Source organism: Plasmodium vivax, chromosome 12 (assembly GCF_000002415.2).
Source record: "Plasmodium vivax chromosome 12, whole genome shotgun sequence".
NCBI classification, from domain to species: domain Eukaryota; phylum Apicomplexa; class Aconoidasida; order Haemosporida; family Plasmodiidae; genus Plasmodium; species Plasmodium vivax.
Window position 1 is genome coordinate 1676604 of NC_009917.1, and position 115198 is coordinate 1791801.

The window sequence follows — 115198 nt, forward strand, 5'->3', positions numbered from 1 at the left end:
GGCCTTGCTGTTTCGACGTTTCGGGCCCCTCGCTCGACCATCTTCCAGTCACATCGCTGAGTAAGCGGAACTGGGAAATGGTGATTTGCAGTTTGGAGTTCGCCGTTTGGAGTGCACAGTTTTGAGTTCGCCGCTTTAAGTTCGCAATTTTCAAATGGCAATTTTTTTTTCCCCTTTTCTGCAACAAAATTCGACAACTCGCTTGCACAGTTTTGAAAGAAAAAATTGGGAGATACATTTGTGTGTTGCGATTTTTGTTGCCAAGTGTGAATGGCTCGCAGCGCAAGGCGAAGGGAAAAAGTGGGCGCGAAAAAAGTGGAAGCGAAAAATTGGGAAAATGCCAAAGTGTGTCCTCCCCGTAGCCTCTACCATGCCGTTCATCCTCCCACACGAAGGTTACGAACGTATGACCGGGCACATTATTAAGCCTGTAAAAAATATAGCTTCATTTCTTTAGGAACGCCTTTACCAAGTGGAAGGAAAAAAGGGGAAATTCAGAAAGTTAACAAAGTTAACAAATTAACAAATTAAGAAAGTCAGAAAATGCATTTCATCCTTGTCAGTTCCCCTTAACCTTTTTAATGTACCCCCTCTTTATTCCTCACGCACGCGGAAAAAAGTTAAAGGGATAGAGACAACCGCGGTGAGGGCGACCTGGAAATCCGCGTCCGCTCTCCAAATAGTACACATGAGCGCGAAATGGTGCAGCCCACCAAACAGGTTAAACAAAACAGTTACACAGAATGTATCTTATACCCTCCTGTTACTCGTTGTGTATTATTTTATTTTTATTTTTTTGACCCATTTTATGCTCATAGTAAGCATTGAACTATTTTGACCTGCCGAATTTTCCACCGTTCTATCTGTAGAATTACAATTAAAGGGGCACTATGGGGAAGGGGGTTGCCCCAAGGGGTGTATACGTGTTAAGAACGTGAAGCATAGGTACCTCCAATGAGAAAATCGTCACACGTTTTAGGCGCACATTTGTAGAGTAATGTCTACGTAAGTGATACCACGTCCGTATGGTATCATCATTAAAATGCAAGTGGGGGGTACTCATCGTGGTGCGCTCCGACATAACAAGGCAAAAATGTTTAACGTGGGGGTAAATTTTTCGCTTTTCTTTTTTTTTATCATACGTTATAGGAGTAAGGGGTGAGGGATGTACTACAATCGTCCGATGTGTGTCCGTGTTAGCGCGAATGGTCATAATGTAGTTGGGCTCTTCTACATCCATTCAGCATACAAAATGGTTCACGGGTATATACACCTAAACATGTGCATATACAGCTCTGTGTTGGCCAATGTGTGTACATCTCCCCTCTTTTGCATCGAACAGCGGGGTGAAGCGTGATGGGAATAAGGAAGAAAGCCACTGCTTCGTAAGAGCTATGCGGACATATAGGCCCCCGTTTGAACAATACCATGTTGGCATATTTATTACATACATGCACAACCTGTACACATGCCCATTCGGCTGAAAAAAAAACTTCCTCGTTCGCCATAATGTTGCATCCTCGGTAATAAAATATTCACATCGCCGTTGTAAAAATGAATGTGTTTTGCTACAGTATCAGCATAATGCTTAACAATTGGGGTTTAAAAAAAAAAAAAAAATAGCTAAGTAAAAGGCACACTGCTATGCATCGAATGTAAAAAAAAATGTGAAGGGGGATATGTATCATCTGGTGCGGGCTTTCTATACACAAAATATGCTACGGAAATTCATTGGGCGCGCTTGGCAAATATATAATCCCATTCAAATGTATAAAAAAAAAAAAAAAAAAATCTTTTTCACCTTTGTGCAACTGTGAATACACCATTTGGGGATAAAAATGCCTTTTCATTAACAATGACGAGTCTAATAAAAATGAACGGAGAAAAATCGCTGCAGTTTCGCTTCTGTTTCTTCTTTTTACAAAATTGGCATCACATTTTACGCGTCAGATGAGGCTCACAATGTAGGTGTCAAGGTAGATGCCGCGCCATTGGCATTTGGTTTAATAAACAGGTGCCTCCGTGTATGTATGTCGGCACATGCATACGCACTACATACGAAAGCAAAAAAATCGCCTACATGTTTGTACAAACTTGCAAACTTCTGTTTGACCAAAGAGTATTGTGATATATTTGGAGGCCCCTTTTTTTTTTCCGCTTCAAATTTGCATAATTATATGTATATATGCTCCCTTTGTTGCAAACCCGTATGGACTCAGGAGTTACAAATATTTTTGCAAAAATGTCATTTAAGTGTCATCTATGTGTATCTCAAGCGCGATTGGTCATTTGTATGCGAATAATTTAATTTTTTTTTTTTTTTTTTTTCCTCCATCTTTGCATAGAATTGCCTCCATAAAATTGTACAACACCATTTCGTGTATAAGTTTACATTATCGCAGTTGCTTATGATTAACCAAAAGGTGGTTATACATTTTTGTTATTAAAAAAGAAGAAGATAAAATTGGCTCCTTTTTAACAAAATTGTAAATGACAAATTGGCCATAGGGCACACGTAGAGAACGTAGCTAGGAGTGGGAAGTCCCTAATTTGTCGCAAGACCAAGGGCATATGTATACGTAAAACAGAAGTGAACACAAGGGAAACACCGCAGAGACGGTGTACAGCATAGCGCATCGTAAAAAGAAGGTGCCCGTTCGTCCCCCCTGCCAAAGTTCATCAGCATATATTGTTGCCCCCGAATTCGTCAAATTTAATGAAAAGCTAAAAAAAGAAGGGCAAAACGTTGGTGACATTGCTCGCAAAATGCTGCTGCTGCGGAACGCCGTGGTGGTGCACCTGAAGAGGAGCCACATGCTCTATGTGGGAAACCTAGCAAACGTGAAATGCATCCTGAACAACAAAAGGTGCTTTTCCCTCTTGAAAAACGAAAGGCTGGATAGACTAAAGAGGGAAATCCGGTACAAGCCAAATGATAATTTCCTCATATTACAGTTTTATAAGGAGGCAAATGTGCACAACCCTAATGAAGTCATCAAACATTACGAGAGCAACAATAACATCAAAAATGAAAGCATCACAAAGGAGTATATAAAAGCGCTAGTGTATACCAATAAATTGAAATACACAAACTTGGATAACATAAAATATGATAGCGACCCTATGCTGTATAGACGATTGATGGATGACTCGAGTCATTCAAATGATGTCCATAACGACCGTTCGGGTGGGTATGATACGGGGAATTTACACTCAGATTCTGGCTATGCGAACATGGCTCAGTCAGCCCACAGAATGGAATATGGAGATAAAAAAAAAGGGGTGCATAGTGAAATTTATAGTTTACAGATAGACCCCAAGAAGCCTTTAAAAGTGTCTGTAGTGGATGGAAGTAAAAAAGGCATGTGGGGTTTGCTCAAGTCAACCATCGGGTTTCTAATCCTCGTGGCGGCGGCAAGTGTATACCTGGAGGGAGTATCCCAGAATGTCCAAAAAGGTATAGGAGTAGTAAATAAGAAAATAATTCCGGTGGAAAATGTGAAAGTGACCTTTGCAGATGTAAAAGGGTGTGATGAAGTGAAACAAGAACTTGAAGAAATAATTGATTATTTAAAAAATTCGGATAAATTTACAAAAATAGGTGCCAAGTTACCCAAGGGGATACTCCTGTCCGGCGAACCGGGCACAGGAAAAACCTTAATCGCTAGAGCCATAGCGGGGGAAGCGAATGTCCCCTTCCTCCAAGCATCAGGCTCCGAATTTGAAGAAATGTTCGTAGGAGTTGGTGCCAGAAGGATAAGAGAGCTCTTCCAAGCAGCCAAAAAACATGCGCCATGTATCGTTTTTATCGACGAAATTGATGCAGTTGGATCGAAAAGAAGCAACCGAGATAATAGTGCTGTCAGAATGACGCTAAACCAGTTGCTAGTCGAATTGGACGGGTTTGAACAGAACGAAGGGATAGTAGTCATCTGTGCAACAAACTTCCCACAAAGTTTGGACAAAGCGTTGGTAAGACCAGGAAGGTTAGACAAAACGATTGTAGTGCCTTTGCCAGATATAAAGGGTAGGTATGAAATTTTAAAAATGTATAGCAGCAAAATTGTGCTGTCCAAAGATGTCGATTTGCATGTCTTATCGAGAAGAACCGTTGGGATGACAGGAGCAGATTTGAATAACATACTAAACATAGCCGCTATTAAATGCTCCGTGGAAGGAAAGAAAGCGGTTGATATGAATTCAATTGAACAGGCATTTGATAGAGTCGTTGTGGGATTGCAAAGAAAATCTCCCCTAAATGAGGAAGAGAAAAATATTACAGCTTATCACGAAGGTGGTCATACGTTAGTTAATTTTTACACAAAAGGTTCGGACCCTGTCCATAAGGCAACCATTATGCCTAGGGGCATGTCCCTGGGTGTTACTTGGAAAATCCCAATCAGTGATAAGTACAGCCAAAAAATAAGAGACGTACAAAGCGAAATAGATATCCTCATGGGAGGGTTAGTTTCTGAAGAAATTATTTTTGGCAAGAATAATGTGACCACCGGGTGTTCTAGTGATTTGCAGAGGGCTACTCACATAGCGCAATCTCTTGTTATGAATTATGGGGTAGGAATTAATGAAGAAAATATATCCATGTTTTTGCAGGATAAAAAAAACATTAGTGAAGAAATGAAAATAAAAATTGATAAATCCATTCAGAGAATTCTTCTAGATTCTTATAACAGAGCTAAGAAGGTCCTGAATCAACACATTGATGAACTGCACAGGGTTGCTTCTGCCCTCGTAGAGTATGAAACGTTGACGAGTGATGAAATAAAACTAGCTATGCAGGGGAAGCATGATCAGATAAGAAAAAATAGAGAACTGAAGCAGAAGGAGTTTAACTTGAAGGACAGCCGGATTTCGTAACGGTTCGATTGGTAGAGAGTTGCCCATCTGTGGGTTAGCGGTCATCTACCAATCGCTACGGAGTGCTCCTTTTTTCGCCATTTTTCGCCTTTTTTCGCCTTTTTTCGCCTTTTTTTCTCCTTTTTTTACCTCCCTTTACCCTTTTTTTTTTTTTTTTCTGTTCCATTTCGTTTCTACGCACATTGGATTTGCTGCTATTTTTGAATAATTAGCTAACATCGTAATTACTACTATGTCATTTAGCTTCTTTTTTTTTGCTCCTTTAGCACCCCCCATATGATATGTACTGCTTTGACTACCCTGTTTTATCGCAAAATTCGTGCCTTTTCATGTGCAGGTAGAGACACACGTTACACGTAGACTGTGCATGCTGTGCCCCTTACGTCTGATTTTATTTAATTTCCCTGTTTGTTCGATCACCCCCGGGTGGCATGTATCATCCCTTCCTCCTCTCTCTGCTATATTATTAATGTGACCTTTCTCCCCCTTTTAATTTTGCCCCCCTTCTGCACATGCATCTTGTAAATTTACCTGCCTACGATTTAGTGGTTGTTTTAAAAACGGTTTAACTGAACGGGAGCAGTTCAGCACAAGTGTATGTTAATTGGGAAGGGGAAAGAGCACGGTGCGAAAAAGGAGTATCGAAAATGGGGGAACTGTTGCAAAAAAAAAAAAAAAGGTGACGTGAAATGAATTAAATTAAATTGCACACCGAACCAGTCATTAAGGTTAAACCTTTTGCAAGTGCTGCCATTTCGTTCCCATATGTCGCCTACCCTGATGAGGGTACAAATGTCACCCTCGCGAAGTAGACTTAATTTTTCACCGCGTGGACAAAGTTGCTTGTCGTGCACTCAACCGATATGTTTAAAAATGCGTGTACCTCGTTTAGTGCCGCACTATTGCTCTCTTCCCATGTTGCAGAGTTTACAAGAGGTATAGCGTAAAGGCAGAAAAGGCGCACATAAGTCGCAGCTAAATCGCAGATAGGGATAAAATTAAAAACATACACGTTCAAATAAATCGCAATGGCAAAAGCTGCGCCTTTCGGGGGGGCTATCAATCGAGTGAACCTTTTTCAAACCAAAGAAATGTCTTCCGAGCAGATGAAACGTATTTTGCCACTTCTTTAAAGCGCTCCCTCTTCGGCAACTCCGCCTTTTTTTACATATTAATGATTTTTTCACTAAAGGGGGAAAAAAAACGCACCCATGTATGCCATCCAAAGTTTGCACATGGTACGTTTCGGTACAATTTAATAAAAGGTGCAACTTCTTTCAACATTCAAATGTATCGATATGCAATCTGCGCTGTTTTGTAATTCACTTTTTCTTTTCTTACGCGTAGGAAGTGAACACTTCTAGGTCGACATCGCTGGAGATTTTTGCACTTTCCATAAACTCCCTCTGTTTGTTGTTCAGCACGAATTGGCTCAGGCCTTAGGTGGTGAAAGGGAAACATCGTGCAAACGCAGCGTTGTGCTTCGTAACGAGGAACTAAAAACAGAGCAGCGCGCAATAACGACGAATGGGAAAAACAAAACTGTGGATAACCTAGAATGCACTTTTCCCTAGATATACATTTCTCATTTTGTAAATTTAAAAAGTTGTACACTGCCTTTATATCTTCCGCATCGAACACTTTTTTCACGTTATTCTGAGGAGGGGGTAAGAGAGGCACATAGATAAACATGCGGAAGTGTGCATATATGTGCGTATGCACGTGTATATGTATTTTCCGAGGAGTAGCATCCCCTATAGTGCGATCTTCTGGGATGGGCGAAACAACGCTTCGAATCCACGCAGTGTGCGAAACAACGCTCCGAATTTCCGCAATGTGCGTCCTTTTGGTGTTTTCCCTTATGCTGCATATTCGTGGCTATTTTGTTTACCTTCTTTTCTAATTTTTTCAACTCTCCAATCAATGACTCCACCACGTTTTGCGGCTTTTCGAAATAAACGTATCCAAGGAGTCCCTTCAAAAATGTGGAAGGTGTTTATTAGCAAAGGTGTGGAGCAAGGGCTCTGCTACTTTTTTCATTTTTGCTCTTCTCACTATTTTTCTACCTCAAATATTTCGGCTATATTTTTGCTCTTGATGTATTCAAGGTCGTCTACAAAATGTTTATGGCACGGAAAGGGCATTCAATTTGAAATTTTTCATTTTAACATAAACGCGGGGTGGAGGGGTGAAGTAGCAAAGCTGAGCAGCACTGTTTCGTGTTTTTTTTTTTTTTTTATTTAAGTATAATACCATTCATTTTTTCTCTGCACATTTGTTGAGATTTATTTGAAAATAAAACAAAAAAAGGAAAATGCCAACTTGGCACTTTATTAACACATTTCAGTAATATATTTTTCGCAATACTTTTTCTCCTTATCTTTGTGCATCCTCAACCCTAGCACAGGGGAAATGTCTCATTTTTGAAGTGACAAAATGTGGAATAAAATTCCAATTTTATTCTTAAAAAGGGAAGCGCATCAAACGATCAAATTATGAAAACGTCGAAACTGATGCCCAATTAGCTAACGGGAGAATATCGCATAGAAAATTTGATTAACCTTTTTGTCTCAAATGCTATTCTTTTTTGTCATCATTTTGTAATGACGTTCGACAGTGTCTACAGATGAGATAGAAAAGACGACGCGAGGAAGCAAAGCGGACTTTATTTTTGTTAAAAAAAAAGGAAGCACTTAAGTGCATGGCTATTTGTTCGTACAAAATTTTATATTTCCCCATTCCCGCGGAAGAACTAACCCTTTGATACCTTTGGCACATTTATGCATTACAGATGAGCACCCATTCGTTTGAACCACAACGCACAGTTGAATTTCCATTTGCTTCTTAAAATGGGCCAAGGTGAAATAAGTGCGCGCAGAGATTTAAAAAAATAACCAAAAAAGTGCAAAAAAGGTGAAAAAAAAATGTCTAAAAAAAGTGTAAAAAAATTGTCTAAAAAGTTACAGTTTCACTTTTAGGCATTTCCCCGGCGCCCGTCCGACGGTGGCGCTTGTGAACAGTTACGTCCATGCGCCCTTCCACATTTGTCTGCGCATTCAAATGGCTTTCCCTCGTTAAGGGCTCTCACACAATGGATGCCCGGGGAGCAATTACTGTGTTTGCACGACTTGCAGCACCCGCTACGTTTGCAACGTTTGCAGTTTCTGCAGCGCTTGTCTCTATTTGCCTTTTTTCTTGCCGCTTTCTTATAACACCTCAAAAGGGGGCTCTTGACCTGCTGGGCAGCAGGCAAATGCCGCGTTGTTCAAAAACCGCCGCAACGAGGAAGACGTGGTTAAATGTAGAAAACGACAAGGGGAATCGCAAAATGCGCACACAGCATTAACCCCTCCAAAATAAGTCTCCACATTTTTTTTCCCTTCGCACAGCAAAAAAAATCTGTTGAAATAAATTGCTAAAATTATTTTTCCGAAATGAAAACATGCAAGGGTCAAGCATGAAGCGGCTCTTTTAAGGAAAAAGTTGGCAAAACTGGGAGTATGAAAATTTGCGTTACAGATGTGCCATGTAGTGGTGGTTTTGCTGCTTATCCCAACGCGTAATTACGAACGGTTAGTCATGGCATGTGTCATATGTACATATGTACATATAAACATGTGCGTGTATATCTCCGCGTAAATGCCTTATATGTATGAAAAAAAAAAAAAAAAAAAAACGGGCAAAAAAGTCTATGAGTCAAAAAAAATTGACTCCTTTAAATGCTCAGTATAAAAAAAAAAAAAAAAAAAAATGCATTTTCAAGTTAACAATTTCCACGAGTATGTAATAAATGCGTATACAAAACGTTTTCGAATATTTTGTTTGTTCTTTCTTCCATGTGAATAAAAGCAGCGCTGAGAAAACTGACATGCAAAAAAATGAGATAAAGGTGTTTGCGTACATTTTGTTCATAACATTATATGCATCATCAGTATATACTCTTTTAACGCTTTTACATGACATTTTACGCAAGGGGGATAAAATTTACTCATCTCACGCTAGCGCAAAAAAGATGATGTAAAAAAAAAAAAATGTACTAGCAAAAATATGTGCCATTATTATTACATACATAATGCGTAAAAATTCAAAATGTCCATAGATTTAATTTTCATACGTATTTGAACTTTCCCAGTCCAACAGAACATTCAAAAAATATGTGATTAATTTGCATCATCTTGAAGTGAAAGTATAAAAATATTTCATTTTAAGGTTTTTTCAAATTTTAAAAACAGGGCAGGGGGAACAAAATTTGCTACATTTTTTTTTTATTGCACGCGAAAGAAAAAAAAAAAAAAAAAAAAAAAGCTTTTAATTTGAGAATTGTAAGAAAAGCTAGTAAGTATCGGTTAGCTCCATGTGTTAAAGGCTGTTTTTCTACATTTTTAAGAATTGTACGGGCAGAAGGGAACATTCTCAGCGTTCGGAGCGTAGCACTTAGCGCACATCACTCAACGCACAGCACTCAACGCGTAGCATTACAGCGGTTGTATCTTTGCTAAGCTAAGCGGGAAATCTCTTCATGCCAAGGAACGCCACAGAACGGGCCTGCACAAGGACGAACAAAGTACTGCAGTAAAGAAAAAGACCGCAGCGGCCATTAAGATATTTGCTAGCGCCCACACGGCGTAGTGTATGAACCGTATATGTACACTGTACACTTGTACATACGTGTGCCCCCTTTTTTAACCCTCTTTAAGGATGGAATTGTGCCTGTATAACTCTAAAAACGGCTACTTGGAAGCCTTGTTGAGAGGATTCCGCAGCAGTTTTTTAACCCCAGAGGAATATAAAAAACTGACGGAGGTGGACACGCTGGAAGATTTGAAATCCGTTTTAGAAGACACAGACTATGGATCGTTCATGATGGATGAACCATCACCCATTGCAGTCACAACCATTGCGCAGAAATGTAAGGAAAAAATGGCCCACGAATTTAATTATATAAGAGCACAGGCAGAAGAACCGCTGAGAACATTCCTAGACTACATCGCAAAGGAGAAAATGATTGACAATGTAATAAGTTTGATACAGGGCACGTTGAATAAGAAGCCAGCGGAGGAATTGCTATCAAGAGTGGACCCCTTGGGATATTTTCCACAAATGAAAGCTATCACCTCCATGGATGTGCAGAACTCTCATGATGATGTTTTGAAGGTGCTTCTCATAGAAACACCCATAGGAACTTATTTCGACAAGTACATCTCCGCAAACGCGTCGAACGAAAAGAACAACGTAACAACTATTCTGAACGAAATGGATATTGAAATTTTAAGAAACACGTTGAAGAAGGCGTGGCTGGAAGATTTTTACGATTTCATAAGAAAGTTAGGCGGAAAGACGGAGGAAGTCATGGGCCACATACTAAAAAGCGTTGCAGACTTTCGAGTGTTATCAGTTACATTAAATACAATTAATTCTAGCCTAAGTTTGGAGCTGCAAAAAGATAGAAATGATATGTTCCCATGTTTTGGCTACCTGTACCCAGAAGGAACAGACAGAATTAGAAAATGCTGGAATAATGAAACGGTTCAGGCTGCCTTGGAAAACTATCCAACGTACTATAACTTGTATGAAGAATGTAAACAGTTTTATATAAAAAATGAAAATATGCAAGAAAATAAAATTGTTGACCATAAGATAAAGTCTCTGGAAGATTTGCTCTACGTTAAGCTTGTGAAATTGTGTGAGACGGCATTTGATCAGCATTGCCATTTTGGGATTTTCTATGCCTGGGTAAAGTTAAAAGAGCAAGAAATTAGAAACATTGTCTGGATCTCAGACATGATTTTGATGAATAGGAAGGACTGCATCGATAGTATCATCCCCATATTTGAGCCGCAAATTTAGCATCCTTAAAATGCAGGCAGGGGTGGGGGCGAAGGGTGAGGCGGGGCACGCGCGTGCATATGTGGGGTAAGCGGCGATGTGACGATGTGACGATGCGGTAATGCTGTAATGCTGTAATGCGGCGATGCGCCAATGCGGCAATTCGGCAACGCCTCAACGCGGCAGTGGAATGTGCAGCTGCCCACCCACATGAGTGCTGTCGAGCCCCCGCCAAAATTTTTGTTCCAAATTTTGTTCATTAAATTTTTTTTTAAGTACTAATTTAAAACCTCATCATCCTGAACGCCTTGTGTATAACCCCCCACGTCGAAGTCTGTTTCACGTATGAAAACATATGCCCCCTTGTCTTGTGCCCTGTTTTATTCTGATGTGTGTGTGATCCACGTTACTTCATGCTATTTCGTGCATTATTATTATGATTATAATTATTATAATTGTAATTATTTATTTTTTTTTTTTTTGTTATTTTTCCACGTATATGTTTCTTTACATGTTAATGTACGCACGCCGCTTTACCACGCGCACATATGTTAGGTAACGCATATCATATGGGTAAAAATTAAATCGGCTTTTTTTTTTTTTTTTTTCCACCAATCAACCCCCGTTTTTTACGTTTCTCCCCCTTTGTAATTTGTGTGAAAATAATTAATCTGGAAAAAAGTTACCCACCGTAGTGCTTTCACTTTGAGTGTTTGCGAAGGGGCGCGGAGGTGCCGCAGCCAGGAAGTGGTCTTATAGGCAAGTGAATGTGTCCGCGGATGGGTATGCGTCTTGCGTAAGAATGCCCATTTCGCGAAGCAAGTGTATAGTTTGCCCTCCCTAGATGGGGAGAAACCATACCTTAAAGGAAGTGCCAAATTGGGGTAACACACCATAAGGGGGTAAAACGGCGCGTCGAACGGAAACTCATTTGTTACATCTATACCATATGTGCGTAAAAGGAGCTCTCTTTAGGGGGTGACAACTTTAGGGGGAAATTAAAATTATTGGTAAGTTTTTTTCAAAAGGTTCTTAAGAGGGTTCAAAAAAAAAGTAAAAGCATTTTGATATAGACACGCATATATCAAAAATTTTACGTCACAAAAAAAAAGCGGGAAATGGATAGGGATTACAAAACGGTAAAAAAAAAAAGGTCAGAAGGGGTTAGAAAAGGCGAAACAAAGTGAGAAAAGGTGAAAAAAGGTGAAAGAAGGTGAAAAAGGTGAAAAAGGTGAAAAAGGTGAAAAAGGTGAAAAAGCGGGGTGCCCAATTCGAAATATGGTGAAGCGTCTTCACAATAAATTCATGTGCAGAGAGGGCAGTAAAACCCGGTTGACGCGGCGAAAACAATTATGAAGCAAATTAAGAACATCAAACGGTTTGCACCTACGGGAGGGGGAGGGCTGCATCACATATTTCAATTTAGCACAAAAATGAACATACCATTTCTCGGAAAAAAAAAAAATTGTTTTTGCTTTTTTTTCACATTTCAAATAGCGATGACATTTTTGACAAACGGGATGCACTTGAAAAAAAAACACTATAAAAATTCATTTTAGTACAAAAATTAAACTATAAACGTTAAAACATAAAAAAATTGTTGCGGTGTGGACGGGGTGACTGCTGTGGTGACTTCTGCGGTGTGGACGCGGCACGCCCTTGAAACCGTGGCCATGCCAAGTGTGGGCTGGGTTGCCGGGGGAATCACTTTGCAATTCGGTCAAGTCCGTCCCTTAGCTTCATTATTTCATCGTACAGCTTATTCATTAGCTTGAAAAAGGGCAGCCTCAGTCCTACTCCCCCAAGGTTGCTGATAATCCTCTTAATGTCAGGAGCTAGCTCGATGCACAACTGGAAGAACGTTTTGTGATTCTCTATATTGTAGAGAAAATTGGACGAAGCAATGCTTTTTAGGTCTTCCTTTTTGGTACTCATATTGAGGGCATATTTATTCTTGTCATGGATTTTCAGAGCGCTGAGCATCATCAAAATGTAGTTCTGTTCGGATAGGGCCTTTTCCTTAAACATGAAATACTGGTGCGTTTTATGCACGTCCTTCACGAGCGCGACTTCTCCGCTGCTCTCGCTGCTGCCATCGCTGCTACCATCGCTGCTTCTCTCGCCGCTCCCCCCCTGCTGCACATTTGCCTCCTCGGCATGCCCAGCTTCCTCCGCGTCCACCTTCTCCTGCATGGCCTCCAAATCGCTTTCACTTAAGTTCTTCTTCTCCACGTAGATCCTAATTCGGTTGACATAATCCTCGAGCGTAACGTCCTTCCCAACTTTCTCCTTCAAGAGGTCCTTCTCCTCTTTCGTCATATTGTCGTACTTTTCTAAAAATTGTTCAGGCTTATAACCCAAGGTTTCTATAACCTCCAATGTTTTTTTCTCCTCATTTTGTTTCTTCTGTTTTTCTTTCAGTCTCCTCTCAGCTTCTTCCTCATCTATTTCTTCATTTAAGTTGTCCGACTGGCTATTTTCAGACTGCACCGCTTTTTCCAACGCTACGACAAGGTGGTTGACAAGTTCTTTGTTAAAAAAAATGGAGTACTTTTCCGCAAGGGCGTGCATGCTTCTTAATTTTTTGGAGGTCATCCCGGAAAGATGTTTGGAGACGTCAAAAATTAGGTTATTCAGGAAGAGTAGCTCCTTGAAATTTTCACTCTCTTCCTTCGTTTTTAAAGTCTTCATAATCAAATTAAGTTTTCTCATATTTTCGTTAAATTCTTCAATTTTATATTTTATCAAATCTGGATTGTTTAGTGTAAATTCTTTTATTTTTTTTTCCAATTCGTCGATTCTATCATCTGCGTACCCATCCAAATTGTAGAATTTTTTTCTTTCACTTTTTTTATTTTTCAGGACAATTTTATGGCTGAGTGGTTTCCCCGTTCTTCCGTTAATAAACTCGGTGATGAATTCATCTTTGGTCAATCTGTGTGTGCTGAACCCTATATCTGCCTTGTTTGACCATTTGGAATACCTATTAACGCTACAGCCTTTGGGCTTCAATCCCCGATGGATGGTTTTCAGAATGTAGCAAGTGACTGGGTATAGCTTTCCTATCACTTTGCCAAAATAACCTCTGCCCATATTGGAGTTATCAAACATAACCCTAGAGGAGGAGCCATTGATGAATAGGTCAATATTTCCAAACTTGATGTATTCCATTAAATGGTCATGTGCACTGAAATAGCCATCTACATTGTAATTAAAAAGGAAGTCTCTCAAAATGTCGTGGAAGGAATGTTCCTCATAGGAGTAGTTATCGGCTCGTCTTCCACTTGAAATTAGAGGATGATGCCCTATGACGAAAATCCAGTCACTATTCTGTGCGCTTTCGTATAACGTTTTACTAAGCCAATTGAATTGTTCACGGAAGGAGCGGTAATTTCTTATGATAGGAAACCCCACCATTAGAGACCATGTATCGATAAAAATGAAGGAAGCCCTGAACTTCTCCTGGCTAATTATATCTTTATACCCTACATTGTTATACGTAAAATCATAGTTAACGCAGTAGTAGTTGTTTGGCATGTAATAGCCTGGGATTCTATACGAGTAGTGTTCCTGAATTTGTTCACTTGGAAAGAAGAAGTAATCTTTTTCTCCCAAAATGGAGTAAAACGGAATGGCTTCAAAATTTTCATCCGATTCTTCTTCATCATCAAATTGGTACAACTTCTTACGGTCATTGTCATAATGGCTAAAGTCTTCTTGGCTGGAAGAAGAGTCCACTTCTTTCCCCTCATTGTTAGCACTCTTTTTCTTCTTTTTCGATTTTTTCTTTTTTTTCTTCATTTCTTGGTCTTCTACCTGCCTATTGTTATAATCGTCCTTCATTTCTTTCATTTTTTCATTATAAAAATCTTTTATGCTCTGTTTGGTGAGCGGGTTATGCCCCATCATGCTGTTAATTTCTTGTTCACTCCTTTTCTTGAACACGAACAGTTCCTTCATTAAATTATGCCACTGGAAATTCTCCATGTAATTCATCGCTCCATCGTTTGGCACATTGTCTCCTAAATTTATTACAAAATCAGCGTTGTTCTTAAAATGCCAATCTTTCATCGTCTGTACGGTACTTTTTAATTCATTAAATCCCATAAGGTTCAGCATATTCTGTACATCGAAATCTTTTTCTTCCTCAAACCCTTGCCCAATATCTCCTAACATCATAAAATTCATGCTGTTGCTAGAGGTCCTTTCGATCTTCACTGTTACATTTCTGTTTCTCATCCATACGGATTTTAAATTACAGTATGCGCTCAGACAATTTGGCGGTACGAACATTTCATCGTCGCTCATTTTGTATTCTCCATAGGCCTTTCGTTTCTTGTTTTTCTTCCTCTCGACCTTTTCCACTAAGGCGAAGTCGCTTTTCTTCTTCTGTGTGAGTCCGAAGTATTCTTTCACTAATTTTATTTGTAAATATAATTCATCAAAAATGTCGTATGAAAAAAAGATTCCTATAATGTTCGTGTATCTAACCAGATGGTCAAATGTTGTTATTCCTAATTTTCTCAAAGCTTCATACAATTTCGTCACCGTCGCGTTATCCCTATTCGACGTTATCGCATTGATCAGCGTTATGACATTGAATGAACTTCCATTTAGGAAAAAATCTTTTCTCATTTTGTACGTAACGCCTGGTATACCATTTGTGTATCTGCTCAATGGGGATGAACCTCCTTGGTCGATCTCTGAAGCGTGGCAGATTTGGTTGTTATAACTTTCTAGGAGGGCCTCCCGATTCGCTTCATCCTCGTACACGTCGTGGTCATACAGTTCGTCTGACTCATCGGCGGCGTTCTCCTCTTGTGCATCTTTCTTCCCTGCAGATGCCGCTTCTTCCGTTTTGTTTGTGTCCCCCTTTTTTCCTTGCTCTACCTCCTCGTGCGTTTCTTCCTCCACGTCGTCCTCCACATGCGACAACTTCTTGGCATCAGCGCCCTGGTTTTGCTTCTCTTTCGAGTTGGTCTCCTCACTAGGGGTGGAGGATCCCTTATCAGGGCCCTTCCCATTGGGCTCCTTCTTCCCCTCCTCTGAGTCTTGCGGACTGGAAACCAAATTGCGGCACTGCAAACTATACTGGGTTTCATTTTTTCTTTTTTTCTTATGATCTATTTTTTTAGGTATGTAAACCTTTTTTTTATTATTCATGCTGTAAAAACGGTATCCGTCATTTTTCCAATTTTTTAAAAATATTTCATAAATTGTTTTTTTTTTGCTTAAAATTTTTTCCTTTTCTTCATTCTTGTGGTCAACCTTGTAGTACATATTTTTCACCTCGAAAATGTAGTTGTCCCTTTCGTCGATAAATTCTCTGAAAAATTCATTTTCAATAGAATTCATTAACTTGTTTCTGTCTTGGAAGCTATTTATAACGTGGTCGAAGGTGCTCAAATTGTCTCTATAATGAACAAACAGTAGGGACAAAATATCAATTAATTTTACGTGAAAGGTTAATTTTTCATCCGTGCTGTACTGAGAGCCCAGGAAGACTAAGGACTCGTTTAGCAAGTGCTTGTATTTTTTGGAACTTTTATGAATGGTGAAAGTTACATAGTCCATATATCTGTATTTCACTTTATCAAATTCGTATGATCCTTTATTTTGTAAATATTCTTCATATTCTCTCTCTTCTTCTTTTTCTTTTTCACTTTTTCCCTTGGCGCCATTTTCCTCCTTAATAATTCTCCTTAACAGTGCCCCCCTTATGTTACTTCTTAACAAAACGTTGTCATGGCTGATGAGTCCCTTCCGCGAGGGGTACTTTAAAAGGATAAGGGGGAGGATGATCAGAAGGTATTTTGTTATATTCATTACAATTCCATTTAATAGAAAAAAAAGGAAAACAAAAAAGGGGGATGCACAAATGCACACGCGCACGGGGTGGAAAACGCGAAAAAAAACGCTGGGTCGAATGGGCGATAGGACTAAAATTGACGTGGCGGTTTTGAAGATGAGCCGTTTCGATTTTCGCGGTTCGTGGGAATGCTTATGCACGCAATTTTACATAGGTCCCCACACGTTCATGTAAGTGTTTATGCAAACGTGCGGAGCGCATGCAGTTTGTGTGGTTCCTCTATGTGCATTAAACAGCAATATATATGCGTACATATACATACATATACATATATGTACATACGCATGCAGAGCCTCGAACCGGCGGGCACGCCTCAAATTCGATGTTACAAACGGGAAGTGTAAGCACACGGGTACGAATAATGCTGTTGCAGCTTTGTCGAACTCAAGATGGTTTTAAAAAAAAAAAAAAGGAAAAAAGAATTCGTAAATTGTTAAGGCAAATGTGGCATAAACAGCGGAACACAGAGTTGCGTCCCTTTTTACAAAGCTGTGAGTGAAGCCTAAATCGAATGGCCACGTAAATGACACGCACGTTTAGGTACGAATTTTACATATATACGCGCAAACGCGTCGTACGTGGCGAAGCGGCTTGGAACCCCAGGGCAGAGCTGCTTCGCATAAGCGCAAAAACGCAAAAGCGTGAAAACGCGAAAACGCAAAAACGAAAATGCTTAATAACGGGTTGCAAATGGCACATACAGCGAATGCGACATCAAAGTGGTACATATGTAAACGCGCGTATGTAATATATACGGGTAAATAAATAATTCACGTAAAACATTGAAATTGTGGAATATCCACCAAAGGGTTGAAAGCTGAAGCTCGTTTTTCCTCTTCAATGAATTATTTTATTTTTTATGTTAATTTTTCTCGTGCGTATTGTCACAAGTTTGTCACAAGTTTGTAACGAGTTCGCGCAATTTTTTTTTTTTTTTGTTTTTGCTTTTTTTTTTCTTTCTTTTTCTACATAACGTTGATGTACAACAGCGTTATGGGTTATGCGCTATACATGTGAAAAAATTAAACGTGATTGAATTTATTCAGGGTTTATTATTTTACGTACACAGAAAAAATGGCAATAAAAAAATAACTTTAGAGGCATTAAAAAAAAACGTGAACAAATAAGCAAATAGCAAATAAGCGCAAATTGCTAACATAAAGGAGCAGGGTTCACTTACAATAATATATAATTTTCATGCGTTGAAAGAGCAGGCCTCTTCCCTTCCGAATTTTTTTTCTCCACTTGAATAAATTTTGTTGTGCATGCTATGTAAATATATACACTATTATATTATATACACTGTGTTTTTTTCTCTTAACTTTTCGGTGAATTTTTAATTCAGCAATTGCTTCACCAGGCAGTTCGCAATTCGCCAGTGCAAGATTGTAATTTCATGATTGACCAATTGGTGCTTCGCGGCCACAGAGAATATGTTTCTCCCGCGTCAACCGTTGTTTAGCCGTTTCGCAAAAAAGAAAAAAAAAGAGTTAACATTAAGCAGCAATTTAAACCTTTTTTTTTTTTTTCACTCACTTTTATTTTCTAAGCTGAATTGAGTATATTTTTTCTCGTATCTTTAACAAGTGCAACATTATAAAAGTGTTCTCGCGTAGAAAACGTTTGCGCGGTGTTAAGAAAGGGTTTGTATGGTCGCGCTTTTTATTCCTCATTTTTAAAGAGAAAAAGAAAAGTACTTCAAAATGAAAAATAAATTTTACAAAAAATGGGAGAGTTCGTTCTGTTTAAAAAAATGTACAAAAAATGTGTTGTAAAGAATAAGAACCCCCCAATGAAAAGGGTGCCCCCCTTCACGGACAAAAAGGGAGCCGTGCAAATATACATATACGTATGTGCCAATATATACACATATAGGGGCGGTGTAGGGTGGCAAATCAAATAGCTTCTACGCACAAATGTGCTTCAAAAGGGAAAGAAGGTAAGCAAAAAAAAAAAAAAAACACCTTCGAATGAAACGCAGTACAATTCAGCTTTCGAGCGAGTACGTACGGCGTAAAGGGTTAAAAATTAAAAAGGGCATTTCATAATACTTTTAAAACGATCGCTCATTTTTAGGATCTTCACGCGGTCGCGCCTTTCTTGAATCAGTACAGCGTGTTGTTCCGCGTACTAACCACGTTCGCATTATCATTGGGCGAATTGTTCAGCAGGTTGAGGTTCCATTCTTGCCTTATTATTCTCTTCATCTCGGAAAATTCACTTAAATTTGTCATAATGACGTTCGCCAAGTCGTATTCGTCATTGATGTCCTGAAAAGGGAGAGGGGCATTTCCACGGCGGGTGAAGGGTGTTAGAATTGTGAGGCTCATAGGAGAAATGTTGCACTCACTGATGTGCATGCACATGCGCATGCATGCAACGCTGATGAGGCACACCTTTTTCAACTAAATTGACAAAGTAACAAAAAAAAAAACACTCACCTTAAATTGCGATATATTCAAATTCTGGTTGCACGTTTTGTTAATTTCTTCAATCAGCGCACAGCACTCTTCCTCCTGCAATTGGTACAAAGGGGCGGGGTTAAATATGCACGCAATAGCCTTGTGGTGCACATAAATGTATGTATTATATGGGCGCAAATATGCCCGTGCGTAAACGGCTAGCCTCCTATTATTACGTTCAAGGAACAGATGGGCTTATACAGCTTCAAACTTATCTTCACATTTTTAATGTTCTCCAAGATGCTGTTGAGAACAACGTTTTTGTAATATCTCCTCGTGTACCCCTGCAAATTTTCAAAATGTAAAAAAAAGGGAAAATGAGAAAAAGGTTCCTTCGCTTTTGCAAAAGGTGAGGAGCAGTCCTTCAAACTGCGCAGGAAAAAGTTTGAACGTACCCTGTAGTACAAGTGCAACAATTTTACGATGACCAAATGGTGGAATTTTATCGGAAGCAATAAAATGGAAAAGTATCCCAGGAGCGATATGACAATCTGTTAAGGGGAAGTGCAAAAAAAAAAGGGAAGGTGCTCATTTGTGCCAACGTGGAGAAGCTGTTCAGAAAACTCCACACAGGTGTAGTAAACCCTTACACATGCGCAGAGAAAAGCGCACCTTTGTGAGGTTAAAATTTTTATGATTGAAAAGATTTAGAAACTTTTCCAAATAGAGATTCAGAATCATATGCTTCGACATGAACATTTTAATATTGCTCTTTGCGCTTTTGTACAAACTGAGAATATTTTTCTTATCCTTAATTTCTTCATAGTATTTACTAGGGTTAAAATGATAATTTCGCATGTCTGTTTTTTTCATTTGTTGGCTATCCGATGAAGCTTCCTCTTCCTCTTTCTCCTCCTCCACCTCTTCCTGGTCATATTTTACACTCGTCTTAGCACTTTGTTTTTTATTCTGCACAAATATCTGTGCGAATATATTTTTTTTCATGTACATATTTTTATTTTTGCTTATATGTATCGAATTATCATTTGTTGCAAAAACGTTCTTATGATATATTATGCGGACGATGTTGTTAAAATCCGAGTGTTTTTTTCTTTCCCTTTTCTTCGCTTTCAAGTGCACATGCTTGGCACACAAAAAGAGGTTATACACATTGTTCGCATATATATACGTGATGGTAAAAATTAAGAAGCAGTTAATTACGAGCAGCGCAACGTTGCAGTAGCATTTGAGATATAAGTTCGTTTTTTCCAGACCAGTGTAGTAATTCTTTTTGCTTAAAAGGAATTTATTATAATTACTGATAGCAATAGTTATGGAGTGTTTTTCTCGCTCTTTTTTTTTTTTTAAGCTGCTTTGATTTGCATATTTGGTGAGTTCATGCGGGTCTTTATAGGAACCATTACTGCAAATGTAGCTGCCTTTGTTAGCGTATACCAGTTTGCTTCTACTCCTGGAGTGCTTCGACGCTGAGGATTTGTTCGTCACGTATTTATTCTCTGGATCACTGAGTATGGTCGCGTCTGGCTTCTTTTTCTTTTTAACTTGTGCGGGCAGATCTCGTTGCTCGGGGGGGTTCTCCTCACTACCTACCGCTTCATTCGTCCTATTTGAACTGCCTAGCATGTTGATTTTGCTTCGAATAGCTATAAAATAATTTTCATTCGGTTCACTTTCCTGCAGTTTTTTCACAGTCCCAGTTTTATTATTGTCGGATGAAGTGCTGCCATGGCCATTTTCGTCTGCAGAATTGGGCGCCACATTTTGGTTACTTTTTTCCATCATATTTATTAAGAACATCTTTTTTTTGGCCTTGGGTGCATTTTTTTCCGCAATAGCAGGGAGAGCAAGAAGACCATTTTCATCGTAGCAGATTGCCTTGTCGTTATACTCGTTATACGAATTTGCGTTTTGCATATTAACCAAGTTTTTTATCTTATCTTTGAAGAAATTATTTTTATTTTTATTTTTAAATTTGAGAAATTTCTTCTTCATGTGGAAGAAGATTTTTTTTTTTTTGCTAAAAATGTTCTTGTGTGTGTGTTTCTCTTCCTCGTCCATCTGTTCAATGGTTAAGAAGTGGTCTGTCTCGCTTTTCCCAGCTATGTGTTGTGTAGGTCCGCCAAATGTGTTATCCCCCATTTGGTCGTCACCTTTTTGGGAGAAAAACTCGTTTGATTTTCCGCTATTACACTGATTTTCCCCCCTTCCATTCTTCTTTTCAATCGCCTTTTTTAAATGCTTATACATACTGTTTGAGTATGCAAATTTGGTTTTGTCCCTGCTTCTTATAATTCTATGCATGTCGTATTCGCTAAAATATCCGCTTCGGTAAAACTTGAGGTAGTCTCGATTTCTTTTAATTATTCTCTTCGGCACAGCGAATGAAACGTTCGAATTGACGGCATTTTTCGACCTTTTGCCCATATTCACGGGGAGGATAATTCTTTCCTTGTTTTCTTTAAAATTTACAAACTCGTCATTATCTTTTATGAAAGATAAGTTGTTATTATCCCTTTCATTCTCCACATGGGCTGCCTCGATGCCTTTATTGGAGTGAGTGCCTTCCTCATAGTTGATCAAATTAATCAATTTGTTTTCATCCCCCAGTTGCATTTCATCACTTAGTAACTCTTTTTCAACCCACATCATGGGTGTCAATTCGTAGCTTTTATTTTTTTCCTTCTTATTCGTTTTCCTCTTTACATACGAAATGATTTTCTTTTTTAATTCTTTCCTCTTAGAATTGAAGGATAGGTTATGCAGGATGTGTCTTCCTCGTGTTTTCTTCTCCTCTTCTATCATATCAGCTGTGGCAAATTCTAAGTCATACCTTTTGCAATTCATAAAACTGGGGGTAAATTTTAGGTCCATTGAGTTTTCCTTCTTTTCTCTTTCGAATTTCCCCTCTTGGTAGGTAGACGTGTTGGAGATAAAGCTTCTATCCATAGGATAGTTTTTTACTAACGTGTTTCTGTAACCCGTTTTGTAATTACTTGTGGTGTTACTTCTTACATAGGATGGGCTAACCGCGTAATTGTTCTCACTGGTTATTACACCTACGTGGGCACTATTCGGTAGCTGCTTCCCCGCAGCGTAGCTTTCCCCGTTTGTGCCACAAGAGGGTGGAAACAAGTTTTGCAAATCGAATAACTCTACATTTTTATACTTGTCAAATTCGTTCTCACTATATTGTTCATATTTTTTTTCCTTTTTCTTTTGGACTTCCCCCCAAAGGTTGTCCTTACTGTAGGTAAAATTGTCCTTCACACTTTCGCTGTTAATTTTGCTTTTTATCATGTAGAACCCTTTCTTAAAACGGTTGTTGCATTTTTCAGATTTGTACATATTTTTAATTTTGCTAAGTTTCTCTTCCTTTATATCTTTTAATTTTCCCAAAAACATTTTCATCGTCTTTTTTTGGTTTTCATCATTCATATGTAGATCCTCCCCTTTTTCGCTGCTTACATACCCTTGGTCGTTATACATCGGGCAATTTTCCTGCGAGAAGAAGTTATATGCCCTTAATTTATTTTTACAGTGGTCTTTTAATTCGTTCATGGAAAAATATTTAGCCTTCTTAAATTTGTTGCGAAGGGGGTGCTTCCCCTTCTTCCGATTGAAACCGTCGTCAAGCGCGCTGTTATTTAATTCGTCGAAGGGGGTCTCCTCGAAGGGGGTTTCCTCAAATGGGCTCTCCTCGAAGGGTATGAAGAATTGGTCCTGGTTGGGATCACTTTGATGTGGGGTCAACCGGCTCGTGAAGTTATCATTGCTGTGGTGGGGCTTCAAACAACTTATGCGGCCATCGTCGTAGTATCGCGGGCTCCACTGGCACGTGCGATTCTCCTCATAGTAGTGCGGCTTCACTCGGCTGATGTCAGCTCCGCGGTGCCCCCCTCCGTTCTGCGCGCTCATGTAGCCTTCCCAATCATAGACATTTTGGGACGCCAAATGGTCATCCTTGTTATGCCGAGTTTTCACAGCAAAGTTGTCTCCGAGGTCTCCTCCCCAGTCATACCCACATTTGGGTGCAAATTTGTCGCCGCTATTGGGAAGCGCTTCCGCTGCGAGATCCCCTTTCACGTTCGCTTCCCCCTGTGCGATACTACATTGCTCTACGCTGGGCAGCTCAACTGGGGAATTTAAAGTGGGCCACGGAGCGATTCTTTCTTTCCCCTTCTGCAGGGGGTTTGCAGTTAGCACATTCACATGATCACTATGAATGCTGTCCTTTAGTTGAAGTTCGCCGGACTTCCTGCAATTCGTCAAAGGTGCTTTGTCTTTCTGGTCTGCTTCGGGCGGCAGCTCTTCCCTCATGCTGGACGTGTCCTTATTCGTTATCGTTTCTGCTTTTTTCGTTTCTTCAATTCCTTCATTTACTTCCGCTTTTTCCGCTTTTTCCGCTTTTTCCTCTTTTTCCTCTTTTTCCTCTTCTCCCCTTTTCCCCTCCTCGCCGAACAGCGCATCCACGTTTTTTTCAAACAGGCTCGCCGCTTTAAGGTCGTCCAGCGCGTCCGAGGAGAGATTTTTGCCCAAGTCAAGCTTGATGTTCTTCTTATTCAGCTTCCTTTTCTGTTTCCAATTTTTGAATATTCGTTTTGATTTGAACAGCAGGTTGGACGTGTAGGTCTTTTCTTCACTTTTCTTCTTCGCTTCTAAGTTGGTCAATTCTTCATTGTGCTCTGAGCAGTCACTCTTTTTTTCCCTATGTTTTGCCACTCTTTTTCCTCTTTTCTTTTTTTTATTTAGGAAATAAAAATATAGGGGAAAATCGTTGTTCAGTCCTCCATGCACGGTGATTATTAAAAGGCAATACACGTAAATAAAAATTAAAATCAAATTGATGTATAGAATTTCAATTTTGTTGTAAAAGTATGCAGGGAAATATTCAACAATGCTGTAGAAGTTTTTTTTCCTGTTGCTATTGTTGTGTGTTCGCTCGCAACTGTTTGCGGTGCACCCTTGTGTGATTTTTCTACCTTTCGTTTTCACACTCTTGTCGCTATAGTGCTCATTAGATAGGAAGCTCGCACGGGGGTGGTTAACCGCGCGACGACTCCATACACTGTTGCCGGATTTGAAGAAGTGGACGTACCTGTTACTTTCGTATAAACTTAAATCAACAGAATATTTCTCGTTATTTATTTCAAAGCAGAACTCTCTGTTACCGCAAATCTTTCGATCTCCCAACTCGTCTACATTTTTTTCATCCCCTTGCACCTTCTCAATAGGTTCCCTGCTGGCAAAATCGTAATAATTATTTTTCATGTTATTTACAATTTTAATTTCCAAATCGAGCAGCATAATTTCGTTGATGCCCAGATCTTCAGAATAATTTTCCACGTCATCATACACGGTGTAATTATATTTTGAAAGGAACGAACTGTTTCGCTCAAAATAATGTTTTCCTTCAGTGAGGGAAAGGGAACTGCGTACAATGGACGTCCCGTCATGTACACTTTTTTTTTTCTTTTCCTCAATATCGCTGCAATTTTCTGTTTCTCCCTTTTTTGCGTGTTCCCCGAGTAGAAGCTTCATATCGGAGAGGCTATTTTTTAACTTAGAAGAATTCGATTCATCCTTTTTGCTGCTCACGTTCAAGTTCGTCACCTTGTCTGAGCTGCTAAACTTTTGGTACCCCCCGCTGCCGTAGTAGTCCATAAGCCACTGCTTGTTGTTGTTAATCATGTGAGAAAGTTTGCTGTGCTTTAGCAGCTTGGTGTACATGCATTTGTCCTCCCCGTTCGCATCGCACGCTGCATTGTACTCTCCATCGTTGGTTCCCCCATTGGTATAGCTATTAACTTGTGGCCTCCTAACACCCCTGTCTCCTTTCAGGGGGGCCTCCTCATCGCTGTCCCGGTCCACGACAGCCTTACCGCTTGCGCCCTCACTGGCCGCACTTCTACTTTTGAAGTACCTTCGCAGGTTGTTCAGAATTTTGTCCTTCTCGGAATCTTCGCCCTGTTGGGGGGAGTCGTGCACCTCGCCGCCTCCATCTTCCTTATTTTTTCCATTCTTCGCCGCTTCTCCTGCAAAAAGTAGATCCCCCGCGCGGTGGTCGTTCTGAGTATGCCCCTTTCTGCCATCCATAATGCTGGCCTCAAAATTGAAGTCGATTTTTTCCCCGCAATTGGCACCTGCTCCCTCGCGAAAGATGTCACTGCTTGGTTTGGGAATACTCCCTCGCTCTTCGTTCAAAGGAATAGCACCGTTAACCACGTTGGTAAGAATCACATCGGCATTGTTTCCCCTCTTGCAGCTTTCCGTTTTCCCCTCCCCCGCGTTGCTACCGCAGGTTGGGCTCAAAAGCGAATCTGTCTTGGTCTGCCTATCTTTAGCCTTCACGCCTTTCCTCACAGCTCCTCTATCGTGCCCATCTTCGAGGCCCCTCCTTCTACTCCCTTTCACCTTGGAGAGCCTACCCAAGGAGGGCCTACTTCTACTCTGCTCGGTACTCCTTTTATTTAAAAAGTGATCATTGCAGTACTTCCCCAGGTAAGCAGGGGTGTAGGCAAAGAAGTAGACGCACTTAGATTTATAATGTTTATACAAGTACTGAAAGAAGGAGGGGAATCTGTTCAGAATGAAAATGTGTAGAAACGTATGGAGGTGGTACAAATTGGACTTCTTCGATATTTTACACAAAATTTTATGAGGAAAGAAGAGGTACAGAATGGGGAAATCGTACAAGACGTCTTTGCAAAAATCGTAATTCTTCTCATTATTTATATATATCAGAAACGCTACGGTTAGAAGGAGCACAATGTGTATGTAGTTCTTACAGTAGGAGCAGAAAAAAAGGTAAAGAATTGAAATGATCGAAATGATGAAGCTTCTAAATTCGAATATGCCGTTCACTTTATCGAAGATATAATTGAATCTGTTTTTTATCTGCATAGTTCGTTTTATATTATTTATAAACAAATTAACCAATTGGTAATTATTGTTAACATTGTTATACGTCATGGAGAGATCCTCATCATTGCAAAGCACATTGGTGGTGTTTTGAGACGGTAGCAGGTACTCAAATCGGTTTTTACTTTTATATATAAATATATGAGCATACAAATTATCATCATTCGAGTCAGATTCATATTTGCTATTTTTCTGTGCATTTTTTTTTTGGTCATTATGTAACTTTCTCACAAAAAAGTAATTTTTATCGAAGAAGATATTTTTCTGGTTCAGGAGGGAAAGCCCATTGGACACTTGGTCATTCGTTTTATTGCAAAAGGAGCTGAATAGTTTTTCCGTCCTGTTAGATGACGTGGAGCTATACATGGATGTATTTCTGTACTTTGTATTTTTCGTTAAAAAGAAATCGGTTTGAATTTGCATACTACTCAGTTCGGCCTTTTTGTACAAATCAAAATCGATATGCTTTTCAATTTCATAATTGTGTAGAGTAAAATGTCCTAGATACAAATCAAGGTCTGTGTAAAAGTAAAATATTACTTTGTTTTGCCTGTCCGTGAAAAGCGGTATGAACATGTCCCTATTGTACTCATACTTGTAGTGGTACAAAAAATTATCCACGTCAATTATGGCGTATATGTAATTGTACTTAATTTGTTCTAAGTTCCTAATTTTTAAAATATTTACATATATGTAATTGTAGGCACTGGCATGAATCGACTTGTAAATTTTCTTCAACACGTTAAGATATTTGGGGGAGGAATAATACAACTCGTAATTCTTTAAAAAGACATTTTTGGTGTACTTGAAGAAGAGTATTTTCATGTACTTTTTTATGGAGCCATAGATAGAAATCATTTTCATTAAATTGATCAACTCGATGATAACATTCACGTTGTGGTTAGCCAAACGGATGTGCTCATTGTTGAAGTGGTATCCATCATTTGATATTTTGTAATTGTTTTTTTTTTTCTTCTTCTTCTTTTTTAAAGAAAAAAAATTACTATTATCTGAGGTGGAAGAGCCATCCGTTCTGCTCAACCGTTTCGCATACACACTGAATTTGTAAATATTGTTCGAGCTTTTGTAAATATTTCCATACCTAGAATGAGATATATCATACACATCTCGGTGCATACCTTTGTAGATGTTATTAATATTCTGTTTAAATTTGTTCAGAATTAAATAGTGCTTCTTTAAAACTAGGATTTTTTTCCTATAAATATGCGTGGCATTCGTCTTCTTGTACATGTAGCACGAAATGGTGTAATCGCATTTGTTTATCAGCGTGTTGAAGTAGATGTTGTACAGGTTTTCTTTCTCGTCATTTGGCTCTGCATTTGGGGCTACATTTTGATCTTCCCATTGGTTTTCCCTTTGCTCTTCCCTTTGGTCTTTCCTTTTCTTTTTCTTCATCTGGTCTGCCTGTTCCGTGGAACGCTCCTTTGCGGGGTCTCCATTGAGTGGTTCTTCCGACGAATAAAGCATGATGTGCCTGTATTTCTTTCTCAACTCGGCTAGTTTTTCCTCATTTTCCTTTTCAAACGGGTCTGCATGATTGTGCTTGGTGTTACGATAGGTGGATCCCTCCCCCAGGGGCTCCTCCCTCCCTGGGCGTTCCTCCCCTGCCGTCCTTTCATTCCCATTTGGCTCTCTCCCCCTTTCTGTCTTTTCTTCATCATTTTTGCCTCCACAGTTGTGTTTCTTCTTTACGCGGGGGATTTTATTAATAAGGCTCAAGTTTGACTCGTTCAACTGGTTCAACTGGTTCAACTGGATCAACTCGTTCGACTCGTTCAGCTTGTCCTTCTCCTCGAGGTTACTATTAAACTTACTCAAGTAGAAGTCGTACAAATTGTTATTATACTTATGGTTGTTAATTTCTTTGTACAGGTAAAATTCCGTCAAGTCGTCATTCGATTTGCATGCGCTATCTTCATAGTTGGATGAGAGCTCGTCGTAGATATTATCATACGTGTTACTTAAAATGTTGGAATTGCTATCTGTGTTTTTTTTATCCTCCGAATCGTTGCAATGGATGAGCCTTTTCGCACTTTCCTGCTTGTGATGGTTATTCGGTTGTGTCCTTCTGTTTAATTCTTTCCCCTCAGTGGAAGCTCTACTTCTTTTGCTCTTCTTAATTTCCATTTTGTGCACTTCCAGGAGGGATGTTGTACTTTTGCGCTTTTCTTCCTTTCGACTTTGTTACCGTTCTGGGGTTGGCACTGTGTCTTTGTTGAATTCGTGCATGGGAAGGCACCGTGGGGGAAATCACAAAAAAAAAAAAAAGAGAGAGAGAAAGAGAGAGACTAAATATCACACAGGGATACTGCCCTCCATACCAATGTATGTTCCCCTTGGTGGTTTATACGCTTTCATGTTGCACCAAAGGGGGGGTTGTTCTCTCATGGGGAAGAGAACTACAACTCGCATTTGCATTCATTCGCACTAAGCAAATCAGCAGGGCAACTAACGCGAGAGAATGCAAATTTGCATTTAACAAAAAAAGGGAAAAAAATGAATTGCGAAACGGGTTTCTACAAGCATACTGCGGTGGAGCAGCATGCGAGGAAGGGAACGCATGTTATGCCTACGGGTTTATGGAAGCATATGAGTACGCACTGCATACGTAGCCCCCCTCCCCCCGCACTTATGCAAATCAAACATGCATACGTACGGGCAGCGGTGGATGTATGCCCTCATTCCTGCATTTGGCATTATGCATTTTTACATCACAGAGAATACACAAAAAAAAAATTCAACGTAGAAAAAATTAAGCACAGAATGTCATAAAATGTTGAAAACGTTCGGCATAGTTTACCGCATGGCGCGTTATCAACATACGAATGCGTGGCTTTAATTTTTATGCCATCTACTGTTTTAAAAGTTCCATTTTTGTGTCTATGCAAACGCGAAGAAAATAGGAAAAAACGGGGAAAAATGGGAAAAAATAGGAAAAAATAGGAAAAATCATCCTTCAGGTGTCAACAGAGAAGGCGTAAAAAAATGGTTGAACTGATTTATCTTATCACCTTGCTGTTTTGCCGTTTTGCCGTTTTGCCGTTTTGCCGCTTTGCTGCTTTATTATTTTCGCGCTGCGGTGTAAGGCTCGCCGAATGTTTTCGAAGGCAAAAATTTTCATTTTTCATGCCGGTAAAAAAGCGTATGCGCTGAATTGCGGCACTGCGCAACGCAGGAAATGCATTTGCAAATGAGGTGGGAAAAAACCGAGCGATAGGAGAAGCGTTATCAAATAAAAACAAACCAAAAGAAACGCGCCAATTTGTAAATCAGATATTCATCCATTTGGCAAAAAATAAATAAAACGCGAAGGTGAAGGCCACTACCACGCGGTGAGGCGAACTTGTGCAAGTATAAACAAAATTAATGCATTTTTTTGTGCTGCCCGTCCTTTCCAAATATAATGTAATCGAACGAGATGAAGAAAAGTACATTATACTAGTCGCAAGAATGAAAAGAAGTGAGAAGATTAATTCGTTTTTTCATCATTCTTAAGTCCGAATATTTGCCCAAGCGAGCATTTCAAATGAAGCACTAATTGCAAAAAAAAAAAAAAAACGCGATTCGATTAATTTCCATTTTTCGGGCAAACAAATCGACTTTATTGAGAAGATACAAATTGTAGAAAACTAAGGGCATACCATTTGGCGAAGCAGATATACCCCTGTCGTCTTGGCATTTTTACATGCGCCTATGCATCCACAAAATCTGCCACGCTTGTGAATTTATCCTATTGCATTTGCAACTTCACCAACATTCGTTTAATTGAAATAACGGGAAAAACACGGATAATAGGAAAAAAAAAAAAAAAAAAAAAAGTGAGAATTAAGCATATGTGAAGAAAAAGGGAAACCTTTTTTAAATACATACTCGCTCCACATGTATGTGCTTAGTGATGTGAACCAGAGTATATACATAGACAGTTGCTTTAAGGCAATTCTTTTTTTTTTTTTTTTGCCCTTTGCAGTGGCCCTGTCGACGAGAAAAAAAAAACACCCGCGCAATACGATAAAAAGCAAAATTCTGAAGACCAGAAAAAGGAAAAGAGATTACGATGAAGGTATAGCAAAAGAAAACTGCCTGCATGTTAACAGTTGCGTTTCGCCAAGAGTGGCCACATAAAAATGGCTGTTCTGAGAGATTAACGTGATGTGCTTTACCTGCACGACGCACACGCTTGCTTATGCACATGATTATATATACCCTATCGGTATAAAGGCACACTTAATGATGTTCCCCCCCCGATGCAAATGCTTTTTATGGTGAATTTCGTTTCACGTTCCCTGCAGTATATAAGGATTATCTGAACCAACCGGACCTTCCGTACGATGAAGACAAAAAGGGAGGCGGTAATGAAATGAAAAGGAAGGCAATTCCCAAATTATTTTTTTTTTTATTTTATTTCGCTTTATTTTGCTTATTTTTTTTTCCCAATTTGTGTAACATTAAAATGACTCAATTGTTGACAACATTTTTTAGGACAACATAAGTGCTACGCTTGCGACATTTATTTTATAAATGACGACGCGAAGAAACAACACGAAAAAACGAAGAAACACAAGAGGAGAGTGAAAATGCTTAACACAGAGACGCCCTACACTTATGTAAAGCTCGTCAACGTGCACATATATGTGAAACATTTATATATGCATCATACATATGGTGTGTGCGCGTGGAGGCATAAATTATAATCGCCCTTCTCACGTTTGGTAAAATACGTTGTAATGATCTCCCTTTTCTGTAACTTCTTCTTCCCCGCAGAAGGACGCCCTGAAGGCTGCCGAGATTGCCCTGTAACTGGGTCCCCCGCGTAAGGGAGCGTGCGCAACATAGGCATGTGCGCGACCCTTTTCTGCACGCTTCGTCAAACGCCCGTAAATGATACAGCCCGGGTGAGCTTCAAAAAGAGCTGCAAATTATGCACCATTGGGCTCAACTCAAACAAGTCGCTGTAATCATTTGCGGCTAACGTTTCGACATCGTCTATTTGTAAGGAGTTTTTTTTTAAGTTATCCCCATCCTTTATTACCACTTCATTCATTTTTTCAATGCTGTTACGTGAAAAAGTGTTGATTAAAAAATTTTGGAAATTCACCACATCATTTTTTTCATCGTCGTTATTCTCTTGTTTGGTCGTATCGCCCAACTTTGTCCTTTCCTTCTTATTATTTAAATTGATAAATTCGCACAACTCGAATAGGCAATACAGGATGGATTTATGTTTCGTCAAATTTTTCATGAACTTTTTTTCGCTTTCTTCCGTTTCGATTTTGGCAATTCTAAGAGAGAGAAACCAAAGGGGGGAAGAAAAAAAAAAAAAAAAGATGAACCAATTAGTAATGGGGATGATGAATGGGAGACATATCGCAAGGCGCACTGAGGCACCGCCAAACGGAATGAATTAACTGCGCTTTGGTGGAGCCTAAATTTTGACATGGCATGGCACCATTTGTGCGCGTTTCATGTGGCGGATTTTACAGCGTTGTCGCATTACTACGTTTGGCGGATCCTCTATTTTCACCCAGAATGGCCGCCGTTTCTCTCTCCCCACGAAGGGTATGTGTACCTACCTGCAAAAATTCTCCTCATACTCCACATGTAGCGAATCGGTCAGTGGTCCTCTCACCTTCTGTCCGTCCCCCCTCACGTGAACCATCATCTTCGACTTGGTCGCGTTGGCCGGGTTTACTTCCACGGAATGAAAGGCCATAAATCGAAAGCACAACAAAATGTCGTTTATTAAAAGGTCCTCCGTTTGGTCCTCCGCCAGATGATACCCCTCCTTTTCAAGCATCTTCCCCACTTCGACATTTGTAACTAAGAGGTTAATTCCCTTTTTTTTCATTAAAAATAATAAGGTGTATACATCTAGGGTGCAGTTGTATAGGTCCTTGAGAACGTCTACGCCGTTGTCTTGTAGTTCCATGCCATAGTCATCAATGTGGAAAATGAAGCTTTTACCATTTTGGCTCCTTAGCATTGCAACTACTTTATTTTCACAATATTTAATTTCCCACTGGAGGTATGGGAAATTAGTTACGCTATTGAGATTGATATAATAGTTGCTGATTCGGTTGCTATGAATTCTTACGTATGTTTTATCATTTAGTGAAATTTTCTCACTTTGTACTTTAACTACATTTATTTCATCATATGGCTTTTTTTCTGAGCACTCATGTAAGGTATTTTCTTTTTTCCCCGTACTCATATCGCAGGTCTTAATGTGTTCCCCATTTTGTACACTTATGCGAATGTTTCTTTTTGCAGAAGTTGCCTCTTCGCTTTTATTTTTTTCTTCGCTCCATTTTGGAGTGGCATCCTTTGGGGAGAGATTCTCCTTATTGTGCATATGTTGGGAACCCAAATTGTCAGTGCTTTCCTCCTCCGTCGCGTTTTGTCTTTTTTCCACGTCTGCCCCCTCTCCGTTTGGCATTTCAGCATGCGCCCCATGAAGGTGTGGTCCTCCCAATTGATGCAAATCATCCGCAGGGAAAAAATTCACACAGTTCACCTTCTTATTAGTGTCGATGTAGAATATTTCCAATTCCCCATCAGTGTAAATATCACTGGGGAGTTCAATTTCGAATATGTATGAAAATGCATTTTGTTGTTCTTCTAGGGGGAAGGAATTTGCTACATCGGAAAAGGCAACGTAGGGAGACGAGTTGCTACGATCGTCAGAGCAGTGGTTAGGGGGGGTCTCCATTTCACCCCTTCCTGACGATGCAGACACACACGGATTGGATAAAATGTGAATTTTAAATAAATCGAGAAAAATAAAATCATCCATATATTCGTACGACTTGGCTTTTATTACCAAAGTGAGGAAATACCGCTTGTCGACATGATTAGAAGAAATTATGCTCATCTTCATGTTGGAAAACTCTATTTTGTTCTCATTTATTATTCCATTTATTATCTTCGTTTCAGAAAAGAAAAAGGCATTTTTCCTGTTTCCATTTTCTGCCCTATTTAGCAAAATAAATTTGTTCAGTATGATCTTATTTGTGTGTTTTATGTACTTTTCAAAGAGGTATGTTTTTAACTTGAATAAAATTTTAAAATTCTCAGCGCAGTACTGCCGGACATTTGGACTTACCAAAAAATAGTCGGTTAGCAAAATGAAAAAAAATAAATAAGTTGACTGCATCATTTCGCAGCAGTTCTCAAAATGATGTAACGCATGTTCTTTGAAAAATTCTTTCAAAAAATGGAAAATTATATTCAAGCATTTGTTATTCGTCACGTTGTAGAAGTACATGCAGCTGCTATCATAATACCTGTTTGTTTTTTTGTGAGACAATGATTTGTCTTTTGTGGACAAGGGAAAAAAGACTCCATATATACACTGGTGTATATTTATGTCAATATAAAAGAAGGGCGTTTTTTTATCAGCGTCATAGTATTTGTTTAACAAATTGTGGACCATTTCTTCCTTTTCTTGCTTCATGTAGGAGATGATTTTCCCAACCAACTTATCATCACTTTCGTTATAGGTGTTTATCTTTATGTTGTCTACCAATTCCTTTTTTTCGGTTATTTCGACTTTATCTTCATTTTCAATTTTATCCTTTGGTATTTTTTTTTTTTTTTTTTTTTTTTTCGTTTTTTCATTTTCGCTAGCTGCATTTTTCACATTACTCTTCTCCTTCCCCACAATGGGCTTCTTAAAACTGTCGTTTTTTTTTTTCATTTTGGGGGGCCCCACTAAATAGCCCTCTTCCTCCGCACTATGATGGGCACTCTAACGTTTGAGAGGAAAAGATGGTCAAGAAGTTACTAATCTTTCGACCGTCGTTTCTCTTTTTTTTTTTTTTCTTTCACAATTTTGAGGAAAAAGGCGATAAATCGATTAAAAAAAAATGCTTAGCGGATTGTGTAATATCACTGTGTGACGCAGACTGGGCTGACTGAACGGAGGGTGGAGACATTCTCCTTTGAGTTCCGTACGCCACAGTGGTTTCCGACGAACCTTCATTCGGCTGCAATTTTGCTATTTTTACATGTTGATATGTCTTACGCGCTCACATGGGTTTGAAGCGGTGAAGTGATAATGCGAAGATGCGGTAACGCGGTGAAACGCCGAGGAGTAAACTTCAAGGGCCCCTTCTCATCCCGCAGCATCCCGCACAACGCGGGAACTCAAAATGAGACATGCCATTTTTTAAAAATAGATTTTGCGAAACGTTTAGCAGTACCTCATACAGCTCTCACTCGCGCAAAAAAAATAGCAATATGAAGTTATATGCGTCCTCCATTTTGCACAAAAATATTATCCAAAAAATGAACTAAAAGGAAGATACATTTGGCAGTTTTTACTTTTCCCTTGTGCCGTGCTATATGCAAGGACCCTTTGGCTGATTAATTTCACGTGGAGAATGGGAAATTGGAGTGCACGAAAATTTTCATTACATTTTTGCGAAAACGCACGTTAATTTCCTCATGTGGAGACGGCGAAACAATTTAGTGGCGCATTCCCAGCGTGGCAACATCAAAGTGCATTGCCAATTTTGTTTTTTTTGCCTCCTCCCTGGAGAAGTTCATCAGCGCGGTTATTGCGCCGATTGCGCAGCTTCATCAGTGAAAGAAGCACAAAAAAAATGAAACAACATGCCGCTTAGCCGAAGCAACGCGGCGGTTAGTCAAAGTTGCATGCCAAGTTCATTTTGCCTGCTTGAAATGGTGTGCCAACAAAGCAGCCAGCGCAGCTTTCGAGTTGCCACTTAACATTCCCCGGAAAAGGGACACGCATGCGCATGTATGTGGCAGCGCGCATATCGGAAAAGGCGGGGAGCAAAATGGCGATTTTTTGCCAAATTAAAAAAAAAAAAATAGTAGCAATTTAAAAAAAAAAGATAGCAATTTTTCCCGGTTTCCCTATGCTCCAGAGAATGACAAACGATGTATAGCGGTCGGAATAATTAAATACAGAGTACTTTTTTGAAAGCAAAATTACATACATTTTAAAGAGAAGAATTAAACCCATGGTTTGCGACGAATAGAAAAATACCATCCTTTGCAAAAAAGAACAAAAGATACGTAAAAATGGAAAGAATAGAGGACCAAGCTGTTTTGGAAAAAATAGCCAACCTTACAGGTAAGCTGGCTTTACAAGATGCAACATTTTGCCACGTCGCCAATGAGTACTGATACGTAGAGAGGGTTATACGCGGCACGTATATTCTGCTTATTTATGTCCGTTTCTTTTGCCCGTTCACCCGCATACGTATGAGCGCACAAGCGACAGCGTATATTTATGGCATGAGAGGAAATGTGAGCGTTCGATTGGGCAACCGTGGTGAATGACCCCTAAAATGATAATAACATGTTGCTGTTCTGCAAATTGGGTGGCGGGGAGTTTATATTAGATTATGCTCCCCCCCTTTGTGGTTCCCTTTCCCGTATTGTCCTCCCCCCCTTTGTGGTACCCTTTCCCGTATTGATTCCTTCCCCTTTTTTGCTTCCCCCCCCCAGGAGACGTAATCAAAAATGCAACCCCTGTGAAGAAGAAGGACAAAAAGAGGAAAAAGAAAAAGAGAAAAAGCGCTCCAACGCAAGAGAAGCAGCAAAACAACGGAGCAAATAACAAAAAGGCAAAACAAATGACAGACCTGCTTGATGATTATAAAGTTCAGCAGAAGAGAGAAATCTGTAAATATTTTTTTAAAAGGGGAAAATGTATCCACAATGAAAAATGTACCTACTCACATGACGTCACACCGATATATAAAATTTCAAAGCTCTGCAAATTTCTAGTGAAAGGAACATGTGAAAAAGAAAATTGTATTTTCTCCCACGATTATAAACTCTTCTTCTGTAGAAATAATGTGATTTACAATTCATGCTACAACCCACTATGCAAATTCAAGCACATCAAAATCGACAGCTCAGTCAATAACTCCGATCAGCACAACATAGAGGTGGATAATATCCTCAGCAAAGATGACAAAATTAGGTTTCTCTATAATAATAAAAATTATTTAATGGAGCTCCTAATTAATAAGTACCATAAATTTGATAACTTCGAAGAGAAGAATATAGACGATTTGACCAAAAAGGAAACCTACCCCTGGTTCATCAATGGCATTATCGATCTGATCAAATTAGACTATAAATTCAGTAGGGCAGACGCCTTTTTAAAATTAGTAGACAAGTATAAAAATAATACTCTTCAGGCCAAAGAGGCAGTGCCGAGCAGTAGTGAATACACCAAGCTGAATGACAATAAGGGAACTAGCGAGGACTCCTCCATTAGTGCGGATTACACAAAAATGGCAAGAGAATATGTAGAGGGTAGCAACCCTGATGGGGAAAAGGGTGCGCACTTGAACAGTAACAACCCCTCCACTGCGAACGATAACAACGTCGATGGTAACGGTGGTGAGGAAAATTTCAGTGACTATAAATTTTACTCGAGCGAAGAGGAGGAGGATTACACCAAGTACCTGAATAAATACTTCGAAATAGATGGGTAGCCCGCGGGACGCTTGCGTCGCTTTGCCCACCCAGGAGGAAGTGGTTTGCAGAACAGTTAGAAATGTGTACACATATGTATATGTATGTATGTATACACATATATACATATACATGCATATATATATGTATATATGTGTGTATTTTTTTTTTTTTTTTTTCAAGTCAACTGTTTGTCATTACGAACGCGCGCCTTCCGCATGTTCACTTCGAATTCGCATAGGCATGCGCGCGCATGTATGTACATACATGTAACATAAACCGGCGAGGCGAAAAAACAGCCCTGCCACTCATTAGATAAACTTTGTTTTTGTTTGTGCATAATTATTTAGGAGGCTCCCCCCCTCGATTAACTTATTATACGTTAGTAATGTAAAGACTAACTTGTGAAAATTAATTTTGTTCAAATTCAAGTTAATGAATGAAAAGACAAAAAAATCGTCCAACTGGTCCACGTCCAGCTCGCCGTACGTCCTCTTGAGTATCCTTTTTAGAATCGCCAGGTCCGATTTGTTTTGCAGGCCAATTATTTGCAGCCTCAGCAGTTTTTTGTAAATGCTGCGAATGGAGTGCTCGCCTGTGGGGGCGCTCGTGCGGTGGGCATTATTACTACTTTGGTCATTCAGGTGGTCCCGTTCGATCCAGTCCACTCCGCCGCTTCCTCCACTTACATCGCCACCGCGGGTGCCCACCCCCTTAAACGTTTTCAGCTCGTACAGCAGCGCCGACATGAGCGCTGTGTAAACTCCCGCATCGGTTAATGAAGCACTGTGGTTCTCTCTGCCGTCTTTCCCTGTGGAGATCGTCACCTTCTCCCCCCCACCAACCGAACTGCAGTTTCGACGCTCAATCAGCAGCAGTGTATTCATCAGCTTTATGACATTTTTCCCCCTACACATCATAAAGGATAAGAAATCAAAGCTCTTTATTTTTGCATACAGAAAATCAAACACTAACGATTCGTAGTTCAAGACGGTGTAGCTGTTTAGAATGTTTATGGTGGTTATGCAAGAGAACCCGTGGAACTTTTCCTTCACAATTTCGCTCAACAGTGTGAATAATTTTTTTTCTCTAATCCTATGTTTTGCAAAAGTGTAAATAATGTTCTCCAAATGGGATGGAGTGACGTTATATATGTTTAAGTGCCTTTTTGTGCCGCCCTTTCCATACGTGCTATTCGACAGGATGTCTCTTTTTAGTTTTTTTAAGAGGAGCGCATTTTCCTCCCCTAAGCGATAGTTACTGCATGCGCTTAAAATGTACGCTATGTTTTTGTTTGAAATATTTTTCATCTTATTGATGCGGTTGTACATTTCGGTGTAGAACGACAGCACTTCGTCGCCATTCCATTGGTTAGCATTCCACTGGTTATCAATCGATTGGCTATCATCCCTTTGGTTATCATCCCACTCGCTATCGAACATGTCGGAGCAGTGAACGAATAATCTGACCACCCCATCGTCATGTAGGTGTTTTATTAAACTTGTTAACAAACGGATAAACGATTTGGCAAAGCTCACGTAGTCGAAGCTCCTATGGTTGTTCAACTCCTCATGCACTGCTTCGTCACTCGGGAAATTAAGCTTGTTTGTCGCTACTATCTCAACGTGAGGAGCATCTACACCCATATTTGGATAATTGAAGGGGGGGGTGCTCGAAGGGGGCAAATTGCGCAGGTCTTCATTTATGCGCTCTGGGGAGGAGTCCACATATTCTTCCCCCAACGCATATGCTGATCCTTTTCTGGTGGGCCCCTTCTTGTGAAAAATAACCCCCTCTGCATCGTCTACACCCGTTATTTCCTCTAATTTGTCGCCAAATAGGTTTAAGCTGCTCACGAAGTTGATATCATTTGGGGCATCGAAATTTTCTTTATCAGTATCCTCATCATAGTTGCTGGTCATATATTCGTAGAACAATTTGTGATGGTCTACATTTGGAAAAATTTTTGTTTCCTCTTTGCGAATGTTCCCTTTTCCTCTATCAATGGGGAGGGCCAAAATGTGTTCCACATGCGAAGCAGTTCCCCTTTTTAAAGTCTTAAAAAATTTGATTTGATTAAAAATCTTAACTAGTTGCAAAATTTTAAAAAAAAAAGTTTGATCATACTTTTTTCTTTCTTTTGTTACACTTTTGACAGGTGGAATATTTTGCAAGTAAGTCTTAAATGCGTTTGTAAAAAACTCGCCACAGCTTATTTCACCGTTCTGCGAAAAAAAATCATTTAAAATGACGTTCAGCCGTATAAATATTTTTACAAAGTGCGCGAAAAGGGTTTTGTTCCCATGATTTTTCCTTCTTTTTTTAAATATCTTAAATTTGTTGTTCGCATAAATTAGCAACGAATCTATGTCAAACATGTGAACATATTCATCGTAATGTTTGACGCTATTTACGTTGATGATTTTTTGTTTTTTTTTATTTTGTCCCGGTGCTTTTTTTATTTTCTCAAGATAAACATTAAATAAGTTGTACTTTTTTAAGCTTTCCCTGATTCGTTTTTCTTTCACTTCTTCGCACGCGTCAGTGTGGCTATACAGGTGTGTTTGCTGCTTTGTCTTTTCAGATAGGCTTCGACTCACAATGTGTAAGGCGGCGTTTTTTATACCTTTGTCGTGCTCCGCGCATGATGTTCCCTCTTCCTTTTCGCTTCCTCTCGATGCGCTTTGTTGGTGACGCGTAATGGAGTAGTTTCTCTTCCCATTTTTACGAAGCGACGCGGTGAGGGGGTATACCGCCGCGGCTCCTTTGCCTCTCCACAGACGGACTATTGCTAATTCTACGTAGGTCTTTCCACTTCTTTGCACATTTGCAATTCTCATACTGTACACATGCGCGGTGAGGGGTGCAGATAAATGCTCATACGCTCAGTATGCCTCTAATATGGTAACAGTGTACGTGTGTATTTTTTTCCTTCTTTTCCAATGTACAGGACGAACTGTAGATGCTAAAATGGGAGCTCACCAAAAGGGGCGTGACAACCCCTGCGGAAAAAACTAATGTCCTCGATTTTTTTCATTCCTCGCTGAACCCTACTTTTTTTCTCTTTCAGCACTGACAGCTATATACTCCTAATTTGATTGACTTGCAACTTTGGCATAATTTGAAAGTGTTTTTATTTTTTTTTTTTACGCTTTGTTCCCCTCTTGGTATAATACTTCTTCTTTTCTGCAGCGTTGTTCCCACTTCTTTTTTGTGTGCCCCGCTTGTGTTCAGTTCACTGCCATATTGGCTAACCTTTGTGGTGTGACAGGATAGGGGGAGAAGCGCAGCAGGGGTACATTAGAAAGGGAAATACAAAAAAAATAAATAAAAATAAAAAGCTAGGAAAAATAAGAAAAAGGTAAGCAAAGAGAGGCCAAAAAATAAAGCTATTTTTATGAAGAATAATTTGACGAACACAAACAGGACGCGCAGCGGGATATTTCAAAAGGGTACCGAAATAATAGATCAAAATTGGTAATAAAAAAAAGAAGAAATCGCCGAGAAAAAAATGCCAATGTAAAGCCATTTTATTGTTCATTCTGAGCAAAAGGAAAAAAAAAAAAAAAAAAAAATTTAAGAGAAAAAACAAAAGAAGGAAAAGAAAAAAAAAAAAAATTGCTACACAATGAAAGCAATCACCAACTAACCAACACTTATACAATCCTTCCATAGCGTAAAAGCGAAAACACATTTGTTCGCAAATGTACGTGTGCCATATAGGGAACATAAAAATGAACTGTAAGTTAAACTGTCATATGATTAAGGTGAACAAGAAACATATGCAAAGGGACAGGTATCCAGGAATGAATCAGTCAAGGGGTAAACGAACTGACATTCAAAGTTTAACAAAAAAAAGAGGGCTCACTTTTTTTAAATTACACAAAGTTGTTTAGAGGCATGATAATAAGAAGTAAAATTCTGTATGAATTAAGGAAATTTTCTAGTCCCTCAGAGAGAAAAAAAAAAAAAAAAAAACACAGTGACAAACTAGATATACGCGCTAACAAATGAGGAAAAAATCCAGTGGGAGTAAGAGAAGGAAAAAAGGGCAAGATGTAGGGGGCGAGTCGGACGAAAGCTTCATCGACAGCGTGGAGGAGGAGGAGCTGGCGGAGGCAGAAGGTGAGGAAGGTGAAGAAGACGCGGTAGACGCGGAGGAGGAAGAAGAGGGGGACGAGGATGACGTGGAAGACGAAGAAGACGGTGAGGAGGGGGACGAGGATGACGCAGAAGAAGTGGAAGACGTGGAAGACGTGGAAGACGGGGAAGACGGCGAAGGAGACGAAGAAGATGAAGATAACGAAGAGGACGAAGAGGATGAGGAGGACGAGGACTACGAACTGAAAAATTACGGCATAGCACTTGAAATGCCTAAGCGAAAGAACAGAGGAAAAAACCTGAAAAAGCTAATCGGGGAAGACTTAGAAAAAGACGAAAAGTTCTGGAATGATAGCATCTGGGAGGAAGAAGAAGTAGACGAGGAGTACGTCAATTCGGAAGGGGAAGAAGAATACATAGATGTAACTGATTCCGATTTTGACGATGATGAGGATGAGGTGGACGATGATGACGAGGAAGAAGCGGAGAGAAATGAAAGGGAACTAGATGATGAAGAGGTAAAATGGAAGAAGAAAAAAATGTTTTCCTATTTGGAAAAATTAAAAAAACAAACGCATAATCATGCATTAAGGCATAAGCTAATGAAGAAGGCGAAGTATTACGGGAGCAAAGTGCTTGGTGGGAAATATGGGGCTCCTCTCCACGGCGTGGAACACAAATCGGGGAGGAGAAAAAAGGGAGTGGCAGACGAAGGAGCGGCAGATGAAGAAGTGGCAGGGGCGCTAAAAGTCGAAGGGATGGTGAAGAAGCAAAAAAAAGTTGACAGCTCCTGTATGGTGTTGCATAGATCCACTAGAGATACAACACGACAGAAGACGGAGCAAATACAAAAGCTCTCCGAATTGAGAAGAATCAAAAAGGAAAATCGTTTTAAAAAAATTTATGAAAATAAAAAAAAACAAAAAAGTATGCAAAGGGAAATGACAAGAGAGGAAAGATTAGAAGAAGCAAAAATAACCGAGCAGTACAATTTGCAATCCCTTTTACAGTTACAAGCCTGGGAAGAAGAAAAAAAAAAATATATTGAAAATAAGAGAATTATTTACCATAGACCGGAAAATGTTTTTATTAGTTATTCCTACTCGAAGGATAAAACATTTCCATCCAGCGAAAATTTGAAATATGAACTCGATTCATATTATGTGCAAGATCCAGCACAAATGGGAAATGCCACTCTGAGTGGAGGTCTCCCATACCCCCCCGATAGTAGCATAAACATAGCGCAAAATTGCGTAAACAGCTACAGTGGCGTTGTAGAAAGTAATAGGGATGTGGACCAAGCTGATTCAGCATTCCAAGTAAGAGGCGCAATTGTTAAGGAGGAAGGTAGCGCACCCAATGGGGAAGAACTGCCTGATGATGTGAGCGAGGGGAGCATAAAAAGAAAAAAAAGTGAAAACGATCAGGTGTCCAAAGAAAGCGAGGAGGAAGATGGTAATGCGGATAGCAAAACAGAAATGGAGAAATCAAAACCGATGCAGCCGATCGAGTTGCACAATTTGGAAAATCTGGACAATCTGGATCAGTGCGAAGATTTACACATAGAATATTTAAACGAAAATGATGAAATAAATTTTGGGATGCACACAAAGGATAATAGCAAAAAGGAATGTGATAACATTACAAAGGTACCGAAAAAGAGAAAAAAAATTAAAACGGACAGGGAGGAAAGACAAATATATATTGTCACCGATTCGAACGAGTTAAATATGTACAGCAATTATAACAATTGTAAGGAATATCTGGAAGGAGTGAGAAATAAAAATAACTTATGCGCAATCACCAATTTGGAGGGCAAATATTTTGACCCCCTAACCAAAAAATATTATAATAATGCAGAAGCGTTCAAATTGCTACGATTTTATCATCATCAAAAAACGTATGACGATGTCAATGAGCAGATATCCATGATGGTTGAGCTTTTTACGAACAAGTTAACAGAAATAGAGGAAAATACAAAAAATGGCGTGTTTGATAATGTTTAGGGGGGGGAAGGAAACGCGTACATATGTTTGCTTAGTGCCTACCAGCTGTTCAACCCCATCTTGCGATGTGCGCAGCTGTCCTCTGCAGGGCGTTCTTCCAACAGTTCGCGCAAATCACCTGGTGTAGGTGCCCTCCACCCAAAAAAAAAGACGCCTCGTAGTGTAAATATGTGGTAGAGTGCGTCTCACCTTCGTTTTTGTGATAATCGATTCGCCTTCGCGGTTTTATTTTGCTACGTTATTTTGCTGCTACAATTTGCCGTTTTTCTTGCCCCTTTTCTTGCCCAATTTTTTGCCCCATTTCTGTTGGCTTTTTTTTTTCTTTTCCACACTGATCAGTGAAAGGGCAAGCCCCTCCCACATGCCCGTGGCGCATTGCCAGCCACACGAGTCCCTCGTTTGCCTCAAAATGATGTGCACACATATGTACACACATAGCATGCATTTCCCCCGCCCCTCCGGTAGCTTCCTCCTATCAGCTTTAATTAATTAATTTTGTTTTCTTTTTTTTTTTTTAGTAAAATTCCTTGCCGTGCCCAACAACACACAGCAACGACAAGCGAAAACTTCAACAAAAGCTGCGCACGTAAAAATAACAAAAATTGAAAAAAGCAAATTAAGTATTACGGCGAGGGGGGGAACACGATAAGTTGGCCCCCGTCGTGCCTCCAATTTTCGGTTCTTTCCAATGTTATGTTGAGAAGGTGGGAGTGAAAGGTGTTGGCGCGGCGAAATGATCAAAGAAAAAGTAAAAAAAAAAAAATTCCCGAAAATGTATCAAATGGGGAAAATATGGAATATGCATTTTCTCGTGACACACTTTTGTAAACATGGGTGCACGGAAAGAGGTGTCCGCTGGGGTAGCCATTTATCTGGTCCTACATTTGAAGAAAGCTACACGCAAAGCGCAATCAACACGTTACCATCCTGTAGTTGCGTCACGCGGCATGCCAGGAAAAAGTTAATTGGGCCCTCAAAAAATGGAGCGAATTTTATCAGCCCGAACAGGCGAGTGTATGGCAATAAAATAACGAACATGCTGCGGCGAAACTCTCAACAAATATGGTAAGACAATCAAAATGGCATCATGCTCATTTTTGTAAAATTGTTGAGATCACGCAGTGGCGCACTAATCGTTGTTACTGACAAAACTGCCACATCGTTATTTTGTGTATAAAAAAGGAATTGTGTGTTACTCATCATTTAGCTAATCTTTCTCTGTTTTTTTTTTTTTTTTTTTTTTTTTTTTTCACATTGGCCGTACAACTTCCCATTGTGCACCTGCTTGCCTACATCTTCCTCTGCCTGGAAGTGTGCGATCGGTTAAAAATAACAGGGCATATTTTTTACGTACAAATGTGTATGACATTTTTATTTGCTGCGATTGTTTGTTTTTCCCATTTGGCAGCATTGTGTGGCAATGTTAAGTGAGATTGTCAGTTAATACTGTCATACGTTGCGAATGGGAAAATTTACGCTTGTGTCTGCGATTGCACTGCCTGCCAAATAGTTGTACAGACTGCAATTGCTGCCCAAGGGGAGTAATTAAGATTTAGAAATTCTCATTCAAAAGGAAAAAAAAAATTACAAAGCGATAAATAACGATATGTTAGCTATGTGTATATGTAGCAGGCAATTTCCAAAAGGTAGTCCAATTTTACCTTTTTTTTTTTTTTTTTCTTTTTTTTTACACCCTTTTCACACCTTCCTCCTTAGGATAAAAAAAATTCGAATGTATACAAAAGAAAGGCAGTTGGAAAAAATAGAAAAATGCATAATAGATAAAAATAAAAAAAAAAATTGTGCCATAATTTGGAAAAAGTGCATCATACTGTACATGCAAAATATTCATAACTGCAGCAAAATAGAGAAACGTCATTGCGTCATGTCGGAAATGCAAATAGCGAGAAGATGTTTCACTATTGTGGCCACGTGCATTTAAAAAGACAGAATTTCTCCTTCCATTGATGCATCCACGTTGTTACTTCGTAGCATCATTTTGCGGAATTGTTATTAAGCTGTAGTTCACCTTTTTAGCAAGTTTGTAGAAAAAAAAAAAAAAAAAAAAAAAAAACCATGAAAATTGTTACTTTGCAAGGCAGACAATAAATGGTAACCGAATTTACAATTACAAGACAATCTCATTTTTAAGGTTAGATCGGCCAAATAGACCATATGAAAAATAAAACGACAATACAGTGAGATAGAGCGGAATGCGAGAACGATAGCAGAGCATAACTTCCAAAGGGAAACTTCTACACTGCAAATTTAATGCACAAAATAGATGCGAATTTTTGCATATTGAGAAAAAAAAGTGCTCATTTTGTCACCCTTTTCCTTTTCCCCCCTTTTGTGGCAGGACCCAGAACATGTTAAGGCTCCACCTCCTGATTTTGTTATGTGTGCGTTAGAAACGAAAAAAAGGAAAAAAAAAAAAGAAAACGAGCGGAGAAAGAAAAAGAAGAGGAGAGAAGGAAAAAAAAACCATTTTTGTCGTAGCCCCTTTGAACAACGCTCACTCATGTTCGGGCGTTTGCACATGCATGCCTGTGTATGCGCCTACGAAGTGTCAGCCCTTTTTCCAATGGGGCTTCTCCCCTCTGCATGGGAAAGCTGAGCGGCATCTGCCCCTAGACAGTCACACCACGTAGAGTTATGTGTGCTGACTCCAATTGAGCATAAAAGGAGAGACGCCCCCGTGGGCCACTCCCTTTCGCGAGACGTTGCTTTTTACATGCTACACACTACATGTTCATTTCATCTGTTCGATTTCTCCCCCCCGCTTTCGCCTTGCAGATTTCCGCCACGTATCCTCTATTCATTTTAAAAGAAAAAAACTTTGACCATATCTACTGCACCAAAAATGAAAGCGTAAGGCAAAGGGATACCCTCGATCGCGAATCGAGGAGCCGATTGCTGGGGGAGGACAACAATGAATTTTTCGATATAGGGAAGCTGAAAAAGCTGCTATATTTTCAGTCCAATTTGGACCAAACGATGAAGAAAAAACGGAGAGAAGAAAAGAAGTTGAGAAAATTATACAAAGCTGCAAAAGCGGGTAATTTTGCTGAAAGGATTCGGAATGCCCCAAAAGATACTCAACAGAGTGGAGCCCCTCCTGGCGAAAAAGAAAATGGCACGAAAGGAAAAAATGACACAAACAGTGCAGGTGAAATAAATCAGGATGGCGCTGTCAACAGAAAAGAAGACAACCCTGCAGATGTCAACCTACAAACGTATGCTGACGAACAAATGAAGAATGAAAAGGGAAAAAAAGCGGGAGAAATACAGGAAGCGCCCACCCTCCAGACAGCAGTAAGCGGTCCCGCAGAAAAATTCATAAACAAACACGACCATGTAGAGAACACTGGAAATGCTGAGAAGGAACAGAAGGAGGGAAAAACCAAACATGCTGATAATGCCCAACTGAACAACGTCCTGCAAAGTGTGGAATTTTTGAAAAAGGTGCAATCGTTGAAGAGTTACTTCGGCTCGAGTGAATCTCAAAGCGGGTCTCCGGGTGTACCGCCTGTCGAGCAGAACCATTCTGCTGATGGGGATAAGATGAAAAATGAAAACGACCAAGTGGCACACCTCAGTGGAGATACAAACTACGGAACGAACAACGCGGAGGCAAATGACAAAATGGGGTCTCCAACGTCTAAAGATAATGAAGGAAAAAAAAATAATTATGCAGAGGAACCTTTTTCTATTTTCCCGGAAAAGGAAGGAGCAGAAAAATTCAACACACATTTGAGAAGAAACAAAATAAAAGAATTTTCTGAAGTAAACGACTTGGTAAAATATATGAAAAATTTGCTAGGAATAAAATCAAACATCCATGAAAAATTCGAGCATGAAAAGCTGATTGTAAAAAATTGTAACTATGAATCTTTTGGTCCTGAATTCTGCAGTGTTGATGAAGAAGCCAAGCAGATGTTATGGAATTATGAGAATAAAAAAAATTGTGCCTTTCTCTTTATCATATTGTTTACCCTATTTTTTAGCCTCCTCATACAGAATATTGTCTACTACATAGAAAAGAGGGTCCGAAATTCCAAAGACCAATTTAGGAAGGACCTACTAAATACCGCTTTTAGGCAAATTTCCCTAATTACCATAATTAACCTCACCATATGGGGGATTCTGCAGTCCAACGTGGCGGAGGCGCTCGACGAAATTATTTTCAACGATGTAAGTGGGGCACTTATGGAGCACAGAAAATGCTCACATGGGGATTGTACTTACACATACGGTTGTACATCCCCACCATGCATCTTATCATGTGAGAAAACGTATAACAAAGGTGTTAGCTCGACTGGTAATGCTCCTTCTTTGCCACTTCCCTGCCACTTCTTTGCCACTCCTTTCTAGATTCTACCGCGACAAAGAAATGTTGATGAAGTTTTGCACAATGTGGAACCATTGCTGGAGACCATTTTTGAGAAGATACTTTTCATCTCCATGAATTTCCTCATATGGTAAATTGTGATCAGATAGGAGGGGGGCCCGCGCATGGGATTGTTGTCAAGCCGCTCCATTGTTCCGCCGCTCCACTTTTTCACCGCCCCGTTATTGCGCCAGTTCAGCTTGGAGGACATGCGCAACTGTGCGAGAGTGCTCAGATCGCTGCCCTCTTTTCCAAGCATTATTAGTGCTTCGATTAATGGACAATATTCCTCTTGTCTTTGCTCCTCTCCTCTCGCAGCTACTCCCTATTTATAATTAACATACACTTCGTGACGAGGCGAATATTGAAATGGTTTTCCGAAGCGGACAACTGCGACATTTCGAACATAGCCAAGGAAATGAAAGAGGCCCGGAAGGGGTGCTTCAAGAATTTCTTCTTTTTGTTAAGATATGCAAGGAACTCTAAGTATTTGGCGCATCGGTAGGTTTCGCAGAGGGCGCGGCTGAGAGGCAGCTATGACGCAGCTAAGACGCAGCAGAGGCACGGCGAATGACCCCCTTCCGTTACGCCCTCTTTTTAACACTCGGTCCATTTCGCCCACCCCCCCCTTGCAGATACGACTTTTCCGAAAATGTCGACGCGATAAGCATTCCAGGACTAGACCCGAACGGATACTACTACTATGAGTACATGAGAGCTTGCTTATTGAAATACAACGTCAAGTTAATAAAAATACCCAACGCCGTCATCCTATTTCTGGTCTTCGCGTGCATTTCTCTAAGGTACAGAATGGTTGAAATGGCAGAAATTGCCACGGTGGAAAGTGCCCAAGGAGTGTGTTAGCTGGAGATAGGGCATCTTTCGCGTTTTCTTCCTTGTCACTTTATTCCAATCCGTTTACCCCCCTCTCGCGTAGGCCCTTTTTTAACATACGACTGAAGGCGGAGGTTATCTTTCTGAACTTCCTCTCCCTCATTTGCATCGTGGGCTTGCTCCTGATGTTCTTCTACGTAATAGGAAAGAGGAGATCGCGCCTCGGGCGTGCAAAATAATGTGCGCCTACATGTGTATAAATATATATATACAGCGCATGGCGATTGCGAGTGTTTCTTACCGCGACACCTATCCACCGCGCGAAACAACCCTAATTCCCCCCCTTTTCAGCTGTACAAAATAGACAGAAAGCTGCTGCCGAGGGACATTTCGAAGTACCTACTAAACAGATACCACATCGAAACGTGCGAGCAGAGCAAGAAGGACATCACGCCATACTACAAATTGTTGAAGCAGCAGGTGAAAAGGGAAAACGCAACCACGTACCCCCGCCTGACAAGCATACATATAGCTGTATGCATATTCAATGATTCTGACCTTATAGTAACACATTTGCCATTATGCGCCTCTTCCCTTTTTTTTTTCGAACGTTCAGTCTGTGTACCCCTCAGCAATAAACTACTTTCTGTACAAAACGACGTTCCCCAACAAGCACGAGCAGCTGTTTTATTTTTGGGGAAACGGCCCCCGCCTAATTAACTTTATCTTTCAGGTAAGAACACGAAGAGGGTGCAACTGCCATCTGGCATAGCAGAGGCTCCCAGATTGAGAAGCTCGAAGTTAAGAAAAGTGGTCATATCATTTACGTGTGAAAATATTGCGCGGTTATTTGCGCACACGTTAGTGCCTTTCTACGTGCCTGTATTGCCCATCTGTTGTTCACTGCCACATTTCACTACCACCGCTAGACCCTATGCTTCTGCTTTCTAATCATCCTCTCCTGTTGGATATTTTTGCTACGAGTGGACAACATAACGTGGTTCCAGCTGTACAGCTACGGGAGCCTGGCCATATGCGTGTGCATCTTCCTCTTCTTGATTATCCTCAAGTATATTATTTACTACAACATCATGATCAGCAAGACGGGGTACTTAATTGATACGAAGCTGCTGGAGAAGGTAGGCGAGTTGAGAGGTGGACACAAGATGGAAGCAAGTTGGAAACGAGATGGACACTTGATGGACATAAGATGCACACAAGATGAACACACACACCACATGACGCAATTTTTTTCTCCCCCCTTTCCGCGGCAGGTGTGGGAATTCGAAAGATCGGACAACATCAAGAGAATATCGGAATTTATTGACGCCATAAAAATAAAGGTGCCCCTCCCATGCGCCGCGTTTTTGCTAATCCGCTACAGCCATTTGTAGATTTGTGTTTTCATTTTTTTTTTGTATTGCATCTGCTGCGTTTTTTTTACCTTCCTATTTTGCTTCCCTATTCCTGAGAACACTTATGCGGTGTATTTTTCCCTCCCCCCATATGTAGTCCACGTTACATGCCCTGAAAGAGGGCGGCGAAGTCTTCTGGAGGCAGCTCCTCATTAAATCAAACACAGTGCCGTCAAATATACAGGAGAAAATGTTTAGCATATGGGTCGGCTTGGATGAAGAAAACAGGGGAGTTATAGACTCCACCAAAATTCTTAAATTTTTAAAGTCGCAGGGAATTAATCTGGCTTCGGAGAGCGACATCAAGGTAACGCTACCAGTTGGGGGCGAAACAAAATAAGCGTTAAAGTTGGGGCTCTCGATTGGGGAGCTAAGATGGAATAAAAATGGGTGCCCCTTCTGTGCTCAGTATAATATAGCACATCAGAGCTTAGCATGCGTTGCTGCATGAGTTATGGTGTGAATAGCTACACTGACGGTTATCCCATCCTCCCCCAATTTGTGAGAATTTTCGATCACCTTTTTTTTTTTTTTTTTTTTTCACGCCTCCCCCTTGTAGGAATTCCTGGAAGTGTTCGACAGGAACAACAAAAAAGGGCTAAACCAGGAAGAATTTTTCGTCCTCATTATTATAGTCAAGCAAATTTTGGTTGAACTGTTGGATATTAACGCCGTTCAGGTAAGCAGAGCGGAGCAAATCTGAGCACAAATTGGACAAAAAAAAAAAAATAAAAAAATTACACATCGGGATGAATTATGTGCATCATTCTTGGCAACCATCATCACATTTGCGCAATTAGCTAACACATTTGCCCACGAAAATGCACCCCTTCCCCCCTATTAAACAATCGCCACTTGTTCCACTTCACCGCGCAGTCCCTGTTCGAAGAAGTGTATGGAATCCCATGGAATTCGCTATCGTCCATTGATGCGAACAGCTTAAAAAGAATCTTAACAGAGGTAGGGAAGGAGAACTCCATCCTGTTTGAAAAATAATCCTTTTAAATTGTTACACCTATCTGCGTACTCCCCTTGTCCACTCAACTGTAATGACAGCCTTTTTGTACCCCTTTTTGGTGCTTTCCTTTATAGCTAAATTTGCAATGGCCACATGGAAAAATCCGCAATTTGATTGACTTTGTGTGCGAAAATAAGAAGACGAAATATGTCAGTGCAGAATATTTCATAAAGCAGCTGATCAACATCGAAGAAGTGACTCTGCAGCCCTTCCACGTAAGGATACCTATGTGTGCTCTGCGCTGCGTCTGCATAGGACTCTACGGCACCACGCACACTTCGACTGCATATTTTGCTTCTAATGTAAAAAATGTTACGCGTACAGGTAAACGCAGTAAAAAAAATATGACCCCATTTTTATGCAAATTTTTTGCCCTTTTTTTTTTCGCAGTCTGCCTCGGATACAAAGTGAAGATAAAGCTACGGATGTATCAACACACGTTTTTTTTTGCTTATCTCACAATTTGCCTCTTTTTATTATAAAGTAGCAAAAAAAAATGTTTCTATTCATTTTGGGGATTACACAAGTCAGTCGATTCAAAATGAACTGATTGGATCACCCGTTTGGTTAAATCGTACGATTTCTTTTTTTACCCCGTTGAGGGGGATTATTCACTGATTTTCTTTACTTTTTTTTCCCCCCCAAATTTATATTAGATAGCAAAAATGTGCACGTGAAAAATTCTGTTATTTTGTTTTTTATTTTTTAGTTTTTATTTTTTAAATTTTGGTAGGTATTTATGTATAGCTGTTTTTTTTTTTTTTCCTCTACATCGGTTACGACTTCGTTTCATAACGCTTATTTTTTTATGCTTCCACTTAGATGTAATTAATCTTTTATTTTTGTGACGTATGCATTTCCGATGCGCGCTTCTTAACTTCTCCTGTTTCAATTTTGTTACACTGTTTCCTCTTGTTGGCTAAACGATTTGATATTTTTTAAATTTCCTTTGTACATCCACACTTCCTCCGTTCCATTCGTCCGAATGTGGAAAATTTAACTTCGCCTTTCAAACGGGTACGTTATAAGTTCACACGTAAGCAATAGCTCTTTAATTTTACGCACGCACAACTTGCGGACAACGTGAAATGAAACATGTGGCATGACCCCACGTGGAAGGCGATCCCAGTGATGCGCGGGGATACGTACAAATGTACCTACGTACATACACACGTGCATAGGTACCTTCCCACGTTTCCACACCTGTGTGCATGCTTAATTACCACCCCTTTATCCCGCAGAGAAGTACACTGTAGGGCTGGGGCCACAAATAAGTGCCTACTACGATGACGAAAAAGGGAATAAAAAAAAATGGTTTTGTACGAATCTTACATTGCCCTAAATAAACACATAAAAAAGGACGACGTGAAGAATTTAATGAAAAACTTCCACTTTATAGTAAACAAATACAATGGCAATATAATCAGCATCAACGATTTGGGCTGGAGAAAATTCGCCTTCTGCATTAAGAAGCCCAAGGTAGGCACATTTCATTTTGGTAGATTTTACTGCATCACGTTTTACTCGAACAGCAAAAGTATAAAAGACCTAAACGAATTTTTCCACAGCAACACGTTCATTTTAAGATTTTTAAACGTCAAAATGAAGTACAGGTCAAATTTTTTGGTTGCGCCCTTTTCGCACATTAATGAGTAGGAGCGCCGCGGTGAGACTGCGGCATGGGGAAGAGACAGAAATGGTGAAACGCAAGAAAAAGTTAAGTGGAACGGCAAGAAAAAGCTAAACGGAACGGCTCCCCTCGTTGCAGCGTTATTTTGACGTGCCCTCTTCACTGCACTTCGGTTTTTTTTTTCTCATTTCCCCCCACATTTTCCGCGCGTCTTTTCCCATTTTTTGTCTTTTTTTTAAAAATTAAACAAAAAAAAATGTAGCAACGAAGTGTTGCCACGGTGCACGTGAAACTTGGCAAAATGAAGGGCACGGAGATGCCCACAGGAGTGAAACTAAAAATGAAGAAAAGAAACTGACCTGACTCTGCAAATATGCCATATTTAAAAAAAAAAGGAAAACATGAAGGCTTTCCTTTTACAAATGGGATTATGTCACCGGGATGTGCGAAGCTATGAGCCTTTCCAGGGGTCCCCCCTGCAACGGGGTTAAAGCGTCGCGCTGTTCTGCTGCCCTGTGCTTCCCGCGCTGTTGCATATGGACACACACGTTTCAGCACAAATGGAACAGTATACCCCCCGTGATTAAGCAGAAACGCAGGCATGGAATCGGCACGAATTTTCCCATTACTCGCAAAAAGGAGGCTCATCAGGCGAAGTACAGCGTTACAATGTAAAATTACTATTCGCGGGGGGGGGAAGATCCTCTCCAAATGTGTTTATCAGATGAACACTTGGCTATGTGTACGTTTTTTCGCCTTTTTTCCCCCCTTTGACGTATCTACTTCATGTCAACCCTTTTGGCGGCCTCCCCCCGCTCACAATCCTCGCTGCTTAACTTTTTCTTCTTCGATTTTTTGCTGCTTTTTTTTTTTTTTAAAATTTCGTAAATATCAATACACATGTCCAACGTTTCTCCGATCTGTCTAGTTGTGTTTTCATCGTCAAAGGTGTTCCTCAAATCGAGGTGGTCCTTATACCTTACATGGAGCTCATCAATTTTGTTTTTCAATTTCTGAAAAAGAATTTGATTATTGTTGGTAATAAATTCGAGAATAAACTTATCAGCATTGACTATGTTAAAATTAATTTTTATATTATTTACAAAGCAGTAGAGTGCTATTTGTGCAGGTGTATACGTAAATGTAATGGTAAAACTTTCGATAATTTTTAAGCAGTCCTGTACTGTGTTGACGTAAATTTGATTGCAAATATTTTCAAATGAATTTTGTATTTCGTTATCTTTGTTTATATATTTATTTATATAATTTAGGAATTTACTTTTTAAGTAAAAGATACATTCTTTTGTGTACAAAAAGTTGATTTCAAAATCGAGAGATGAGCATACGACATTTTCATGTTCAAGTACTTTGTCCAAATTAATGTCAATGTCGTTAAAAAAATCGTTCATTTTGTATAAGCGTCCATATCCTTCCAACTTTATTGCTAAGATTATGCACGTGAAAATTAAAATACGTGGGTCATACTCCAATATAATTTCTTTTAAGTAAAATCTGTTGTACAGCACAATTGCGCATTCCACTATTTGCGATTTCAGTCTTTTGATTTCACAAAAGTGCGTCAGTTGGTAACAAAAGTAAAGCTTCGTTTTTTCAATTTCGGCATATTTTGGGATGCTCACATTGTGGTCTTTAAATTTCTCCTTAAAGTCGTTGTACTTTTTTAGGCATATTTCGTCCACCTCGTTTTTGCTTTTGAAGATCCATTTGGTCATGTGCGAAGTGTCCTCTGGGTAATTCATGTTTTGTTATTTTACTTCCATTTGTGCGTGGGGCGATGGCAGTTGGCAGTCCCGCGGGGGCTGTCCGCGCGCAGTGGACCCAGACAAGGGCAAAGCGGCAACAGCGTCAAAACGGCAACGGCGTCAAAGCGGCAGCAGCGGCGGCTAACCAACAACCCGGCAACGCAAAATGGCCAACGGAAAAAAATACCACCCAAATGGAGCAAGTCAGCACGCAACGGTACAAACCTTGTCAATTTAACTTGCAAAAGGGGATGCTCCAACATACGCGCGCACGTTTGCGCCAAATTGTGCCCCTCAGCATTCGCTCACACGTTTGCTTAAATTTTACGCATGCCTTGGATGCACAGACGAAAAGGGATCACATGGCATAGGATATGCTTTAAAAAACTTAACCGAAGCAGTTCTTTGCATTGGCTTGCCTCTTTTTTTTTCGTACGTGCGTTCCGCGTTTCATTGCTTCTTAAGTTACACGTTTTTTCCTTTTTTTTTTTTTTTTTTTCATTGCACAACGTTATCTTCACATTTGGCTAATTATCGCCATTCATTTTTTGCCTTTTCGTTTTCTCCTTTTTGGTTCACACTTCAACAGGTAATCGGGGAAAGAAAAAAAAAAAAAAAAGAGGCTGCGCACGTTCCTACATGTAGCCACAGAAGCGTACGAAATTGCAAATTCGTAGTTTCAAAAGTGGCACATTTTCGCAAAAATACGTGTCAAACTATTTGAGGTATACATAATTTATTTATTTATTTTGCTAACACGCCATTACATACATGTACATAAAGGACGATTGCAGCTCTGTTTCCAATTTCTGGCCATTTTCCTCTCAATCTGTGCAAACAGTTATGTAGCCGATTTTTTGAAGCAGCGTGTTTAATTTTGTGGGCAACTATCCCCACTGTACGCACGCATGCGTTAAGTACACTCGCACAGGTATGTTCAGCCGTGGACACCTTTGCAACTTTGAGAGATCTGCCTCCAACAACCACCACCACTACCACCCCGTTTGATATTTCGAACGATTAGTAGAAAGAACGAGCAAAATTAGAGGAACCCTGGACACTGCGTAGCTGCAAAAAGGATAGCATCATACACTACTTTGATAGCCCCCCCTTCACGCCAAAATGATTGTAAAAAAAAACAAGAAAACGTTAACGCAGTACACGTGGCTCGCCCTGTTAATAGTCCCAAGCTTGTACTTTAAGAATTTACTTTTTGATGTAATGCCAAATGAATGAGTACACATGTGCGCGTATGCCTCTTCATACGGGGTGCTTTCTGGAGAGCATTAAAAAACGCACATAAGAGCTCCTTTTCGTCCTGCTTTATGCGAGTAGTTGACGGCGATGTTCCCACTGCTGTGCCTTCGCACCTCCCCATTTTTTCTATTTGACCAGAAACGTTTTTCCTCATTATTCTCCTCCCTCCCCCTTCAGAATTATTTTAGCCTAAAATTTGACAAATGCAAAAAAAAGACGTACAGCATAAATCCGGTTAACCACATGTCTTTACCAAGCAGCGATGCCGATTTTATGAGTGACTATATTTTTCCAGACAATGTTCGCTAGTGAGAAATGGAAAGTATCAGAAGACTTTTTTTGAAGCCCCATTTTTTGATCGCAAGTATGGATGATATCCCCGGCAAAGTACCCACACCAGTCAACAAAAAGGAAATGCAACATGTGTTCGGGCATGCTTCACAACGCTTGCAATGGGAGGAACATTGTCTCTACATGCAAAAGCGGCCTCCGCACAAGCTGAGAATGAAGAGGCCAAAAAAAGGGGCAGCAGTGATTTGCACACATATTTCGTGCATTTTCCGCGTTCCTTTTTTTTTCCCCCTTTTTTGGAAAGTCACTAAAAGTTGTACCCCTGCTGAAATTGATTTCAATTTTTTCACCCCCTCTTGAGCGCTTATCCAAAGCGTTCGTTGCAATTTTTTTCAGTTTGTTAATTTTACTTTTTTGAAACATACTGTTTTACAATTGTGAATCGAATTTGTACCATTCCGTGAATGACCAAAATTTTTTTCGTTCATATTATATGCACACATGAATATCACACATTGGGGCTTCCCCGAAGCGAAACGTACACTTATGCCCATAAACAAAAGTGCATGTCTCAATTCGATGAAAGGAAAAGTCGGCTGCTTACACAATGTTAAAAAATAAAAAATTTATCATGTTGCAATTACAAAGGGAATTAAAAATGAATAAGCAAAAAAAAGGAAAAAATGGGGGTAAAATTACGATGTTAATTTAGTAATAATGCAGACGTAACATACACTACACATATGCGATTTATTTTTACAAGCTTAATTCTCAGAGGTGGTTTTTTAGTATTTTCAGTTGGGACATTTTACTTGCCTTAATTTTTCGTATGATAAATTGCGGAATCAAAGGGGACGTATCGAGTTCGATCTGCGAAAAAGGGTGTGGTCATGCGGGGGGCAAATGAAGGGGGCAAACCAAACCAATGAGGCGGTTACAATGCCATTCCATTTTTGTGAACACAGGCAAACACTACGGTATGCACATGCGTTCGTGTGTAAAACGGAGACGCGCAATTTGTTTCCAAAAAGGGCGAACGTGTATTATTCTTTACACAACTTACCGAAGAAATGTAGGTAAAATTCAGGCAGGCGCCTTCCCTCCTTATATAATATCCAGACACATTAATAAACATTTTTCGTAACGAGGAGTTTTTAATTTTTTCGTCACATTCGATGTCCAGTGAAAAGGAGTTGGCGCTACTGATGAACGGGTTTGTGAACGTGCTTTGATTTTTCTTATGGTCGTTAACGTTTATCGAGGCGCACGCAATGAGGTAGGTGTCCTTGTTTACCTGCGGGGGGAGGGGTCGGCGCAGCGCAGGTTCGAGAGGCATATAGGTGGGGGGCACACATTTGGTATACACTTGGTATACATTTGGTACACAATTGGATATACCCTCTTGGCGCCCATTTTTCGGTGCATGCACCTTTCGCTGCTCAGGTGCATCGAAGCAGCTGAGTAAAACTGCACGAAGAAAAAACTCTCTGCCTTACTTTCTTTTTGTGCGCAAGAATGTAAAAGTATCTTCCCTCGTTTCCTAGTGTGCCCTTATAGCTCTGTTGCAGTAGGATTAGGTCTTTATTGTACACGCGCAGAATTTTGCCTAGTTGGTGCGCATTTTAAAGCGGGGGAGGATGAAGTTGAAATTTGCCCAAATGAGGAAAAAAAAAAAAAAATAAATAAATAAATGAATAAATAAATAAACAAACAAACAAATAAGGTCATGTAAAAAAATAAAAACTTGCACAGCACAAATGTACATTTCAATGTGCAGGTTTGCTTCCCCCTAACCTTCTATAAAATGCGGGTCAAATTTCTTGGTTCCATTTTCGTCCCATATTATTTCTATTAACTTTTCGAGCTGCATGGGTAGAAGTTTCATTTATGCCTTTGTTATTCAACTCTGCGTGGAGCATTTTGTGGCGGCGCGAGCTGGCGACACGTCTCGTGACACTCAAAAATTTTATTTACGATTTGTTCGGTGCATGTAGTCTTTGCAAATTTGCTTGCTGCATACCTTGGTGGCGTCGTGGAAGACCAGGGTGAGTTTTCCTACGTCTACATTGTTAACTTTTTTAAAATACACGTGGGACTCGTGGTCCAGGGAACTATATTTGCTGTACCCCTCATCGTTCACGGCAAAATTGTACAAAATTTTATCCGTCTCCTCAATAATTTCATTCACCTTTTTAATTTCTTCTTGGTTGTTACAAAACAAATGTTTCACATTATTAATTCTTTCGTCAACGCCTCCTCCATTAGTTACTCGGTCGCTATTCATTTTAAAGTATCATCACATTTCGCATTTGATTTGTGCGTGTGTAGAAGTGGCACGCTCCCCTCACGCTATCGCGCATGTGTATGTGTATAAATAGCAGTACGCAAACGTGTGTACTGGTGTACATACATGTCTGCACGATTGCACGTGTGCATATGTGGGGCCGTAAGCGCAGGAGCGTGCGACATGTGTGTGATCTGCGTACGGAACAATGTTACAAAAAAAAAAAAACTAAAACATGGTCTCTCAAATGTCATTCAAATGTGAATACGCCAAAAGTAAAAAAAATTATCGAAATGGCATATGCAAAAAAAATAAAATAAATAAATAACGAAATGGGCATATGCAAAAAAAAAAAAAAAAAAAGAGGAACAAACAAATATGAATAAAAAAACGTTCAAACAAAAAATTTGGTAGAAATAAAACAATTTTTAAATGACAAGAATGCTATGGAGCGGCGAAGATTTAATCTAAGGGATGCCCAAACAGTTCCAAGATTTATCGCAATCGTCGCCCTGTTGACAAATGCGCCTTTAAGTGAAATATGCTCACGTAACGCGCGGCACAAATGAGTGAATGAAAAGGAGTGTTACACATGCGGTATGTAATTTGTGAACTTTTCCTCTTCTTATCAGTATATATATTTTTCATTTCTTTGAAAACGCTCGGTGCTGAATTTTTCCCCCTTTTTAAATTACGTAACTGTCGGTATACCTTCAGCACATGGCAATTATAATAGGGCACCCATTTTATTTTTTTTTATCTGCACATTTAGTGGGGATGATTATACGCTTTACACTTTATGTACATTCTTGCATAAACGGGTTTACTATTTGTGCGATGCAAAATGGAAAAAAAAAACTGTTACTGTGATTGTACCATGTGCACGCAAAAGGACAAATTGAATAAACATAATAAAACGGCGTATCACCAGCGAGAGGAAGATCGGACGATCACATCGCAGTAGTTTTCATTTTACGCATTTGTTTTAAATAATTGGGGGATATATTATTTCCACTTTTGGGACAGAAATGTTTAGCAAAAAAACCTCCTAAAAATTGCCTTGAATGGCCCACCTTTTTTTTTTTTTTTAACTTAAGTGTGCGCAGCGCGAACGTGGGGGAAGCACATAGGTACCTTCGCGGAAGTATGTGTGCTGTGTGTTCGTACCTCCTTGCGCCATTAGGGCGGACGACAGGGATGCATAAAGCGAAAATGGCAAACATTGCAAACGTGGCAGACATGACAAGCGTGACCGCGGCACACATTGGCCTATACGGCTGGAATCATACGCGGGGGTTTATATATTTTCTCTTGGGTGTTTTTTTTTGTGTGCGGTGTAGAGTGGCCTCATTTCCCCGCCACAGGGTAGCTAAATAAACACGCCAAAAAGGAGAAAGCGAACATGTGTGCATATCTACTCACATATACGTACGTATGCGCACGATGGGGTAGATTCTGATGAAGACACTTTTAGCCAGTTGATGCATATTACTTTTTCATCGTGAGACGAATTGTGACAAAAAAAAAAAAAAAAAAAAAAAAACGAGGACCCCCGCAATGAAAATAAATACTCATGGAAGGCACTGCAAAGGGAACTTTCACCCGAAGTGATGCAAATGGCGTAACCATACTTGCGAAGTAAAAGCCTTACGAAAAATGCAGAGCAAAATGGGGGAAAAAACCCCGCACACCCAAAAAAAAAAAAAAAAGAGAGTCACTTTTTATTTATAATCCTTTCAATATTCGGAGTTGCAACAAGTTTATTGTCGCAGTTTCCGAGAAAAATAAATTCCGAGTTTTCCTTTATGTAGCAAGCGATTTCTTGCGAGAAAGTGCACTCCGACCCTTCATCCACATCAAACACGATATCGTTAATTTTCATTTTTATTTTTTTATTTTTGTAAATAATTAGCTTTGCAAATTTACCATTGGGTAGTGTGCTTACATTGCTGAGTTCGTATGCGCTGTTGTTCGTTTTTTGGATCACTTTTTTTTCCTTTTTTGTTTCCATTTGTTCCTTTTCTTCCGTCTTGCAGCCCGTCTGTTGCCGCCCCCGCTCTTTTGTTACATCGTCTTTGTTTTCATTTTGTTCCTCGTTTCGAAGAAGAGCTGGTAGCATGTTGGGCAGCTGGATGTAGAAAAAGAATCGTTCCTTGTTGAGGAACAGTTTTCGAATTTTTTTTTGCTTCTCATTATTTGTAAAAAATGGCAAGGTCAGTGGCAAAAAGTGAGCATCGGAGGAGGTAGTCTTCTTATTGTAGAAGATGTTTTTACTTATGTTGTTTAATTCGTAAATATCTATGGACGTTTTTTTCTTTTGAGGAGATTCCACAACATGATCATCATTGTTTGCCTTTAAGTATTCCAAATTTAGTAAGTTCAAATTGTTACTGCTTATCTTTTTTTCTGCTACTTCATGGGGAGGGAAAGCTTTATTAATTTTGTTGCCATTAAAATGATTATCATTTTTTTTTTTTTCATTTTGCAAATCAAAGTTGATCGTTTTCTTTATTAACTCTTGAATGCTTCTGTTATTTAAGCTATCATCTAATTTGTCCACTTGTTCCGTTTTTATTTTATTTTCATTTTTCAAATTGTCAATATTTGGGACAAATTTTTTTAAGGCACTTTTCTTACTATTGCTCGCCCCATTTTTAAGTAAATTCGATTTGTTACGCAGTGTGTTGTTGATGCTTCTCCTCAAGCTGTATTCATCTTGGTTGTGTCTATTATTCATTATTTGTTGCCTCTTAAATGGGAAGTGAATAGAGTGACACAGGGGTCGATGTTCGTGTGTAGAAATGTATGTAATCTCTCCGCTGCTGCTTTTTTTTTTCCTCGGGGGGACTTTATTTGCATAGGTAAGTTTACACAGTTTTATCGCCTTGCACGTAGCTGTCAGATGCGGGACTACAATGTGTATGCGCCCTCCTGCATATGTTACGAGTCACGTATTTGCTAACTTATCCCCTGCTGTAATACATACGGGATGATAATCGGGTTAGCGGCTTGCGTTTCATCAGGTGGGGGACCAAAATGCCAGTGACCTCTTACTGTGCAACGGTGGTGCTGAATCTTAGTTTAATGAATGTGACTCCACAGGACTGCATTTTTTTTTTCCGGGACCCCCCTCTCTCGTTAACCTTATAGCAAATTAAAATCTATCGTTTTGCAAAGATAAAGGAAAACATTACTGGATTTTTTCACAAAAAAAAAAAAAAAAATTGGCTACAATTAATTCATTTCGGCTCCTTTTATATACATCATTTCTTATGTGACGTACTTGGTATTTTTCTTCACGTCATTCTTTCCACATTTTTTCCCTTGTTTGGATCCTCTTCTTATACTTTTGAGGTTAAAAATTAGAGAAGGTGGGACGAATGGACGAAGCGGCGAATGTCCAGGGGGGGGGTATCCTCAACTTGTGAAAAAAGGGAAGCGCATAGGCAGAAAAATGTACTCATTTATACCTCCCTGTATGCACTCCTTTGTGCCTGTATGTATGCCCCCCTTTACGCCCCCTTTTTTTTGCACCACTTTTTTGCTAATCGTTCATTTTGACTCCTTGCAGCTTTGCTCCAGTTTGAAGTATCCCTAAATTGGGGGATACGAACCGACACGTTTCGTTCAAATGTTGTGTTCGCGTTTAAAATGGTAGAGGAAAAACGGAGTGGAAAAAATTAAAGAGGGTTAGAAAAAAAAAAAAATATAAATAAATAAGCAACGTACTACTGTAAAGCACATGATATGCATTTTGTACTTACGTGCATTCGCTCGCGTGCTATGCCAAGGGGCAGTTAAAAAAACACTATAAAGTGAAAGCGCAATAGGGGGGTGGAGTTTTAAAAAGCGTAACGATAAAAGCGTAGCGATAAAAGCGTAGCGATAAAAGCGCAGCGATGGTGACGTAAGTTCGGAAAAAGGAGCCGAACGAGTTTTGAATACAAAATGTGAAGATCCACGTTTGTATTATGCAGGGCGTAGTTTGTACTGTATGTCGTGCACATATTTCTTCACTTGGTTGTAATCCCCCGTGTTAAGGTAAAAAAAACGTGAGGGAGTAAAGAAAAAATATAAAATATAGGAACAATGCCCTGACCCGCTTCCCCCTTGTTTCCCCCCAATAGGGGAGGTGTGATCCATTTGGAAAAGGCACCCCTACTGGGGGCCCGCCTGGATCATTTGTGCATCCCAAAGGGGGAACTTCTTATTGGGCACTCCCCCCGGGTCACTCGTTCTGCGTCACCTTATTGTTGCGGATGAAGACATTTTCCAGGATGACCCTTTTTGACAACTCCTGGGACTCCGCCGGTGGGAGGATATAAATGTTAGAAAAGAAATTGCATGGCTGGGCGTTGCTGAGGTCGATGGAGTAGGGGCAGATAAACAGCTTCTTATGTATCTCCTTAACGTAGGACTTTTCTTTTGTGTAGGAAGGGAAGAGGAACATATCTGGCAGCCTGTTCGGGTGGAACAGCAAATTTTTAAACTTGGTAATTTCAATGTTAAATTCGGAGGGGTAGGAAGGGAAGAAAGAAAGTTGCCTTAATATCTGCTCGAATAAGTAAAACGCCTTCATTTCACTTGGCCTGCACAGCAAGTTTTTACTCAAGTTATAAATGACATCGCATGATGTTAAGGCAATCTTTAATTCGTTTATATAAATATAAGATGGGTTGGACAAAAAGTGAACATTCGCTAAGTTGGCAAAATTATTTTCGTAAGAAAAGGGAGGCTGCGGCAGAGGGTACACATTGACCGAATCATAAATCGATGGGATAATAAAAAAATGTGTTTTTTCTAGCGGCTCACTTTTTGCCAACTTGATAATTTTTTTAAAAATATTTTCATAAATCACGTTGATATCTCCTATTTTTTGAATTGTCTCACTGAAATTACGAATGTATAGGAAGGGCCCGAAAATTAAAACTACATGTGGTAATTTTTCGTTTACGATTTTTAAAAAATTGTCCAAATTATCGCTGTATTCGTTGTCTGTATATACATACCCATTGCAAACCATTATATGTATATTATCATCATTGTACAATTGTAGGACTTTACTCTGGTCGCTTTTTTCTTCTTCACATTTGTTATCCTCTTCAATTTCGTTTCCATTAAAATGTTTTAACAAAAATGCCGTGTTTTCCAATTTTACATTTAAATGGGTGGGCAACCCAGCGTAAATATTGTTCACGTAATATTTGATACTGTACTGGTTTATTTCTTTCTTCCCCTTGATGGCTAAAATTTGCCCCAAAAAACAGCATATATTTTTTATATGATTTAAGTTCAGCAGTTGCGCCTTGTCTCCGTTGTTCAAATTTAAATTGCCCTCCAAAATGATGTTCGATTCACTTATGTTAATTTCGTTGTCTGTATAAATTCGTCCGAAGATGTAGCACTCCTCTTCATTCATATTTAGTATGGGACTCACTTCAATATTTAAGTTGAGTTTTTTGGAGTACATTAGGAAGAGCTCCAAAAATAGGGACAATTTTTTGTTTACATTTTCAGATATGACACTTGTATCCAGTCCCAAAAATTGGTAATTCTCATCGATGCTATTAACTGACTTGACGTAGCAATGATACTTATTGTTGCAGTTTATTCCTGCCTTTTCCGACAGCTCGGCGTTGTACTGCTTTACGTATTCATAGTCGTATATTACGTTGTCCTTTAGGAAGTTTTCATTTTTGAACAATTTTTTGTTGTACTCCTCCAAATAATCTTCAAATAATTTGTGAAAGTTCCCTTTGTGTTTATTTCTCTCCACATAATCGAAGACATCCTTCAGGTCGTCGCTCAAGCTATTATCTGTGTAGTACGTCTCCAGGAAGAGCTTCACGTCTGCTTGTTTTATCTCCTTCATCCTTCGGCTTCTATTTTTGTGTGCGTCGCGCTGGCGGGCACGCAAAGTTGCAGTAAATGGTGCGTCCGGATGGTCACCACGTTGTGGTTAACGCGTGCGTGTGTGTTGGCACCTATCCACGTCTGCGCCAATATAGCGCAATTTCGAACGCAGTCACAGCTGAGAACAAATCGCTATTTGCCAAAGGCGGACGGCTAACAATGTTCCAAAAGGTTAATAATCCCTCCCCCAAAGGCGTGCACTCGTGTTCCCTTTTCATTCCTTCGCGGGGGGGCATCTGTGCTGTGCTTTCATCCATAAAGGTTCCTCACTTGGGTGAGGGCTTCACGCGCGATTACGTACGTGCATATGTTTAAGTGTAGGTGCGTTTGGAGGGTGCTCGCGATGCAAATGTTATATGCGTATGCATATTTTTTTTTTTTTTTTACGCACAGAGAAGTTTTTTTTTTTTTTTTTTTTTTTTTTTTTTTCCTAAACTTTTATCGCCTCTCCGAGCATTTCATTCGAATTTAAAGTTTGTTGAGGTTCCCCAATAAATTGAAGTCATCCATTTTTTTTAAAACAGGTTAATAATCCCCACAAACGGAAACATTCGTGGGGAAACAATGCAAAGGGGTATACCTTTTTAAAACCAACAGTGCTGCTGCGTAACTGCCGTAGGTGTGTGAAAATGAGCGTACATATGTTTTTCTCTCGCTGATGTGAGCCCATCCGAACGCACACACAAAGGTATGAATATCGTTTTGTGCCCCTAAGCGTGACATATGCGTTCCATATACGTATCCATGTAGCTACCCCTACATCGCAATCGTTTTAGTCCTGTGGCATAGACAGTGGTACTACTTAAATGGTGAAATAGTGAGCCATGTTGGGGGACACACAGGCAAAACGGCGAACTGTGAAATGGTTCAAAAAAGTAACATAGCGTGGAGAAAAAAAAAAAAAAAAAAGATATACGATGATGAATTCGCAATTTTGACAAAAGAAAGAAAGCTTCTTCCATGAGAGGGGAATAAATAAAAAGATCCTCTGCGCGAGGATTTTTTCTCCAAATAGAGGTACCTCTTCTATGTGTATTACGTGGAACAAGCACAATTGCAACGAGGCGTAGTGATGAAGAGGGGGTATACCTTTAACATGACGAGGCTGTCGGAGGAGTCCCAAAGGGCACTGCATAGAAATGAGCGCATTCATTGGGCAAACCGCAAAAGCGGGAATTACCTTTTGCGGTAAAGACAACTTGGCCTCTTGCACGGAAGCAATATCGCCTTTTTCGTTGTGTCTTTAAAAATTAAAAAAAGGAGGATAAAGAAGGGGGGAGTTCACCCGGGGGTGTAAAAAAGGGCGAAATTGAGTGTCATGGCGTCGGATAAAAATGTCGACATGTGTATGCATATAAGCAGGTAGGTAAGCAGGCACGAACGCAGCTTCACACTCGGTGCGACACTGGAGGACATTTAAAGAAGGCCATCTGGCTGACTTTAACAAATTAAACGAGACATAAATGCGCCATCACGAAGCAACGTACTGCTACGCGGGTGGGGTTAAAGCGGCGTCCCTATTGGCAGTTGCATATACACACATCTGCATACACGCGTGCATGCGCAGGTGCGCCCAATCCCTTCTCCATACCAGGTGGCCCACGTGGTCACTGCCCCTTTTGTGAGAAAAAGGACAAATGCTTTTAAGGGAAAATACGAAGTTGGGTAAGGCTGTCCACCCGTTTGACTTTTCCTTCCCCCCGTGGTGCATACGATTGTAGCACTGTTCATATGGTGATGTTAATTGAAGGGAAATAAAAAAAAAAAAAAAAAAAGGCACGTTTATGCACATGCTTCCCTTCTTTACCATAGGAAAAGGCGAGTTTTCCATTCCACGTCGCGATCTTCTTGGCACCCCATTTTGGAAGTCCTCCCATTTATATATTATTCATGTCGTATTTCATTCTAAACAGCTCAGCTCTGAATTCTATGAAGGCGCTGATTAGGGCGGACAGGGTGATTTGTTCGTTGGCCCCAGTGGAACACCTCTCCTCGATTTCTCCAAAATTTTTAAGCAACAAGCACACGGCAGAGTCCGGAAAATCGTATGTTAAAATGGACTCATACAGATTCACCATAATATCCTTTATCGAGTAGCCCTTACTGCACTGTAATTTGGTAACAAATTCGTACGATTCTTTGATGGTACTTTTGGTGAGATGCTCTAAAATGTCTTTAACCTCTTCCGGTAGAGGAATATCTAACGTTGACAAAATGACGTTCTGATCGATGGTCATATTTTTATGGCTCAATGAAACGACTTGTAAACAATTTAAAATTCTTCTCATGTCTCCTCGTCCAACACGTATGAGACTCTCCAATCCATCCTGCGTGAGGTCCACATTTTCTGATTTGGCAATATCTAGGGCTTTATTAACCATATATTCCTTCTTTAGGGGGGAGAACCTAAATGAGGTGCACCTGGATTGAATTGCTGGGGTTATCTTATTTACATAATTACATAATAAACAGAAGCGGACATTCTTAGCATAATTTTCCATAATTCTTCTCATGGCATTTTGTGCTGGGTAAGTCATATGATCTGCTTCATCCAGGATGATTAATTTTAGCGTAGTCTTTTCGCAGGTATTGTAATGATTTTTCGATTCTGCAAAGGTTTTTATTTGATCTCGAACTACACTTATTCCTCTATCATCCGATGCGTTTAATTCTAATACAAAGGAGCTTCGTGACTCACCATATAGTTCCTTACACACAGCCAAAATGGTGGACGTTTTTCCTGTCCCTGGGGGCCCATGCAACAGCAAGTGGGGCAGTTCTCCCTTTTCCACAAACTTCTGGATTGTCGATATGACTTGTTCGTGCGAAATGATGTCGTTCAGCACGTTCGGCCTGTATTTTTCCACCTGCGCGGGGGGTGAGGAAAAAGGGAGAGAAGAAAAGGGGGACAATTGGTTCACCATACGCTAGTGTGCACACTCATACGAGAATATGATGAGCCTAACGCATTCACCGGACGGGTGCCTATTATATACTACGCGTAATATGCTACACACGGGGGGGATCGTCTGCCCATTTGGTTTTTCTGTTCCCTTTATTTAGCGTAAAAATGCATTCATTTTCATCGCTCTATGAAAGGGCATTACAAGGAAAGGACAGATGCACTGCTACCTCCGCACCTCTACCGCATCTGCTACGACCACTGTGCACAATTCGACGTTCAGCTTGTCACTGCGCGAAGAGGATAACCCAAGCAAGCATACGCACATGACACTTGGCGACGTCATTCCATTTAGGGGTCATCTTTTCGCAGCTCAATTTTTTTTTTTTTTGCTCTTACCCATGGTGTGAGTTCTTCTATCTTCTGGATTTGAACTTCCGCCATTTTAAATCACTGCGCTGCGATTGCTATTTTGGGAATCACTTTCCGGGGATTTTTTCACATAACATTCATTTATGATAATTCGCTTAAAGTGCCCAAATGAAAAGTTTCGTTTAAATTAATTTTTGTAAAAGCGGGGAAGTGTTCGAAAAAAATTGTGCTAATTAGTGAGATTTTTTTTTCTCTTTTTGAATTATATTTGTCTTTTGAAAATGAAAAAGGCTTTATTTTTATGCGATTGTGTTTGGCTGTTCTTTTTTAGCAATGTTTTTTTTTTTTTTTTTTTAACTCCTCAATTTGAGAAAGGGGAGATACACGTGCAATTCGTTTTTCCACTTTTCACATCTTATGGTTTATTTCAACTCTTCGTAATGAAATTTTTTCCGCCACAGCGAAGGAGAGGTTGAGGAAAAGGCCACCGTGATGATTTCGTGCAAATGTAAATCGCCTCGCATGTATGCATATGTGCACGCGCTCGTTTTGCTCGTACTCGTAGATGTTAAATGCGTGTACCCATTTTTTTCGAGAAATCCCGTTTTGTTATCACCATGCTTTACTCAAAAAACATCGTCGTAAAGAGAATTCCGTTTGCTCTTTTTAGTCCCCGACCTCTTCGGTTAAAGATGTAGCGTGGCTTTTCTCTTTCATTCCCGTCTCTCGAAACATTTTTAGGAGAAAATGTGTATAATATACACCGCGTAAAGGCAAGCAAAACTGAATATTTTTTTCCGAATAAGTGTTAAAAAAGGGCTTTAACTTTTTTGGGATATTTCATATTCGAAGGGGAAAGAAACGGAGTATATGCCGTTTATTTATGTAATAATTTAGTAACAATAATGAGTAGCGCTCTTAGCACCATTCTTTGTGCATAACAGTGATGTCATTTAAGTTGCTGGTGTGATGGAGAAATACCTTTACGTAGCGCTACATTTCCGTGGAATACGCAGCTAAAATGGGTCACACTGCTAATTCAGGGCGCAATTTTGAAAATAGCCGCTCCTACAGGGTACGCCCCCCTCATGTTGTGTGTAAATATTGTTCCCTACGCGATTTATTTTTCTCTCAATAGGTGGCATAATTTAAAAGTGTGTTCTCGATTTAAGTGGTCTTACTTTAATTCGGGGAGGAAAATTATTTTTTTAAAATGACAGGCATAGTTTTTTTCTTTAATTTCGAGTGTTGCCAAGGGGGATCTCTAAAACGGGCGAATTAATTTTTTTTATTTGGGTTGCGGAAAGGCGGATCCTCTATTAAGGAGAAAAATGCAAAATGAGGCAAACCTACGCAAAATAGAACAGCGTAAAAAAAAAAAAAGAAGTACGACGGAAAAGTGCCACCTGCTTCAAATCATGTATAAGCAAAATGACAAATCGCATAGTTCCATTCTACACACTTTGGAAAGGTTTAAGCATGAAACGTTCTTCACATTGTAAGAAAAAAAAAAAAAAACTGGAGGGGGAAAAACCTCTTTGCTGAAACGGTGTGCATATAACTCTGCATGCACCTATGATATCTCCCAGGAGTCCACTTAGGGCTGCTCACCGCTGCCCCTTTTGAGGAATGTATCGCACTTGCATGGCTTAAAAAATAAAATGTCCCAAAATAACAATGCCGCAGGGTTGAAAGGTCGTACACAGGCACGAGGTTGTATGCACCCCCACCCCGAATGGGTTAATTGCCCGCCAATTTTTCACTCGCGAATAATTTAAAAAAGGCAAAAAAAAAGAAAAAGATTTCATTTTGACCCATTTATCTAACAAGCATGTGTGTACGTGCGAGCATTCCACAGGAAATAATCACCCTAAAATTTTGCCGTAAAATTAACTGCCGTGCGCCTACTTTTTGGCAAAACTCATGCCAAGTGGTCATGTGCACTTGGGCACATACATATAAAAGTATATATATGTATATGTATGTATATATATACGTATATGTACGTGGCAAGCCTGAAGCGTTTTCCCCCTCTGTTTCACAAAGCAGTCACGTGCGAGCTTTCTGCCGGTTGTCCGCGCAGGCAGTCGCGAGGAAGCCCATTGCCCTGCCCCTACATAGGCGTGTGTGTGAGCAAACGTTTGTTATTCCCCTGTGTGCCACTGTACGCAGAGGATTAAGAAAAAGTGGAGTGAATTATCCAAAGGGACAAATGAAAACCCCGCATGGTTGAAAATTATGTACATGCGAATTGGGCTAAGAAAAGGGTTAACAAAATGGCACATGTGATGAAGTTGTAAAAAGGCAAAAGAAGCATACACAGTGTGCAGCTGTGCAAAGACGCTTCGACCCATTTAGAGTAGCCGCCCCCCCTGGGGGGAATGACCAACGCGCATCACTCAACGTTCGTCGTTCGTCGTTCATTGCCATCGCTAATTGCTCACCGCTCACCATTTCAACCATGGATAACCTGGTTTGTTTAAAGTTGTTAAGATCCAGAAAAAGGTGCAACCGAAAGGAGATACACAGTGTTCTGCCCAACGACTGTAACGACATAGTAGCTCTGCTTTTCTTCAAAAGGAGGAGTAACTCTGAAGATAAAGGCCTTAATTTGTGCTTCAATTTTTTCAACAGTCGTAATAGTGCCCATTTTTTCCTAAACAGTGATACGCTAAACTGCTTCTGGATATGTTGCGACAAGGACACTTTTGCGAAAGGGAAAAGTGTGCAGCATCAAATTCCCGTTTTGGTTAAATTGGAGGGAAACTAAAAAGAAAAAGAAAAGAAAAATGAGAAGTGATTCATAACAAATTGTGGCCTTTTTTCCATTCACCATTTCCCTTTTGAAACCCCCCTTCTTAGATATCGCAACAATCTGCCGTTTTGAATTTCTACAATTTTGCAAATGTCAATAAAATAAATGCGCACCTTGAAAATCGAGAAATAATGTACACTGAGAGAACCACACGCTTTCCTTTGCGCTGCTAAAGAATGGTGCATTTATATCTCCAATGTGTGAGGGGCGTTCCGCCTATATGCACCTCTCCCTTTTAACAATGTAGACGCTTCTTATCTGCTCACTCCCCCATTTCAGAATTGAAGGTAACTCTCTTCAGCTCGATATTTACAAAAAGGCACACAGGCATGGAAAGACAAGTGAAAGGAATAAGCTGTACAATTTTTATATTTCCTACGATAGGCTCTTTCGCTTTGTCGTTTCTTTGAGTGTAAGAATGGAGCATGTGCACCTGAGAGTTGATTCAAGTGGAAGGGGTGCACTCCTGTAATGAGTGGAGAGTTCTTTTTTTTTTTACCTACCACTCTTTGCAGTGTTTCCCCCTTACAACATTTCACATTAGTAATACCGCCTTCCCATTGTGTAGAAAAAACTCTCCTTTTTGCACTCGTTCAATGAAAAATTTGTGAAAATAATTCCCAAGGGGGAAAGGTAACATTGATGATATCGCGCAGCAGAATTTTTCACACACCCTACGTGTTAGGGTTGATCAAAAGGAAATAGACACATACATGTATGAAGTTGAAGTTATAATATGTGTAAACCGCTTTTTTTTTTTTTTTTTTTTTTTTTTGGCAGCTCCTTCTTCATCGTGCTGAACGACATCGTCTGCATTAAGCTGATAGCGAAAGGGCTGAGGTGAAATGACTGAGGGGGGTGTCTACCGAGTGGACATATATGGGGAGATAAATAAATGCGAATAATCATGCGTATGAAGTGCCCTTCCCGCTGTGATGCACTCCGTAGGATCACCCGTTTGACATATCATTGTGGTGTGTGTATATGCCCCTTTCCGCTCATTTCAATATCCCCCCATTTTGCAGCTTAAAAGTGACAAAAGTATCAAGCCTGCAAAACATTCTGACGAACGTGCGTGATTATATTTACTTCCAGAAGTGTGTTTATAGGTAGGGACACGGAAGAGTAGTTAACCCATTTTGTAGGAAAACACGTTCCATTGTTCGATTTCTTTTTCTTTTTTTTTTAACTTTACGTAGAAATGACAAGCTATTCATTTTAACGCTGACGGCTCAGCAATTTTTGCTCATCTTTAATGGGGGGGAAACGGCCCACTTGGCAATAAATATAAATAAGCACTGTAATGTTTTATTCAGAGTCTTCTTTTTTTTTTTCTCCTCAGCGGAGTTGTTCGAATGTGTATGAGCGTGTGAGGGAGGTGTACGTGCCGCTTAAGTTATAAGTTTTGTTTTTCCTTTTTTTTTCTTCCCGCGCAGTGAGAACCTTCTTCACCGACTTCGACGTTAGTCATGATCTGTCGCACGCGTTGTTGGTGGACGTGCGCAACCAGCTCTGGTCCTTTGATTTAGAAATGTAACTGTGCCGCGTTGGCGAAAGGGAAAAAAAAAGAAAGCGCAACGGATGAGTGTAATAACAGAATGTGCCGCCAAAATGTAGCACACAAGCCAACGCTACCGCAGCACCTTTGCAGCCAATCTCCACCACGCTTCCGCTCGCAGGTATTACCGCCTTAACGTGGGGTGTGGAAAAAATGAAGGCGTTTTTACGAAGAAGAAAAAGATAAAAAACGTTGAAATGTATTCGCTACACGCAAAAGAGGAGCCATTCAGATATGTAGAAATTTGCCAAAATGGGGATAACGAAAAGGAGTTCCTCTCAGAGCAAAAGCAATTGACCCATTTTGAGAGAGGTAAAAAAAAGGTAAAGTTCAGCTTTGAATCCTTTTTTCCTGACTCCTTCAAATTGAGACACAAATGCATTTACGTAAATGAAACGTGCAGGAGAGAAAAGGATAAAAATGTGATTAGCATTTGGAATTACAAAAATGTGGAGAACTCCAAATATGCCTACATAATTAGCGAAATTAAAAATCGGTGCGGAGAAAAATGGAACTTCTACCAATCTGTCAACCAAGCAGAGTCATATGAGGAGAAAGAGAGGAACACCCATCGGGAAAGTTACACCAGAATGTTATATTTCTACGAGTGGGAGAAAAGACCCACCTATGATATGCACTTTTTAAATCATTCTAGTGAATATGGTGCATGCTCCCATGAGAATGTACGGTGCAATGATGAAAACGGCTGGGGACATGACCTTTCGGAAAATTTTGGCGATGAGACCGTAGGATCTTACGGCATACAAATGGATTACCACCTGGAGAAGAAGTATAGCATTCACCAGAATGGGGAAATCTATCGGAACGTTGCTAGTCGGAGCGGTGGGGGAGTAAACAGCATGGAGGAGGTACACGTGGTGAGGGACAATATGGGTATCCTTAAAAATGGGAAACCCACCGATGGTTGTACCGATTGTGAAGACCCACACAGGTGCGGCCACAAAGGGGGCGACCATTCCGACGTAGAGTGGTGCGCCCCCAGTAACCCCTCCACTGCATACAAAAAAGAGGATCCCAATTTAGAGAATTCCATAAAAAGACTCAATCAGGTACTCCCAAAGTATATACAACACATCCACGTGTACGACCACTTCACGGATGTAAAAAATTTACTCCTCATTGAGAGATTTCTAAAGTGGAATGATAAACGTGGAGATAATTTGCAAAAGGCGAAAGGTAAAAATTCCCTGTATGGTAAAAAAATGAGCAGCGTAAAGTTACATTTATGTAGGCAGCACTTTTTTGTTGAATATGTACTTCGTCCACTGGAGGAAGAGGAAGGTGAGTACACTGAGCGATACCTAACTGTTCTGAAAAGGGAGGGGAGCCAGATTGAGTTCCTCTCCACACTGAAGAATTACAATTATTTCTACCTAAACGACAGATGGCATGCTATGATCCACGTTGATGATGTGCTGTGCAAAGTGCTATTCAAAAATTACATGCAGGCGCTGTTCAGCATCAGTGCATACAACGAGAGGGAAAAGACGGAGGGAATTCTAAAAATGAATAATCTCAAAAGACATTACCACTACTTTGTCATGCTATACAACGGGTTCTTAAACAAAGACATTCTTTTAATTAGAAAAACGTTGAGAATACTTTCCTTCAAAGAAACGGTACTCCTATGCAGAATGCTATTTCACTACATTTGGAGTAACTTCAACATGGAAATAATTTATTTTTACTTTTTTGATTATTTCTCCTTCGTAAATCATGTGTGGAGGAAGAAGTACAAACGGAAGATGAGCAGTTTTGGGGGCATTATAAAGCAGAAGAGGGAGTGCATCCAGATATACCTGGCAGTGTCTTTAAGAAAAATCTCAGACATCGTTGACGTGATTGGGAAGAAGTACCTCTGCTTTCAGGAGAGCAACCAATTTGAAAGATCGAAGGTGCAAAGCGGGTTGGGGGGCATCCCTGCGCTACATAATAACAATAATAATAACAATAAAAAGAGGAAGAAAAAAACCATCAAAATGAACATTACACTTTCGAAAGGTAGACAAACGCAAATGGGCAATTTAAAGGACTCCTCCGAAATGCTGAGTCGGCAAAATGGAACCTCCCTCATTCCGCAGAGTAGTTCCCCAAAGGGTGGAACCTTCGCAGATGGGGATTTTGCTCACCCCAATTCGAAGAAAAACACGCAGGGGAAGGAAATCCTGGTAGGGGGCCCACCTAAAGACAGCCCCAGTTGTGCTAACTCGACCGAACTGAAGAAGAGTCCAGCACGCGAAGGAAATAAGCCACCCATGTGCAAAAATATCAAACCCGATATATCGCCTTACGGGAAAAGAACCAAACCCGTCTCAGATGGCGGAAGCGGCAATAGGAGAAACGACCAGAACAAATATGTAAAAATATTTCTCATATACTACTTCGAAAAGCTGTGCTTGCGCGATAACTACAATTTATTTTTGAATAGAAAGTACAGCATAGAAATGTGCTCCCTGACTTTACACTTTATCATCTCATTTATCGACCACTTTGTAAAGAAAAAACGATCAAATGGGGACAACTCCAGGAAAAAGAACAATGCAATTTTTCTCGAACTTAACAAATATATTTATTTTGCTAAACTTTTGATGAATGTCCTTCTAAGCAATTATGAAACGAGAGTAGAACAGACCACCAGAAGAAATGTGAGCAGGGGGAATGTCTGGGAAGATATGAACTCTTTTCAAATTTCGAATGGCAAATTGAACGAACTTAATTTTTTCAGTTCCACCTACCTTAGTGTGTACAGCATGTACGATTCGGTGGCGCAAATATTGTACGTAAAAAAATCCGCCTCCGATAAGATAGGTAAGCTCCTTCAATGGGATAGCACTCTGGACAACGCTAGCAGTGGGGGTGCACCAAATGGCCACGCGATGGACGCGGTAAAGGGTGAGTCTACTCCTCAGCTGCAAAGTGAAGGTCATAAAAGAAGAAGCAAGCGGAATGACGGAGAGGCGTTACCCCCTGACGAGTCCTTTCGCACCTCTAATGGGGGAACTTCCCAAATGGTGGCCAAACCAAGCACAAAGGATGGAAGCGAAAAAAGGAGTGACCCCCCTAATGCTGACCGTTCGAAGCTAATTATAAGTGGAAGCAATCTTGGGGTTCGCGAAACTGCTCAGGGGGTGTACCTCTCACCGGACCGTAACATAGACAATGCTCAAAAGTTTAGGAATCTCGCTTTCTACCTGTGCTACTGCTTTATCGCCACTACGAAGAGGAAAAAGAAGGCACTTCCATACTTTTATATGAAAGACGTCCTATACAGAGAAGTCGCTACCTCGAATAAGTTACTTTGCGCCGAGCGCCCCTTCGATAGAGTCATTTACGACATCCTCAATAGCAACGATTTGAGCACAACTATTTATTACATCTACACGAAGAAGTATGAATTCTTTTTGAATTTTCTGCTCCTATATTTTAACTACAACCTGCTGCACAATTTTTTGCAAAGCAGTCGAGACGACTTCGTGCGGAACTTCGCCTATGGCGTTGCCCGGGGGGGGGCGAACAGCGGGGGGAAGAAGCCGACCGGAGATATGACGACGAAGCAGGCGGCGAAACAGGCGGCGAAGCAGACGACTAAGCAGACGACGAATCAGGCAACTAATCAGACGACTAATCAGACGACGAAGCTTAAGATAAAGATAAAGATAAAGGTAAAGACAAACGAACAGAGTAAGGAGCGGAAGGGGGAATATAACGCTCTGTTCAACAAACTCCTAAGCGCCATTATAAACGACTCCGGAATTACAGTCAACAGGGGAGAGACGCACAACTGTAGCACCTTCATTGATTATTTGTTCAAGGCCGAGGGGGGAAACGCCTCCCCAAGTGGAAAAACAAATGAAAGGCTGATTATTCGCAAAAGAGGGGTTGCTTCCGGGGAAACTTCTACCCAGGGGAACTCCATCAATGGGATTGCGAACGGGGGGCGCGAGCCGACTGGAGAAATTGACTACCCAGATGAGAAAAACCACAAAGGTGAAGTGCAAAGGGGTAAAATTACCCTCCCCTGTGGTAGCCCTGGAATGAACCCCACCTGCGACCATGCCATTGAAGAAGTTCCTATGTTCTCTCCTCACAAAATGCAATTCGAAGAAAGGAAGCACACACTGAAGAGCAGCATATTGAAGATATACAAAATGTACGACACTCTGAATGATAGCCTCACGAAATTAAAAAACGGAATTCAAGTGAAAAACATAAACACATTTTTGCATTTTCACAATGATATAAAAAGAATTTTAAAGAAGAACCTCGTAAGTGTCATCATGGAGGTGTACAAATTAGTGATTGAAGATAAATCGGGTTGTAATTCTCACTTTAAGGGGATCGTAATGAATCACTTGGTGAGCAACGCGAAGATCCCTTTTTGCTTTATCCATTTGAACCCCCACAAAATGGTGGTAAATTACTATGGTACTATCATATATAGACTGCTATGCAGCAATATAGACACATACCTAAACGTGTGTGTACGCATATTAAAAGTACTATGTGTAGATGTGCTGAGATTTTTAAAAAGAATTGCCCTAAACACTTTGAAGAAATATATAAGAAATAATTTGCTCCTATTTTTGCGTAAAAATGGCTGTACATTTAACGTGGCGGATAAGAGGGCCATCAAATTTGTGGCAATTTTGGAACTCTTCTACAGAAACAGTTCGTACGTAGCTGAGCATAACAATGCATACACAGATTATATGTTGAACAGAAATGTTTTCAACCTTTATCATAATGATGCCTTCTTAGCTGCACTGAAGAAGAAGCTGCGCTGTAGTGGCCACAACTACGTTGATGGGAGAATATACAAAGAGAAAAGCCCCTTGAGGGCTCTTACTCTCCTTAACATGTTCGATGCGTCCAGTCGGGGAAACGCCCAGTTTGTCAACCACTTTGACCACGCCGCGCATTTGTATGTGCCCTTCGTCATTCAGAATTTTTTCAACACGTACTACGTGCAGGGTGGGGAAGCCACGGAGGGGAAAAAGAGGGACAACAAATGGGGCAAAAACAAAGCTTACTCGCAATGCGCACCCCCCCTAATAAGTCATTTCCCACCGAAGTGGGTAAATACCAAACGGAGGGGCACAAGAAAATGTCACCTAGTGCGGATGAAAAGGGGTTACTTAATGAAAATCGGGCACCATGGAAGAATGAAAAATAAATTTCGCCACACACACAGGGGCGAAGTGGCTATACACCGGAGCAATAAAAGGGCACTACCCATTTGGGGAGGAAAAAAAAAAATAAATATGCACACAAATGAGTACATCAAAATGTGTGTACCGCGTCACGCGACAGATTTGTTCTTCTCAAATTTGGAAAGATTACCCCTAGAAGAGAGCAAACAAAGGGTGGATATTATGCCCCATTTTGGGGGAACAAATACAGATGATATGCCCCCCGGGTGGGATCTCCCCTCTGGTGAGCAAAACGAAAAAGGCACAAAAATTGCAGCAAATGAACAGGTACAATTTAATTCTACTATGGTGAACACTGCTAAATGTCAACCCAAGAACAACCCCAAATGGGAAAAGAAACACTCTAGCAAAATTTCCAGCTGCTACTACACAAGCAGAAAAGGGAATAACAACGTGGTGACATACAACATGGCGAAAAATTGGATGAAGTTGAAAGGGGAGGAAGTAGACGACTTGACAATTATCAGTTACAAAAATGTTAGCAGCAATGTAGTTAGCGAAAGGGGTAGTATGCTCTTGAAGGGAAAAGACTCGCACAGCAGTTGCCAAAAAAAAGGAAAAAAATACTCTTTCAATTTTGATAACTACGATAACGAGTGTTACTGCTTCTGCTGTGTAAACACCCATGTAAAAAGAGGAGAAGAGAAAGGCAAAAAGGAAGGCAGCCAAATGATGCAAGCCGATTATAACTATAGCAATGTCGACTCGGTTGACGATTTTGTAGTGCACAATAATCAGACCATAGAGACCATCTCAGAAATTGCCCACAAAGACAGAATTGCTGCAAATGAGAGGAATATGAAAAGCGCCTACGTAAATGATACGTTTGTAATTGAGCAGAGGGGGAAGGCAACCCACGATGACGCATTCATGTTGAGAAACAACTCGGGGGAGAAAATCCCTCACGCATGTGTGAAATGTGAAGAGGAGGATGAAAAATCATCTGGAATGTTAGCACAATTTGGGAAAAGTCACAAAGGGGAGCACCCCATTGGAAAGCGTTCTTACCGACTAACCCCGTGCGATTTCCATGGCGGTGCTTCCTACCTGTGCTGCTCCATAGACATGTTAAAAACGGTAAACAGAAACATCATGATTAGAATTATTTTACAAAATAGGGGCATGACCTTTTTGTACTTCCTTATGAAATATTTTGCCAAGAAGGGGACCCCAAAATGGTTTGCACAACGAGGGACTGACTCCCACGAGGGGGATCTCACCAGGGTGAGAAGCGAATCAGGGGGAAACATCCACCATTTGGAGAGCTCCAAAAGGGGGAGAACTTCCTCATCGTTTTTACCTAGCCAATGGGGAACACTCACCGACCGGGTTGTCCTTAAAAATGCACACGTCAAAGGTGAAGCGGATAAAGAAGGGCTCGTAGGTGAGCATTACCCCCTGGAAGACACCCCCATTTGCAAACGCGTACTTTTAAAAAACAAACGTGGGGAAAAAAACAAAATAGAAGCAAAAAATTTATACTACGAATTAATCAAACTTATCAACATAAGGTCGTATAACTCTCGTTTTTTTTTGCACATCCTGGAGTACTACGCGGATAATAGCGACTTGTCTGCGTTGTTTACCCTTCTGCAAACGTTAAAACATTTTAGCGATAATTTCTTCCAGACGGCTCACAAATCGGCTGAGTTTAACTTTTACGAAAGGGTCAAAATTGGGAAGAGCATCCATCGGGGGGGGAACAAACGGGGTGAAGAGCGAAAACAGAACTGGGCGGGGCAGTCCAAAATTGCGGAAGAGCCCCAAAGGAGTCGTCAACACGTGGACGAATATGAAAGAAGTTTCTTAAAAATATTAAGTTACATTCAAAATGAGTTCCAAAATGAGTGCACACCTTACGTTTACAATTTTGTCGAGTCAGTACTGGAGGCACATGGGATTTTCCTCTTAAATTTTGACCCACTGTATAACGTAAAAATTTTGCACCACTCCCCTGGTAGGGAAAGCATCCCCGGAGTGGCACCAAATGGGGGACCTACAAAAAGGAGCGCCTTAAATGATTTTCCAAATATACAGAGCGCTGTAAAAGGCCACCTTTTCCGCGCCAGTCGCTCCCAAAGGTGCGCTCACAACAGCCACATCTGCTACTCCCTGATGGTGAAACTGAGCAGGAATTTTCTATGCTTGAATTATCCATCACGCGAAAATGTTAGAAGCAAATTTAATGTAGACATCTCCGTCGGAAGGGACAGCAGCCTCATGCAGTACAGGCGAAAGTACCTAACGTCCAACCGGGTGAACAAACTCCACAAGTACATTTTAACCTACCTCCTGGGAAATCAAAGCTACACAGGAATATACTTCTTCGTGTTGATGAACAGCAAGCTATTTAGATCTCCACAGAATTGCAATTATTTAGTAGAGCAGCTTTACAAAAGAGAACACCGCTTTTGCTTCTTCAGCAGGTCCCCCGAGTCGCACCTTCGCTATTTGCCCTGCTACATATATTCCCAGCTGCGCAACAATTTGTTAGCGCTGTCTTTGTACAATTTGGCGGACATATTTCTGCACAACTGGGAGGAGTTTTGCGCGAAGGATGAGCCTGTCGAAGTGGTAAATGTACAGAAAAGGGGTGAAAAAAAAGGAGTCCACTGCGTCCAATTTAGGGTCTCGAATGAAGGGTCTATCCCACGAACGGTGCCCACCGAAGAACTTCACCACGATGGGGCACTTTACCGAACGCAAGAGGGGAGAGATCCGCCAATTTTCCCTAGCAGGGATGCCCCCCACAACGTGAACAAAGTAGCAAAGGAGCACATGTCAGGGGAAGCACTGAGGCAATCCCACCACGACGATGCGGAAGGAAAGAACTCCATTTTGAACTCCCTTTTGAGAAGAGACAAAGATGGCATTCCCTTCATGTCCCTTCACGTGCTGTGCTTTCTAAATTTTAAGTTATTCCTTTGCATCTTCATGTTTAGCAATGTAGACATCTTTGACTTGAAAAGAAATAAAAAAAATAGTCCCACTTACGTAAATATTTATTTTTTTAAAAAATTAACGAAGAAGTTTATGCCCTCTGTGTATGAAGCGTACTTTGGAAGCAAAGCCCTTTTGAAGGCCAAATTTAAAATCAGGTTGGAGGAGGAAAAGGGCCCAAACAAGGACATGTTCAAGTTGGCCATCCGGAATTTAGCCAGACATCCGGAGAACTACCTCCAGGTGGGGAAGCACGGGGACGCACCTCAGCAGGGGGGATCTCGCAACAAAACGGGGAGCGGCCCACACAGCCTATGCTTCGAAAACATCCCAATAGTCAACAAACTGTGCACGTCCCGCTGTAATAGCACAGATGAGAAGTCCAATTTGGTAGAGGCCATCGCGAAGATGAAAACACGCACGTGTTCTAAAAAAAAAATCCACAATTCTGCGATGCAGTTCGAACACTGTTATGATTTTTTCACCTATAACAAAGACCTGTCATTGAGGCAATTGCTACAGGAGACTGTGGACGAAACGTTCTTCAAAACGCACTTTTTCCCCTTTTCTATTTTTAAAAATATTTTTAAAAGCGAAAAGGATGACCCGTCTTTGGAACGTATCGAAGTGTCCGCTTCAAACGGAGGTGAGATAAAAGAGAGTCTTGACGGAAAAGCACTTTCAAAGAAGAAGCAGCGCTTAGAGGCGTATCGCCTATTTTGTAGTGACTCCCTCGCTGAAAATAAAACGTTGAGGGGAATGTACAACTATAGGACATTCTTTTCTGACGTGAGGAGGGGCCAAAAGACAGACCATTACGCGAATTATGTGGCGAAAATTAAGGGTGGGGAGCTAAAGAGGGGGGAAATAACCAACACAATGAGGAAATCCACCTTTAGTTATGGACAGGGCGAATGCCACTACGATGGTACACCTGACAATCCCCCGCAACGTGGCCATAATAACTACCCCCCGGTCAGCAAAAACCGCTTCTACTTTTTAAAACATTTCGATGTGAAGCACTTCCTGATTTCGTGCCAGCCGTTGGTAGCCTACCACATACTGATCATTAATCACGTTCACTACAAACACAGAAGGGAAGGAGACCTGTCCAAATATCTATATATAAATAACTTCAACACGAAAGAGTGCAACGATTATCTTTTAAGTAGCAGGATTCACTTACCCCTAAATTTAGCAGAAGGTCTAAAGAGTGTTATTAGCGACTTATGTTTGCAGCTGAGTATTTTCTACTTTAACAAGAACGATGTCCTGTGCTCCCTGTTGTGCTTCCTACATCTGTGTAACGTCAACATTGAAAAGGTAAAAATGTACATCCTCTGCATGAAGAGCATTTATTATTATTTTAAAAAGAACTATAAGAGGAGGGCCTTCTTCGACAAGTGGGTAAAGAGCTGTGTGGACTTCCTCCAAATGGATAAATACACCCTTGACGATTTTTACAAACAGAGGAAGAATATATTTTACGAAAGTTTTAACCTCACGGGTATCAATTATTATGACTTGTTTGAAAAGAGCTTCATCGAGTTGATCGTCATTAAACTGTTTTTGGAGCTCTTCAGGGAGGGGGCAAAAACGGACGTGGACGCTTCTCCACGGGAAGGGGCCAACAAATGGGTCACGCAAAATAGCGTCAGCACTAGTGAGACGTTGGTTCTTCCACGTAAGAAAGGCGAAGAAGGGGATACGCACGCATATGTAGAAACGTGTGCGAATATTTGCGGTGGAGGGGGTAAGTGCGACATGTCCGTGCTATGCCAAGCAGATACAGATAGGTTACTCTCCCGTGGGGGGAGAAGCAGAAGTAGCAACAGAACGAATCAGAGCAGAGCCGTTCCCGATGAAGATGAGAGCGCCCTGAGGGGAAACATAAATGGGTACCACTTGGAGGAGACCCAACCGGGAAAGCTACGCAACAGCGCAGGGGTAGGGGCAGATTACTACACAAGCAAACCGCAGTCGAAAAAGATGTTTATCCTAATTCTGCTGGAAAAGTCCATACAGTATAGAATAAGAGACAAGAAGATGAAAAAAAAAAAAAAAAAATACTTTAACGATTTTCTAAACATCATTTCGCTCTACTGCAAAGTGAACAATGTGCACCAGCCCCTAACGTTGCTACACATTCTGAGCAAGAAAAATGACATTTTCATATTCTTCTACGAATGCATTGATAAAAATATAGACATTAAGACGTGCCAAGATATCGTCAATTTGTACACAAAGAATAAGCACACCAAGAGGCACATACTCACCTTCTTAAATCACGTTCAGAAGAATATGCACACAATAATGAGCTACCAAGCGAGGGGCAAGCCTCACAAATTGGAATACCAAAGTGGAGAAGCGGAGAGAGCGGAAAGAGGCGGAGGAGGAAGTAGAAGTAGCTGCAAAGGCGAAACCCTCAGTAGTGGCACCGCGTACAACTCTACCAACGCACTGCTGCAAAAGATACAGAGCGTCTTCACGGGGAATACCCATTTTTACCACCACGAAAGTGGCACAATCCACGCGGGGAAAACAGTTCTGGAGTTACTCTACCATTTGATTTACAACAATTATGACTACAGGCGTGTGCAGAATGCTGTCGAAGTGGTCATCAGGCATAATACCTTTTACACCAAATTTTATATATACCTCACGGCCTACGTGCAGTTTATTTTTAGGAGCAAATTTGCCTACCTATTTGTGGACAGGTGCAAAAGGGCAGTAGAAGTAGTGTCCACCGAGAGGCATCTCAGCCATGCCCAACTGAACATGTATGAAAAAACCTTTGGAAGGAAATTTTACTCATATGATGACCTCCACAATTTTGTAGCGTTCTTTAAAAAAAAAAAAGCAGAATATAGAAACTTAATGGTCATGTTAAAGAACGTGTGGTTTTACCTACAAATTAGTGGGTACCTATTATACCTCAAAGATATGCAACTTTTAAACCCAGAAAAGTTGAAATTCTATCACTGTGTGCATAATTTAGGGGAGTACCAAGTGAAGAGGATGGACGTCTTTTTCGATGTGATGAAAAAAAAAGAAACGACGTATTTGCTAATTTTTTTTCTCCTTACCAATGGTATATACAATTTGCTGGAGAGATTTCTCTACATCTTCCATTTTGACAAACCCATAGTTTGCTTCTGCAATTTCGTGCGATGTGTTCGCGAGTGTCACTTTGACCGGGCACTGCATTATCTGAAGAAGCATTACAACAAGTACGTTAGGAGGAGGTGCACAGGGGGGAACAAATTATACTACTTCTTTTTTAAGCACCTTGTAAATTATCTTTTCATGGAGCGACCCAGCATGAGGTATGCCGGTTGAGCAAGCATGGGGTGTAATTCTCCCCGGAGGGTTCCCCCATTTTTTGGAATCAAATTTGGTGTAACCTCCCCTGTGCTTACACACACGAACACCCCAATATGGTACGCATTTACTCTCATGTACGTCACCGCATTACCATGCGGTGTTCTATCCCTCCCCTCTGTGCAGGCACATCATTCTGGAGATGCTCGTTCGAACAAGGCAAGACTGCAGATACGATTTTGCCTTTTATGCGAATGACGCTTTGGAGAACGTAGACCTGAGGAAGGATATCCACTTCACCATTTTCGATGCATGCGAAGAATTAGCAGATAGGAACAAATTTGAGAGGGCCCAAAAAATGCTCACTAAAATTTATGCGTCTATAGAAGAGACCTCCTCGAAATATGCCTTCCCGTACAACAAGGGACACATCACATTGAGCAAATTTGTGCTGACCCATTACACATGTTTTAAAAACTTTTTATTTATCATAAAGGAGAAGCATTACGTGGATGATTACCTAATTGATTTGTATAATGTGTCCCTCTCGTGGGGATACTCGAAGGTAATTTTCCTCACCTTTCTTTTGAACTACTCTTACACATTTCAATCGAAGCTAAGTGTCTACGATCAGGCGACCATTTTGCTTCTTTGCCTACTGCTCACAAATGTGTTGAGAAAGCAATCCAATAAGGTGTGCGAAAGGGTTGGCGGGAAAAAAAAAGGCAGCTTTGTGTACGTGCAGGAAAGGATACTATCAATTAAGGAGCTGCTAAGTGGGAACTCTAAAGGGAGAGGGGGGGTGAAGACGAAAGAGAAGAAGGAAAATACGAATAATAGGGAGGATACGAATAATAGGGAGAATGCGGAGAATGGAGCCAATGCGGAGAAGCGCCCCGGGTTGTCCATACTGAACTTCCTCCCCCTCAGCAACGAAGAATGCGAAAATTTGTTTTTATTTAAAGCCTACAATGAGAATAGAAAGAAGTATGTAAAATGCCATGAGGACGCCTTTCCCAACTTTGAAGCAGACAACGAGCATCTGCAGTTGCGCGATCAGCTGTACGACTACGAGGGGAAGTTCTTCCGCAATTTTGAAAGAAACTTGCAAATTGTTAAGCACCTGTGTGTGAGTAAAAAGACAACAAACGATCTGAAATTGAAAGTATTGTATCTGCTGAACCTGTCAACGAGGGATAAAATTTCCGTACAGTTTAACCAACTGAGCATACCTCGGATAAAACACATTTTAAAAAAAATCAGGACCAACAGAAATAAAAATACCGTGGTGCATGTGCACAGCGTCACTAAAATGGGGGTTCCCCCATGTGGGGTAACAACAGAACGGCAGCTAAAACGGGTAGGTCACTTTTGCAGAAAGGGGGAAGCACCCAGTGGTGAACATGTGACGAACGTGACGAGTGCGAATTACGTGGGGGGTACGCAAAAGGGCCTTCTGCCACAGCCCACCCAGGGAAGAAGCCCTTATGGGAGCAGCAGCATGCTGGCGAGGAACCCCACTGGAGAGCTCGCTGACGCGCATCAACTCTACACGTATGGCAAAAGAAAGGAAGCCATATACTCAGAATGTGTTGATACAAACCCTAATCGAGGAAAGGACATCGGAAAGGAGAAACAAAAGAAAAATGACTCACTTGATGAAAATTTCATTTTCAGGGTAAAGAGTCACAAAAGACTCACAAGCCATGAAGACAACATAACCATTTTGGTGAGCATTTTTATATGTATAAATAATTTAATTAACAATTTTGACGTGCTCACAGCGCAGCGGATAGTAGACAAGTTTTCCATTTTGAGCATATACAAGGAAATAAAGAAGGGTGAAAGGATGATGCTAAAAAGGGGAGCACCTTGGAAAGAGTCATCTCGACAGAACGTAAAAAAGGGGACCAACATGCGTAGAAGTGACCTAATTTGCGATGCCAAACAAGAGAAGGGGAGCACAAATATGCACAGGGGAGAGGGACCAACGGGGACGGAGCCGCGATCCATTTTTGACGCATGTCTAAGTGATCGAAACGATGAGAAGTGGCCCCCCCATTATGACCCCTTTAGAAAAATAAGAAATTATTCCCTCTTTAATAAAAACGAAATTGATGCGAAAAAAAATCTGGAAACAAAATTAAACATGAAAAATGACAAGTCCCATCTGCAGATTGACGACATTTATAAGTACATTCACTACAATTCGGTTTATGCGCTAGTTATATATTACTGCTTATGTAGTGACCCCCAATCGGGGGGAGACCTAACGAAATTATTATCCCCCAAGAGGGGAAGAAGAACTTCCACGCGGTTGGAACACCTCTTCGAAAGAGCCCCAAAAAAATGCAGTTGTGATGTTTATGCATTTATTCTAAGGGCGGAATTACTACTTACAGTTAAAAGACGAATATGTGGAATGAGTGGGTTCATAGCAAGAGCGGTATCGCATAGACCAAATGGGGACCCCCCCCTGTTAACACTATACTTTTACCTTCTAAAGAATTCATTTAACCTAAACGGAACGCAGTCGTTCGATGCGTCCGTGGGATTGAAATTTACGTACTTATTTAAAAGCAAAATGGATGCCCTTGCTAGAAATTTACTGGTTTATCACAATTTTATTTTGCTCCTTTTAAGTAGCTTCCACAAGTACAGTTTGCGCGAGCGAATAGACGAAAGCGGCGTCACTGGCAGTGACAATGTGGCTACCTCTCTGCAGAGGTGCACCCGGGGAGGGGAAAAAGAAAAAAGGGGGCACTCGCATTCGCAGAATGGCTCCCCCAAGGATGACACCACGAAGCGGCGTTGCGCGGATAGAATTTTCCTCTACCACGAATGCTCCCAGGAGTTCCTCAGTGCGTACACAAATTTGGTATTGACCAATTCGTGCAACTGGCTATGTGGGAGGCGCTACTTTAGGTGCCTGCTTGATGTCTACTTCTACCTGTTGCGCGTGATGATAAGGAATGGGCGCAAAGGGGAAGGGCCACGGAGTAGGCGCAAACGAGGATTCTACTACCGCCAGGGGGATATTCGCAAACTCATGGGGGGCATCAAAAAAGGAGAGCCCAATTTTGCCAACATGTTATGTTCCAACCTGATTGGCTTCTACCGAAATTATTGCATAGTCCTACCCGTAGAAGTTGAAGTAGAGGTGCTTATCTTTTTATACAAACTGGCGTGCAAATTTACGTCCGAGCGGCACATCATTTACATTACAAATTTGATCAAAATGAGAAGGCACACTTATGTAAGAAGAAGAAAATGGCACCTCATTTTTCGGCTTCTCGTAAACATAAACGAGTATGACAAATTAGACTTCCTTTTTAAACTACTCTTTGAAAATGATACCATTTTTGATTTTTTAAAATATAACAGAAATATGTTTTTGTCGCTGAATGTGTACAATTTCAACTGCGACCTTAGCGTTTCGCTGAATAGTAGCTGCTTACTGTACAACCAAACATTGTGCAAGTTAGGTCTCCCGCGTGGAGGGGTAGATGCCCGCTCGGGTGGTGATGCGGCTCCGAGTAGAGGCATCCTTCGGAGACGCAAAAATGGTCAGGCGAATGAGAGCAGCGGGGGTAGTAGCGGCGGTGGTAGTGGTGGTAGCGGTGGTAGCGGCGGTAGCAGTGCCGGTAACCGCGCCAGTAACCGCGCCAGTAGTCCCGCTCTGCAACGCAGCGGGAAAACGCCAAATGAAAAACTTTTGCGCCTACTCAATGCCGTGCACCAATTGTACAGAAAAGAAAAACGGGAGAGAAAGAGCGCAGAGAAAAAACAAGTAAACATTACGTACAATTTTAAAGGGTTAAAATTTTCAGATTTGATAAACTTTTACGAAGAGAATTACGTCAAAGCATTTGAAAAGAGCAAGATGGTCCCCTCCTCTTCTCCCTTTATATTTTATGATGACCATTTGTTTGTCTACATACTGTCCTTCTACGTGGTGCACTACTGCAAAGAGTTTTCCAAGTGCGACATGGAAATGTTAGCAAAGGTTTATAAAAAAGTGGGACTGAAGCATGAGCTGTACGAACTGCTCAGTCGGGAAGCGGACAGCTGTGTGAAAAGTTTAAAGGGAGATAAAGACGTGTTTGACCTACGACACATTCGTACAATAATCGTTTGCATAAATCTGCTACACCATTGCGCTCTCATATTACTAGAAATGGACAATTTGTACGAATACCAAACGAACTTGAACGATATTTACCTCCTAATTTTGCAACTCAAATATGTGTATTTGCACAATAAGCTACATTTACAGCAACGGAGAAGCAGCAATTTTTTAGCCTATTTCGACAAGTGCATTGTTTTCAACAATTTGGGGCGTAAAAAATTGTACGAAAAAAACTTTGAAAAGATGTTTGACCACGTTGTACAGGAGAACATTCCGATTGGCAACTACAAAATAAACTTCCTCAATTTGGGTCTTGAAGATTTTATTTCGCTCGTCGAGCAACACCCGGTGTTTTACGAGACGTTGATTTTGTTGAAGGTACGGATGTTTACAAATAGTGGGAGAGCGACATGGCTGCGCTGAGAAAGGGTCGCTTCCCACTGGAGCAACTCACGCACTTTAAGTGCATTCATATGGGAGCTCCCCCCCTGTGCACATACAGCTACGCATCATGGGGGTGGCAAAGGGCCACACTTTTGCAAAAATAATTATATGCTTCGCCACGCAAGCGCGCTGCTAACCACACCGGAACTTTTCCCCTTTCCCCTTCTTAGGCGTATGAAAAAAATTACGACGATCTGGTGTACGCCTTTATCCCCAAAATTTTATACATTCAGGTCATCCTTCACGGCAATAAAAAATATTTACGGGACTACTGCTCCTACAGTTGCGTGGACAACAACACCATCAGATACGTGGCTAAGCTGTTTCAAATTAACAGCATTCACTTAAAATTTCACAAAAATTTCCCAACCGAAAAGTATAAGTATTTGAGTGCCAAGAACGACGTGCTCACGTTTGATTTTTCCCGGTACATTTTATCCGCCATAAATATACAACCCCATCGCGCGGGGGAAGCAGAAACAGTCTGGGACTACGCCCAACACGTTCGTTCGCTGAAGCACGTGCTGGGCCAAACAAGCAATATCGATTTGAAAATGAAGGTGAGACAGGAGCTGCCCGCACGCGCATGAAACGCATTCCTGTGAAAAAGCGTGCCTGTGAAAATACATACGCGCGAAATGCGCACAATTTAAACGCATACAATGTTTAAACATTGCAAATAGTTCAACCAGGTGCGCACGCGCGGTGACATACATCCGCGCATTCACGTGCCAACGCGACTGAACTCCTTTCCGTGCAGGTTTGCAAAAAGCTCGGACCCGACTTTGATGACTTGTTTTGTGAATGCAGGAACAGTTTGAACTTAACGATGAACTAGCAGGGGGAAACGCGCAAAAAAAAGGCGGCAAATGAGGGGCCAAAAATATGCGGCAAATGAGGGGCCAAAAATATGCAACAAATGAGGGGCCAAAAATATGCAACAAATGAGGGGCCAAAAATATGCAACAAATGAGGGGCCAAAAATATGCGGCGAATGAGGGGCCAAAAATATGCGGCGAATGAGGGGCCAAAAATATGCGGCAAATAAAGGCAATAAATAAGGACAAAAAAGGGGCTCAAAAATGAACACAACTCTGTGCTACCGCCGGGGAACAGAAAAAAAGAATGAACTTTTTTTTTCGTCGCGTGAATATTGTTCATTGGAAACATAACACGTTGCAAAGCATACATAAAGGGGTATGTAATTTTAAAAAATTAACATAAGCATGCTTCGTTCGCCTATCCCAATCGCATTATCTAACCTTACGCAAATGAAATTATGTAAAAAATAAAATGCGCGTTTTTTTTGTCCCTTAAAATTGTACAAGTAGGCGAAAAAGCAGGCATGTATAATTAGTAGGCAAAATTATGATTTTTTTTTCACCATTTTTGCGAATCTGCGAATTTGCCAATTTGCCAATTTGCGAAATTACGATTTTGCGAATTATCGAATTTGCGTGTTTTTTTACAGAAAAGAGGTTTTTCTTTTCCCCTCTTGCGGTTTGTAAATATGTAAGTATATATACCAACAGCATTATTGCCCAGTGTATTGTACTACATATACATAATATGTATGTATGTAATTATGTATGCCTACTGCTTACTGTACTGTACGCCCTGCAAATTCGCATAATGTCATATTTGGAAAAAATATTTCGTCGTTAAATTATGTCCTGTTTGTTGCCTTGACAAAAAGCTGCGTTTCGTTCTTTTTGGAAAGCGTCCATATACCTTCTCTTCTACCAGTCCATCGGCATACGCGCGGGGATACGTCACCATGATATATATAATATCCCTAAGGGAGGTATAGCAAGTACAGAGGTCTGTACGTGAGTATATATATGCGTATATATATTTATGTGCCTGACGGGTATATGCGAATAATTTGTATAGCATAGCATATTATACGTATAGTACGTCGTAATATTATGCTGTATTATTTTTTATACCATACTGTGCTGTATTATTTTTTATGCCATACTGTGCTGTATTATTTTTTATGCCATACTGTGCTATATTATTTTTTATGCCATATTGTGTCCCATTACGCTTTATGCTATACGCGCGTGAGGCATATACTAAAATACGCGGCAAAATTATGCATACAGCACAAATAGGAACAAACCCAAATTTGCGCATTTGTACGTACCACTGAATATTATGAGAATAAATATTCCTAAGTTGTACCATAAATAATTCGCGTATGTGACAGAAATATACGCTTTTTATGGAAGTATATTTATTTCTTTTTTTTTTTTTATAAGTATATACATACCTTGTAGCAAGATTCTCCCCCTTTTTTTTTTTTTTTTTTTGTTTAATAATTTTTATTGTCATTACGAATACTGGTACTTGTTTTCTTGTGATTTAATTTATCCTTCGTGGGAAAAATATCCCCCAATTGGGGCAACCAGCGAAGAGAAGCGAAGCGAAGAAGAGCAAGAATGAAAAAGCCTTGTCACGATTAAAACCATATTTGTTTTTAAATATATTTATACTTTGTTTCTCCCGTGCTCCTCTTCCTTACCCCCTTTTTTTTTATTTTTTTATCTCTCATATGTTTTACAAAGCTTTATATGCGGCTAAAAAAGCATAACGGTTGATTCCCCATAGAAGCAACTGCGCGTGAAAACCAACTTATGTAGTTGTATGCCCAAACGGGAGCAGCATTTGCGTAGTTATTGTATCGTATCACCGCTTGAATGTATACATCAGCATAGAGAAAGGCCGATTTTACGTCTGCGCATAGCCCACATTGCAAAAAATAAGGCGGAAAGGCAGTCATAGGAAGGTAGTGGTGTAGACCCGTAGCCCACGTAAGAGTAGTTTGTTTTGTTTGCTTTGTTTGCCTCGTGTGATTGAAGCCGCGTATTAATCCTGTTCCCCCACTCGTTATACTAGCGGGTCGTGCGAAAAGGTGCCACGGCGGTGGGTCAAAATGGAAAAAGTGATTAGCATGCGAGAAATAATAACGAACACGAGAAAAATAAAATTGCATGAAAACTTTCTAGAAGACTGTAACTTGAAAGACATATTTTACAGTGGACTGGAAACGGTTAACTGTGGGTACAACGATTATGTGAATATCAAAACGTGGCTTTTTGTGATAGCAGAAAAATTATTTTCAGATGATTATGAGGAACTGGCGTACGTGGCGTGCGACGCATTGAAGGTGTTGCTCTGCAACAACCGATTTTTAAATGTAATTATTTTTAAATTGTTAAAAAAGAACCTCGAAAAAGACATACTGAAAATAATGGGCATATGCTGCTTAACAGTGGCTTCCCGAATGCAGCAGATAAATGAAAGCACCTGTTTTAAGGAAATTTTAGAAATGTTAGACTTAAAGGATAAGATAAACGAGTTTAACATCAGGCAAATCGAAATAGACGTTTTCGTTTCCCTGGCTCACTCCGGATTTTGCTTCGAAAAAATACTCACCCCTGTAAATGAACTCTACCAAATTATGAGCTTTTTGGAGAGCTACCAAAATTTATTTGAAGGTGACGATTTTCATTTATTCCAAAGCTCGAGCAACTTAATGCTGCGAATTATTTATTGCATGGTCCCTGTGTTTAATATGAACATTTATAACTACTCCATTGTTAATTATGTGCTGCGATTATTTATAAGGGATAACGAAAAATATAAATATGTGTTTGAACGATTGAAGGAAAATTACAACGATAAGGAAATTATTGACATTTCGAATTTTCAAAATCATATGTTGAATATTATCAACGCGTTTAAGAACACCTCCATTTTTTCTGCCAAGGATTCCATACTGAACAAGCAGAATGACATTGAATTGTTTGACAACATAACTCGAAGAATAGAGAGCCAGTGGAATGGGTACAGAGATAGAGAGAAAAACTTGATGACCCCTCCACCGACCGTGGGTGGGTAGGGGGAGGAGATTGTTTTTTCCCCACTCGCCGCGCTGTAAATTAAACAGTTGGCCACATCTCTAACGGGACCACGCCGCTTCTTCTGTTTTATTTTTTAAATGTATATATGCAAAGTAAAAAATATCCTATTTTGTATAATTAAAATTTAAAAAAAAAAAAATGGTATAAATATATGTTAAGTACTCCCATTGGGATATGCACACCCTCCAATATGCAACAACACAAAACAGACGGTAGAACAAAACATAATGGAGACTTTCTAAAGGGGAACGAAGAAAACATATAAATGTATCCACATTATATCATAATTAATCTTTTTTGTTTGCTCATAAATTAGTACTTAATTTATACGCCTTATTTTTTATTTTATTTTTTTTTTTTTTACATTTGGATAATTTTGTGTTGAATGTAGCAAATTAATTTGTTCCATTTCGTTTGTTTCTTCCTAGATTGTTTCATTCGTGGATTGTTTGTACTTCTTGTTTGTATTGTATTGTTTTGTTTTGGGTACTTATCACATTATTCCTTTTTTTTTTTTTTTTTTAAAATATCATTGTAAATGATAAATTATTTATGATGTATTTTTTTTCATATGGCTACCGTACCAGCATTATAAATGCCGAAGGTGTGCATATGTCAAATGATATATAATTATATATACCTCCTTTTTTTTTTATGTATATTTACATCTTCCCAGCGAAGCTACCCATACTGTGAATAGTTTTATGTATGGTTTATTAATTATACTCCCCTTTGGTGTGAAAGTTACCTCAGTTTCACCTTATTAGTTTTTAATTTTTTTTTTTATTTAGTCTTTGTTTTTAGAATTTAAAAAACATTTTGTTAAAATAAAAACGGCATCAATTTTTAGTAAAAAATGGTGAGCATTGAGCCACAGGAGAGATGATGAAGGGGTGGGGTGATAGGCCGCCAAAAAAGGAAGGCACACACCCACTGTAGCTAATAGCGTCTACGCTTTTTGACACCTCTGCCTAATTCTGGGGAAAACGGTGATAATTAAGCGGCTACCTTGGGATCGTGCCCACCGGCATATGCCCTTAACTGATGGAGAATTCTGCCCGAAAATTTTCGGCAACAGTGGGGGGTAAATAAAAGCAGATCCCGCGTTTTGGCGCTCTCGACGGATGTCACTTTAGCTTTTTTTTTCTCCTTTTTTCTCCTTTTTTTCTCCCATTTATGGGTCCCCCCTGCCGTTCAGCTGCACCTGCTCGCCATTCATCTGGAACGTTCGCGCGTGTGCCCCTGCGGGAAGTGAAAGCTGCCAAGTGGGCGTCACTTTGATTGGGGCTGTGCCTGTGATAGCATCCGTTTTGCAGCGGGATTGCAGTTTTTCCGAATCCCCTTCCGGATAAACATAGCTCCCATGTGGCCACGCACAAAGGGGGGAAACTCCTTACCGTGCAAACTCCTCCCCATCGAGGAGCCATCCGCTTAGGCAGCAACAAGCAACCGCACCTCTGCCGCTTTGACACCCGCATACAAAAAGAGCATGCCCATATAATGTACCTTGCTCATTCGATAGAACTTACCGAATGATGGAAAAAAGAAAAAAAAAGCGAAACGATGATAACGCTCGCAACGTTTATAAGCTGAAAGAGTTACTCACCAACGATGAGACCACCTCTGCTTGCATTCAGTGCTGTGAAAGGAATTCGTACGAGACGTATAACAACATTTTGCAATTTATAAAAAAAGATTTGAATATCCCCGTGTACGTCCTTGACCTTGTTAGTATTTATAATCACGACAACATTGCAAAGTTCGTTAAAGACGTTTTTGCAGAATTTGTAAAGTATGTTAAGAGGGAGAAAGTGCCCAAGTCGGTCCTGTTTCTGCCCTACTTTGATGACTGGGTGGTGTCCATAAGAGAGGGCAGCCAGGGGCATCGCCACGGCGGTGATGCGGCTGGCGATGTTGATGATGGCGATGATAACGACGGCGATGATGACGACAGCGATGATGACGTTGGCGGCAACCGCGAACCAGACGAATCAACGAATTTCTTCCAAACGGATGGTAGGAAAAAAAAAAGGAACGCGCCATACGTCAATGTGCATATATATAACTCCATTTATTACTTAAAAAATAAGTTGCTAACAAAATTGGGCAAGAAAAAGCTCTGTGTTAAATTAATCGGTTTGCACAAAACGAGGGGAGCCTTCGACTTATATAATGACCTCTTTGATTGCAAAATAATTATCTCTCAGTTTGTCAGCACGCCCATCCCATACTACATTCACATGAACAGAGACATCCATAAAAGGCTCTCAAAGAAGAAAAAAATTTCGATCGACGATGTGTACTCTGTTCTGGCTAGCAAGGTGGATTATTTGGACAGCGCGCGCGAAAAAAATGTAAATCTCTTTAAATGCTTTTTTGCGTATTATTATAAATTTCAAAGGGGTGTTATAAGAAGGTCCAGAAAAAGGAGACAGAGGAAACAGCTGGAACTGACAAACGAAAGCGCTCAGTGTCCAAATTGCGAATCTTTAAATACAAATTTTAAATGGGTAAACTGCCTCACAAATTTGAAGTATTTTAAGTGTCTTCGAAAGTACAAATATTTTTTAACCAGTAAAAAAAAAAAAAAATTCACCATTTTTTTTTTCACACATAGGGATACATACGTTTGGAAATATATCAGCGAACGGTTGTGCTCGCCTTTTTTTATAAAAGAATATATCAGCACTCTTCTCAAAAGGCACACAAAGTTGAGTGCCACTTTTAAATGTTCGAAGGGTGACGGCGAGGGTGGTGACACGCCCGGGGTGCCAGGCAGAGAAGACGCCACAACGGGGAATTTGCCCCTTATGCGTAGCAGTAAAAAATACGATGCTTGCCGCGATAACCCAAATCGCTGCCACAGTAGAGGTAACTGCATGTATTGGGAGCCCAACCCAGTCAGTTATGCCAAACAGCGGGTAGACCCAACATTAATGCGCCGTAGACATATTCGAAAGGGCACAAATGAGGACCATTTGGCGCCTATCCGGAAACGGTTCATACTGAAAAATAGGTACCAGCGTGATGATAACTACTGTGTGTACAATTCGCAACCAAGAACTTTATTAAGATTTTATTTTAGCAAAATAAATCTACCGAACATTTGTTTGATATATGGGGGCAGTGGAGTTGGGAAGAGCACCTTACTGCAATTTTTAGTTCACATCGTTAGCTTAAATTATAAGGACATCTCTTTTAGCGAAAAGGTGATGGCCCCTTCACTTCACAGCGCAGCTGAAGGGGATGCAGGCAAGGTGAGTGAATGGCGAAACACCAATACGAGTAAGCAGAACATGCGTGAAAGCAAAAGAACAGCTTGGGGAGGAAAAAATTACAAGCATGTGCCGTATGCATCCCTCATGAGGAGAATAAATATTCGGGAAAAAAAAAAAATATTTCTTCAATTCCAAAATGTGTGCATAATTCCATTCGAAAGCCATCTGTTGGTAAATAAAACAATCGGGGAAAATAGCCGGTACATTAGGAAAATTTTCACCATGGCCTTCAAAAACCAGCCAGCCGTTATCATTTTTGATAACATAGATCTATTTCTCGAGAAAAACAGCAATTACAAACATCCTGTGGATGATCAAAATGAAGATGTGTATAAAAACATTTACATTTTACTAATACATTATTTGCGTACGTACGTGAATGGGTCGAACAGAATAAAGTTTCTCGCAACGTGCAGTGTGCATCCACAGTTTTTTAAATTTTCTTTCCTCAATTTGGTGCAGCGTATACTGTTCATTTCGTGACACATTGGGGGGCGCACCCCAAGTGTGTGTGTTTTGTTTCTCCCGTTCGGAGTTTTTTTTTGTCACAACTTCTAACATTTGTAACCTAAATATTGGCCTTTTTTCTTGGGGGCCTCTTCCTATGTGTACGCAACACAGCGGAGAGGGAGATCCTGTCCTAAGCCGCGGAGAAAGACTTTTTTTTTTCTTTTTCCCCCCACTCTTTTTAATTTTCCTTCTTAATCATTCGCATCGGAGCATAGCCAATATGCTTCTTTTCCGTTGCGTCGGCAAAAAAAAAAGGAAAAAATCCACAACGCAGCTGTAACGCTAGCAACTTTCACACAATACAGGGATTACTTTAATTACTTTTACAGCGTTCACAAGTTTTTATTTATTTAGCATAATATACATCGGTCTTAATGCCCCCATGGAAAGGAAAAAGCTGTGTTACATTAACAAGAAAACTCAGTTGTTCGCACAAGCAGGGAGGATTAATATACATGTATAATATATGCGTAAAAAAATATGCATGAGCTCAGTAGTTATAAATTATAGCAACCACACCTTTGCGCTAATTATTGCAAAGGCAGTTTTGACATAAAATATAACCTTAACTGTAGCAATCAATCAGAGCATAAATCACGGCATAAATTTTACAGCATATACGACATTGTTAATTATAGCGATAATTTTTTTTTTTTTTTTTTTTTTTTTCTCGTGTGTGTGTCTCGCTTTTTATGATGGGCAAAAATGGCTAGCCCGCTCGCGCATCCATGCATGTATATGTACATAAGTACATACGTACATAAGTATATACGTACATAAGTACATACGTACATAAGTACATACGTACATAAGTACATACGTGCATATGTATATAAGTATATATATGTACATATTACATGTGCGCTGCATTTTACAATTAATTCTGATGGAGTGGGAATAATTTCAAAATGCGTAAAGAGCTGGCAACTGCGCCGCGGCCAAAGCAACTTAATGTTTTGTTATGTGGACAGCCAAGTCTAGCACACGGTTTGAGTATCCCCACTCATTATCGTACCATGAAACGATTTTGAAAAAGTTGTCGTTCAATGCCAGACCAGCCTTCAAGTCAAAAATGGAGGACCTCTTGTCGTGGACGAAATCTTGGGAAACAACTTCATCTTCAGTGTAACCCAATATTCCCTTGAGTGGTCCTTCTGCTGCTTTCTTCATTTGGGCGGCAATTTCTTCATATTTCGCTGGTTTTTCCAATCTGCACACTAAATCAACAACTGACACGGTACCGATGGGGACTCTGAAGGCAACACCAGTGAGCTTTCCATTCAATTCGGGTAAGACCTTACCTACGGCCTTAGCTGCACCAGTGGAGGCGGGAATAATGTTTGACAATGCACATCTGCCTGCTCTCCAGTCCTTTCCACCCTTGGATGGTCCATCAACTACCAACTGGTTGGCCGTCGAAGCGTGGACAGTGGTCATCAAACCCTCAACAATTCCGAAGTTGTCATGAAGTACTTTTGCAATTGGAGATAAACAGTTGGTGGTACATGATGCATTTGAAACGATGAGTTGTTTTGGGTCATACTTATCATGGTTAATACCCATAACGTAAATAGGGGTGTCGTCCTTTGGTGGGGCGGACATGATAACCTTCTTTGCTCCTCCCTTAAGATGTGCATTGGACAATTCCTTGGTTAAGAACACACCAGTGGATTCGCACACAACATCAATTTCGTATTTGCCCCATGGGATTTGTGCTGGGTCCTTTTCGCTGTGCACAAAGATTTTCTTGTTACCAACGGTGAAGCAGCCATCGCCTGGGGTTACCTCTGCTGGGAATACACCGTGGATGGAGTCATACTTGAGCAAGTAGCACAAGTGCTTGATGTCCATAAATGGGTCATTAACCGCGACTACTTCCTACGGGGTTGCGAAAAATGGGGAAGAAGCGATCATGAGGGGGTCAAGCACGAGAATAGCGGTGCCCTTGGGGGGGCTCTCCCGGCAGTGCACCTTTTCACACAATGTAAATGGGGAAACAAAAAAAAAAGAAAAAGATCAACAGGGAGAAAAAAAAAAAAAAAACAGGATCAACTTGGCGAAAAAAAAATACATTCAATATGGTGTACGTACACATGTAACATCGCTCTGCTTGCCAAAGGCTGAGCACGGCCCGCCGCATATAACTTCGCGGCGAACCAATCATGTGGATGATGCAATGTTCACATTTTTTCATTTTTCAATTTTCATTGCTCATTTTTCTCCCTCGCGCGATGAAAAAAACTTACGATGTCACTCCTTTCATAAGCAGCCCTAAAAACTAAACGTCCGATACGTCCGAATCCATTAATTCCAAGCTTTGTTACGGCCATTTTGCTTTGCGAGGATGCTAATTCGTTTTGAGGAAGAAATATGCTTTTAAAAGCAAGCTTTTTAAGGATACGTTATAGAAACTGAAAAGTTTTGGAAGAATGTCGTTTCACGAGAAGAATGCGTGAAAAAAGTTCAAGCGAAAACGTTGAGCAAAAATGTGTTATAAGAGAAAAAAAAGTGTTTTGTTTATTTTGTGTTTTATTTTTTTGTAATTAATTTTATAAAAAATATTTTTTTAAAATTAAATTATTTTTTTTGAGGTACAAAATAAATTTTTAAAAAATGCCAAAAGTAACGCGCACGAAAATGTTTTTTTAAAAATTTAAAACTCGCTTTTCATGGGGCCATTTTATATATATATTTCGACATGTGACATGTGGAGCTGCAAAAAAATACGAAAAAAAAAGTAGAAAAAGAAGAAATATAACCCCTCCGACGTTATAATGACACCACTTAACCACAAGCATGCGCGTGCTTACGCGTACCAAAGCGACACATATGTATAGAAAATTAGTGCGTGCCTAGCAACGAGCACATTTAGTCGGTTATTTGGTAGTACTCCTCTCCACGCGCATATATGTGCGCTTACGTACGGTGCGCATATGTACATATATGCATATACGAGTACATTCGCATTTGCTGCACGTGTGCTCTGCCTACCTCAACGTGCGGCATGCAACGTTAACACATATGCTAAAAAAAAGCGGGGCATACAGGCGCATATGTAGGGATACGCTCGCGTGCATATGTGACTGACTGGCATAAATTGCTGCAGAGGGCGTTTTGCATGGACGCACGTAATTGCTTCAAAAATTGGTACGGCAAGCAGCCGCTTTTCTTTGGTACGTGTGAAAAATTGTTTTGGATTCCTACACGCAGAAAGCGCAATTTGAGATGGCAAAGTGGCGAGTGGAGAGTGGCGAGCGGGGAGCCGCAAGTGCGCACATGCAATCTTCGGCCCTCATTCGCTATGCGTAACGCGCTGCTTCTTCATATGGACAGTGCAAATTCTGCGGACACTACATGCGGGGCCTGCACTGCGCATATCGTGTAATGCAGTACATAATTATATATATATATATATATATTTATATATTTTTTTTTATGCGTTTATATATTTATTTATACGTTTATACGTTTATATATTTATTTATACGTTTATACGTTTATATATTTATTTATACGTTTATACGTTTATATATTTATTTATACGTTTATACGTTTATATATTTATATATATGTGTACAAGCGCACTAACGCCAGTGGTGCAATTAGCTGCCTTCCCGCGGTTGCACAATTTTGCAAAACGCCTTTCCTCTCACAGGAACGGAACTGCTTTATCAGCTGGCCATTTTTTTTTTTTCTTAAAGACATGCTTAAAAAAGTGTTTATGATGTGGACCACATAGGAGCAATAATCGCGATTGATGTTTGGTTAAATCAAAAGGAACGTTAGGATGTTGAAAAAATTAAAGTAACAATTGCTTACATATCAGCGCGGAGGCAAATTGTTAGTGGCCTCAGGTGGTTATCTTTCTCTGCCCTATGTTTATATATAAAATTACTGCGTTGCACTTTCTCTCCTTTGTATGCACTTTTCTTCATTTGTGAAGTTTTTTTTTTTTTTTTGGTGATTACAAAACTGTGCACTTTATTTTTACGTTCGTTTTGATGGGATACAAGGTGTATGCCTTCGCGCATACTTCGCGGCATCCTTTTCTCGCCGCATGTTGGTCACTCCGTAGTGTATAAGCGTTATGAGCAATTTGGCATATAAAATTTACCAAAAAGTTGCCATTTAAAGAAAAAAAAAAACGCAAAATGAATGTAGCAAAATAAGATAACCATACTGCTGAATAGTATTTGCGTTTTTTTGCAGTGTACCCCTTTTGGCAAAAAATGTAGAAAGTGCAAAGAAGCCAAGAAGAGAGGGGGAGCCACTTCACGTAAAATAGCAGTATACCTGACTACTACGCAGCACAATGAGATTTCATTTTTGTGAGGTTGAAATGTAGGCATAAATTTGTGAACGTTCCACAGGATGCACAAAAGGGGTATATACGTAACATGTGCATACACGCTTAACGCATGTTGTATCGCCCTCTTTTGACCATACATTTTTTTTTTTTTTTTCCCTTATGGGCCCATTACGGCGTTGTTTTTCGCCATAGATAACGTAAAAAAATTAAAATCATTTTAAGGTATGTTTTAATGGGGTTCCCTTTTTTTGTTTTTTTTTTCTCATTCGTTAAATTTGCGTTTTTTTGCAATTAAGGGGGAATAATTGTTCGCGCGTATTGGTACAGTATGAAAAAATGTACCCTACCCATGGGCGGTACATTTCTTTGGAAAAGGTCCCATCCAATGTGGAATAATTTTCTTTGAACAAGAAAGAGGTGTAGACTTGTTCATTTTTTTTTTACCCCCAGCACACAACTCAAAAGGTGAAGTCTTTTTTCGTTCACATGTTGCAGGAGCAGCACGTGTGAGTATTTCACCGTGAAAGTTATTAAGCAAATTGTTTAACCTCTTCAAATGTGTAACACTCGGTCGATTTAAAATATCCCAGCGCGCGGCTCTTGTGTGTGCAAGGCATTCATTTCGCATGGGAATATAAGTGTAAAAAAAAATATATATATATAATTTTTCAAAACGCCATAGCATGACTTTGGAAAAGCCTTTTTTTCTGTGTATATATGCATTAACGTGCCACACGTGCGGAAAAAGGTAATCCCCACGTTACGGAGACCTATGCGAGGAGGTCTTTTCCCTGCTCTATAATATTCTCAGTGTGAACAACGAAGGAAATAAAGAACTACGTGGGGAGTAGCCCCTATTTCACGTTAAACAAAAAAAGTAACACAGTAGGATACAACCATAATGACGTGTTGAACGCATTTTATTTATTTTCTTTTAATTCCCGTCGCTTCATCCAACTATTCTAATAATGAGTTCACGGGGCATACACACCAAAATGGAGATAGGCGAAATGGTAAATACCTTCCTCACTTTGCATATGGAGTGCGAAAAAGGAAACCAAAACGGATGCAGCAAAAGTTGCGGGTTGCTCCCCAGTTTGATTACATAATAACCGACCACGTTTTTACACGTGAGGCGATTCAGAAGAACGCTATATGAGCAAGTGTCCCGTTTATATTAGTGCCAGTTGTCACACCGCTGACACGCTCACGCGAAGGCTTCGAACGACGTTATGTATATAAACGTATATATATGTCATTCCCATTTGGGAATTTTAAACTGCGCGCGGAAAAAATCCCATGGGCGTGTTTCATTATTATATCTTTTGTTTTTGTTCATCAATTTTGTACATTGCGCGTATGCCACATAGAGGAAGGGAAAAAACATATATGTGCGAGAGATTTTGAAAAAGTTACGGTTTAATATGTTGTTGTACTTACCAAAGTAATGATCATACAAAATGGCCATTAAGCGGGGGATAAATGAACTGCCGCTTTTTTTTTTTTTTTTTTTTTTTTTTGTTCCCTCTTTTCCCCTTTATGCAACATAAAATTTGGAATTGGCTCTATTTCATCACTTGGGCTGTCGAACGTGAATTTAGTTACATTTGTAGAACTACGCGCAGGTATGGAACACATCCGCATGCAACATGTGTAATAAAAATATTCCTCGATTAATCGTAAGGGGGAAATAAAGAAGAAACCTTCCAAAAAAAAAAGGACAGCATGGAAAATGGATCATCGGAAAAATCATAACTTCGAATACGGTATTACGTAAGGAGTATGCCTCTTAAATTTTGTTCGCAAAAAGGCTTTCTTCCCGTTTGTGAAGTGTACTGACGGGAGGCTCGGAAATGGTTAAACAGAGGGATACACGTGCTATGAACGTAGGGATAATGGTGTAAATAAAACGGAAGATGGGAATGGTCACATTGTAATAACTGCAAGGTCATGATGGCATAAAGTAAAGCACGCAAATACGTCATTTTTCGTGTTCGCTGGTGTGCCTTTTCTCATTTTATGGGAATACCTTTCGTTAAGGTAATTACACATAAGTGCGGTGTTTTAACTGGCTCTGAGTTGGCTTGGAACAAGTTCACACTTTTTTTCGTCATTTTTTTGCGACATTATTTGGGACATTTTTGGGTCATTATTTGGGGTATTTGCGATATTTTTTGGAACATTTTTGGGACATTATTTGCGATATTTTTTGGAACATTTTTGCTACATTTTTTGGAACATTTTTGCTACATTTTTTGGAACATTTTTGGGACATTTTTTGCCCTCTCACGAACGAACCAAGCGCAAACAATAACGAACTTGTCGAAGGTACACGGGGAGTGCCGTCAATTTATCCTACGTCGAAATGACAATACCATGTTTCTGTTTACATTTCCAGAGCACACTTAATTATGTAATCAGCTGCAATTTAGCGTAAGCCTTTTTTTTTTTCCTATTTGAAATGACAAGCATTTTGAAAGGCAAAATTTTCCGAAAGTCGCGCTTGGTTTTAAAGATACGTAAAATAAGCTGTTACAGGAAAAGGGGAAATTTCCTTCCGCGAATGTTCCTCCGGGGAAGGTATAACGATGATGTGCGCGTAGGAGCGTGCATAGGATAGGGCTTAGGACCATGCATAGGTGCGCGCCTAGGAAAGTACGCTCATAATACACACAACGCGCGTCGTTTGGAATACCCCCTCCCACCCCCGTGCAGCCTTTAAATGACAGCTTTGGTTGCCGCTAAGCTGGTCACACGTGCAAATTTATCTACACAGAATTTATTTTAAAAAGAAAATCAAGGGTTCCATCGCAAAAGCATGGCAGGTGGTGGAGCGCTAAACAATTTGTTTCCGGGATATAAGGACAAAATATGGCTCAAGCTTCCGCACCACGTAAGGAGGAAAAAAAAGAGAGCGAGAGAGAGAGTGATAGAGAGAGCGCTACGTTTTGTGGCACCTTGATAAAAATGGTGTGCCCAGATGTAGAAGCACACCAGCGTAGCTGTGTGGAGGCAAGTAGATCCCCAGCATATATGTAACGAGTTGGCGGCAGGGAGAACGTGGGCGTGCCGCTATACGCTTTGCCAAGTGGCGAGGGAACTGCAACGAACGGTTCGCAGCGATGTGTGTGATGTGGCGCCCTTATCTGTACAGAGCATATGAATGGATGCAAACCAGGCGCACATGCGTACATGCACACCACGCGCACACATAAACAATGCTCCCCCCGCCCGCAGCTCCGAATCCGGCTAATCAAATCGTGGAACCAGGAATTCGAAAAGAACATATCCAAGGCGAAAATAAAAAACAACAAAATAAAAAATTTGAACTACTACCTGCTGGACAAGTTCAAGCCAAATGAAAACTACAAAAACAGACACACGGATTATAAGAGGCAAATGTGCAGAGGGACGTTAGAAGAGGGATGCGACTTCTTTCTACCAAATAAGAGAAGCCAAGATAGATTGAAGAATCACCTACAACCATACACAGAGGAAGAAAGTGAAGAAAGAAAAAAACATAAATATTTAAATTTAAAATATTACATACTGTTTTGTTTGGGATTTTCTGTGTTACATAATAGTATGCAATCTAGACCAGTAGCATGGTGCATGGACTATGAACCACCCCACACCCCCCACTACCCATTTTGGTTTAAATCAATGTTCCACTCGCATGACATCCCCAGTGTAAGAAGAGGTTTTGAAGTTTACAGACAAATATGTGCAACGTGCCATTCGATGGAACAGCTACAATTTCGTAGTTTAGTAAATGAGGTGTATCCGGAAAATCGAATGAAACAAATTGCTGCCTCGTACGATATAGAGGATGGTCCTGATGATAAGGGAGAGATGTTCACCAGACCAGGAACCCTAACTGATTCTTTTCCAAAGCCTTATCCAAATGAAGAAGCTGCTAGATATGCAAATAATGGAGCATCTCCACCAGATTTGTCAGTCATTACCACGGCTAGACATGACGGACCAGATTATATTTTTTCTCTACTCACTTGTTACCGAGATCCTCCTGAGGGAATTCACCTAAGACCAGGGTTGTATTATAATACCTATTTTGCAGGAGGATCTATATCCATGCCCCCACCTCTACAGGATGATATGATTGAGTATGAAGATGGTACTCCTTGTAATGTCTCCCAGATGGCTAAAGATGTCGTCAATTTTTTAACTTGGGCAGCGGAACCAACACATGATGAGAGGAAATTAACGGGCCTCAAATTGGTCAGTGGCGCTTTTGTTGCTATGGTCTTAATGACCGTATGGCAGAGATTTTTCTGGACCATCTACGCTACTAGAAGGATTGACTTTGGAAAAATCAAGTACCTATGAATGGGGAAAACTTATCCAAAGGGGGTAGCCTTTTTTTTTAGTGACCACCTGAAATGTACCTCCACATAGGTAAAGATACAAATATAGGAAGAGCACCTCACCGCGCATGTACACGTAATTAAGGGGAACAGGCAGACACAACAGAGTGGAAAATTCGATGGTACGTATTCGCACCTTTCGCCGCATCTTTAACCATCCATAGTGCCCTTCATAATTTTATCATGTGGAGGGAGCGCCTGCGCGCACACAATAATAGGGAGCATTGTTGGGGTGTTTCATACCAGGCAGAGGACGTATCCCAATATTTAACAGAATTAATGCTCTGCAAAAAAGAAGGGGAAAAAAATGCCCCTTTTTCCTCTGAACGTTGCAGCTGCAGCATGTTACCATTTCCACATCTTTCAAATGGGCATTTCGTAAAGCATACATATATATATATTTTTTATTTTTTCCTTTTTGCATTTTAAATGGAGGCACATTTCCTTTGCACTACAATGTATATAATGTTCATTAGGGCACCTTCGACAAGGACGTTTCGAGAAATATTTGTTTGTTCATTTTAGGAGCCGCAGTTCGCAAGCCGTTTGGCTTGCAACGCGTGTGTTGCTCCTTCGCTGCGCCTTTTTTATGACACGTTATACATTGCTGTGTGTTTTTCTTTTTTTCTTTTTTTTTTTTTTTTTTTTTTTTTTTTTTTAAGTTTCACAATTTTACCATGTGTAAAATGAACCAAACGGAATGCATAAGTGGAGAAAAAGGCATGTGCTCCTTTGCAAGAGAAAGCGATTTATCTTTTTCGCACCATTAGAAGCGGTCTTTCGAATGTGGTCGCTTTGAGCCGTGGCGGAAATATCGATTTGTGGAAGTTGGCCATGCATGGCATGCTTGGAAGCACTTGCTAAGTAAAATTGGGAACCCCCATGTTTAGCCCCTTTTTTTTGGCAATTATGGTGGGGCTTCCCTTTGACAGCAACCCTCTGCTACTTTTTCAGCGCAGCTAAATCGGCGAAGTGACCCATTTGTGGCTAATAACTCATGGGGTGTATTCAAATGGGGGTGTTGTATGTGAATTATGTCTAGGGGGTCATCCACACCGCTGTTTTGACCTTTCGATAAAAGGGAAGAAAAGTTAAATAAATGAGCAGAGTGGAAGTCCACTTCTGTTGCGTTTATATGCACCCTTCAGATTTTTCAAACATATGCGTGGAGACACGCGCATACCTTTTGGCGTAAGGAGCGCTTTATTGGCTCATCCCCAGTGTGCATGTAGAGGTGTGCTAAAGGGGTTCACGTCCATGTGGACCGCCCAGAGGGACAGGTCATTCTTTGCCAATTTTTCTGCAATTTTTTGCTAACTTTTTGCTAATTTTTTTTTATAACTACGGGGTAGCGAAATGGAGGCTCGCACAAGTTCATCGTCGGACAACTAATGCGTAATGAATGCTAACCGCGGGGGGGAAAGAGAAAAATAAAGTTCACCACAAGAGTGCGTGATGCGGTCATAAACAAATGCAGGAGATTAAAAACTTAAAAATGGAAAAATTAAAAAGACCATCGCCAAGGGGTGCGGGCGCGCGGAGAGCAGGTTGGGTCGATCGAACGAACGTGCGAACGAGCGAGCGAGCGAACGAACGAACGAGCGAATGAACGAACGAGCGAATGTTTGCGTGCGTGTGCGGGGTGTAAAGGACGAAAAATGGGGAAGTCAAAAAAGTAGCAAATGCAGGGAAGGTGGCCGAATAGGGGGGCGCCGCGGCAGGGTGTCGAAACGGACAAGAGGCGCACCGAGCCAGCTTAGCGCGCGCTACAAATGAATGGGGAGCTGCTCTTTTCGAGCACAAACAGAACGAAAGATGTAGAAAACACAATAAAGAGAATACGTGGTGAGGAAGGCACACAATGCTATGCACACTAAAAACATCTGGCCATTAGAAAACAAAACAAAGCTTTTAAAATGCTCGTAAGTCCTTTTGTTCAACAAGACCCAGTAGAAATCGTTATAGTCATTCTGCTTGTACTCCTTGTAAACTTTGGACCCTTCGTTGAAATCCTCGATTAGAATGTAGCCGATTAAAAAACAAAAAAAAAATAACCCTGTGAAAATAAACCCCATGAAGAGCTTAAATATGCGTTCGCAGAAGCATTGGGAAAATATTAAGAAGAAGATGAGGATCAGGCTGAAGACGTAAAGCACTAGTCCTATGATGGAGAAGAAGAAGATGCCGCTGCAGACGAAGATGCTCGCCAGGGTGATCAGGTAGGACATCGAGGGGACGTACCTGCGGGGGGGGGAGGGGAGGCCGTCATGAGGGAGGTCTCTCCATAGGAGCAGGGGGGGCAAGCGTGACGCCATCGTACAATCAACCGTGATGTACTCGCGCGGGCAACGTGACGAAGTGCCAACTCAGCTGTTACATCAACGTGATCGCCATGGAACTGGTGGACGTGAGTGTGGCCCCCTTGTGAATGTAAATGAAAGACATCATCAAGAGGGAGGACGCCAAGATGAGGATGTTCCTTTTCTGCAAATCGTCAATATAATCATCCAGCTTAGCACTAGGGTTCTTAACCCTGACACTTTTAATCTTCTCCATCGAATCTGAATATATTTTTATAATTTCATTTTCATGTTTTACCAAGTCATATTTTAAATTATTAAAAAGGGACTTATTGTAATGATCAAAAATTTGCTGAAATTTTTCTGTAAACTTTTTTATCTTTTCCGAGCTAGATATAAAAGGGACGGAATTATTTTCCATGAACTTGTAAAACTTATCATAAAGGTCAAAGTTCAGACGGACGTTTTTTATTTTCTCATACAATTCTAGTAGTGTATTTTCCACTAGGCTTTTTTGCGCACTGGGGTCTGACTCCCTTATGCTAGTAAACATTTTCATCAAATCTTGCTTCGTTAATTTTTTCAACAGGATGTCCTTTTTCGTGTCCAAAAAGGACTGACGATCTTTTATCATTTCTAAAATTTTCGAGGCATCAAATGTGGAAGTATCTGGGAGGGCAGCCACCTCTTGGCTAGCGGCAGATAGGGTTATGCTGTCTTCTGGTTTGATAACAATGGTATTGCCATCACCGTTTATATTATTTATTTTGTTTAGAAGCATATAATCTGGGTGGAATTTCAAGGCGTCCATTATTCCTATAATTTTCAAAGACGTATTTTTGCTTATCGAGGTGGTGTACACTCCAGAGGCAATTAAAAATAGGGACACTATAAAGGAGCATAAATAGATGGGGCGTAAAAGGGGCTTATAAATGAAATGCCCCAATAGGGAAAAAACAGACAAGGTCACTGCGCCTATTAGGTTATATATGCTTAGGTAGTATATCATTTTCTTTTCGCCGTCCGCCGCTGCCTTGTTCAGCACGCTCAGCTCATCTTCGTTCACGAAATGCAGCAGAAATATGGACGAGCAGAAGATCAGGCTGACTCCCTTGGACCACGTTCCTATGGCTGTGTTTTCGAATCCCCCTTTTTTTCCATGGCTGCACAGGAAACACATCCTAGGGAGGGGGGTGCGCAGATGCAAGCACGTGGGTGTGAGTATGCAGGTGTGAGTACGCCGATGCCAGCACGTGAGTGTGCGCATGCGTATTATACGTCCCTCCACGAACAGGATGCCTAGCCGTATGTGCATATGTGCGGTGGGGGGTGCGAGAAGCTGCTATCCATGCCGGGTTGACACTCCGCCAACGTCTCGCGCGCACCAACTTTACAACGGTGTGCGTTCCCTTGCGCATTTGCAGCGGTGCAGACATTTAGGCGAATAGGCTAATACACTTCGGTGTTTCTACGTCTACGTCTACATTACCCCGTCCCCTCCAGTGGGTGTGTTTTCCCCCATTTTCAACACACCCCAGTGGAGTAAACCAGGGTCCCCCACACACATACATATACACAGATACATACACACACAAACACCTCTCTGCTCATATGCACCTTTTATTGTCTTACTTGAAAGTACTCGGGTTCAATCTACTTCGTTTTGCGATTTCCGTTTATGCATTTAGCTAGTAGCCTTTTTTTTTTTTCCTTAAAACGATGGTACACTCTTTCGTGCTAATCACTATTATTGCGTTACTTTTACGTTTTAGAAAGCGATGCCATTAAGTTATCTAAGCCGCGGATATACATTGGTGTATACACGGGGGGATGTGTGTTTTCGCTCTTCATTTAGGCAGCCCTTTTGAGGAACTCTCCCTTTTTTTTTTTTTTTTTTTTTTGCGTTTGTCCAGAGTGATAAAAGACAAAGGGGGAAAAAAACATTTTCCTATTTCTCTACTTCACTATTGCTCTATTTCACTATTTCTCTATTGCTCAATTTTTTTTTTTTTTTTCTTAAAAATTGTGCCATTATAAAAAGGCTGCCTCAGTGGAAACGCAGGTGAGGATAGACTTAGCGAAAGAGAGAGCGCCAAAAAAAAGGCGATAAAATGAATAAGCTGCCAATCGTCACTACTGTTGCTGGCACTATCGCTTTTTATATTATTCCTTTTTCGCATATGAAGAAGCAGCAATGAGGACGCGAGCGCATAAGCGAAGTACCAAGTGATACATCTACGCGCTGTTTTGTTAGAGAAGTGGCGATAAGTAGACAGGCGTTTTTCTCAGCACGCATATGTAAGGGCCCGTCCGTGAATACGCGCCTATCTGCCCATACCCATATGTTATAAAAGGTGTGTACTCATTTGTTGCCCCTTTTTCTACTGCGCTGTGCTCCCTCATAAACACCCCCTTGTGGGAACACGCTTATCGCTAGTGCACAACTTTGCATGCGAGATGGGCGTGGCGGTGTGCCGACAAGTCTCTTGCAGAGCGATGTCCCCGCAGACACGAATAACGAGTTGCATAAGCGCGAAAAAAAAAGATAATAAAATAACAAAATAGAAACGTAGCAAAGTAGCCAAACAAACGTATGCGCTTCGTTTTTTTCCTTTTAAATTGTTTTCCTCAGATCGGCCGGAAATTTTGCGTAGAAGAGACAAGTCTGTTTGTGGAAAATCGGGGAGAATAAAAAATGGAAAGTAAAATGAACCATGTTGTGTTGTGTACCACGTTGTTTTGTGTGCCACGTTGTTTTGTGTACCGTGCTGTTCGCCCCTCTAGCACTGCCTCGCATTTATTCCCTCCCCCCCAAGGGCGCACACGCGCATTCTAATTTCGCTCGAAAACACACACGACTCTATTCATTCACTCGCACAATCGTTCGATCGTTCGATCGTCGTTCCTTTTTTTTCCCCCCTTCATGTAGTACCACGGGAAGTTATAAAATGGTTGCAGTACTTAAATCTGCCTTATTCCTTTAGAAACATTAAAAACGCTAGCAATGGGGTAATCGTCGCGGAAATTCTGAACATATACCTGCCCCAGGTACGTCGCACTTGCTCTTCGTTTTGGCTAGACTCGTCATTTTGGCTGCCCCTTTTTCCTGCAATTTTTTCTGCCCCTTTTTAAAGATGCTCCCCCACTACATTCCCTCTTCTCCTTTTCTTCCCCTTGAAAGACCATCAACATGAACAGCTTGGAAAATGGCTTTGGAAAAGAAATAAAAAAAAAAAACTGGCAAGTCATAAAGCGAACATTAACAAGCTTAGGCATATCCTTCGACGAAACGGCTGTTATTAATTCGGACAAAAGTGAGGAACCGCACAGTGGGTTGTGGCTCGACCGTGGCGTGAACATAACTTTTGTGCAAAAAAAACGCATAAAAGGAGGGGAAGCGACTATGTGTGCATCTCTCCCACGAGACCGCAGCCTGCTCCCCCAGATGTTCTCACACCAACCTTTTCCTCTGCAGATGCCATAATAAATTTGTTCGTTCAATTGTACGAACATTTCAATGGGAAAAAAATAAAAAACGAGCTCTACTGCAGTAAGGAGGAAGGTAGCGAGTTGTCTGTTCCGTCTTTTGCCAGGTCTACCATAACGCAGAAAGTCCGGTGAGTATATTCCCCTGCGTTCTCGCTAGTTTTAGCATCCGAGATGGTTTAACCTGTGAAGGGAGCTTTGCCAAAACGTACACGTTCGTTTACTCTCGTGTTTTGGAGAGCCTACCCTCGCGCCTACCTCCGTGCCTGCATATCCTTATCCACCCCCCCACGCACATTTACACTCCTTAGCGAAAGCAACGTGCACGACATTGTCGACGAAGAGAAAAAAATGATGAGCACCTACGAAATAATAAAGAGGGAGGAATATGTAATGAGCCCCGAGTTTCGCTTATTGTTCTGAACGTGCACATATATGTGTGTACCTCCATGTGTAGGTGCATACGCATGTGCAGACGCGCCGCTTTGCCGCTTAACTCTAATGAATGCTCTCCCTGCCAGCAAAACGCAATGATGAGAACGCGGCAAAAGGAAGAAAAAGAAAACAGCAACAAAATAAAACAGAAGGGGAAACAAACGGGGCTAAATGAGACGTCGATCTTCGAGGGGCTCGAAAAAAGCAGCAGCATCATAACCATAAATGATATTAGCAACTACATGGATTACACGGACATCAAAACGGTGAGTTTCCCCCTCCGGTGTGACCCCCTCTTCGGTGAAATGGCTGCCAAAGTGGTTTATATGAACAGGCCTTAGAAGGTAAAGCGCACAAAAGAAATAATCCCCCCGGTTAATATGCCCCCCGGTAAATGTGCCCCTCTGTCAGCTTGACTCATTCATCAAAGACAAGAACAACTTGAAATCAACGGCGTTTATGAAGTAATGGAGAGGAGATACACACGTCGACGTAATTGCACACATGTGTGATTGCTTGTGTGCGCTCGTCTACCCCCCTGATGGTGCATTCGTTTTACCGGCACACTTTTTCAGAAGCATGAAAGTGACCAACGAGGGTGAATGCCAACAGGTACACCAAAAGGGATACACAGGTAGGATTCCTCTGAACCATGTGGAGAAGGGGAGGCGTCCCTGGAGATGTGCGCAGCACAGTAGGCACCGAGTAGTGCCCAATGGTACCCCCACATGTGTGCCCTTTTTCAGACGAAAATGTAGAGGACATCATAGCGGAGGTTTTAGCGGAAAGCTTATCCGACTACAAGATGGAGGAGGACGACGAAAGGGACGGCAAAAGGGACGACAAAAATGTGCCTCTACTCCCCGCTAACACGAAGAAGGGGGGCTACAAATTCGCCACCTTTGAGCCATCCGATGAGGAATGTGCAAATAATTTGTACGAAAAGTTCTACGCCGTGTGCGCCTTTCAAAAGCAAGGTAACGCTTCTGTCTAGTTGCTTCTCGAAGTAGGCCTGAAAAGGGCCATTTTAAAAGGCTTAACAAACCGCGTCGTATTAAAAGTGCCAAACCTTTTTCTCTCTCCCTCTTCTCCCAGAATTGGTAGACAAAATACTAGACCAGCTGACGCTCTACAATGAGAACTTCCACCTAATCCTGTCCTTGAGGGGGTACCAGTTTTTCCACCTGTGGAAGTTGTTCCACCCTGGTATGTAAAGAAAGAGGGTAGAACAAACAAAAAGGGGGGATAACTTGTCTTTACTTGCAATGCCCTCTTTTTAACGAGCGAATGTCTATATGTAGAAACGCGTTTACCTCTGCTACCTCCTGTGCTAATCCACCACCCCTTTATTGCCCCTTCTGAAATGGCCCTACCTTTCCAAGTCCTCTCTAGCGCAAAGTGCGACTGCGGAGTTTTTACCTCCATTATGAATTATCTGAAGCAGCTCTTGGGTTACCTCAAAATAAATGACACGACGACGAGTGAAGTAAGTGGCGGAGTTTTTCACTCATGTAGGGGGTATGCCTATGTGGGGTTACATTTAAACGTCTATGCCTGCGCAAGGGGAGGTAGCTCTTTTGGGACAGCGTAGCCATGTGGAAGACAACAGTGGCGTTCTGCAAGAATTCCCCACTGTGCTTTACTCCTTTTTTTGCAAACAAATGAAGAGCCTCCCCTCAACGAGGATAAAAAAAAAAAAAAAAATTATAATAAAATAATAAAAAAAAAAACGGCTTTCCCTTACAATGAGTATTCTTTTCTGTAGATAATTTGCAACATAATACTGAAAGGCATGTTCGTGCTAGACACCGGGGGGAATAAGAACATCCGAAGTTTCTGCGAACTGCTAATTTTGTTAATCCAAAACGATAGGCATTCCCTGATGAACATCTTGAGGGTGATCAAGGATACCATGTCGTTGGATTTCTTTTACCTTTTTTTGTTGACCCTGTTGAGAAGCCAGGCCAATTCGTTCATACGCGTAAGGAGGGCGAAGTTAGATGGCGCATGGTGGGCGCGTGGTGGGCGCGTGGTGGGCGCACGGGTTGTCTATCCGTCCACCTAGTTTTCTATTTTTCCATTATATTATTATTATTTTGATTATTATTATTTTGATTATTATTATTTTGATTATTATTATTTTGATTATTATTATTTTGATTATTATTATTTTATTTCTACGTGGCGGCCTTTGCCTCCCCCCGCAAACGCAGCAGAAGGACGTGAAAGACATCTACCTCTACTACCTCTTCGCTGGACTGCACACAAGCAGAGAGAACATCATGTAAGAGGATGTTTTACGCAGCGGGGTACATGCGCTCGTTGTGCCTGTTGTTCCTTTGGCACTCCGAGACAATTTTGTTTTTCTCCTTTTGTTTCTCCGCATCGAGCAGGTTATACAGCTTGGAAATGCTAAACATGCTTAGTCTGTTGGATGTCTATCCGGAGATAGTTCACCTGGCGGGTACGCCCATAGAACAGAGTCATCTACCGCACCCATGTGTGCGGATACACCTGCCCACGCAATTTTTCAACCTCACAATTTTGGCATATGCTCTCTGTTTTGCCTCCTCCTCGTAGGTCTACTGCAAAACATACTAGAAATAAACAACCGAAGTTACGATACCTATCTGTTCACCATTAGCTGCAATGTGGTGTGCAAAATGAAGGAGAACCAGGTAACGCAGCGGGGCCTCACCCCTACGATAATGCGCATAAAAAATACGTACAAATGGCGCTGAAATGGACACCCCCATGCGCACTAAAAGGGGGGCAGAGCAATATACATATGTACATATATGGTGGCGAATGCCCAACCTGTGTCTTGACCGCTTACAGAAGGAAGACCCCTACAGCGCAGAACTGGCGCAGTTGGTGGGAATTTGCCTCGAAGTTTTGAGACGCACCAAAGCGAAGTAAAACGAGTGGCGGAAAAAAAAAAGTCAAGCGCAAGATGAAAACCGCACAAGAAAAACATAAAAAATTTTGTACACTAATTTTCCCTCCATTTTTGCAGGAAGTTGTTGTACTTTTTTTTCCTGTACTCCCATAAGATACTCAGCATGAATGACGGTTTTTTCGATCTTTATTTGAAGGTAATTTTGCGCACGTAGGGGAAGAATAGAACGAATTGCACGAGCGCAGTACTGATGGGTTACCCCATGCATGAGCGCTTGCCTCCGCACTGCAGGCAGCCATTCACTTGTGCAACCCCACTTCCCCCTCCATATAACCAAACGGAACTGCGCAGCGATACAACGAGTTGAGCGACGAGGAACAGAAAGTTCTGCTCAGCAACAACATTTTCGAAGCGTCATTTAGGCAAGCATGCAGCTGTAAATTTGTTAAGAAGCATTTTTCGAATATCTTTTGCGAGAACTTGAACATGCTAAGCGAAGAAAGTAACATGTCCCTTTTCCACTTGTTACTAACAAAGGTGGGATGAGGAAAAATTCCTTTAACGTATCTTTTACGAAGAATGAGTTTTAGTTTTTACTTTTTTTGCAATTTTTACGATTCTACAATTTTTTCGATTTTTTGGAAAATTAAGGGAAAGTGGAAAACTGGGCCGTTTTTGAGAATATTAAAAAATTACATCATATACACCAGTAAGTGAAAAAAAAAAAAAAAAAATGGCGAAAAGATAATCCGTTTGGCCTCTTCCATTTCCCCCTTTTGTCATTCTTAAAGTGTTCATTTGCATGCTTAAGAAATACCCTTTTGTGAATCTCCTATTTTTAGAAAATCTGGAAATGCTCGCATATTTGAAAATATACGAGAAGATTTATGAATATACAATTCGAAATATATTTTTGGAGAATTCCCCGGATTTCGACTCATCGAAGGAGATAGTAATAAGAATAGCACCCCCTTCTACTATTGCTGCTTCCCTTTTGTTCGTCTACGAATAGGCTTGTTTTTTTTTTTTGCGTGTATTCCTATGTAAAATCCCCAATATGCATATGCATGCTTGCATGTGCATTTTTGCACGAAGATGAAAGGGGGTAAAAAACTGCATGCAGAAGAAGGGACGCTGCCCTCTTGCTAAGTATATTCCTTCTCTTATCTTTTGCGCAGCTAAATTTTTTCTGGTTCTCGACGAACGATGAATTAAAGGCTCAGTCATTCGAGGTGAAAAGAGAAAAAGGGAAAAAAAGGGGGGAAAAGAGCGTTCACTGGGATGAAAGTGCATTCCAGATACAAATTTGCCATTAAAAAAGGGAAGACTCGTATACACTGCTTTATTTTATTTTACTTAATTTTGTTTAACTCTATTTTGTGCTTGCCCTGTGCAGATTTCCCTGAGCCACTTTGAAAAATTATTTTTAGAGAACAAGCATAACTTGGGTCCACATACAAAAGAGTATCTTGCGCAGTTGGAGAAAGGTGAGCCATGCAAAAAAAAAAAAAAAAAAAATCCCAAATTTTAAGCCTTCATTTTGAGAGTAAAAATGGGGCAATACAATGTTTCACACAAAATAATTGCATAACGAAATTGTGTGAAATTACAATTTCTGCAGATGCCTACTTGAGAAAATTTGTGCATTGAAAGGAGGACATTTTTTTTTTTTTTTTTTTCCCCTCGAAATGGCTCAAAATGGCGAAAATGGAGCAAAATAGTGAAAAAAAAAAATTTATATCTTAAAAGAGCAATTATAAACATTGAATTTAGCATGCTAAACGGATCAACTGGAAAAATCGCGTAAAAAATTACGCAAATGGGAGAAAAAAAAATTTTCACCGTTAAAGTGATAAAAACGGAGTACTAAAAATTCATTGTTTTTTTTAGCCCTATTTTATTTAGTCCCTTTTTTTTTCCCCTTTTTTTTTAGCCCCCTTTTTATTTATCCCTTTTTCGTATCCGACGTGCTCAGATGATACTTACGCGCGAAAAGGGGCATACATGCTCGATCGATAATTTATTATGTACATGCGTATGTATACAAGCATGGGAAAGCAACACATGCAACCGTGCAAAGGCGTCGAAATATGCATCCTTGCCTCCCGCCCCCGAAATAAATATCCGAAAAATTCTTTACAAGTGCACTGTTGATAAAGCAGGTCAAGCCTAACTTTTTTTTTTTTTTTTTTTCGAAATGGGTTAAAAAGAAAAAAATACATTATTGTGAGTAGCAAATACACTGAAAAAAGGTTAATTATTGAAAAACATTTTTTTTTTTCTCAAAATGGTAGTTTCCATTTCGGTCCCTCTGCATGTTTTATATATGTGACAAATTTTGCGTATGCAAGGAGGGGAATTATCAGTATGCAAAAAATAGTGCAGTAAAATTAATGCAACAATAATTTCCTCGTTCAGTGAAAAATTTCCATTTTTTGGCCTCAAAATTGAGTACATGCAATTATCCATCGAAATGGTGAAAAAAAAAAGCTGTTTTAAAAAAAGAATGAGAAAACTATTCCCCATTTGGTAAAAAAAAAAAAAAAAAAAAAAAAAAGGAACAACCTTTAGACGCTTTTGAAAATGGGTATATGTCATAATACAGGGGAAATCGAAGCAATGCATAAATAAATGCGTAATTCATTTAAGCCACCAGTATATATTTG

At 40.5% G+C, this 115198-nt stretch overlaps 25 protein-coding genes across 25 annotated transcripts, besides 50 other annotated features; 14 read left to right on the top strand and 11 right to left on the bottom strand.

The window, feature by feature from the left end:
- Window positions 1-678: 678 nt before the first annotated feature.
- Window positions 679-706: a microsatellite.
- Window positions 707-1304: 598 nt separating this feature from the next.
- Window positions 1305-1347: a microsatellite.
- Window positions 1348-2766: 1419 nt separating this feature from the next.
- On the top strand, window positions 2767-4875 carry PVX_117215 (ATP-dependent metalloprotease, putative; the record flags this gene model as incomplete). Its single annotated transcript, XM_001615688.1, has 1 exon — window positions 2767-4875. One exon carries the CDS (start codon window positions 2767-2769, stop codon window positions 4873-4875), a length of 2109 nt encoding a protein of 702 aa, XP_001615738.1.
- Window positions 4201-4238: a microsatellite.
- Window positions 4263-4292: a microsatellite.
- A 720-nt stretch (window positions 4876-5595) lies between the features above and the next one.
- Window positions 5596-7268, bottom strand: PVX_117220 (hypothetical protein). Its single transcript, XM_001615689.1, has 5 exons — window positions 6942-7268; window positions 6767-6850; window positions 6429-6531; window positions 6217-6313; window positions 5596-6061 (listed from the first exon to the last, which is right to left on the bottom strand). The coding sequence occupies exons 1-5, from the start codon at window positions 7017-7019 to the stop codon at window positions 6040-6042; spliced, it is 384 nt and encodes a 127-aa protein (XP_001615739.1). The 5' UTR covers window positions 7020-7268; the 3' UTR covers window positions 5596-6039.
- Window positions 6811-6840: a microsatellite.
- Window positions 6894-6936: a microsatellite.
- Window positions 7236-7265: a microsatellite.
- A 129-nt stretch (window positions 7269-7397) lies between the features above and the next one.
- Window positions 7398-7433: a microsatellite.
- A 2140-nt stretch (window positions 7434-9573) lies between these two features.
- On the top strand, window positions 9574-10722 carry PVX_117225 (vacuolar ATP synthase subunit d, putative; the record flags this gene model as incomplete). Its single annotated transcript, XM_001615690.1, has 1 exon — window positions 9574-10722. The coding sequence occupies one exon, from the start codon at window positions 9574-9576 to the stop codon at window positions 10720-10722; it is 1149 nt and encodes a 382-aa protein (XP_001615740.1).
- Window positions 10233-10298: a microsatellite.
- Window positions 10558-10586: a microsatellite.
- Window positions 10723-11027: 305 nt separating the features above from the next.
- Window positions 11028-11048: a microsatellite.
- A 539-nt stretch (window positions 11049-11587) lies between these two features.
- Window positions 11588-11609: a microsatellite.
- A 796-nt stretch (window positions 11610-12405) lies between these two features.
- Window positions 12406-17490, bottom strand: PVX_117230 (Ser/Thr protein phosphatase family protein; the record flags this gene model as incomplete). The annotated part of the gene is made up of 1 exon (XM_001615691.1): window positions 12406-17490. Exon 1 carries the CDS (start codon window positions 16525-16527, stop codon window positions 12406-12408), a length of 4122 nt encoding a protein of 1373 aa, XP_001615741.1. The 5' UTR covers window positions 16528-17490.
- Window positions 13349-13370: a microsatellite.
- Window positions 13609-13650: a microsatellite.
- Window positions 16233-16256: a microsatellite.
- Window positions 17470-17496: a microsatellite.
- A 769-nt stretch (window positions 17497-18265) lies between these two features.
- PVX_117240 (hypothetical protein, conserved) lies at window positions 18266-28059 on the bottom strand (the record flags this gene model as incomplete). The annotated part of the gene is made up of 5 exons (XM_001615692.1): window positions 18266-18840; window positions 19012-19086; window positions 19209-19316; window positions 19428-19523; window positions 19645-28059. The coding sequence occupies 5 exons, from the start codon at window positions 28057-28059 to the stop codon at window positions 18676-18678; spliced, it is 8859 nt and encodes a 2952-aa protein (XP_001615742.1). The 3' UTR covers window positions 18266-18675.
- Window positions 18447-18473: a microsatellite.
- Window positions 18749-18819: a microsatellite.
- Window positions 18995-19014: a microsatellite.
- Window positions 19075-19101: a microsatellite.
- Window positions 28060-29298: 1239 nt separating the features above from the next.
- On the top strand, window positions 29299-30729 carry PVX_117245 (hypothetical protein, conserved; the record flags this gene model as incomplete). The annotated part of the gene is made up of 5 exons (XM_001615693.1): window positions 29299-29392; window positions 29900-29992; window positions 30222-30281; window positions 30412-30536; window positions 30694-30729. The coding sequence occupies 5 exons, from the start codon at window positions 29299-29301 to the stop codon at window positions 30727-30729; spliced, it is 408 nt and encodes a 135-aa protein (XP_001615743.1).
- A 67-nt stretch (window positions 30730-30796) lies between these two features.
- PVX_117250 (hypothetical protein, conserved) lies at window positions 30797-33625 on the bottom strand (the record flags this gene model as incomplete). The annotated part of the gene is made up of 2 exons (XM_001615694.1): window positions 30797-31211; window positions 31503-33625. The coding sequence occupies 2 exons, from the start codon at window positions 33623-33625 to the stop codon at window positions 30797-30799; spliced, it is 2538 nt and encodes an 845-aa protein (XP_001615744.1).
- Window positions 31121-31156: a microsatellite.
- On the top strand, window positions 33557-36407 carry PVX_117255 (hypothetical protein, conserved; the record flags this gene model as incomplete). Its single annotated transcript, XM_001615695.1, has 2 exons — window positions 33557-35029; window positions 35407-36407. The coding sequence occupies exons 1-2, from the start codon at window positions 34978-34980 to the stop codon at window positions 36405-36407; spliced, it is 1053 nt and encodes a 350-aa protein (XP_001615745.1). The 5' UTR covers window positions 33557-34977.
- Window positions 35475-35545: a microsatellite.
- A 291-nt stretch (window positions 36408-36698) lies between the features above and the next one.
- Window positions 36699-39227, bottom strand: PVX_117260 (hypothetical protein, conserved; the record flags this gene model as incomplete). The annotated part of the gene is made up of 1 exon (XM_001615696.1): window positions 36699-39227. The coding sequence occupies one exon, from the start codon at window positions 39225-39227 to the stop codon at window positions 36699-36701; it is 2529 nt and encodes an 842-aa protein (XP_001615746.1).
- Window positions 39228-40347: 1120 nt separating this feature from the next.
- PVX_117265 (hypothetical protein, conserved) lies at window positions 40348-43082 on the top strand. The gene has a single exon (XM_001615697.1). It carries the CDS (start codon window positions 40398-40400, stop codon window positions 42492-42494), a length of 2097 nt encoding a protein of 698 aa, XP_001615747.1. The 5' UTR covers window positions 40348-40397; the 3' UTR covers window positions 42495-43082.
- Window positions 42072-42193: a microsatellite.
- Window positions 43083-44419: 1337 nt separating the features above from the next.
- Window positions 44420-44493: a microsatellite.
- Window positions 44494-45242: 749 nt separating this feature from the next.
- Window positions 45243-50633, top strand: PVX_117270 (hypothetical protein, conserved; the record flags this gene model as incomplete). The annotated part of the gene is made up of 14 exons (XM_001615698.1): window positions 45243-46688; window positions 46869-46975; window positions 47203-47385; window positions 47520-47687; window positions 47822-47915; window positions 48070-48198; window positions 48335-48451; window positions 48648-48857; window positions 48993-49061; window positions 49231-49440; window positions 49693-49812; window positions 50010-50093; window positions 50226-50469; window positions 50542-50633. 14 exons carry the CDS (start codon window positions 45243-45245, stop codon window positions 50631-50633), a joined length of 3273 nt encoding a protein of 1090 aa, XP_001615748.1.
- A 140-nt stretch (window positions 50634-50773) lies between these two features.
- Window positions 50774-50808: a microsatellite.
- Window positions 50809-51462: 654 nt separating this feature from the next.
- Window positions 51463-51807, top strand: PVX_117275 (hypothetical protein, conserved; the record flags this gene model as incomplete). Its single annotated transcript, XM_001615699.1, has 1 exon — window positions 51463-51807. The coding sequence occupies one exon, from the start codon at window positions 51463-51465 to the stop codon at window positions 51805-51807; it is 345 nt and encodes a 114-aa protein (XP_001615749.1).
- A 481-nt stretch (window positions 51808-52288) lies between these two features.
- Window positions 52289-52366: a microsatellite.
- On the bottom strand, window positions 52299-54060 carry PVX_117280 (cyclin homologue, putative). The gene has a single exon (XM_001615700.1). It carries the CDS (start codon window positions 53539-53541, stop codon window positions 52561-52563), a length of 981 nt encoding a protein of 326 aa, XP_001615750.1. The 5' UTR covers window positions 53542-54060; the 3' UTR covers window positions 52299-52560.
- A 61-nt stretch (window positions 54061-54121) lies between these two features.
- On the top strand, window positions 54122-55302 carry PVX_117285 (hypothetical protein). Its single transcript, XM_001615701.1, has 2 exons — window positions 54122-54762; window positions 54979-55302. Exons 1-2 carry the CDS (start codon window positions 54667-54669, stop codon window positions 55108-55110), a joined length of 228 nt encoding a protein of 75 aa, XP_001615751.1. The 5' UTR covers window positions 54122-54666; the 3' UTR covers window positions 55111-55302.
- A 401-nt stretch (window positions 55303-55703) lies between these two features.
- PVX_117290 (hypothetical protein, conserved) lies at window positions 55704-58647 on the bottom strand. The gene is made up of 5 exons (XM_001615702.1): window positions 57113-58647; window positions 56887-56956; window positions 56589-56698; window positions 56156-56386; window positions 55704-55962 (listed from the first exon to the last, which is right to left on the bottom strand). Exons 1-5 carry the CDS (start codon window positions 57374-57376, stop codon window positions 55864-55866), a joined length of 774 nt encoding a protein of 257 aa, XP_001615752.1. The 5' UTR covers window positions 57377-58647; the 3' UTR covers window positions 55704-55863.
- Window positions 58648-58698: 51 nt separating this feature from the next.
- Window positions 58699-58791: a microsatellite.
- A 299-nt stretch (window positions 58792-59090) lies between these two features.
- PVX_117292 (hypothetical protein, conserved) lies at window positions 59091-61153 on the bottom strand (the record flags this gene model as incomplete). Its single annotated transcript, XM_001615703.1, has 1 exon — window positions 59091-61153. Exon 1 carries the CDS (start codon window positions 60111-60113, stop codon window positions 59091-59093), a length of 1023 nt encoding a protein of 340 aa, XP_001615753.1. The 5' UTR covers window positions 60114-61153.
- Window positions 60078-60197: a microsatellite.
- Window positions 60742-60842: a microsatellite.
- A 132-nt stretch (window positions 61154-61285) lies between the features above and the next one.
- Window positions 61286-61322: a microsatellite.
- Window positions 61323-61328: 6 nt separating this feature from the next.
- Window positions 61329-61366: a microsatellite.
- A 238-nt stretch (window positions 61367-61604) lies between these two features.
- Window positions 61605-63248, bottom strand: PVX_117295 (DNA polymerase alpha subunit, putative; the record flags this gene model as incomplete). The annotated part of the gene is made up of 1 exon (XM_001615704.1): window positions 61605-63248. The coding sequence occupies one exon, from the start codon at window positions 63246-63248 to the stop codon at window positions 61605-61607; it is 1644 nt and encodes a 547-aa protein (XP_001615754.1).
- Window positions 62363-62388: a microsatellite.
- Window positions 63249-63401: 153 nt separating the features above from the next.
- Window positions 63402-63421: a microsatellite.
- A 1745-nt stretch (window positions 63422-65166) lies between these two features.
- On the bottom strand, window positions 65167-66878 carry PVX_117300 (replication factor C3, putative; the record flags this gene model as incomplete). Its single annotated transcript, XM_001615705.1, has 2 exons — window positions 66591-66878; window positions 65167-66156 (listed from the first exon to the last, which is right to left on the bottom strand). Exons 1-2 carry the CDS (start codon window positions 66633-66635, stop codon window positions 65167-65169), a joined length of 1035 nt encoding a protein of 344 aa, XP_001615755.1. The 5' UTR covers window positions 66636-66878.
- Window positions 65643-65735: a microsatellite.
- Window positions 66089-66131: a microsatellite.
- Window positions 66879-69024: 2146 nt separating the features above from the next.
- On the top strand, window positions 69025-82446 carry PVX_117305 (hypothetical protein; the record flags this gene model as incomplete). Its single annotated transcript, XM_001615706.1, has 8 exons — window positions 69025-69312; window positions 69426-69511; window positions 69658-69790; window positions 69947-70011; window positions 70159-70218; window positions 70404-70487; window positions 70819-70911; window positions 71058-82446. The coding sequence occupies 8 exons, from the start codon at window positions 69025-69027 to the stop codon at window positions 82444-82446; spliced, it is 12198 nt and encodes a 4065-aa protein (XP_001615756.1).
- Window positions 69839-69860: a microsatellite.
- Window positions 70141-70181: a microsatellite.
- Window positions 72416-72511: a microsatellite.
- Window positions 73381-73425: a microsatellite.
- Window positions 76905-76930: a microsatellite.
- Window positions 79156-79335: a microsatellite.
- Window positions 81881-82002: a microsatellite.
- Window positions 82066-82090: a microsatellite.
- Window positions 82447-82630: 184 nt separating the features above from the next.
- Window positions 82631-87839, top strand: PVX_117310 (hypothetical protein; the record flags this gene model as incomplete). Its single annotated transcript, XM_001615707.1, has 3 exons — window positions 82631-86935; window positions 87172-87561; window positions 87762-87839. The coding sequence occupies 3 exons, from the start codon at window positions 82631-82633 to the stop codon at window positions 87837-87839; spliced, it is 4773 nt and encodes a 1590-aa protein (XP_001615757.1).
- Window positions 84555-84627: a microsatellite.
- A 565-nt stretch (window positions 87840-88404) lies between the features above and the next one.
- Window positions 88405-88563: a microsatellite.
- A 1276-nt stretch (window positions 88564-89839) lies between these two features.
- PVX_117315 (hypothetical protein, conserved) lies at window positions 89840-90908 on the top strand (the record flags this gene model as incomplete). The annotated part of the gene is made up of 1 exon (XM_001615708.1): window positions 89840-90908. Exon 1 carries the CDS (start codon window positions 89940-89942, stop codon window positions 90906-90908), a length of 969 nt encoding a protein of 322 aa, XP_001615758.1. The 5' UTR covers window positions 89840-89939.
- Window positions 90909-91378: 470 nt separating this feature from the next.
- Window positions 91379-91440: a microsatellite.
- A 1022-nt stretch (window positions 91441-92462) lies between these two features.
- Window positions 92463-94959, top strand: PVX_117320 (hypothetical protein, conserved; the record flags this gene model as incomplete). Its single annotated transcript, XM_001615709.1, has 1 exon — window positions 92463-94959. The coding sequence occupies one exon, from the start codon at window positions 92463-92465 to the stop codon at window positions 94689-94691; it is 2229 nt and encodes a 742-aa protein (XP_001615759.1). The 3' UTR covers window positions 94692-94959.
- A 6200-nt stretch (window positions 94960-101159) lies between these two features.
- Window positions 101160-103374, top strand: PVX_117325 (cytochrome c1 precursor, putative; the record flags this gene model as incomplete). The annotated part of the gene is made up of 2 exons (XM_001615710.1): window positions 101160-101920; window positions 102265-103374. The coding sequence occupies exons 1-2, from the start codon at window positions 101846-101848 to the stop codon at window positions 103372-103374; spliced, it is 1185 nt and encodes a 394-aa protein (XP_001615760.1). The 5' UTR covers window positions 101160-101845.
- A 1167-nt stretch (window positions 103375-104541) lies between these two features.
- Window positions 104542-104566: a microsatellite.
- Window positions 104567-105178: 612 nt separating this feature from the next.
- PVX_117330 (hypothetical protein, conserved) lies at window positions 105179-106892 on the bottom strand (the record flags this gene model as incomplete). Its single annotated transcript, XM_001615711.1, has 2 exons — window positions 105179-105653; window positions 105790-106892. 2 exons carry the CDS (start codon window positions 106890-106892, stop codon window positions 105179-105181), a joined length of 1578 nt encoding a protein of 525 aa, XP_001615761.1.
- A 407-nt stretch (window positions 106893-107299) lies between these two features.
- Window positions 107300-107325: a microsatellite.
- A 1082-nt stretch (window positions 107326-108407) lies between these two features.
- PVX_117335 (hypothetical protein, conserved) lies at window positions 108408-114511 on the top strand (the record flags this gene model as incomplete). Its single annotated transcript, XM_001615712.1, has 22 exons — window positions 108408-108414; window positions 108642-108760; window positions 108894-109026; window positions 109188-109329; window positions 109510-109588; window positions 109720-109899; window positions 110045-110097; window positions 110209-110267; window positions 110380-110610; window positions 110729-110801; window positions 111026-111119; window positions 111399-111614; window positions 111847-111917; window positions 112027-112097; window positions 112214-112311; window positions 112472-112548; window positions 112650-112728; window positions 112884-113034; window positions 113324-113484; window positions 113711-113764; window positions 113929-114008; window positions 114466-114511. The coding sequence occupies 22 exons, from the start codon at window positions 108408-108410 to the stop codon at window positions 114509-114511; spliced, it is 2274 nt and encodes a 757-aa protein (XP_001615762.1).
- Window positions 108881-108936: a microsatellite.
- Window positions 113735-113764: a microsatellite.
- Window positions 114512-115198: the final 687 nt, after the last annotated feature.

Coding starts and splice junctions, on each gene's coding strand:
- PVX_117265 (XM_001615697.1), top strand. CDS start 40,398: ATGAGGAAAAAATCCAGTGGGAGTAAGAGAAGGAAAAAAGGGCAAGAT.
- PVX_117285 (XM_001615701.1), top strand. CDS start 54,667: ATGATTGTAAAAAAAAACAAGAAAACGTTAACGCAGTACACGTGGCTC. Junction 54,763..54,978: donor TTAAGAATTTACTTTTTGAT/GTAATGCCAAAT, acceptor CTCCCCCTTCAG/AATTATTTTAGCCTAAAATT.
- PVX_117290 (XM_001615702.1), bottom strand. CDS start 57,376: ATGAATAGCGACCGAGTAACTAATGGAGGAGGCGTTGACGAAAGAATT. Junction 56,957..57,112: donor TCTTCCACGACGCCACCAAG/GTATGCAGCAAG, acceptor CTACCCATGCAG/CTCGAAAAGTTAATAGAAAT. Junction 55,963..56,155: donor ATTTTACCTACATTTCTTCG/GTAAGTTGTGTA, acceptor CCTTTTTCGCAG/ATCGAACTCGATACGTCCCC.
- PVX_117220 (XM_001615689.1), bottom strand. CDS start 7,019: ATGCCCTTTCCGTGCCATAAACATTTTGTAGACGACCTTGAATACATC. Junction 6,532..6,766: donor TGAAAAAATTAGAAAAGAAG/GTAAACAAAATA, acceptor CCCCCTCCTCAG/AATAACGTGAAAAAAGTGTT. Junction 6,314..6,428: donor TAGGGAAAAGTGCATTCTAG/GTTATCCACAGT, acceptor TCACCACCTAAG/GCCTGAGCCAATTCGTGCTG.
- PVX_117280 (XM_001615700.1), bottom strand. CDS start 53,541: ATGAATTACCCAGAGGACACTTCGCACATGACCAAATGGATCTTCAAA.